General features: G+C 53.4%; 4 protein-coding genes and 1 long non-coding RNA gene across 18 annotated transcripts; all 5 read right to left on the bottom strand.

The window, feature by feature from the left end:
- Positions 1-11,284: 11,284 nt before the first annotated feature.
- On the bottom strand, positions 11,285-41,986 carry LOC142063089 (uncharacterized). The gene is made up of 13 exons (XR_012662627.1): positions 41,934-41,986; positions 33,730-33,789; positions 32,005-32,651; positions 22,000-22,191; positions 21,858-21,921; positions 21,632-21,741; positions 21,008-21,100; positions 20,639-20,757; positions 20,445-20,548; positions 18,392-18,498; positions 15,000-15,124; positions 13,404-13,641; positions 11,285-13,203 (listed from the first exon to the last, which is right to left on the bottom strand). It is a non-coding gene; the product is annotated as an uncharacterized LOC142063089 (long non-coding RNA).
- Positions 41,987-54,663: 12,677 nt separating this feature from the next.
- RPS4X (ribosomal protein S4 X-linked) lies at positions 54,664-58,881 on the bottom strand. The gene is made up of 7 exons (XM_075106477.1): positions 58,757-58,881; positions 58,470-58,547; positions 57,717-57,897; positions 57,186-57,283; positions 56,256-56,427; positions 55,438-55,595; positions 54,664-54,826 (listed from the first exon to the last, which is right to left on the bottom strand). The coding sequence occupies exons 1-7, from the start codon at positions 58,757-58,759 to the stop codon at positions 54,725-54,727; spliced, it is 792 nt and encodes a 263-aa protein (XP_074962578.1). The 5' UTR covers positions 58,760-58,881; the 3' UTR covers positions 54,664-54,724.
- A 3,016-nt stretch (positions 58,882-61,897) lies between these two features.
- Positions 61,898-102,540, bottom strand: HDAC8 (histone deacetylase 8). 7 transcript variants are annotated; one of them, XM_075106469.1, is made up of 11 exons: positions 102,378-102,532; positions 101,734-101,786; positions 100,206-100,336; positions 97,898-98,039; positions 94,902-95,014; positions 93,789-93,866; positions 92,664-92,772; positions 84,810-84,982; positions 83,007-83,101; positions 71,219-71,324; positions 61,898-62,442 (listed from the first exon to the last, which is right to left on the bottom strand). In XM_075106469.1, the coding sequence occupies exons 1-11, from the start codon at positions 102,456-102,458 to the stop codon at positions 62,420-62,422; spliced, it is 1,104 nt and encodes a 367-aa protein (XP_074962570.1). In that variant the 5' UTR covers positions 102,459-102,532; the 3' UTR covers positions 61,898-62,419. The 7 variants fall into 7 exon arrangements, with proteins under 7 accessions (XP_074962570.1, XP_074962572.1, XP_074962576.1 ...); XM_075106471.1 differs by having other exon boundaries at positions 102,421-102,501; XM_075106476.1 differs by lacking the exon at positions 61,898-62,442 and adding an exon at positions 62,450-62,811 and having other exon boundaries at positions 102,378-102,536.
- A 190-nt stretch (positions 102,541-102,730) lies between these two features.
- PHKA1 (phosphorylase kinase regulatory subunit alpha 1) lies at positions 102,731-127,427 on the bottom strand. Of its 8 annotated transcripts, none has more exons than XR_012662625.1 (33): positions 127,281-127,427; positions 126,975-127,133; positions 126,398-126,445; positions 125,678-125,846; positions 125,221-125,303; positions 124,945-125,025; positions 124,408-124,506; positions 124,148-124,294; positions 123,775-123,828; positions 122,121-122,243; positions 121,910-122,005; positions 121,113-121,220; positions 120,831-120,909; positions 120,258-120,392; positions 119,058-119,167; positions 118,249-118,393; positions 117,230-117,308; positions 116,642-116,817; positions 114,508-114,684; positions 114,007-114,101; positions 113,664-113,803; positions 113,368-113,524; positions 113,120-113,199; positions 112,841-112,919; positions 112,625-112,754; positions 112,156-112,257; positions 111,632-111,747; positions 111,252-111,290; positions 110,108-110,152; positions 109,691-109,890; positions 109,095-109,148; positions 108,753-108,953; positions 102,731-108,484 (listed from the first exon to the last, which is right to left on the bottom strand). XR_012662625.1 is itself a non-coding variant. In XM_075106463.1 (33 exons), the coding sequence occupies exons 1-33, from the start codon at positions 127,356-127,358 to the stop codon at positions 108,311-108,313; spliced, it is 3,729 nt and encodes a 1,242-aa protein (XP_074962564.1). In that variant the 5' UTR covers positions 127,359-127,427; the 3' UTR covers positions 102,731-108,310. The 8 variants fall into 8 exon arrangements, 6 of the variants coding, with proteins under 6 accessions (XP_074962564.1, XP_074962565.1, XP_074962568.1 ...); XM_075106463.1 differs by having other exon boundaries at positions 109,691-109,861; XM_075106464.1 differs by having other exon boundaries at positions 109,691-109,861; positions 114,508-114,681.
- A 4,289-nt stretch (positions 127,428-131,716) lies between these two features.
- BMP15 (bone morphogenetic protein 15) lies at positions 131,717-134,190 on the bottom strand. The gene is made up of 2 exons (XM_075106538.1): positions 133,872-134,190; positions 131,717-133,345 (listed from the first exon to the last, which is right to left on the bottom strand). The coding sequence occupies exons 1-2, from the start codon at positions 134,188-134,190 to the stop codon at positions 132,570-132,572; spliced, it is 1,095 nt and encodes a 364-aa protein (XP_074962639.1). The 3' UTR covers positions 131,717-132,569.
- Positions 134,191-136,251: the final 2,061 nt, after the last annotated feature.

The raw sequence follows: 136,251 nt of genomic DNA, 5'->3' as shown, positions 1-136,251 counted from the left end.
GGGCAGCCCAGCACCGGCCCGGCAGCGCTTTCTTCCTGCTCTCGCAGGCCGCGTTTCCCCGGCAGCGCCGGGCCGGCACCCCAACCCCACAGGGGGCCGGGCCCAGCCCGCCTCCAGCAAACCGCGGCGGCAGCAGCCAGGGTCCTTGCCTGCCTCGCGGGCAAGGGGGGACCCGCCCGGCACCACAGGAGCCCCCGCCGGGGTCGCCGCCGCCGCCCGACCCCAACGAGGAGCAGCCGAGAGCCGGGTGGGGCTGCCCCTACTTCCCCACGGCCGGGCACGGGCTCGGCCCCAAAACCCAACCACCGACCCACGAAAGCGCTGGGCCCGGGGCCACTGCTGCCCGCAACCCCCCCCCGGGGACTCCGCGGACCGGGAGACCCCACAGCCGAAACCCGCCGACCCACAGCGCGCCCGGCCACGCGGCTCCTCACCTGCCCCCCGGCGCGGCTCCGGCTGCCCCACGGCCCGGCACGGAGCCGAACCCGGCCACCGGACCATCCGCCGCCCCCCCCACTCCCCCACCCCCCCCGGACGCTCCGGGACGGTTCCCGTCCCTTTTCGCTCTGACGCCTCGAGCCGAGCCGGCCCCGCTCCTCCGAGCTACCGGCGGTGCCCGCTCTGCTGCTCGGGGCCAGGCCCTGTTCTCGCCCAGCCGCGAGAAGCCGCCCCGGGGTCTCCTCGGTGCGTCCAGCCCCGTGCCGTGCCGGAGCGGGGAGAGCCGGGTACGAGCGCGGAGCCCTGAGGCAGGGGTTGCCCCAGTGCCGCCGACGGTGTGTGGAGGGGTGTCGTCGTCCCCCGCCCCACGCGGGGGGCGCACACACGGTACACCCGCGGGCAGGGGCATCCCCGGGGAGCCGTGCAGCCGGGCTGCGCCGTAGGAGGGGAAGGTGATGTTGGTTTCCCATTTTCCCCGCAGCCTGATCCTCCCCCCTCCCCCACCCCTTCCTGCGCGTTACAGCCCGTGAAAAAGCTTTTAACAACCCGATCGACAACACTCCCTTTATCCCTCTTCCAGCAGCAGCAGCGAGAGATTAAGCCAACTGCAGCAGAGAGGAAGAAGGCAAGGAGAGCCTTTTCAAGCAAGGGCAGGACAAAAATGCACAGCGTGGACAGGCACAGGAGAGGCTGCATTATCTGGAAAGCACAACACCTACCCAACGGCAGAAAATAAGGAACGAATCGTTTCCAAGGAGCTGCAGCAGACGAATCACCTTTTTCTTTATTGCTCTCCTGCCCTTTGTTATCCAAACCGACAGGCTTCACCACCGGGCAGAAAATATCTGCCTAGATTTACACGGACAACCAGAAACAATCAAGCCACCCAGGAAAAAGTTCACAGCAGAGGTATAACACATCAGCAGCTAAAACATTTGTTACGCAGGCACAACTAGGCACTAAACAAAGGCTTTCCAACACTGGAGGTCTAGAACAGGTAGACATTAGCACAGAAGCACAAGGGGCTCTGTCACCCTGCACAAATCTCCCCGTGCCTACACACGCACACGTTCAGAAGTTATTTATCAGAAAACGCCCAACTGAGCCATTTCCCACAGTCACCAGACTCACGACGTGATAACACGACATGACATACGAGGTGGGCTCAGAGTTTTAAGGCAAAAATACCTCCCCCGCCCCCCACCCGAGATCTTTCAGGCTCCAGACCTGCCATCTCCCCGCACCAAAACTACCCGGCCAAAGGGTTTCAGGTGGCCCAAAACACAGTACACAGAAAATAGACGGGGAAAGCCCTACATTGTGCAAAAGCGAACGATGCCCGACCAGGGCTTCTCTGCGGGGCCCGGGCCCGGCACGGAGCCGCCCCCCACGGCCCGGCACGGAGCCGCCCCCCACGGCCCGGCACGGAGCCGCCCCCCACGGCCCGGCACGGAGCCGCCCCCCACGGCCCGGCCCGGCCCGGGCCCGGGCCCGGCACGGAGCCGCCCCCCACGGCCCGGCCCGGCCCGGGCCCGGGCCCGGCACGGAGCCCCCACACCCACCCCGGCCCGGGCCCGCACGGAGCCTCCACCGCTGCCCGAACTCACTCAGCAGCGCTCTCCGGCCTCTGGCCACGGCCGCGCTGCTCTCCCAGGCGGCTGCCGCAGGCGAGGGTCGGGCGCTGCCAGGCCTCCAGGAGTCCTGAGGAGCTGGCGGCCACCGCAGGGGATGGCTGCCTGCGGTCGGACTGCCGCGGCGCTCCCCGCCCAGCTCCGAGCAGTCTCCGCCGGCCACGGGCTTCCCACGCCGGGCCGCAGAGGGGCCCCGGCACCGCAAAGAGACACCTCGCGGCGCAGCCGCCCCACGCACCGCTCCCACCTCCGCTCCGCCGCGCTGCGCCACCGGAAGCCGGAGCCCCGCGGGGCGGCCCTTAGAGGGCGGCCGGAAGGACCGGCCCCCACCGGCCCCTCCCCCGCGCCGGACCGCCCCCGCGCCCAGCCGTTGAGCGCCGGCGCCCCCTGCTGGCCGGGCCGCGCTCAGCTCGCGAGGGCGCCGAGGGCCGGGCGGGGGGGGACGCGCCGGCTCGGGGCCAGCTCCTTTCGGGGCGAGCGAGCGAGCGGGAAACCCCTGCGGGCCCCGGTCACGGCCGGGCAGAGCCGCGCGCCCTCCGAGAGCTGCTCGACGGGGCTGCCCCTCGTGACACATACCGAGCCGTCCGCGACGGGAGCGAGCAGAGGAGGAAGGGGCCGGCGGCCGCGGGGCCCTGGCCGCAGGCACGGCGGGGGGTGGGGGGCTGGGGCCCGTGGGGCCGCCCTGCTGGGTCACTGCCCTGCGCCGCACCGCGCTGGGGGCTGGGGCCCGACCGGCGCCGGGGGACCGGGGGCAGCCACGAGCAGAGGGCCTGGGCTTAGCCACGGCCAGCAGAACACCCCGAAGCGTGAGACGCTGCAAGGCCAAGGTGGTCCTTGGCAATGGGGGCGCCTGGGCTCAGCCTCCGCCTTACCCGTCCTGGGTCTGCGCAGCGTTCCAGGGGAATGGTGTTTTCCTTGTGCGGAAGGTGGGCTGGCCGGTCGGCCGTGCCCCGGCCGTTACCGATACTGCCAAAGGCACTCGCACGCTCTGGCCCATTACTGCTGCGGTGCCGCGCCGTAGCAGAAAGGTGTTGTGTTATCTCACAAAAAGCCTCCTATGGTCAGTTGAAGAAATAACCTCTTTCCGTGGCACTGACTCTTTTCGTACAGTCCATAGCCGGCTTTCGGCTTTTGTCTTTACAGCATTCAGTTTGCTTTCTGCCAAGCTTTCTACCTGCTGTGAAACATTTGGATGGTTTTTTTTGTTGTTTTTTTTTTCCCCTACTTGCTCCACAACTCCCACACCAACCACCCAGCGCGGCTCGCCTTTCAGCCCCCAGACCGAGGAGCCTTGCCCTGGGACGGCCCTTACATGTCAGCAGAGTTGTTCCAGCTCTCACCCTGTCCCTACCCAGCTGAGGACGTCTGTGTCCGTGGGAGACACCCAGAAACTCCCCCTGCTGCGTGGCAGTCCCCTGCCCCGTCAGAGAAAACTGCGGCAATATCGGCTAAGTTTAAAAGCGTCGGCAGGAGGTGCAGAATACGTAAATAAAGCGGCGGTTGGCTGCCGGGTATGGGTGCAATATAAATACATTTTGTTTATAGGCCTTCGTGCCTATTCAGCGTTGAACGGCACCGCAGCCCACCCAGCCCGGGGCTCGGAGAAGGGTCTCTCCAAGGGCACAACCTAAGGCAGCGCAGGAAGCCCAGCTGCCACGCTCCCAGTCGCTACGGGACGCTCGCTTACAGTTACACTAACGAGGGTACGGATGAGGCTGGAACTAGCAGAAATGCTGACTCTTCTGGCCTTTTATTTGTGGAAGGTACAGCGCGCGAGCCTCAGCGGCTCACAGGAGAAGCGTGCAGTGCTGCCTGACTCTCATTCTCAGCTCACGTACTACTGCCAAAGCTCCTGCCCTGTGCTGTGCCAGATGCCGGCTGGCGTGAGCACCTGGGCTCCTGAGGGACCCCCTTGTCCTGAGAGCCAGAAGTACTCACTTCCCTTTGCATGAGGCCTGTAGGAGATATACCCTGCAATTTTAAAAATCTGTATCAAATGTGGCAGACTCAAAAGGGGGCATTTTTAAAAAAGCAGGTTTGTTTTCTTTTTTAACTTTACGATCTACAGCCTAGCAAAGAGCTCCCTTTCAGTGTCAGTCGCTTGGCTTTCTCCCCTACTGACGAGGTCCCAGCCTCCCGGTGAGATCTCGCTGGAGATATTCTCAGTTTCCCTCGAGTACGTGGCTGCCCTGGCCCGAGGCCAGCGAAGAAGCTGACTTTGCCCGTGCCTGAATCAGCAACACGTCCAGCAGGCGACTTGCAGAGCCCAGGGAACCCTCGTAAAGAGGTTTGGGGGTGGGGCGCGCCACATCTGCGGCATCGGCCGTGGGAAAGGACCGGCGCAGTAAAACAGGTGGGTGAAACCGCGGTCCGCGCCAATACGTGCTGCTGCCTGGGGCATCGCTTTGCTGTGGGTCAAGTCAGATGCTCTCTGTAAGAGCGAGTCAGGGTAAAGGCAGCAGCAGATTTCTTTTCTGCTCATTTTAACAAAGGCTGGACGGAGCCCATAGAGGAAGGCACTACGCGTCTTGCTGGGTTTGTTTCCCTGCCTTCTCGTAAGCTGTCGCGGAAACTTGCACGAGGAAAGCCTGTGCAAGCTGATGATGACAGCCACACACGGTTGAAGAGGGAGCAGATGGTGAGAGCAGAGGTACGCGCTCAGGCTGTGCGCTGGAAGCTAATGCTAATGCTGCAAAATAAAGAGTGGATTTTCTTTTTTGGGTTTAGGTGAGCGCTAAACATTACATGTGCGTATGTGCGTGTGTCTCTCGCAGGTTTTTGTCATACACCCCACCCTCCCACCCCAAAAAAACAACCCACACATGCCACGCGTTAAACCGTGGTTTTCCATTGTACTTAGACGTGCTTACATAGGTGTGTTGGTTTGTTACTTTTTTTAATGCAGAACCAGCAATACGATAGATTTAATACAGCTAGCAGTTAGACGGGTGTAGCTTTAGAGCGTCGGCTGTTTACAAAGCAACTGCACACCTTCTTTAACTCACAGTTTAAACAAATGAACTTGCAGTGCATCACACGTGCTTTGTACAGTCACGTTCCACACGGCAGGTCAGATGCTTCACCCTGCCTTGTCCTTGTTCCCCCGACTCCGACGGGACCGCCGAGGCCATCCTGGGGACAGCGCCACTTTCTAGCAGCTGGGTTGCTTGCCTGGACGCCCCACAGACAAACAATCATTTCCCCACTGAACCTCTTCTCAAATATTTTCCTACCCCTGCAGGCCCCACGTCCTTTGGTTCATATTTCCTTTTTTCCGGGCTTTATGCACAGGACCGATGATTTCCAGAAATAGAAACAGAGGCTGATTCAGTCCAGGCTAAACATTCTCTGACCTAAACCAAACTGCCTTCGAAGAGATAGCTGTACTGTAGGCACCACCTCGGGAACAGAAGTTGCCCTGTCATAAAAAAAAAAAAAAAAAAGAAGGAAAACAAGGCATTTCAGGCTGAGGAGGCTGAACGGTGTGCTGGGGGCGGTGGGGAGTTGGAAAGAAACAGTTCAGACGATCAGAGCGAGCTTAGCATTGCAAAGCGTGCCATTATTTTTAATTTGGCAGTCAGAAGAAAATAGATTCTGACACTGATTTCCTGTGTGCTGTGGGAGTTCTCGCCTCAGCATTCCTGTGCACCATTTTACTTCTGTGTCCCGTCTGCTTTGCTTTTGCGTTGTAGCTCTCCAGTTCTAGCTATGCTTCCCACCACCCCCGTTACTCTTTGACAAGCCCAGCTCTCACTGTGCTTCCCTTCCCGTATGCGCGTGCAGGGAAAAGCCTGCGCGTCTGCCACTACAGGACACGCTCTGGGAGGCAGGAGAGATGATGACGCTCCCTGACAGAGGACACAGCTGAGGGGCGGTCCGCCGGGGCTGGGGAGATGGCAGCACCTTCCCTCAGCTGCCCCATCCGAGCACAGGTGCAGGTGAGCACTGAGGAGAGACAAGCAGGCAGGAGCCGCAGAGCGAGAGAGAAAATAAAATTCACGAGTGGGTGCTACTTACGTCTCATTTTTAGCGCAAGGGATGAATTCTCAGCACATTCTTGGAGCTGCCCCTTTGGGACTCACGGAGAAGAGGGAGGTTGGCCACACGGTGCAGCCCAGCTCTGCTTCCCCTAAATGGTTTTACTGTTCAGGTGTTGCCTTAATCTGGCCGGTACCCCTGCAAAGAGTTTGGGATTTCTGCTGCCTCTCCGGGCCAGCCACAGACCCTGACTTCATCGCAGCGAATGACCCTGCACTCCTCAGAGTGGTTGCCGAGTCACATCCCGCTGCCTTCCCTGCAGAACTGGAGACCCTTTTTCAGCCCTTGCCCCCTCTTCTCTCAGCTCGTTGCCCATCCCTTTATCAGTGCCGGCACCGATCCTGCCTCCAGCTCGCCCTGTCTCCACCTGCGAGCGCCCAACAGGAGCTAAATGTCTCCTCAAGGATGCACGGAAGAGACGCGCAGGCAACCCAGCACAGACCCCCTGCAAACATCTTCTTTCCATTTTCTTTCCTCTCCTGACACGAAGAGATGACTTAGGAAAAGCGTACTGCTCGCATTTCACCTGCACTGCTTCTACTTTCACTTTCGCTCTCCTTGGCAGTAATTAATAGCGGTGGTTGGGGAGGGCTGGGGCATTCCCCCAAAGCGGCTGCAGTTACATCCGGGCGGTTGTGGCACTCCATTAGCTTTGTAATTTTAAATCTAAATCTTCTGGAATTGTTAGTTCTCGTCAGGAATCACCCGCACCTGCAAATTTTCTTAATGCCTACGCTTGAACCCAGCCACTGTTTAACAGCTCACCTTTATTTCTGTTCATTTAAGAATCTAAAGCTTCGTTTACTGCTTGGGTTGGAAGCAGGAGCTGTCGCTGCCTCTGAACTTTCTAACAGCCCTGTTACAATTTCAGTATTACCCACTCCCAATTTAGCTTTCCAGTTCAATTTTCATTGTAGATTCTAAAACTTTCCTTATTTTGTTTCTGATCAGGAGTCATTAATGCCTGTAGTTGATTTAATAACGGCTGTATTTAGATTGAGCTATTAATGACTCGCAACTCTATTTATGGCATAAAAAAGGACTGCCTTTATTTTTTTTTTAATTACAGATTAGGAATAATGACTGCCTGGTTTGCTCAGTAATAGCTGCGATTAAATTTAGTCATGACTCCTCCCTAAATAAAATGTATTTATTTGCACTCTAACAATTTAACCTTCCCTTTACCGGTCAGGGGCACCGACAAGTGCCCGTGCGTACCTCCGCTCCCCCTGCGCCGGCTCCCCAGGGAACAGCCTCTTACCCTGACCAGAGTCTGCAGCGGCCCGTTGTCGTCCCAGCTCCTCGCCCTCGAGAAAGCGGCCACCTGAAGCAGCAGCAGATCCGCTGCTGCCCAGAGGGGACGGAAATGGCGCGGGGTAAATGATAATATGAAATGATAAATGAATGAAATGATCTCACAAGGGGGAAGAAAACCAGCAAAGCAAAAAACAAACCCCAAACAGAACACCATACCACTAAACCGTCTCACCGCCCCCTCAGCGCCCGAAACAACATCCCGGGAGAAAAAAAGCAAAGCAGGCCACAAGGGACCTTTCTAGTACAGATGCTGCCAAAGAGTGCCAAGCTCTGGAATCCTTACCTCAGGCAACGCCTCCGCTTCTCTAAACGCCAGAGCACGCCTGCCCGGGGGGCTGAGACAGCCCCAAAGCTGCGACCGCCCGAGGGAACACGGGAGCACCGACGGCAGAGAAGCCCAGGGGCAGCAAGAGCTGCCCGAGCCCCGGCTGGGGCTCTTCGACCCCCGGGCCCCGCCCCCGCCCTTCCCACAGCGCCCCGCAAAAGGGGCGGGCCGAGCCCCCCCGAGGGATGAAGGCTCGCAGGGTGGCAGCAGAGAGCAAAGTGCACCGCACAGCACCAAAGTGGGTGGGTGGGGCCAGGTGGGTCGGACATCAGACGGCCCGCCTGCCCATCGCCGGGGGCAGGGCCCGTTGCTAAGAGCGTGGCGAGGGGTATCAGGACCACCCTCAACGGGCTATCGCAAGGGGTCAACACCTGTCGCTAGGGGCTGTGCCTACACGGTTCCGGCCCCCACGGTGACGTCACCACGTAGCGTGCGGGGGGTCACTAAGTGGCGTGGAGAAGTGAGCGCGGCAAAATGTCGCTACAGCCCGTGCACGGCTGCTGGCTGCAGTACCGCAGTTTGGTCGCACGGTGGCAGCAGAGAGCTAAAAGGTCGCCACTGCGCATGCGCGGCTGCCCACATGCAGTACGAGGGTTTGGGCGCTCGGTGGAAGTAGGGGGCAGAAAATAAAGCGCCACCGCGCATACGGAACTGCCTGGCTGCAGTACCGGCATCTGCTTGCACGGTGGGAGCAGCGACCAGAGGAAAACTTCAGCCTGGGGAACGGGCAGCTTCCCGTCTGCAGTACCCGGTTTTGATCGACCGGTGACTGCCGCGATCGGGTAAGGGGCGGGTGGAAATCTCTACCAGGGTAGCGCAGCTCCCGCCTGCAGTCCCGGGGTTCGGTCGCTTGGTGGAAGCAGCGAGCAGAAAACAAGAGGTGGCCACTGCGCATGCGCGGCTGCCCACCTGCAGTGCCGCTGTTTGATCGCACGGTGGCAGCAGAGAGCACAAAAGGCGCCACTGCGCATGCGCGACTGCCAACCTGCAGTGCCGCTGTTTGATCGCACGGTGGCAGCAGAGAGCAGAAAGAGACGCCACTGCGCACGCGCGGCTGCCCATCTGCAGTACCGCGGTTTGTTCGCACGGTGGCAGCAGAGCACAAAAAGCGCCACTGCGCATGCGCGGCTGCCCACCTGCAATACCGCGGTTTGATCGCATGGTGGCAGCAGAGAGCAGAAAGAGGCGCCACTGCGCATGCGCGGCTGCCCACCTGCAGTACCGCGGTATGATCGCACGGTGGCAGCAGAGAGCAGAAAGAGACGCCACTGCGCATGCGCGGCCGCCCACCTGCAGTACCGCGGTCTGATCGCACGGTGGCAGCAGAGAGCACAAGAGACGCCACTGCGCATGCGCGGCCGCCCACCTGCAGTACCGCGGTCTGATCGCACGGTGGCAGCAGAGATCAGAAAGAGACGCCACTGCGCATGCGCGGCCGCCCACCTGCAGTACCGCGGTCTGATCGCACGGTGGCAGCAGAGAGCAGAAAGAGACGCCACTGCGCATGCGCGGCTCCCCGCCTGCAGTACCCCGGCTTGGTCGCACGGTGGCAGCAGAGAGCAAAAGGCGCCACTGCGCATGCGCGGCTCCCCGCCTGCAGTACCGCGGTTTGGTCGCACGGTGGCAGCAGAGAGCAAAAAGGCGCCACTGCGCATGCGGGGCTGCCCACATGCACTGCGAGCGTTTGGGCGGTCGGTGGAAGCAGGGGCAGAAAGTAAAGCGCCACTGTGCATACGGAACTGCCTGGCTGCAGTACCGGAATCTGCTTGCACGGTGGCAGCAGCGACCAGCGGAAAAACTTCACCGTCGGGAACGGGCGGCTGCCCGTCTGTAGTACCCGGTTTTGATCGCTCGGTGACTGCCGCGAGCAGGGTAGCGCAGCTCCCCCCTGCTGTTCCGCGGTTCGGTCGCTCGGTGGCAGCAGCGAGCACAAAAAGGCGCCACTGCGCATGCGCGGCTGCCCATCTGCAGTACCGCGGCTTGGTCGCACGGTGGCAGCAGAGAGCAAAAGGCGCCACTGCGCATGCGCGGCTCCCCGCCTGCAGTACCGCGGTTTGGTCGCACGGTGGCAGCAGAGAGCAAAAAGGCGCCACTGCGCATGCGGGGCTGCCCACATGCACTGCGAGCGTTTGGGCGGTCGGTGGAAGCAGGGGCAGAAAGTAAAGCGCCACCGCGCATACGGAACTGCCTGGCTGCAGTACCGGAATCTGCTTGCACGGTGGCAGCAGCGACCAGCGGAAAAACTTCACCGTCGGGAACGGGCGGCTGCCCGTCTGCAGTACCCGGTTTTGAGCGCTCGGTGACTGCCGCGAGCAGGGTAGCGCAGCTGGCCCCCGCTGTTCCGCGGTTCGGTCGCTCGGTGGCAGCAGCGAGCAGTGACACATCGTCGCCACTGCGCATGCGTCTGTTCCGAGTGCAGTACCGCACTTTGGCCGCACGGTGTCAGCAGGGTCCACCATCGCCACTCCGCATGCGCGATTCCCGGCTGCCGTAGCACAGCACGGCGGCAGCGGCACGACGTCCGTGACTCTTCTCTGGGGCAAGACCCGCGCCGGCTCTGGGTCACGTTCGCCGGGATAACGGAACTGTTACTGCGTGCGCAGAGCTCATGTTTCTCTGCACCTTCCCCACTCCCGCAGCCCCAGCAGTGTCAGTCGTTGCCTCCGCACCGCCCACCACCAAAGTGCCTCGAGCATTTTAGTCCTTCCGTCTCAACTGCTTTAAAAATCAGGTGGCCGTTACCGTCCTCCCTCCTGCCCCACTCACCCCCACCCCACGCCCTAGGGAGGAGAAGCAGCACAAACGACCTGGGGAGAAAGATCCCCTTTCCCACCCCCCACCCCGCCGGAGTGAGCCCCATCAGTTGCTGTAGGCCTGCGGCATCAGGGCTGTGACAGGGAGAGCAGCAAGTCAACAGGTCCTAGAGGGTTAAAGAAGAAAATCAATCAGGGGAACACAGCTGCCCTTCTGAAGGCAGGCTGCCTGGGGTGAGGGGGGCAGCTGTGCTGTCAGGGCACGGGGCAGCCAGGCAGACCAGGTGCCAGTGGCTGACCTGCAAAGGACTTGTGCGCTGCTGAGCCTTGGGCTTCGTTGGCTTGGCAGCGCCTCGCCTCGCCTCTGCACTGCCAGGACCCTGCTCTGCTCATCCTGCGTAAGCACAAGGCTTCAGCGAGCACAGAACAGGAGGCCAGGGAGAGGGAGGACGTCACCGGGGAAAAAAAAGTCATGCGGGGGGGCCATGTCAGGGGAAAGCGTTTGGGAGGGCACAGACACACGCAGAGGAAGGGCGGGGCAGGAGGCGGACACCGCTGGACAGGGGCATGTCTGGGCAGACACGCCACGGGGAACATGCATGGGGATGACTGACACCAGGGGGTCCCCCCAGGATAATCCACAACGGGCAACTCACCTGGGCTAACCTGCAGCAGATGATCCGCTCCAGATAACTGACCCACTCCGGAGAATCCATTCCAGATAAGCCCCAGCAATGCCCCTCAAACTGCCGGTGTTTCACCCCAAATTTTCCCCAGTTTAGGGTTTTCGGTGGGTTTATTTAGTTTTGGTGATTTCCGGTTGGATGGTTTGGCTTTTTTTGTTGTTGTTCGGGTTACTTTGGTTTTGTCCGTTTGGGGTTTTTTTTTTTTTTGCTTTTCCATAAGGTAAAAGTTGGGATTGCTTTTCCAAACGGTTCACTTCCGGGTTTTTTTCACCCTTTCCACAACATTGAAATTGGCGATTTTTTGCTTTTGTGCATGAGAATGGTTAGCAGGGTTCCGCCCCCCCACCCCCGCTTTTTTTACCCCCCTCCTTTCCAACTGCACAAACCCAGCAGGAGTGGGCTTTCCCAAGAGCCCCGAATTGTTTTCTTTCCCCCAAACCTGTTTGGGGTTTTTCACCCCCCATTGCAGACCCAGACTCAGGGGCTTTGGAGTGTGTGTCTGCCCTGGCAGCAGCTCCCAGGCTGCCTACGCAGCCCCAGAGGGGAAAGTCCCCATTTGGGGGAATCGGCCCCAAATCGGGATGGGAGAAGGAGAACGGGGAAGGGGCAGCATTTGAAAGCGCTTTTGTGCCTTCAGTTGATTGGGGGGTGGGCTGTGTGTCTAATTTTTAAATCTTCTCTATAAACATCTCTATCAACGTGGTTTCTTTGCATTTTAAAACCTTACATAGCATAGACATTTGCACTATGTGTCTACTTACACATCCTTACGGAGTACATCTATATTTTATATATACTATCTGTTTTACATTTACATACAACATCTGTTTAGACTTAGCTATTATATTTACACTTACACCTATTTAGGCTATTTACACTTACACAGAATATCTCTTTACACATACCTGTTTAGACTTCCATATTAACACGTACATAAAACAGCTATTTAGGCTAGCTATCTGCTTACTTACCCTTTGACACTTCAATCTTTTTCGACTTCTCTATTTAGACATCTACTTACAGTTATACCTCGGCTTATTTCACTCTATATAACCTCTATTTAGATTACAAATCTACTTAGACTATGTAACACACACTAAGCGTAGATGCTCGCTCTAGTCAGACTTTCTTCTGCTTTGAATTCCTTCATCTATCCTTTTCACTTTAAACTCCTTTATTTTTTGATCTAGATATATGGACGGTCGAGTTACTTTTGTGTTTTAAAACCCTGCATCTCGATGCAGAATTTTTGTATCCCGAAATCCGTTATATAATATAGGAGAGATAAGTTCTTATCTCAAAATCCCTTTATGCATCTATAAATTAATATTACACATGTCAATATATATAAGAGGTTTTTGTAATAGCCCCCCTGAATTTTCAGGCATTTTGGGGCTGTAACCCCCCTTTTTGGGGGGGAACCCCTACATGACGCCCCCACTCACCTGTTCCTCTGACGCATTATCAGCTCCCCCAGTGACACCGGGGCACCCCACATGACATCATCACACCCCCCCCAGGACTCCCCCAATTTTATTCACCCCCAAGAAGGGCACTAAACAAGGGAATCTGCGCCAACCTGCAGCTCATTACTTTAATAGTGCCATTTACAAAGGTACACGCACACCCCTCCCACACCCCCCAGAAAAGGGGGAGCTCTGCTAAAATCTAAAAGGTGGGGCAGCCCCCCAAACAGCTGCAGCCCCCCCAGCCCCTGTCCGCAGGCTGGCGCCTGCCCCACGGCAGAGCAGGAGCATGCCAGAGGACGGTGTCACGTCTCTCTCGGGCTCCGCTCGGACATGTTCCCGCACTGGGACGGGCTCCCCGGGGTGACAAACAGCCCCGGTCCCTGGGGGCCCCGACTCTCCCCACCGGGCAGCCCTCGCGGCCGCACCTGCGGGGCACCCGCTGGAGACAGAGCCAGGAGCCTCCAGGGCGAGGGATGGCCCCTTACCTTCACCACGCTTAACGACCGGCAGGCATCTCTTGAGCATCACGAGACACTTAGACGACATCTGAAAAACAGAAATCCCAAACTATATTTCAGCACGTTAATAAAATAGCACAGAAGAAAATGGAGGAGCTCAGTCAGCATAAGGGGTAGGAAGGAAATTGAGCCGCAGGAAGATTCCAGGCAAACGGGTCACGTCAAAACACAACACATCCTTTAAAAGCTAGAGTGATTGGAACACTTGAAAACGGTATTAAGACTAACCGATACCATTTTGAACAGATCCTTCGCGTAACACTGAACGCTCTGGCTGGTGCTGGAAAACGTCTCATCCCTTCCTTACGGCACCGCTGCGGGGAGATAACCCCGTGAGGCTGCGGGGCAAAGTTGTACCGGAACCGGAACCTCCGCTTACAGACCCACCGCAGCAGCTACAGCCCTCGCCCTGCCGCCGCACGTCTTGCTGCCTGGCTCCACGAAGCCTGAAGTGAAGCGTGTCAAACTTGAAAGAGTAACGTAAAAAATTAAGCATAAATCTCAGTAATTCACTTTGTGCTGAGAAGGCGGGCGCGTGTTTACGCACATCCAATATGAGCGTCTAGGCTCTAAAAGCTTTCCATTTTCCTTCTGCGTTCATTCAACTCGCACAGCCGTTCACGCCCGCCATAAGATTATCTATCTCCAAAATACACAGCAGCAACGTGACTGGGGGGTTTTGGCGTGTTACGGAGTCGGGAGGGACATCCGCCCGGCTGCCCCGCCCAAGAGATGCTGCTGAACTGCCAGGGAAACGCGCGTCGAAAGCGAGACTGAAATAAAGTACTTAAGAGCGCTCCCTCAAAATACCGGCAGGAAACACCCCCCCACAACATTCAGTCGCCCCTCATTAAATATTTACAACAAATACCTACCTGCTTAAGTACACCTAACAAATCGTACCCTACATCTGCTTGGCAGTTACAGCTGAAAGAGCGCAAGTCACGTCGTAAATCAGACGATGTTAGCTTTTTTTTAAACTTTCATTTATGACAGAAGAATCGGTGAGTGAAGAGATCCCCGATACAGTTTTACTTTTTTGGGGGGGAAAAAAATACCACAACAAAAAACCACACAAATCAAATCCCCTGTGTTGCAATACACGGGGCTACCAAGAAGGACCGGCAGACCTGCTAATGCGTTCGGCTGTACCGAAGCATGCAGGGGAACCGTATTTTATGGTATCTCGACTGTTACAACTGAGAACCCAAGCACTACCAATGCCATCAACCTTTGGAGTATGTGCTGTGCTTGGATCTCCGCAAGGACCATGGATTTTTTTTATCTTTAAAAAAAAGCAATACTTTGCAAGTCTTGTGCTGATGAGTTCTACTGACAAAGACATCGTCTCTAAGATGCACTCTGATGGCAAGTTCATAGAATGCAACCTCACTGAATAAGAAATATCTCAATTCTTCAAAATCTCTTTCTAACCAAAGTCACACTGTGGGGCTTTCAGATGGGTCAGATTATGCATCCTTTCACAACAAGAAACACACCAGCTAACCAGGATATTCTTGCAGTGGCCAGGTGCCTCTTCATCATAAGAAAAAAACCCAGAGCCAGCAATAAGTATCACACAGGTCAACACAGATCTCTTCCAGAGCACCCCCCTCATCAAAACGAACATGCCCATCGGCTCACCTGCTCTGCACAGATTCCAGCATCACACCCCGCTTCCGTCATCGCTTGTGGCACCAAACGTATCAACACACAGTAAACTACCGTTACGCTCGTGAGAAATCACCGCCCCGTGACTTCCTCATTACTACCCAGCTCACTTCTAATGCTCATACGCCATTCCAAAGATGGCCCACGTGTTACCTACAAAACTGAAGAGCTCGACGACGGACCACAGCATTCTCTGGTCTTAGATGCTGGCCGCTGCCCCACCTTCTCAGACCTCTCATAGGCGTGCGGCAGCAGCACTCCGAGCCTGCTAGTGGCACCTGCAAAAAGCCAAGCGAAAAGGCACCTCCTGAGATGCTGCCCGATGCCACAGCCTGCCCGCACCAATCCCCGTCTCGCACCCCTTTCCCTCGACAGCCTCCCACCCGGCCTACGTCACTTGCAGCTGAACACGGCACCTCGCCCGCCGTCCGTAACACCCAAACGACACGCGTTGCTTATAACTTCACCAGCAACACAACACCTCAGAAAAGAGCTGCTACTTCAGCCCACCAATCACCACTCGCCTTGCTCGACTTGCCTCCTTTGCTCATTGCTACGCTACTTCAAAACCAAAACAAAAGACAAACGCAAGGAGCAACGGAGTCACAGAGGCATCGGTCACATCTTCCCTCTATATACACCACGCACCAACTCACCCGCTTACATTGGTCCCCTCAGTTCCCCTCCGTCGCCCTGCACGACTCGTCCCTCGGCATCTCCAAAACCAATACGAAACAAGTCGCCTGGTTGCACAGCAGTACCTTAACTGTTCCTGAACACCGACTATAACCTGCCATTAAAAACAAACATATGACATCAAACATGAAGCCCTACGCACGTACAAGCTTGAACACCCTGCAGATGTCATCTGCTCAGCTGAACTCTAGCTGCCTCTCCCAGATAGCCACGGTCACGGCCTCCGAGCCCACAAAACGTCACGGTGATTACGGTCCTTGCCTGCTGAGGAGGGCCACTCAATCCGAGATGACGGTACCACCTTTCCCCCAACAGCCTTAGCATAGCAACAGATGAACCCTAAGCTCTCATCGCTGTGCCACCTACCCGACTCTACACGGCCAGCAAGGCGGCTCCGAGCCAAACTCACAAAACGCACACACCAACGCTATGAGAAACACTACAAACTGCGCGCCTCCAAGACGAGAGAACGCTCTCGGCAAACACAGAGACAACTGGACGGAAGAGCTCGTCCAGCAACAAGACCTGCAGAACCCTGACAGGGATGCAAGGAGGCCCTAACGAGATCCAAAATGATTAGAAGAGCGTCAGGGCCCGTGACAAGAAGTTCCTCTCAAAACTGAGAGGGAGGAGGCACAAGAAGCCCAGCTACAAGACCTAAGAACGTAAGGATGCAGGGAAGAAATCACGCTCCCTGAAAACAGACAGCGACAGAGCAGAGCTGTTCACGCATCTGGGAACGACGCCGCAGACGACAACTGCCCAGAAACTCCTCAAACATCAGAGCGATCCACACTTTAAACTGTAACGCAAAAAGAAGCACCCGATGGGCGCCAGCCCCACAATTAGAACCTTGCCAGCCCCTAGGGATAGCGCTGTGCTCCTGAGAGCAAAGAGAACAAAGTCACCAGCCCCATGCGCCCCCTCACTGCGACCCAGCTCGCCTGAAATGCTCCTCAAATAGCCTTCGGTCGCATCTTCCCTTTAATCCCGCACACGGACCCGCTGCCTTAGTGTGCTCTACTCAGCTCTGCTCCATCACCCTGCACAGCTCCATCTTCATCCTCTGCAAGAACAGCATGATAGAACAAGTCACCTGGACGCACAGCAACAGCTTAACCATTCCACAGGTCTTGCTTCCACGTAGGAATACCATCTAGAGCCCAACTACTGCATGCCATTAAAGGAAATACCTTCAATCAGATGTTAAGCCCCACGCACGTACAAGCTTGAACAGCTGAGAGGTGCCCTCTGCTCAGCTAGCACTCTAGCTGCCTCTCCCAGGCAGCTACGGTCATCCCCTCGGCACCCACAAAACACCCCGGAAATTACCATCCTCGCCCGCTGCCAACGGCCACTCGCTCCGACGAGGGTTGTACGGGCGTTGCCAAAACAGTCTATGCATATTAACATTAACCATATACTCTTACTGCTATTCTTTCCCCCGCTCTACCATTGCTACACCCCCAGGTGGAGCAGCTCTGACACAGGCATCGACATGCACGGACCGACACCGCTCACAAATACTACAAGCGACGCGATCGAGGCACCTAAGAAAACTCTCACCGAGACGACGGACTTCCGGCCCAGAGATGCCACCGGGCGAGAAGATCTATACGGCAGCGAGGAAGAAGCTATAGCATCCGCAGAGAAGTCACGTACCATCATCACCTGCAATAAAACCATATACCCACAACTAGGACGATGTACGAGCGACAAGCCACTCTTAAAGACCTCAGAACGTTCAGGTGCAGGGAACAGGTCCCAGAAAAGGGCTCTGCGTATTCAGACTGCTCCTCAGCAGCAGTATTGAGGCCGCCTTAATCACCGCTGCAAAAAGATGACCTTCTATAAAGGTCTAATATTTCAGACACAAGACAAATCTATGCAGTAGACTTAAAATGCGAGAAAGGAAGCTCTCGGTTACCATTATGCCGATGAGCCAGGGCTTGCAAAACCCTCAATATTGCTACCTAGGTGCCTGCTCAGCACGGAGAACAACAGACACATCGAGACCCGAGTACAGTAAGGAACAAAGACAGACTACAAAATCCACACAACAGCACAAGCACAGGCAGGAACTCCCCTGCCTGGCAGATGCTTCTGTTTTGCAGAAAGGACACCACAACCTCTCTCGGCCCAAACGTGTCCGGTCTCTGAACGGTACCCTCCGCTGATTTTACAACCCCTGCCTGCCCCACCTGCGCCTCCCCCAACCGACCGGCCACCCGCACAAAGACCGCATCGGCCCCTCAGCTTCCCTTCCAAATCTGGGGACTCAAAAGCCATCCTTTAAAAAGGCCACACAGGCTACGTAGGATGGGGCTGCGGTCACACGGATACTCTTCATCTCCAAACGTGCGGTGCCATCACTCAGCATCGCACCACTCAACGCCGGCCACTTCCGCAACAACAGCCTCCTCGGAAGCGCCGTGAACTTCTGCTCCCCCACGCTCTAATGAGGCTGGATGTCGTGGCCGCCGCCACCTACGGTGCCTAGAGAACCAGAGAGACAAGGCGACCCCTGCGCCTGGAAGCGGCCGCCCGCTCACAAACAATTCCACACCTCAAAAATAACAGCTGCTACGGCTCCCTGTTCATCGCTCACCTTGCCCAACGAGCTCGGGGCAGACATCCCGCTTTGCATATAGTTTTGTGAGTCCCTTCATTAACTAGTCACATAGGTGCTCACACTGCACGACCCCTCCGTTGTCACGTGCTGACCTACCTTCTCACGATGCTCTGTTCGCCCCCTCCCTTCCGTGTCCGGCTCCCTACCGTGCATCTGCACCAACAGCCACATTCCAGACTCATCCTTTCCCCTACCGTGCCAACACGGCTCCGCTCACCTCCCAATCCGTGCCTCCCGGGTCAGTGGCCACGTCAGGTGCCTGCTCGCATTCTCGGTCCGTCCCCGATGGCTGGGGAACCGTCACCTTCAATGCCGGGCCCACTTCTGGGGAAATACGGAGAGGCACACAGATGTTGGACACTGCTTTCCAAAAGCAAGAGCTCACCACGCAAAACAAACTAACAAATCCTTTTGACTGACTTGTTCGGCAACACAGAGACCCCAAAGGCAGAAATCCCAGACGAGTGACCTCACAGCCCGCCCCGTCACAGCACACGACGCCATCTGCTCGCCTTTGCCGTCACGCCTCGCTCGACTGTCCTGCTTAACCCTCGACCTGTTACTTAAACTGCAAGAAAAAGTCAAACCACGCAACACACAAAAATCACAGTTCGTGTCAGATGACTCAAGCACAGGCGGACACTGATAGGCCAAACACCAAAAGCAGTATGGGAAGCAAACGGGCGTGGCTGGTGTAGCGACACACTCTCCCTTTGTAGGTAACTCACTCCTGAGCGACTCCATGAACAGCCGCGTGGAGAACCTCTCGGCAGACAGCACGCTCGAGTGGCCGCGCTGACACAACTTGCACAACGCACAGGCAAAACTGGTGGAAAAAATATAAGGTTCTACCTTCAGTCAAGTCAAAATTCCTGGAAAACAAGACAAAACAAACAAAAAACCTACCACACACAAAAAAACCCAACAAACCACAAACAAAAAAAACCCAGACAAAACCATAACACCCCCACAAAACCAAATAATCCAAAACACACTATTAGACCATCTTGCTACCCCTGAACACCCAACACAAACTTACTGACCCAAGGGAAAACAAAAGCTCGTACAAGTGTACTTCCTAATATATATCTGCTGCTCAACTTTGACGGCTCCTTAATCTCTTACCTCAACCAGAAACCTCCCCATCTCTGAATGTCAAAACACACCTACCCAAAGAGCTTAGACAGCTCAAAACCTGCAACCAACTCAAGGAACAGTACCAGAGAAGCCCAGGAGCAGAATGAGCCTCCCGAAAAAAGGCTGGGGCTCATCTACCCCAGCAGAATGGCAAAGCAGAACGAAATCTTTTAAGAACCCCTTCTCAAAAAATATCTCTGGTTATAAAGTAAATCATTTATTGTAAAGCCATCAACCATTCGGAGTCACCTCAACGCTCTCTCTCGCTCAGTCCCTTAACAGAATTAGATCAGTCTCAAAGGACAAAAAACACGAAAAGAAACGTGGAAATACACAAGCGTATCGGGAACCGTATGAAGCAGCTAAATTAACACCTCAGTAGCTGGGGCAAAACTAAATTGTAAAGGACAACAAAAAAACACCCCAGGAGACACATGGATAAAAACAGATGAAGGCTCTCTCTTCTCGCAGAAGCTCAAGAAGAGACCTGAGCCAACGGTACACAGCTCTGGGGTATCGGATACCGAAAAGAAACATACTCGAGACAGAAAACAGACTGCTGTGGAGCACAAAGGTGGCTTTGGCAAAGGTTCTGCCGGGACAAGAGTCACAGTTACAGGGAACGGACAGCGGCCGGCAGGGGAAACGCCGTCGGCGTGGAGGGGCCAGCGGGGTAAATGCCGCCCTCAGCTAACGCTGCGCTATCAAGCCTTAAGCGAAAACTGCAGAGTAGTTACAGGAGACGGGCATAAGATGGATGCTGAATATCACTTGATGGTCACAAAATCTCATGGGGATGGGCACCACGTAGCCTCATGGACACCCCTTAGACCCAAACGCTTAACGAAAGACGCTTCTTGCCAAAACACAAGCTCGACGAGGAAAAGCCAAAGCTGATGCGGGGGCAACTACTAAAATCTCAGTACGTGAGCAGGCATTACTTAAGATGGCGCGGTGGTTCTGCCGGGTCCGTCCAACCTGAGCAACGGGTTCTAACGCCTGTCCAGCAGCGTCCATGATCTCTCTCACGGCCTCCCACGTCAGAAACCGTCCCTGCCCAGGACCGCGTTTTGCATGTTCCACCCCTCCCCATCCCCACAATGAAAATCAAACACAACAAATAAGCAGTCTACTTCATCTTCTTGGCCTCCAAAAGAAGCTTCCTTCCTCTGCTGAGCGTCGACACCAACATCCTCGTGCCGTTCCTCAAAAGCAAGCTGGTCCTCGGGTGCCTGTACTGCCAAAAGAAGAGAAAACGATTATGCTCTTATAACGAGCTCCATCATCCTCTCCTCCTTCAGGAAATCGAGTCCCGATTGCTACATACCAGAAGTTTGTGCAGTAGATGGCCGAGGCCAGCCCCGTAAATGAAGCACTCTGTGACCCTGCTTTCTCTTTTGGCCACAGCACCCGCCACTGGGGAGCCCCAAACCCCTTCGTGACTCCCTACGAAAACCAGATACAACTAGTTCAAAACATCTGGCAGGTGAGAGATGACCGACAAACACGTACAGCCCACCTTACCCTCAAACCAGCCAGAGAGCTGACTTCCTCCCCCACTGAACTCTCATCTTCGACAAATTCACCAAACAGAACAATGTTTACACTGAACAGAACAAAACCCTTACCCTCTGACACTCTGAAACGGGTTTGTGCACCCACAAAATATATATATTCATGCTACCGACCCACGTACCACACTTCCTCAGGGTCAGCCCCACAAAGACAGGAGAACGCCCAATGCTCTCTCCATGGATACCCCGATGCTCCGCTCCCTTCTTTGCTGCTCCTGTCACGGGAAAACGCTGGGAATAAAAAAAGGTTCAGAGAAGCAAAACAATAAACAATAGGGAGAGGGACCAGCGCAAAGGAATAGAGAGAGGAAGAGATGCCCAGGAAGGACAGACAACCCCATCCTGAGCACAGCCTCTGGGAGAGGGAAAGAGGAAACAGCAACCGTTATTACCGCAGATCAACCCTGACCAAAGCCTCCTTCCACAGGGGCTTCTGGACACACCGCTCCTTCCCCGCGCTACTGCTACGGGCCCCTGCGCCGAGGGGGAATCCAGTGCAGGCAGAGAGAGGCAGAGAAAAGTAGACACAGGCTACAGGACAGAGAGAGGGAGGACTGAAAAGACGGGGAGGCAGGGAGCCACTCAGAGCGAGATGGAGAAAGAAGGTGCGGGGGGGCGCAAAAAAACCAAAACAAAACAAAAAAAAATTTTGCAGCAGGTAAGGAAAGAGAGGGGGCCAGGGGAGAGACAGGGAGGGCCCAGGATGCACAAGAGAGGCAACGGGGCCCCAGTGGCCCAGGACACACCGCGACTCTCGCTCTCAGCGCTGCTGGCACAATTTAGCCGTTCAGATGCTTCTTTCCCCTCCTCTCCTCCCTGCCTCTTCTGCAGCTCCAGACTCTAGGCCGACCTCCACCTAAAGAGGATACGTGGGTGTCTTACCGCTCTTACGAGATGAGGCTTCCTAGGCACGCAGCCTAGCTCGCTCGTGCCCTACACGCCCGTACCCAACTCCGGGTTACGCGTACAGACCCTGCGGTGCACGTTGGTGGCCTGGCCCGCTGCGGGCTATGAAGGGGGATCCTTCCTCCCTCACCTGCAGGGACAGGCTCTCTCTTGCCTGCAGCAGGAAGGCAGCTGGCAGCCAGAGCGCCTTCAGTTTCTTCTGCTTTACCTTTCGTTGGCGTCTCCAGCTTCAGCCGAGGCAGCTCCTGTCCACAGCCGGGAAGGGCTCTGTGTGTCCCTTTTCGCCCCGGCGCTGCGAGGATGGCAAAGCCGGGCAGAAAGAAGCCACGCAAGCCTGAGACGGCCGCAGTCGACGGCGTCCCCGGGGGAAGGACAGACAACCACGTCCTCAGCACGGTCTCTGGGAGAGGGAAAGAAGGAACAGCGACCGTCATTACCGTCGATCGACCCTGACCAAAGCCCCTCCTTGCGCAGGGGCTTCCGGACACACCGCCCCTTCCCCGCGCTACTGCTACGGGCCCCTGCGCCGAGGGGGAATCCAGTGCGCTTGAGGGCTGGCTCGCTGCCTTCACGACAGGGCCTGGGGGCGGCCAAGGGCTACGCAGCACGCTTCAGGGGAGGTGCCGGGGCTGGGGGCAGGCGCACGGGGCAAGGGGGGGCCAGGGGAGGCTGAGCGGGAGCTCCGGCGAGCCGGGGAGGCGGCCATCATCTGCGCCCTGGGCAGGGGGAAAAGGTCCTCCTCCTTTCCCTCTTCCCTTCTGTCAGCTCCCGGGGAACTCACCGCTTCTCGGGGAGCGGCCGCACCTGGAAGCCCCCAGAAATCAACACGAATCCAACCCCAAAAATACACCGCGCCTACCGTACGCGGCACGGCCGCCCGGCACCCGAGCGCCGGAAGACCGCGCCTCCCGCCACGCCCCGGCGAACCACGTGACAGGGCCGGCAGCCACTGCGCCAGGACTACACCTCCCGGCATGCTCTGCGCCACAACACGGCCGCCCCGCAGCCGCGCGCCGCAAGGACTACACCTCCCGGCATGCTCTGCGCCACAACACGGCCGCACGGCAGCTGCGCGCCGCAAGGACTACACCTCCCGGCATGCTCTGCGCCACAACACGGCCGCACGGCAGCTGCGCGCCGCAAGGACTACACCTCCCGGCATGCTCTGCGCCACAACACGGCCGCACGGCAGCTGCGCGCCGCAAGGACTACACCTCCCGGCATGCTCTGCGCCACAACACGGCCGCCCGGCAGCCGCGCGCCGCAAGGACTACACCTCCCGGCATGCTCTGTGCGCCACAACACGGCCGCACGGCCAGTCGCCAGGCGCAACACCACAGCTCCCGGCACGCCGCCAGCCCGCCCTCCCCGCTCTCGGACCCTGCGGGCCACCGTCCCTCCCGCCGATGCACCCGCAAGCCCCACCGAGCCCTCAGCACAGCCTCGCTCTCCCCACCGCCCGCTCCGACCCGGCGCTGCCCCGCCGCAGCCCTCCTCGGGGCTTGACCCGGGACGCAGCGCTCCACCACCCAGCCCCCGCTCACCTCCTCCCTCGCTACAGTCGCAGCCCGCTGACGCTCGGCCACAGCTCCGCTCCGCTCCGCCCTCGGCTCACACTGGCCCCCCGGAGCCGGGCACCACCCCTTTTCCAGGGAGGAGCCGGCACCGTCAGCCCCACCGCCCGCACCTGGGGCTCCTCCATCCAGACCCCGCCCACAGCTGAGGCGCAGCAGCAACGGGGGGCCCCCTCCCCTCACCCCCACAGTGCACCACCTCCTCCCCTGGGCTCCATCACAGCCCCTTGCCCCACGCAAAGGCAGCGCAAACGCAGCCCTGAGGGCAAAGGAGAGGGCAGGTGTTTGTGCAGGCGCGCACGTAACAAGTCCCAGGAGCCATTCGTGGATCAGGGTCCCCAACGCTCCCCCTGCCCCAAGGCCACCTCGGCCGCCGTTGCCGCAGCCGCACGGAGCTGGTGTTGGCTGCGATAGTGCTCATTTTCTCCACAGTAGCTAGGAAGGGATACGTTTTGGATTTATGCTCAAAACACCGTTAATAATGTAGAGATGTTTTGGTTCTTGCTGAGCACTGCTTCCACAGTCAGGGCCTCTTCTGGTTCTCTCAGTGCCCCACCAGCAAGTAGGCTGGGAGAGGACACAGCTGGGAAAGCTTTCCCAGCTAACTGACCAAAGGGATATTCCATACCATTTGACATCATGCTCAGCACACGCAGCTGGGGGAAGAAGGGGGAGTCCTTGGGGGGCGGGGCGGGGGGGGGGGGCTACGGCATTTCTCTCCCTAAGTAACCGTTACACATGACAGAGCCCTGCTTTCCCACGAGTGGCTCAACACCTGCCCGCCGAAAAGGAGGAGTGAATTAATTCCTTGCTTTGCTTCCACGCACAGCTTTTGCTTTACCTGTTAAACAGTCTTGATCTCAACCCATGATTTTTCTCACTCTTACCCTTCCAGCTCTCTCCCCCAGCCCACTGAGGGTGGAGCGAGCAAGCAGCTCCCTGGTGCAGAGTTGCCAGCTGGGGCTAAGCCACGGCACGCGCTTGTCCTGGTTTGGCAGGGAACGGACCGTCCGTCACCTGGCTCCTGGAGCGACGGGCTGCTGGGCAGGGGGGGAGGCCACCAAAGGTGAGGAGCAGGGCACGGGACAGTAGGAAGAGAGAAGAGAAGAGCGGCATCCGGCTGGACGGGGGCGGGGGGGCGTGTGTGCGTGTAGTGAGAAGGCACGAGGCAGGGAACAGGACGGCCAGAGAAGGACAGGGAGCCTGACGGAGGTGGAGATAAAAGCAGCAGAGAGAGGGGAAGAGAGGCAGCAGAAAGAGGGAAGAGCAGGACACAGACCAACAAAGAAGGAAGAGGAGCAGGCTGGAGACGCACAAAGAACCTGGGGCAGGCAGCACGACAGCGAGGGAGGAAAGAAGAATAGGGGCAGGAAGCTGGACCGAGCGCGATGGAGAAAGACAAGATAAGCGACAAGAACAGGGCAGAAAGGGAAGAATGAAGCCACGGGGACAGGGAGCCGAGACAGCCAACGACGGAGGGAAGGGGCCGGGGAGGGAACACCACAAAACAAACCACGGGGCTACGTGGTACAGAGCACGAGAAGGCAGAGAATTAAGAATTAGGGACAGGGAGCCAGAAAAACAACAACAAAACAACACCCAAAACAAAGGGAGATGGGGAGCAAAAGGAATCGCAATGCGTACAGAAAGAAGAGAGAAACAATTCTAAAAGAGGGTCACGGGGAAGCCAGAGACAGCAAGATGGAGAAAGGACAAAAGCTACAGGCTACAGGGCAGAGAGGGAAGAATTAATGGATAGACACAGAGAGCTGGGCAGAAAGAGGTGGAGAAAGGCTGAAGATCACAAGGCCGACAGGGAAGAGAGAAGAGAGGGAGGAATTTTAAAAACAGGGGCAAGAAGCCAGAGAGAGGGAGAGGGAGGCAACACTAAAATGGGGACAAGCCACAGGGCGGCGAGGAGGGAACCGATGAATAAGAACAGGAGACCAAAGAGAACACAACGTAGAATGGAAAAAAGGAACAGCGGCCCAACAGGGAAGGAGGAATTAAAGATCAGGCACCGGGAGGCAGACAGAGGCAAATGAAGAAACAAGTGGGGGAAAAAAAAAAAACAAAAACCACAACAACAGCAATGGGCTACAAAGACAGAGAGAGAGGGAAGAAATAAAACATAGCAGCAAGGAGCTGGACAGAGAGAGATGAGGACAAACAAATAGCACGGGTCTACGTGACAGAGAACGTGGAATTAGAACACGGAGAGAGGGAGCTGGACAGAGAGAGAGGCCGAGAGAAAAATCTAGACGGGCTACAGCGGGCAGAGGCAGGAATTAAAACCTAGGGACAGGGAGCTGGACAGAGAGAGACGGAGATCACAGGGAACAGCGGCGGGTGCAGGAAGAACAGGAATTCATGAACAGGGAAAGGGAGCTGGACAGAGAAGAACTCAGAAAGGCAAAAACAGTAGCAGGGTACAGAGCAGACGAATTAAAAAGCGCGGCGGGAGCGTTGAGGCAGACAGAGAGAGATTAAGAAAAAAGTCACGGGCTACGTGGCAAAGCAGGAGGAATTCAGAAACGGGGATGGCAACCAAGGGAGAGTGAGCTGGTGAAGGATCACGGGCATTCAAAGTGAGGGACGGGGAGCTGGGAAAAGCGAGGCAGAGAAAAACAGAATCACAGAGAGAATCAAACAAAGCCAAAAAAGAAGAAACTGAACAACAGGAACAGGTGTAACCAAAGCGATGAAATCAACCAACCAGAGACGGTGTTCCATTACGGGAACATGGAGCGTACGAATCAGTGTATCCGTCGATCTGCATTTTAGTCACTAGGTGATCGTTAACGTCAACAGAACAACAGACAACGTGCTTCTGTCAGAAAAGGATGACAAAACGCGGTTTCGTGGAGCGGACTGAGAAAACTAGCCAAGGCCGCCAAGATTAAGAGCCAAGAAGGCAAAAGGCAATTCTGGCAGGGGGAGATCGCGACCACCGACTCACGGACCACCACCGACCCAAGTAACACCACCTACTCAGAAGAGAAGAATGGAAGAGGACAACGGAGCCTGCGCAGTGATTTACATACGGAACGAGCAAGTTTGTACCGATCAGTAGACAGGGCAATAATGAATATGTATGAATACGTAAAATTTTGATCTACAAATTGTACGGGAAAGGTGCGTGAGGTACGCACGCCAGGAGGAGCGATCCCCCGTGCGTCTGGCGCTGTGAATAAAGAATGCCTGCTCTTTAATACTAGATTTGTGTTGAATAGATATTTCTGATTTTACCGCGTTTTTCGGTAACAGTTTTGGCACCCCAGATGGGACCCTGCTTTTGAATCTCGACGGATCCGCGGGACCGTGGGACCTGCGGCCAGCCCCAAGGAATTCTCGGGGAGAGCTTCCGATCCCCAGGCCAGAGAATTCTGAGCAAGATCCCTTGGACTGAAGTAAACAAGGCATTCTTTTAAGAAGAAACTTAGGTAGAATAATACGTGGCGTTAGCTTCCCACATAGGATAGGATAGTGGGTTTGAGTCCCACGGGCCTGCCCGTAAGGCGCGGCAAAAGCCACGCAGGGTTGGGGCCAAGAGGTACCTCGGTTGGTAAGTCTCTGCTAGGCGAAAGCCTGTGGAGCGGGACCCGAGGGTAGGGGGGTCTTCAACAGGGGGTTGAAGTCTCCAGGGATATCTAGGGGCGCTACAGATCCCAGTGGCGGATTTCCAGTGAGACCTCTAACGGGGGTTGGAGTCCCTCTGACTACTATTTGCGATAGCGCACAATCACAACTACTAGTTGACTGGGAGATGGGAGCATTTCTGAGTAAGAAACCTATCCCACAGAGAACACCTTTGGGATGTATTTTGAAGCACTGGAAAGACATCGGGGGTGATGACCTACTAACTCGGAAACCATTAATTGAATATTGCAATCATTGGTGGCCAACGTATCAATTGGAAGGTGGGCACAAATGGCCAGAACATGAGACATTGCAATATCGTACCATCTTGCAATTAATGTTGTTTTGTAAAAAGGGAAGGCAAATGGGAAGAAGTGGCATATGTTGATTTGTTCTTTACACTGTGGAATCATCCAGCGTGGCAGAAACAGCGTGAGATATGTCCACAGGATTCTACGGCAATGTTTTTGGAGAGAGGAAAATGTGGTGAGAACTTGAAGTGTTGCTCTACTTGTGATACTGGATACTTCACTTGATGGAACTGACAAGAAAATAGTATTGAATACAGCCAGAAGGCAGGTGCAGGGAGCACATGCTAACAGGAATTTACAGAGAACAATTAATAAGAATTTTCCATCTACAAATCCCGAGTGGGACCCTAATCAGCCAGGACCCAGGGGAATGTTGACTAGATGTCAGAGAGAGATTTTATTTGGAGTAAGACATGCAATGCCAAAAGCAATAAATGGGTCAAAATTTATGAAGCGAGACAAGAATTAAAGGAGTCCCCTTCAGCCTTTATGGAAAGACTGAAGGTGACTGCCAGAAAATATACTCATTTGAACGCAGAAAAACCAGAAAAAGCAATTCAGTTGGTCTCTATATTCATAAGACAATCAGCCCCAGATAGTGGGGGGCGGGGGAGAAGAAACCTTCAGAAGCTAGAAGAACCTGAATCCAGAGATCTGGGTAAAATGCCTGAAGTAGCTTGGCATGAAGGAGACCAGGGGAATCAACCCTAGCTGAACACCTGGTTACACTGAAGCTAGGGAATGAAGAAATAGAATTTTTGGTAGATACGGGAGCCACTTCTTTGGTATTGAATACACGTAAAGAGAAATTTAATCATAAATCCGTAGGTGTTGTTAGTGCGACAGGGCAAAGAAAAATTAGCCCCTCTCAGAGCCATTAAAGTTTAAATTGGAGAAGCAATGGGCAACTCACCAATTTCTGTATATGCCTGAATGTCCACTGCCTCTGTTATGATGAGATCTATTAAGTAAATTAGATGCTCAAGTAACTTTTAAAGATGGAGAGATTAAATTACTAATACCAGAATCAAAAGCCACAGAGGCGAGAGCGTTTATGTTACAGGATTCCTCCAGGGAGGAACAGGTTCCCGAAGAAGTGGAAAACGTAGTAATTCCTTTGGTTTGAGCGAGCGGAGCTCCGGAGCGATCTAAGGGGGCAGAGCCGGTAAAAGTAACCTTAAAGCCTGGAGCCAAGCCGGTAAGACAAAAACAATACCCTATTAAGCGAGAGGCTCAAGAAGGATTAGAGAAGTTAATTACAAAATTTTTCAGAATATGAGCTTTTAGTGGAATGTGAATCAGAATATAGTACTCCTGTGTCGCCAGTAAAGAAATCTAGAGGCAAAGAGTATTAGCTAGTTCACCATTTAAGGGCTATATATCAGGTGGCCCAAGACATACATCCGGTAGTAGCTAATCCATACACTTTACTGACCTCTTTTAAAGGAGGAGCATAAATGGTTTACTGTACTAGATTTGAAGGATGCCTTCTTTTGCATACCTCCAGGCATAAAAAGTCAAAGCCTATTTGCTTTGGAATGGGAAAGCCCCACCACAGAATGAAAGACACAGCTAACATGGACCGTACTTACACAAGGATTTAAAATTAGTCCTACGATATTTGGGACTCAGCTGGCAAGAAAAAAATTAGAAATATAGAAATGTATAGAAAAAACAGAACCCAGGGAGAGGCATATTGTTACAGAATGCAGGTGACATTCTGATAGTGGCAGAAAGTAAAGAATAATGTTTTGAAATTTTTTAATTTTCTGGGCCAAGGAAGATGCAGAGTTTCCAGAAACAAAACCCAAATAGGAGAAGCAGCAGCCATTTATTTAGGATTTGAAATATCTCAAAGACAAAGACAATTAGAAAGTGAAAAGAAAGAAACTATTTGTCAAATTCCCAAACCTAGCGGCCCGAAGGAATTGAGAGCTTTTCTGAAAATAGTGAAATGGCGTCAGCTCTGGATTCTGAACTACAGACTGTATGTAAAACCATTATATGAGGCATTGAAAGAATCAAAGGATAAATATTTAACCCGGACGCCCGAATGCCAAACGGCATTCAAAGAACTGAAAAGAGCCTCGATGATGGCCCCTGCATTAGGCCTACCTGATTTCGCTAAACCTTTTGAGTTGTTTGTCCACGAAAGACAACATTTAGCCCTTGGAGTGCTGACACAGCGACTGGGAACCTGGAAGAGACCTGTGGGCTACTTCTCCAAACAACTCGACCACGTGAGTAAAAGATGGCCTAGGTGTTTACGGGCAGTAGCAACAACAGCGCTGCCGATCCAGGAAGCCCCAAAGTTAACAATGGGACAGAAGATGACAGTATGTGTCCCGCACATAGCGGTGACTGTTTTAGAACAAAAGGGGGGTCGTTGGCTATCCCTTAGCAGAATGTTGAAATATCAAGTTGTTCTGTTAGAACAAGACGATGTGGAATCGAAGACTACTGCTATACTGAATCCTGCTATGTTTTTAACAACAGAAAACCTTACGGACAATTTCGAACACGATCGCTTGCTAACTATTGAACAAGTCTATTCCAGCAGACCAGACCTGAGACACAAACCTCTGGGAAAATCCTGATCTGGAGTTGTTTACAGATGGAAGAAGCTCTGGGCGAGAAGAGAAGCGAATGGCCGGATATGCTGTCGTTATCACCGCCGAGGGAACGGAGTCAGGGGTGCTGCCTGCAAACACCTCAGCACAGAAAGCAGTATTGGTAGCATTGAAGCGAGCTCTGCGAATGGCAGAAGGACAAAGGATAAATATCTAGACTGATTCCAAACATGCATTTGGTGTGATCCACGATCATGGAGCTATTGGGAAGGAGAAAGGACTGCCATCAGCCCAAAAATCATCGATACAGCATAAAGAAGACATTCTCCAACTTCCGGAAGACGTGCAGAAACCAAAAGAAGTGGCGGTAAAGCGTTGCAAAGCTCATCAATTCGGCCAGACGGCTGTAAACATAAGCAAACGATTGACAGATAAAGCTGCAAAGAGGACTGCAGAGCAAGGTATCCTTGCGCTAGTACCAGTAAAACAGATCAGAATTCCAAAGTTGAAACCGAGATATAATAAATTGGATGAGCAATTAGCAGAACAATTGGAAACATCACAAAACACAGAGAGGTGGTAGATAACACCAGAAAAACAAGTAATAATAATAACAACCCCACAAGTTATGACAGAACTTGAAAAGAAAAGCATGAGCAAACACATTGGGGTGTAGACGCTACGGTTTTGAGTTTAAAAACATCTGTAGCGTGTGTAGGCATGACAAGAATAGTTAAACCCATAGTAGCTAAGTGTCCAATCTGTCCTAGAAATAATCCCCTGAACCAAAGGAAACAACCTTTAGGAGTAACAAAACAAAAAATTCTCCCGGAAATTATTAGCAAATTAAGTTCTCTGAGTTACCCAGACAAAATAGATATAGCAGTATTTGTTAGTGCTGATTGACAAATTTTCTAGATGGCCAGAAGCTTTCTCGTGCTGCACCAACAAAGCTAGAGTAGTAGTTAAAACGTTGCTGAAAGAAATAATACCAAGATTTAGAGTGCCAACGGGAATGTCCTCTGATAGAGCACCACATTTTTTTGCAGAGGTAGTTCAACAAATTAATAAAATTTTGGGTAGAAAATGGGACCTGCATACACCCTGGAGACCACAATCAAGTGAAAACTTTGAGAAGATGAACCAAACACCAAACTGACATAGTGGAATATTATTGATCTAGGATGGAAGTATTGAGAAAATTATTATTTCAGAACTTCCATACGGGGGAAATGTAACCAAAGCGATGAAATCAACCAACCAGAGACAGTGTTCCATTACGGGAACATGGAGCGTACGAATCAGCGCACCTGTTGATCTGCATTTTAGTCCCTAGGCGATCGTTAATGCGAATAGAACAGACAATGTGCTTCTGTCAGAAAAGGATGACAAAACGCGGTTTCGTGGAGCGGACTGAGAAAACTAGCCAAGAAGGTAAAAGGTAATTCCGGCAGGGGGAGATCGCGACCACCGACTCACAGACCACCACTGACCCAAGTAATACCACCTACTCAGAAGAGAACAACGGAAGAGGACAACCGAGCCTGCGCAGCGATTTACATACGGAACGAGCAAGTTTGTACCAATCAGTAGCCAGGACAATAATGAATATGTATGAATACGTAAAATTTTGATCTACAAATCGTACGGGAAAGGTGTGTGAGGTATGCACGCCAGGAGGAGCGATCCCCCGTGCATCCGGCGCCGTGAATAAACAACGCCTGCTCTTTAATACTAAATTGGCGTTGAGGAGTCGTTTCCGATTTTACCGCGTTTTTCGGTAACACAGGGAGTCAGACCAAGAGGGCCAGAGAAAGACAAAATACCGACAGGCTACAGGACAGAGCAGGAGGAATAAAAAAACGGAGCCAGAGCCAGGCAGAGAGAGGCGGAGATAGAAAAAGGAGCCACAGGCTACAGGACAGAGAGAGGGAGGACTGAAAAAGACGGGGAGGCAGGGAGCCACTCAGAGCGAGATGGAGAAAGAAGGTGCGGGGGGGGCCCAAAAGAAAAAATAAAATTTTGCAGCAGGTAAGGAAAGAGAGGGGGCCGGGGGAGAGACAGGGAGGGCCCAGGACGCACAAGAGAGGCAACGGGGCCCCAGTGGCCCAGGACTCACCGCGACTCTCGCTCTCAGCGCTGCTGACACAATTTAGCCATTCAGATGCTTCTTTCCCCTTCTCTCCTCCCTGCCTCTTCTGCAGCTCCAGACTCTAGGCCGTCCTCCACCTGAAGAGAACACATGGGTGTCTTACAGCTCTTACGAGATGAGGCTTCCTAGGCACGTAGCCTAGCTCGCTCGTGCTGGAGCTGGGAGCAGGCGCACTGGGCAAGGGGGGCCAGGGGAGGCTGAGGGGGAGCTCTGGTGAGCTGGAGAGTCGGCCATCTTCTGCACCCTGGGCAGGGGGAAAAGGTCATCATCCTCCTCCTCCTCCTTTCCCTCTTCCCTTCTATCAGCTCCCGGGTAACTCCTAGGGCTGCCCTCACCCACTCGCCTTTAGCATACCAGAAGCCTGCCTCGGCGGGTCGTTTGAAGCTTCCCATCCCACCAGCCCCAGTAGTGCAGGCACACAAGGAGACACCCCTGCACCCACCAAAGGCGCTCGCTCACCTCGCCGGCAGCCCTAGGCCTCACCCGACACAGGGAATCGTGTCCGACACACCACCACGCTGCAGCAGGAGCGGAGGAGGCCTTTCCTTACCAGGAAGCAGCAACGAGCACGGCGGCATCACCTCGCAGGCACCGCAGCATCGCAGGGCTGTTACCTGCGGAGAGAGCAATGGGGATCACAGGGACGCCACCGCGCGTGCGCGGCTCCCGGGCTCAGTACCCAATTCTGGTCGCTGGGCAGCAGCATTATCTGAATTACTCTTCTCGATTAATACCATCCAGAAACCGTAACTTGGCTGCATCCACAGAGCTTCTATTCCTCTGCACCTTTCCCCCTCGCAGCCCCAGCAGCACCATTCATTGCCTCTGCACCAAACAGCAAAGCGTCTCGAGCATTTGTCCTTTCCTCTCGACCGCTTAAAAACATCTGGTGCTTGCTACTGTCCATGCCACTGCCCCCCCCATGCCCGAGGGAGGAGAAGCAGCACAGCAAACCTGGGGAACAAGGTTGGGTTCCCCACCCCCGCAGAATAAGCCCCAGGAACTGCTGGTAGGCATGTGGCATCAGGGTTGTGATAGGGTTTTGTTTTGGTTTTCTTTTTTTCCCCGCCTTCTTTACATAATGTAATAATTGGGGTTGCTTTTCCAAACTACTGAGTTCTGTGGGGACTTTTTGTGCTTTTACCCTACAAAAAATGGTCATTTTCACTTTCGGTTTTGTGCATGAGAATGGTTGGTGGGTGCTTTTAGGTGGTTGTTCCTTCCCCACCACCACCCTTTTTTTCCTTTCCAGCTGCACAAATCCAGCTGGAGTTGGCTTTCCCAGAAGCCCCAAGTTGTTTTCTTTCCACCAGAATTCTTTCTGTTTTTTCACCCCCCATTGCAGACCCAGAGTCGGGGGTTTGAGGTATTTTTGTGCCCAGGCAGCAGCTCCCAGGCTGCATAAGCAGCCCCACAGGGGGAAGTCCCCGTTTGAGGGAATCGGCCCCAAATTGGGATGGGAAAGTGAAGAGAAGGAGAAAAAACCCTGAATAACCTGAAAAAGAACACCTACTCCAGCCCACCAAGCACCGGTCACCTTGCCTGACTCACCTCCAGGGCCCAGATCACGCTCGGCTCATCGCTTAGCACCCTCGGATCACAAAAAAAAAAAAAAAAAAAAAGAGTAAAACCCATAATGGAGCCCTATAGCCATCAGTCACATCTTCCCTCCAGTACTACACACAGACTCACCTTCTTACAGCGCTCCCCTGGGCCCTCCTCCGTTGCCCTGCACGACTCATCCATCTGCACCTGGAAAAACAGTGTTACTGAACAAGTCACCTGGAGGCACAGCAACAGCTTAACCATTCCACAGCTCTTGTGCCCACGTAGGAATACCATCTAGAGCCCAACTACAGCCTGCCGTTAAAGGAAATGCATTAAATCAAACGTTAAGCCCTCACACATACAAGCCGGAACAGCAAAAACACGGCACGCTCGCGCACCCAGGGCGCAGCCCGACGGAGGTCCACGCGCACCTCGCCGGTTTGATGCGGAGCCACCCAGCATCCCTGCGAGCACAGCTGCAGGCGCAACAGCAGTTTCACCTACACCCATCTCGGCGCGCAGCGCTTCTGAAGCTTTAAACTGAAAGCCCTACCTTGACGCTTGGCCACACTAGAAGCGAGCCGTAGCTAGAACTCCACAGAAACACAGCAACACAAATTGCGCACCCACAGCGGCGACAGCTTCGCAGCTATTTAGACCTGGAACAACAGAGAAAAGTAAAACAGCTTCATCACCCGCACAGGAAAAGCGGCAGACGGAGGCAAAGGGTCAGCATTCATAGCCCTTACAGAACACAGGCGTTCTCTCTCCTTCCATTCCTAAACCCATCCCTTAGGTCTAAATATCGCAGCCCTGCTGTGGCAATAGCGAGAGCGGGGAACAAGAGCCCTGCCGCTGGCCGTTTGTGCAGCAGGACACAAAAACAGAGGGACACGTTTTGCCACACACAACCCTGAATCTCCTGAAAGTTTATGTTTACTAAAAATAGCCATTGGGAACATATTCCCAAAAACGTTCGGCAATAAAACTTTTATGTGTTTGACACCCGCACATTTTTTGGGAACTTGCTATTTGCTTCCTGGTTTTGCTGGTCTTCCCTCAGAAGTTCTACCTGCAGCCAAGTTATCCCCACCCGCCCGACCGGTTCAAGCATTCACTTTCCTGGTATTACCAGCACATTGACACAGGCGAGCAACTTAACTGCTCTTCTAAAACTATCCAAATGACAATTACAGCCCTGAAAGAGGAGTGGAAGAGAAGAAAAGGAGAGATCAGGCAGCAAAAATGCTCTGCAGGCTGCTGCCAGCCAACACTGCACTCTTTTGTTAAAACCACCCCACCCCCGCTCCCCCCCAAATGCAAATAAAAAAACCATGACTTTGTGGAGTGTTTTTTCTTTTCAGTAGTTCTTTTGGAGCTCATCCCTATCTCAGCATCTTCTCTTGTCACAGCATGAAGTGCAGACGATCTGTAGCCCGATGACATTTGCATCGGATTAATACATTTTCAGAAATAGTCCAGATCTGTGAGACTTGTGTCATCTTTGTGGTTTTAATAATCGTAACTCAATTTTATTGACTGACACGCCTCTGAGAAAACTAATTAGCTTTGAAACGTAGCCTCTCCTTGGGGAAAAAATGTGTTAGACACCAAATGAAACTGATTCAGAGCTCTGAACCACAATGGAGCCGATAGAGCTGTTGTGACTAAAACTTGTTGCTTTGGGGGAGTCAGAAAGTCTTCAAGAAGCACCTCAACAACATTTACAACGCAGATGTACAGAACCATAAAGAGAAGGACACTGCAGAACTAGCAAACTCCTGCCAGAAGACCTCCTCTGCAGTACTGCAATGTCACCAAACTCCTGCCTGGAAACCATCTCATGATCCCTGAGGTTCCACTCAGAAGCACCCAGGATAAACAGGCAACAGCCTCACCACTGCCACTGTTGTAAGGGGCCTCGGGCAAGGAGGCACTCAAGGACATCATCTTTGCAAGCCTGATGGGGAACCTCCTGGAGGGATGCAGACAACCTAGCAGCAGGCGCCAGCCCTAACCAAGACAAAAGGAACTAAGGACACCTCCATCTAGATAAGAGTCAGAACACTACCTGAAACCAACACACCTCACCCTGACAAGATTACTCGATAGGCTAGCTCACAACCATGTATGGAAGAAGGACTCAGCATTCATGGAAAGGGCACAAAAAAACCCCACCCCTCCAACAAACCACTAGGGACCACCAGAGACCACCTGGTACCTCTGCAGGTGCCCCTAAGGGACTTAAAAACGCATGGGTAATTAAGATGCAAGTATTATAATTAGCTCCAGGAAATCTAATGCATATGTACAGAACTGAGCAATATATGCTTTGTCCATCACGACAGCATCAGTTGCCATCATGTTTCATTCATTACATCTCTACTGGCACCTATGTGCTCAAAAGTTAACTATACTGATGCCACAGATCACTAAAACTTTAGTTATGCCTATAAAAATAAAAGGCTACTTCCAACTCGCCCATAAGATTAGTAGGAACAAACAAAAGAGAAACACTAGACCCTAAAGAAGGTTAACAGGCAGCTCTTAATTTATCACAGGTGAGATTTCTTCCTTTTACCTGAAAGGAAGACATTCGTAACGACTGAGGAACCAGTCCAGGAACATGCTCTGCTGGAGTTCCAGCTCCTGCTTACTACAAGTCCCAGCTAATTCAAGCTCCAGCACTGCACTGAAGCTCCAGTTGATTTCAGCTCCTTCTCCTTACAACCTCCAGTCTGGGCTTTTGACAAGGTCCTAAATTCATCGCTGTCATAACTTGGATATTCCCATTAAACATTATAGCTGTACGCCTGTCATGGTTCAACCCCAGCCAGCAACTAAGCACCACACAGCCGCTCACTCACTCCTCCCCCGGCTAGGATGGGGGAGAGAATCAGAGACGTAAAAGTCTGAAAACTCGTGGGTTGAGATAAAGGCAGCTTAACGGGTAAAGCAGAAGCCGTGCACACAAGCAAAGCAAACAAGGAATTCACACACTCCTTACCATCGGCAAGCAGGTGTTTGGCCCTCTCCAGGAAAGCGGGGCTCCATCACACACACACGATGGTTACTTGGGAAGACAAAGGCCATAACTCAAAACATGCCCCACTTCCTTCCTTCTTCCCCAAGAGCTTTATATACTGATCATGACATCATATGGTGTGGAATATCCCTTCGGTCAGTTGGGGTCAAGTGTTCAGCTGTCCTGGCTGTGCCCCCTCCCCTCCCGGCTTCTTGTGCACCCAGCAGGTCAGGGGAAGCTGGAGAAGTTCTCGACTAGCGTAAGCACTGCTTAGCAACAACCAAAAGAGCTCCACATTATCAACACTTTTTTTTCAGCACAAATCTAAAACACAGCCCCCTACAAGCTACTATGAAGAAAATTAACTCTATGCCAGCTGAAACCGGGGTGACAACATCAGATAAAGATGAATTAGTTTGTATGATTAATTAGTTAACAACTATTCTAAGCAGCACACAAAGAAGAGCTGGACCCAAAGAGGGTGCGCTGCACTGGATCCGAAAAGCACCCTTCCCCCAGAGACCAGCCTCAGGTGGCGAGTTTGGTCTGGTGCAAGCCGGCCTCCCAAACTTCAGGGTCCGATGTGACCAGACCCCCACCTTCAAGGAGGGTCCTCGTACCCTGCCCAACCCCTGCTTTCCCCTGCAGCCCCCAATGTCCCCCCACCAGCCTGCACAAACAGCCAAACCGGCCCGCTTTTTGGCCCCCAAACCAGCTCACTTTGGGACCATTTCTGAGCCAAAAAGCCCAGCTGCTGAGCCTGTTCTCAAGTCCCAAAAGTGCAGCACTTGACTTCTGTTCCTCAGCCCCAAACCACACGACTTAGTCCCCTCAGTCAGGCCCTCAAAACGCACGACTTGATCTGTTTCAGGGCCCCGGCGTCAGCCACAGGAGCCTGTTCTCAAGGCCCAGGAACAGAAGAGCTGTGCTCTCCACGTTCAGGGACCAAACCAGCTGAGCCTGGCTGCGTCCCGCCCCCCTCTGCAGTCCCCACGGACAGCGCTCAGGGGCGTGGAGAGTGCAGCCACCCCACAGCCCTGCATCCCCATGGCCCACGCGGGCACTGTCAGGGAGGCCTTGGGAACTGAACTGCGCGGGCCCGGCCCCGCACCCCGGCGGGGCAGCCCAGCACCGGCCCGGCAGCGCTTTCTTCCTGCTCTCGCAGGCCTCGTTTCCCCAGCATCGCCAGCACTGCCGGGCCCGCACCCCAACCCCACAGGGGGCGGGGCCCAGCCGACCCGGGACTGTGGGCCAGCCCGCCTCCAGAAAACTCCAGCGGCAGCAGCTGGGGTCCTTGCCCCGCCTCGCGGGCACCGCGACCCGCCCAACACCGCAGGAGCCCCCGCGGGGCCGCCGCCGCCGCCCGACCCGCGCCGGGTGCAGCAGAGGCTGCCCGGCCCCGACGAGGAGCAGCCGAGAGCCGGGTGGGGCTGCCCCTACTCCCCACGGCTGGGCACGGGCTCGGCCCCAAAACCCAACCACCGACCCACGACAGCGCTCAGCCTGGGGCCGCTGCTGCCTGCACCCCCCACCCCCCACCCCCACCCTGGGGGCTCCGCGGACCGGGAGACCCCACAGCCAAAACCCGCCGCCCCACAGCACACCCGGCTACGTGGCTCCTCACCTGCCCCGACGCGGCTCCAGCTGCCCCACGGCCCGGTGTGGAGCCGAAGCTGGCCACCGGACCGTCCGTGTACCCTCCCCGGGCTTGTCCTTCCTCCCACCAGACGCTCCGGGCTGGTTCTCGTCCCTTTTCGCTCTGACGCCTCGATCCTCCCTACCCCCGGTGCTGAGTTGCCCCCCACCCAGCACTTTCCTGCGTGTTACAGCCCATGAAAAAGCTTTTAACAACCCGATCGACAACACTCCCTTTATCCCTCTTCCAGCAGCAGCGGCAAGTTACTAAGCCAACAGCAGCAGAGAGGAGGAAGGCAAGGAGAGCCTTTTCAAGCAAGGGCAGGACAAAATGCACGGCCTAGACAGACACAGGAGAGGCTGCATTATCTGGAAAGTACAACGCCTGCCCAAAGGCAGAGGGGCCGCCTCACATTGCCAAGTCTCAGGCAAAGCCAGTTCCATTTATAAACGCCTCTCTTCATTACACACATACTTGCTAGGTACAGTTTCTGCTATCCTGCCCTTGCTCCTACAAGGCCACCGCCTCTCTGCTGTCTCCCTGACAGCTGACTGCCTAGGCACACATTCAAGCCCAGGGGTGCGCAGCTCCTGCCTTGCCAACTGCTAGCGCGGATGCCACCAACTCCGCACTGCCTTTCCTGCTCATTCCTTACGAGCTCTCAGCAGGTGCACGCAGCACAGCTACAGTTCGATCTTTGATGTTACAATACCCTTGTGCATTTACAGCTCCCTGAGCCTGTAATACCTCTCGTGGCTGGTACCAGACAGGGCTCTGAACAGCCAACAAACCTCTCATGTGGGGCAGTTTGCCCGCAGCTGGGTTGGCAGTTGACACGCTGCAAACTGTGTGGTGGAGCCACACAGGTCTTTCAGCCTGCTCCATGGGCACTGCTGCCTTCTTCACCTCCGGAAGCCTCCTGCCATCTCCTCCTCTCACAGGAGCTCCCTTTTGCCTCTTCCTTCTCACTCTCCCCTCGCCTCTCTAGCCAGAGACAGCCTTTCTCTGGGGTTGCACAAGCTGTCAGGTTCCCTCCTCTAGTTCAAGCTCCGCGTGTAAGTCCTGCCCATCCTGCCCGTCCGCACTGTGCCTAAAACAGGGTGCACAGGCTGGCACCATGCTTTTTTTCTCCTCTTGGCCACAAGCCTTTCTGAGGAGTCATTCACTCAAGAGCAAACTGCAAACAGCTAACAAGCACTGGGGCAGTTAACGGCTCTCTGCCAAGAAGGAACAGTCTTTGCCAACAGCCACACCAACATTTACACCAACCGGGCACACTTCTGCGCAGGCCAGGCAACCGGTTCACAAAACAAACAGCTTTGACGTTCATCAGCATGGCTAACTACAGGGTCTTCACATGGGCCAGGATCTGTAAAAACTGAAGGTGGCTTGTTCTGAAGGAGGCTTTGGTGTCTACTAGCACAAACACTCAATGCAGCCAGCTGTTTTTGAGCCTGGGTGCTTTCAGCAGGAGCCAGGTGTTCACTTCATGGTACGCTAAGTCTTGAAAGGGGGAAGGGGCTTTTAAGATGCAAAAACAAAAGTTAATTGTTCTATTGCTGAACGCTTATCCAGCTGAAAGTTAATTGTTGTGGAACTCTTATCTAGCTGCTGTGTAAAATAATTAGCAAGGAGGCCTGGAATCCACCTGCGAAGGACAAATTCCTGATAAGGATAGAAAATTGTCTCAAGAACCAGCTAAAACTGACTTAGCAGTTTGGACAAGTGTCAAGAGATAAATGAGTCTGCCCAAAACCAAAAGGTAACTAGCGGTGACGAAGAGAAGCCAGCAGCCTTCATCTTTATGACCCCTGATGACCACTACGAGGAGGCACTGCGCAAGCTCATTTGGGAAAATTTATGGAAATAACGGGTTTTAGCTAATTTTAATACGAAGCGGGGAAAGGTCATACATATGTATAGGCATACTGGGAAATCTTATGTATATGTGATGCTTTACTGTGTAAATCCAAGACAAACTATACACAGGCACACATGATTCTGGTGGGACTACCCCCCGTGCTGCCCAGCGCTGAATAAACATACCTACTTTCCAATCTTATAGATTGTGGAGTCCGCCCTCCGCATGTCAGTCTTGCCCTGCCTGTAGGCCTCCCGCCCTACCTGCTCTCTGAGAGCAGCTGCTCTGGGACCCTGCAGGCTGGTCCTTACAGGCACAAACTTGCCACCAAGACACAGGCCTGGGGAGACGTGCTCTACTCTGCCGCTGTCCCGGCAGCAGAGGGACTCTCCAGCAGCTCCTGAGCCTCTGCCTGCACCCCTGGAGCTGACAGGCCACCTCAGCTGCTTCACTGCAGAGAGAGGCTACCTCCCATGCCAGGGAGCACATGCACCTTCTTCCTCATCCCTGTAATTCCCAGAGGCAAAGCAGCCCCTTCTGGGCTATGGGCTTCAGCCCCAGGGCTCTTCTGGCAGACCCCTCCTCTGCCTCCCCTCCCGGCAGCCTTTCTGACAATATCCTGCCCCCAGTCCCCTCTGAAAGGCAACACCTGGGCACGGAGGAACAACAGCACATCCCGAGGGCAAACATTGGCAGCAGCTTTTTAGTAGGAAAGGAGAGCACGACATCATCTAACACGCCCTGATCAAGAGAAACTGGGCTAAACTGTTTCCACAGGCAGCCAACGAAACTCAGCACACAATGCTGAGTACTGATGTACTGTCCAAAGAGAAAACTCAATCCTATAAGCCTTCAAGAACTACACCACACCATTGACCCCAGCCTCACACGCTGTAACAATGAAAATAAGGAACGAATTGTTTCCAAGGAGCTGCAGCAGATGGATCGCCTTTTTCTTTATTGCTTTCCTGCCCTTTGTTATCCAAACCGACAGGCTTCACCACCGGGCAGAAAATATCTGCCTAGTTTATATGGACAACCAGAAACAATCAAGCCACCCAGGAAGAAGTTTACAGCAGAGGTATAACACATCAGCAGCTAAAACTTTTGTTACGCAGGCACAACTAGGCGCTAAACAAAGGCTTTCCAACACAGGATGCCTAGAACAGATATACATTAGCACAAAAGCACAAGGGGCTCTGTCACCCTGCACAAGTCTCCCCGTGCCTGCACACGCACACATTCAGAAGTTATTTACTAGAAAACGCCTGACTGAGCCATTCGCCACAGTCATGAGACTCACGACATGGTAACACGATGAGACACACGAGGTGGGCTTAGAGTTTTAAGGCAAGAAATACCTCCCCCGCCCCCCACCCAAGCTCTTTCAGGCTCCAGACCTGTCGTCTCCCCACACCAAACCTACCTGGCCAAAGGGTTTCAGGTGGCCCGAAGCACCGTACATGGAAAATAACCAGGGAGAGACCTGCATTGTGGGAAAGTGAACAATGCCCGACCTGGGCTTCTCTGTGGGGCCCAGAGCCCACCGGCCCCACCCCATGGCGCCCGTTATGTGCCCCCCCACCCCGCATGGAGCCCCCTGCAACAGCCGCTGGGCCAAACGCCAGTGCTTCAGCAGGGCCCCCGGACGCGCCTCCCACTGCCAGTTCCGGCTGCCCCGGGCCGACGCCAGCCTGCTCTCCCAGCCCCTGCCCAGAGCAGAGCGGCACCTCCCACTCGCAGCTGCTCTCTAAGTGAGATCGGGGCGGCCCCACACCGCGCCGCAGGGACTGCGCCCCGCAAAAACCCCCGCTGCCCGAACTCACCCACCAGCGCTCTCCGGCCCCTGGCCACGGACGCACTGCTCTCCCAGGCGGCTGGCCACAGGCGAGGCTCAGGCACCGCCAGGCCTCCAGGCGTCCCGAGGGGCTGGCGGCCACCGCTGCCACCGGAGGGGATGGGTGCCGGCAGCCGGACCGCCACGGCGCTCCCCGCCCAGCCCCAAGCAGGCTCCACAGAGGGGCCCTGGCAGTGCAAAGGGACGCCTCGCAACCAGGCCGCCTCATGCAGCAGCACTTCGGCCTCCACACAAACCACCACCAGCTCTGCCCCGCCCACCAAGGTGGTATCTAGAGTACAGTAACGGTTTCAGCAAAAAACACAAATCCTAGATAAAACTGAAAACCAGTGTTTGCATAACAAATCTCGTAGGCAAAACATTATTAATCACAGCAGACTAAACAAACCAACACCAATATTTAACACAAACTGCAAAAACAAGAACATGGTTCTGTGACCAGCAGCTGCTATTATCTCGAATCCTCGGGCCCAATGTTGGGCACCAAAAGAGACTGTTGTGGTTTAGCTGGCAACTGAGCCCACACAACTGCTTGCTCACTCCCCCACCGGTGGGACGGGCGAATCAGAAGGGTAAAGCTCATGGGGTGAGATAAGAACAGTTTAATAATTAAAATAAAACTACAACAACAGAAATGCAATGGAAAGGAAAACAATGAGAGGCGTGAAACTCGGGGCGGGAAGCGGAATGAACCACCAAAAAAACTGCACATGACACGGCCGCTCACCACCCACCAACCCGATGCCGGCAGTCCCAGAGCTGCAGCTGCCCCCCTTAATATACTGGTCATGGCGTCACATGGTATGGAATGAACATCCCATTGGCCAGTTGGGGTCAGCTGCCCTGGCCCTGGCCCCGCCCCTCCCAGCCTCCTGCCCACATGACAGAGCATGGGAAGCTGGAAAGGTCCCTGACCACCACAGGCACTACAGTGAAGAGAACAAACCCCTTCTCAGCCAAAACCAGCACACACCTTAGGACCAACAGAAATCAGTGCTAAACACAAAACAGATAAATGAGAAGAGAACATAACTGCTATCGCCGATACTGGAGCAAACCTCACTGAACACATAAGGAAAAAGGCAAAAAGGGAATCATAGAAAAAGCTTGCGCACCTGGGACAGCAATAGGAGACGGAGCCCCCCGGCTGGAGATTGTCAGGAGCACAAAGAACACACATCCTCTTCCCCAGCAAGTTCCAGGGAAGCGACACAAGCCTGCATTGGAAACAAGGGACTAGTCAATGCCTCTAATTAACAGTGACCATGACATCCAGATGGACTGTGAATGGACAGATGTAAAAATTAAGTCAGTGAATGAAGTACATAAAAAGCACGGAACAGCAGAGACCTCAGAGTTCTGGAGCATACATCTTAATGTACCTTAAAATACCTCATGCATCCTGAGATGAGACTTGTCTGACATTCAGCCCCACGCATTGTGATGCAGAGGCCCAGACAGTTTATACCACATCCCTCGTGATTTTGTCACAACCTCACGCCGGCTGCCAAGAGACCAAAACAGAACAGGCCTCACCAACACCCAAATCCAAGAGCAAAACCCATCTGAGGAAGGCTGATGACCCCACCTTCCTTTCCCAACCACCCTCTGGTCTGAAAACTTTAGAAGCCCCTTCTCTTCTGAGCAGTCTGGGAAGGAACCCCAGCCCTTCCTGACAGCTCCTCCCCTGTACTGGCAGGCCTGAAGCTCCCGAGTCTGCCGCTAACAGCAAAACTAGTGGAAAACCCAAGGTTCCATCTTCAGTAAAGACAGGAACTCCAGCACAATAAAATGCACTTGGAAAAAAAACAAAACTCAAAACACAATACCATTAAACCATCTTACCACCGCTAAGCACACAAAACAACATCACATGAGAAAAAAAGAAAATCAGGACACAAGGGAACTTTCTACTACAGATGCTGCCAAACAGTGCCAAGCTCTGAAATCCTTACCCCTGCATGGCCATTGACAGCTGGCATAGCCTGTTGCCAAGGGTGTTGTGGCCAAAAGGATGCCAACACTGCCCCCCCACCCCGGGACATCACCAGCTGACCAGCAGCAGGGCCTGTCACAACCAGGTGGTGCAGACACCGCTCCCTGGACTGTCCCAAGGGGCAGGGCCTGTCACTAAGGGGGTGGGACCAGAGGGCACTGCACTGCCATCACTCTGCCATCGCCAGGGTGCAGGGCCTGCCACTAAGAGGGGAAATCTCTTGATGACATTACCTCCTGTGCCTCAGTAATGCATCAGTTTATCATCACTGTCATTTAATAAGTAAGAGGCATTAACAATGACTGGTTAGTGTCCTAAATCTTTTTAAAATTCAATACAACTGTGTACTACCCACATTTAACCTGCACTGGTTCTACTTTTATTTTAGGTCTACTTGGAAGTAATTAATACCAGTGGCTGGAGGGGGGACGACACACACGACATGTTCCCCTAAAGTGGCTGTGGTTACATTCAGGCGGTTGTGGCACTCCATTAGTTTTGTAATTTTATTTTAAATCTACATCTTTTGACATTGTTCTGGTCTGGAATCGCCACCACCTGTGAATTTTCTGAATACCTACGCTTGAACACAGCCATTGTTTAACAGCTCACCTTTATTTCTCTTCATTTAAGAATCTAAAGCTTCAATTACTGTTTGGGTTGGAATCAGCAGTTGTCACTGCCTCTGAACTTACTGCCCTGTTATAATTTCAGTATTAACCACTTACGATTTAGATTTCCAGTTTTTCATTTTAGATTCTGAAACTTCCTTATTTTGTTTCTGATCAGGAGTCATTAATGCATGAAATTGATTTAATAATGGCTGTATTTAGATTTAGCTATTGATGACTTGCAACTAGTTTTCTGTATTTATCGCTTAGAAGAGGATTGCAAATGTTTGGGTTTTTTTTTTAATTACAATACAGATTAGGAATAATGACTGCCTGGTTTGTTTAGTAATAGCTGCAATTAAATTTAGTCATGATTCATCCCTAAATACTATTTCCTTTATTTCTTTGCACTCTAACGATTTAACCGTCACTTTACTACTCAATGGGATTGATAATTGCCTGTGCATACCTCCGCTCTCCCTGTGCTGGCTCCTGAGGGAACAGCCTCTTACCCTGACCAGAGTCTGCAGCAGCCCGTTTTTGTCCCAGCTCCTTTCCCTTGACAAAGCAGCTGCCTGAAGCAGTGGCGGAACTGCTGCTGCCCAAAGGGGAAAGAAATTACTTGGTGTAGAGCTCTCCGGGCCGCCTGCGGCCCGTGCAGAGGCGGTGACCTCAGCAGCCTGTACGCTGTTGGGGCCGAGCCAACAACCTGAGAAGCGGTCACAGGGCATAGCTGTTTCTGCAACAACCACGCTTTCCAGCCTGGCTGGACAGAGTAAGAGGCAAGAAAGAGAGGCCTGCCGGGGCCTGGAGAGGCAGCATCGCTGTAGGTTGTGCAATGGCTGTTTTGCTCTTTATCTTTGGCAGTTAATTCCCAGAGGGTTGGAGACAGGTATGTTTGTTCCATATGCAGCAGTACTCGCGCCGTGCAAAAGATGCTGTAAAGCAGCCATGAAGAATGAGGATGGCCTATCAAGATGGTAGGAATCACGTTATTCCTACATAATGCACCTAATGCATTAGCCAGGCAGGGCTTGCAACTCACCTTCTGTTGTCGTTTAACCCCAGCTGGCAACTAAGCACCACACAACCACTCACTTCCCCCCACCCCAGCAGGATGGGGGAGAGAATCAGGAGGGTAAGAGTGAGAAAAGTCATGGGTTGAGATAAACACAGTTCAACCACCACCAACCACCAGTTAAGAAAGAAGAAAAACAAAACAAAACACACCAAGAAAGACAAGGGACACAAATGAAAACAATCGCTCACCACCAACCGAGCCACGCCCAGGCAACCTGTAAGCAGTGGCCCCCTACAAACCCCACCCTGGTTTTATTATTGCCTGTGACATCATATGTTCCAAATATCCCTGGGGTCAGCTGGGGTCCACTGTGCCGGTTGCATCCCCTCCCAGCTCTCCATGCACCCCCGCCTGCTTGCTGGTAGGATGGCGCAAGGAGCAGAAGAGCCCCTGGCACTGTGCAAGTGCCACTCAGCAGTGACTGACACAGCCCTGCCTCAGCCACACCATTTCCAGCACAGATCCAGGACAGAGGAGGAGGGAGTGCAGGGTGGGAATGGGGTGCAGGGAAGTGGGTGGGGAGTGTCAGAGTTTAGATGGGGGGCAATGGGCATGTGGGGGGTGCAGGCAGCGCCCTGGGGGTGCAGAAGCAGAGGGGTTATGGGTGGCAGTGGAGCAGGGGTGGAGGGGGAAGAGGGGGCACAAGGTAGGAGGGCAGGGGATATATCACTGGGGAGGGGGGGAAAACCTCACACAGAGGAGCCTTTCAGTAGAAAGTATTTGGGAGGGCAGAGACATACAGAGGGGACAGGGAGACATGGACAGACAGGAGAATGTGTGGGTAGAAAGGCACAGAGGGAAGCATGCATGGGGATGACCTACACCAGGTGTTCCACCTGGAATAATCCACAGCAGGTAACTCACCTGGGATAACCTGCAACAGATAATCCACTCTGGATAACTGACCCACACCAGATAATGTGCACTGATAACCCCCAGTTATGCCCATCAAACTACCAGTGTTTCACCCCAAAATTACATCAAATGGGGGTTTGGGGGTTTCTGGGGATTTTTTTTGTTTATGTTTGGTTTTGGTTTTTTTGCTTTTCCATAATATAAAAATTGAAGGGGTTTTTTTGTTTGTTTGGTTTGGGTTTTTTTTTCCCAAAATATTCAGTTCTGGGGTTCCTTAGCACTTTTCCACAAAATTGGTGATTTTTCCTTTTGCAAATGGGGATGGTAGGGGGGCTCTGTTGGGGTTTTTTGTTTGTTTATTTTCCCCCGGCCTACCTTGACTTTGCAGCTGGAAGTGCAGGCCCTGCAAAAAAGCGAGGACAGGAAACAAGGGAAAGCAGGGCAGGCAAAAGGAGAACATGCTGAAGTGGACACTCACAACAGAGAGGGCAGAGCTCTCCCCATGCTGCTACGGCCCCCCGAGAAGCTGTAACTGACCCTCCCAGCGTCCTGCCACACATCTGGGCTCCGCAGAAGGTTTTGGCACTGCTCACGCCTTCCGGGGCTGATGGCGCCTTCTCGGGAATCCCTTGCCTCCCAGGAGCACCACAAAGGCTTAGGGCCCTTGCCGTGGTCTTACAGACTGTGAGCCCGGGTGCCTGGATTTGGCAAAAAGGGCTGTTCAGAGATGACAGTCTTAAAAAAAAAAAAAAAAAAAAAAAAAGAGGGCTATGAATTAAATACCTCCCTGAACTTCTACACAGCTGAAGCCCAACTCACAGCACTCGAGCAGGTATGAAGTCAGACTCAGGTTTTGATTTCCGTGTGGTTTAATAAGTTAACAGGTTCAGCCATTACACAGCAATGGAATTCTTCTTCAACATTTACAAAGGTGCAAGAACTTCATTTGTTTAGTCCAAATTAAGTAGTTTTACTCTCATCTCTTACATAGCCACAGAGTTCCTATTCCCTCCCTCCCACCCCCCAAACAACCTGGGGTCCAAACAATCCACCCAGAGAGAAGGCATCAAAGTACAAAAGAGCAAACACAAGGAGGGGCACTAATTCAAATTCACTGTGGGAATTTGTTCTGGTACCTGTATGAGCAAGGAAAGGTGGCATGGAGCAGTCGTGCCTGTAGAAAGAGCTGCAATATCACAAGTACAAAGACCTTTTCCAGAAGTCTGACCACCACTGGGATTGTTACTCTACCATGATGCTCACTGTGACCTAGGGGGAGAGAGGGAGGGAGGGGAGAACAATGCAAGAGACCCCAGAACACACAAACACCAGGCCCCCCAACACTCTCAACCCACACATTGGCCCCACTGTCCTCAGTCACTCAACAGCATGACCGGTACAGGCGTCGCAGAGCATGCTCTCATCACAATGGTGTGCAAACACATGCCTGCGATGCTTCTGCCCTCGAATGCATGGCCTTTGAGTGCCCTCTCCAAGTACCAGCCCTCAGTCAGACATCCATCACGCTAAAGCCTATGGCACCCCTAAAACACTGAGGTTTTGTGGTTCCCTCCATTTCTTCCCGCACCCATTTTCTCTCGCCTCAAGAGGATACTCCTCACCGGCTGATGCTGAGGGCTTTTTGGATGGAGAGGCTCTTAAAAAGCCTTACCAAAGCACAGCGGGGTGAGGTATCCAGACAGAAATATACTTACAAGCACACTTACAGCTAGAGAAATCTGTTTTCTTCAGAGAGGTAAAATTACACAGCATAGGTAAGTTCTAGAAACTCTGTTCAGCCAAAATAGAAAAAAAAAAAAAACCAAAACAAACCACCCACAAAAAAACCAACCCAAAACATGTACTTTGGCTTCATTTACCAGTCACCATTTCCACTGTAGCCAGCAGTGAAATGCAGCATTTGGAATGCAGGCCCTCATAAGCAGGTTGAACTCTTTCAGACGCCTCCGTGTGTTCAAGCCTGCTGCTCTGCCGCTCCCCTTCCCCCACATATTCGGTTGAGGACCGATTTGACAAGGTGCAAATAGTGAGCCTACCCTGAGACACCAACCTGACAACTGCAGATAATTTGACTCTAAAACATTATATGGTGGCCCATGCCGTGCACCAGGGTCTCTTCATGGTCCCAGCCGTTATGAAATGCCACAGAACCCGCAGCAGCCCTGAGGGGAGGGCATGGGGATCTGGCAGAAGTTAAACGGGGAAAGGCAGATTTCAAATAGCATATCCTCTGTCCTAAAGCCAGAAGCACAAGCAGGGATTAAAGACAAAAGAGATTTCTTTCAGCAGCAGCTCTGTGGGGGCAAACCCCCTGGGACTCTGTCTTTAGAGTTTCCGGAGGCCAAAGACCGTTGTGACCTTCCCTTTCCTTCTGAGACAATTAGGATAGAGGAATCACTTCTCACACCAATAATCACACCTCCTCCATGAAGCAGATTCATTATTGCTCTTGGCTTTGGGAAGCCAGGAAAGTCACCCATGCTCGCATAGCTGGGACTAACAAAACCATCTGCCTGCTACTCAGGGGATGAAAACAACCATGTGTGTGAGAACGGAAGCCACGAAGAGAAAGGATCGACACATTAATCAGGAGTGTATCCAAAGTTAAAAAAAAAAAAAAACAAAAACCAACAGAAAAACAAAAAACTCCTGGTGCTCAGAGCTGAGCCATTCTGCCTCTGTCCCTCAAATAGCAGTTTACCCAAACACTCTGAAAAACATTCTGCTCTTACTTCAAGAAGCAACGAAAGGGCAGAAAGTACATCTCTGCCAGGAAGCAGGAGCAGGTGTGGGATTTCACATTTGGGAATGCACTCTGTCAGCGCTTGACAATATCCCTTTCCTTTGCAAGCTATCTAAGCAGATACAAGCTTTCAAACTTTTCTATTTATGTCTGCATTTGATTTTGCTGTTACTGCTTGGGGTAGGGGAAGTTTAGCTCAACATTCCTTGTTATTTTTACTTACTTCCTAAATCCTATTGGCTTCTAAGATTTTCTGTCTTCTTTTACCCCATTCACTGTCTTTAATTCACTGTCATTTAATTCTTTGTCTTCCCTTAGCACTGTCACTTTTTAAATTTTCCCTCTACATCTCTCTAAATTTTATTTTTCCTCTTTATTTCCCTAATCCTCCTCGCTTTTTCAATTTTTTCCTACACCACTGATGTAGTTCACCATTGCTATTTTAAAATATTTTCCTTGTTTCCCTATTCACACTTGCTTTCAAAGTTTTCTGTCTACTTTCATCCTACTTGCTGTCTTTTTTTATATTATTTCTTGATGTGCCTTGGTGCTGCCGCTTTTTAGATTTTCTTTCTACATCTCCCTTTTAGCTGGCTATCCTGAGGTTTTAATTTTTTCCATCTTGTCCTTAATCACTGTTGCTTTTTAAAATGTTCTGCCTACTTGTATCCCCTTCAATGTGTTTCTTTGTTAATTTCCAGGTCATCCATTAGTGCCATTGCTTTTGAAAATGTCTTTGCATTTCCCATAAATTATTACATAATTTTACTATTATGTTATTTATTATTATTTAATAAATATGTATAATAAATTTTATATATTTACTGTAGTTATAATAATATTTATTACATTTGTATTTATATATAATAATATATAAAATATAAGCATATATTATGGGTTTATTTATTATATTTGTTATTTTATGTATAAATATATGTATTATAATAATATATCAAATAAAATCACCATTTTAATTCAGTCTGCATTTTTAAATAATTTTCCTTTAGTTCTCTAATTCCTGCTGCTTTTAAAGTCTTCTATGTACCTTTTTCCCATTCACTGTCTCTATTTTTTAATTAGATCTTCTCTTTCCTTAGTGCCATCACTTATTAAAGTTTCCCTTTATGTCTGTGTTTTACTTAACCATTACTATTTTTTAGTTCTCTCTTAACCTCTTGGCTTTTAAAGATTTTTATTTTCCCCTCATTCGCTGTCATTAGTTTTTATTTTTTTCTTGCTTTTCCTTAGGGTGCTCACTTTTTATGCATTCTTTCAACATGTCTGGTTTAGTTTGCTGTTCTTATTTCATACGAGTTTCCTTTATTTCTCTAACACTCATGGCTTCTTAAGTGTTCTTTCTAGGGCTAATTTAATTCTCTTTGCTGGCTTTTAAAAACTACTTCTTGTCATTCTCAGTGCCCTTGCTTCTTCATTTTCTTTTCTACCTCTTTCAGGTTGCTGTCCCTACATTTCAATCTTTTCCTTTATTCCTCAGACCTTTTTAAATGTTCTTTCTCAGCTTACTTTTACTCCCTTTGCTCTTTTTGTTTTTTAATTATTTCTCCTCTTTCCTTAGTGCCCTTGCTTCTAAAATTTTCTTTCTACATTTCCAGTTTATTTGACTCTTGCTAGTCCTTAATTTTTCTCCTTATTTCCTTAATCCTACTTGCTTCTAAAATTTTCTGTCTACTTTTAGTCATAAAGTCTCAGTACAGAATAAGTGTTCCTTAAGATGGTAGGACCTTTCTGCCAGGTCAGTCTGTGCTGAGCACCAGGTTCTAACGCTTGTCCAGTGGTGTCCATGATCTCTTTCACAGCCTCACACGTCACAGACAGCTCCCCTGTCAGGGACCATGTTTTACATGTCCCAGCCCCTTCCCTCCCCACCCCCACAACATAACTCAAACAGAACACATAAGGACTCTGCTTCTTCTAACCTCCAAAAGAACCTTAATTCCTCTGCTGACGGTCAACACCGATATCCTCATGCCATTCATGCAATCACCCAAATGAAGAAGAGAGCAACAACAACACAGAAGCCCGAGAGCAAAAAGTGTTCTCAAACCTCATCCACCTCATTGGAGTTGAGCTCTCAAAGCTCATCTACCACAGGACCCACCCACCACCCTTCCCACAATCCCCTGGAAAAGGGGCGTGGTGAACCATTGGAGAGTGTCAAGGTGGAAAAGGTGGCTAGAAGAGCAATAGGGAGTTTTATCACCTGCCTGAAGTTCACAGCAAGGAAGAAAGGAGGTGGGGGAAAAAGAAAAAAAAAAAAGGGAAAAAAAAGGGTAGGGCCTGTGGCTAAGAGGGGTGGGGCCAAGGGGTGCCTGCAGCACCACCCATGCCATTGCCAGGGGGCGGGGCACGTTGCTAAGGTTGGTAGCTAGCCATGCACACAGCCAGGTCATTGCCGGAGTGTGGGGGCTGCTTCTAAGTGGGGGGTGACTGTTGGGCCAGGCACCGCCCCACTGGAGCTGTCACCAGGGGGCAGGGCCTGTCACTAAGGGAGGGTCCAGTGACCCAGCATCGCCTCCCCGGGCCATCACCAGGGTGGGGTGGGGATCAGTGGGGCCCGGCACTGCCCCCCTGCTGTCGCCAGGGCGTGGGGCCAGTCGCTTCAGGGGGTGGAAGATGGCACCAACCCTGGGCCAATCACCATGGGGCGGGGCCTGTCGATAAGGGGGGCTTGCGGCCACAGGGGCCAGCACCGGGGCCACCCCCTGGGGCCATTGCCAGGGGGCAGGGCCTGTCACTAAGGGGGAGGAGTTGGCACCACCCCTGGGGGCGGTTGCCAGTGGTCAGGGGTTCTTGCTAAGGGGGAGGTGCCAGCACAACCCCCCGGGTGTTGCCAGGGGGCGGGGCTTGTTGATACGGGTTGCTGCCAAGGGAAGCCAGCACTGCCCCACGGGCCAGTCATGAGGGGGTGGGGCCTTTTGCTGGGGGGAGGAGTGGTAGTGCCACTCCCCCCGGGACCGTTGCCAGGGGGTGGGGCCTGTGGGTTAGGGGGGTTGTGGCCAGAGGGGTGCTGCCACCACCCCTCCAGGGCCACCGTTAGGGAAGGACCTGTTACTAAGGTGTGGGAGACCGCACTGCCCTCCCCCAGGGCTATTGCCAGGGGCAGGGCCTGTCGCAAAGAGGGAGCCAGTGGGGCAAGACAATGCCCTCCCTGGGTCGCAGCCAAGGGGCGGGGCCTGTAGCTAAAGGGGGGGACAAACCACCGCCTCTCCGAGGCCGTCGCCAGGGGGCGGGTCCTGTCGCTACGGTGCGTGGAAGGATCGAGAGGGCAAAAAGACCGCGCATGCGTGGCTCCCCGGCTGCAGTACTGGATTTTGGTCGCTGGGTGGCAGGAGAGAGCGCAGCAAAAAATAGCCAACGCGCATGCGCGGCTCGTCGGCGCAGTACTGGATTTTGGTCGCTCGGTGGCAGCGGAAAATGCGGGAAAATCGTGCCGCCGCGTATGCGCACTCCCGAGCTACAGTGCCTGATTTTGGTCGCTCGGTGACAACAGTGACAGTAGGAAAAGCACCACTGCGCATGCGCGGCTCCCGGCTGCAGTATCTATTTTAAAAGTCTGGTGCTTGTTTCCGTCCGTGACCTACCCCATTTCATCTGGAGGAAAAGCAGCACAGGGAACCTGCCAGCAACACCCCGACAGACCCCACCTACTGAGGCAGGAGCAAATTATGGAGGTTGGATTGTATGATCTTGACACTTTCCAGGTATTACTTCATGTAAAAGGAGTACCTCGTTAGCAGCATGTGTCCAGTCTACACACAGATGCAGCTGGAAGCAAAGCAAAAGGGTAGGTCTGACTTCTGTGACCATGCTGGTCTTACTAACCCCTTCTGCAAAGTCTAACAACAGGAGTCTCTTCTGACAGGGGTTTGTGCTCTTACCTTAACATACCAGGGATTCCTAACTGTTGGGTTTTTTTAAACTCCCAGTACCTGAAAGCTAGTGTGCATTTTGGCACTGCAAATGCAGTCACCCTAGGCTGGGGGGAGGATCAAAAGGCTAGTAAAAAGATGTGAGTGCAGAAGCAGGCGTTTTGCCCTTTGGAGGCCTTTGAGGACCTTTTCATCCATGTAACATCTTAATGTGGAGGAGATTGTAATTAAAATCCTGCTCTAAAGTACCCTGAAGACAGAGCAAATCGGCACACAAATAAGCTAGTACCTTAATGATCCGTTAAGGGATTGAACAAAGAGTCACTAACATGTCCTGGCCATAGTGGTAGCTGGCATGCTGGTCCATCTGAAGGCTGTGGGAGGACAGGGGGAAACACGTGCTCCAGCTTTGTCCACACTAGCAACACGCACCTCTGCTGGCACCTACACCTCTGGCATGAACTGCAGAACAGCCTTCCTTGCTGTGCCACCAAAATTTCTTCATACTGTTTCGAAGGTGTCAGCAGAGCGAGAGGGGCTTTGTTCTGGTCATGACTGACAGTTTATTTGGCCCCAAATCAACCACATCTGGTGTCAGCAATGGGTATGTGCCAACATAGACAGGGCCTTGTTAACAGCAACATCCTATAAAGCCTGCCTGTAACATCAGGACATCTGGGGACAGGAAGTTAAGGGATGATGCAGTTATTCAGAAGCTTGCAAATCATTACTCAAAACATAGTTGGAAGGGTGACAACTCATGTCTTTACCAACCTATTGTCTCCCCCTGCCTGGTTAAGTGACATGTTTTAGTTTGAATATACATAGAGTGCATTAACTGGAATTATCGCAAGCACAATACACTGTATTTTATGAGGGTGGTTTCCATTATTCTATTTCTATTCTATATACAACAGTCAGGAGCTGCCCAGCCTCCAGCACTGCCACTGCCCTGCCCAGCATGGTACCTGCCCTGTCCTAGCTGTCGGCCACCTCTGCAGGAAAGGCACTGAAGTAGGGCAGCCTGTGAGGGACCTCCCCACTAAGCTGCCACCAGCCAGGCACAGGATGCCAAGCAACACCTCCCTCGGAGCCCAACTGACCGGCCAATGCACCCCCCACCCCTGGTGCTGGTCACAGAGCCTCCCCTCCCTGCTCAGTCCCACGGCCAGGGGCAATCCCGGAGGGCCTCAATCCTGCCTGGCACCATTGGCCCCAGGAAGAGCCCACCTGGCTCTTCCCACACCCCTGCTCCTCTGGCATGGCCCTGGGAATGATGTCTAGCAGCGTTTGTGCCGACACCTTCCCGGGGACAGGTCAAAGCAGCCTGGAGGTTCTCCCACTGCTCTTCCTTGTCCTCTGGAAGATGGCTCTGCCACAGTTGCTCCCATTGCCATGAGTCTCCCCACATCAGTATGCCCTTCTGTAGAGCAGAGCATGGCTTCGCACTAGCACGGCACAGCTCCCCCCTGCCCCAGGATGCTCCCCAGCCAGTCACACAGCCATTTGGTAAACGGTTTAATTAATATACTGAAAGGACCGCTGCCAGCCCCAGCTGGAGTTCACCCACTGCTCTGCTTGGCCGCCAGTCTCTTGTCTCTCTCTTCAGCAATAGTCAGGCGGATGCCCTTTCCACGGGGCAGGGAGATCCATGGCTTGTTGCCCTGCAGCAAGAGAGAAGCAACCACCTTACAGCGTGAGACCCGGACAGGGCAGAGCTCTCCCTCTCAGCCAGGAAAAGCAGAAGCCAGCCCCTGCCCATGCTGAGCCACGCACACATTGCCACTGCAATGGCCCAGCAGAAGCACCTCGGGAAGGTGCCCAAGGTGTACAGGCCTACATCTGCCTCTTCTGGTCACCTCCATGAAGAATGCACTTCAGCCAAAACAGAAACACCACCCCTTTCTGACGGAGACAAGAGAGCCCATCGGGGGTGGCAAGAGAGTGAGGCGCTGGCAGGGAGGGCGCTCTCCCTCAGAGCGGCTACCGAGGTCACATCAAGGTCTGAGCACTGAGCACCGCGCTGCTCCTAACTCTCAGAAGGTTTAGAAAACCACAGTGCTGCTTCTTGAAAACATTCCCATTCCTAACTTTACTGCTTTGCCTTCCCCATGCAGGCAGAACCACAGGAGTGGAGCCAGAACTGATGCCAGTATTGGAGCTTCACTGCGTGAGAGGGCAGCTGCCTACAGAAGACACCAATACTTCTCTGCTGCAGCCAGCAGCCCCCAACAACAGGAGAGAACCCACCCACCTTGTGCCCACGCACGCTTACTTTGCCAATAACGAATATGTTGGAGAGCCGGGTGGCAAAGCTATTGCCGTTGGCATCCTTCACGTGAACCACGTCAAATGACCCAGGGTGTCTCTCCCGGTTGGTGATCACCCCAATACGACCCAAGTTGGCACCGCCAGTCACCATGCACAGGTTACCTGGGGTGAAGGAAAACAGGTGTGAGAAGAGTTGGCACCAGGTGCCATGGTGAAGCCCCTCCACTAGGCTATTTGAGGAGAAGGGCAGGGACAGAGTTGCAGTGGCCCAGAGAGTGGCCACCAGAGCACCTGGTGATGCCTACGTACCACAGGAACCCTGGCACACCTTGAAGAGCCAAACTGCTCTCTGGCCCCAGATCCTGTACCAAACAATCCCCACCACCTTCTCGGCTGTGTCAGCACCAAGGAGGTGTTCCCATACCACTTGTTCTGGCACTGCTCATGGCTCTGTAACTGAAATCTTCTCCCACAACAAAGAGCCAGGAATCTCCCTTCGGCTGCCCAGAGCTTTCTGCTCACAGCCCCGTGAGAGCTGCGCTCAAGCAACCTCTGCAACAGCTCACTGCTTCTACCTGGTGCCTGGTTGCTCTCAGAATCGCTCCAAGTCCCTATGCCAAATGCCTCCCACTGCTGGCACACGGGAGAAATCCCTGCTCCAGCTCCAGGTGGAGATGCCCCAGGGAAACAATCCCTTTCCAAAGGCTGCCACCACTGCCTCTCTACTTTAGAGAAAAAAATATCTGGCATTTGTGTTTAACTTCCACACTGCTCTCCACGGTGGGGAAGAGGACAGTGTTTTACATGGGATACAAGACCTACCTGTGTCAAACTTGATGAAATCTGTGATCTTGCCTGTCTCCAGGTCAATCTGGACCGTATCATTCACCTTAATGAGGGGGTCCGGATAGCGGATGGTGCGGGCATCATGGGTGACCAGATGAGGGATTCCTTTGGTGCCCACAAAGATCTTCCTCACCTTGCACAGCTTGTACTGCAAACAAAACCACAGTGCTCAGCTGAGGCAGCAAGCGGCACCACAGACCAGGGGACTCCTGTCCCCCAGAACGCTGCCAGCCGCAGCAGGCCTCAGACCCCAAGCGAAATGCTCATACACTCCAGGACCTGCAACAGTAGCCCAGGCAGCAACTTGCCCAGCTCACTGCCCCACCAATCCCGCTCGTCAGGCTGCCACACGGCTATGCTACAGCCCCACTGGAAACCACCTGTGCTACAGAAACAGCTGCCCACCCCAGGCTTTGCACCCCACCCCCCAAACACTGGCTGCATTCTCTCAGGGAAGCCTACACCATGGCATTTCCTCATTTTGCCGCCTTGAAGCCTGTGGTCACACAGCAGAGGCTGCCTTTCTTCAGGACCCTCCTCCAGGGAACTCTGGCTCCCTTCTGCCTTTCACCCTCAACTCCTTCACAGCCACTCTGGGACTCAGGTCAGCACAGAGCAGTAGCCAGAGGTAAAAGTGTATCACGGGGTGGGGGGGCAGAGAGGCCCCAACCACACACCACAGTCACCTGCAGTCACCTGGGAGGTGCTCTCATGTCACCAAAAGATTTCCCCCTGCCAAAAGCTTTGGACCCCAATCCTGAAGGCCCTGATCTTCACTAGGGTGGCACAGACTCAGCTCTCATGGAACACAGCCAACAGCTCCCAGTCAGGAGATGCCAAAGAGGAAACAATGCCCCGACCAAACCCAACTGGGCTCACACTTTTTACCAAGCTGAAGCCACTCACCTTGGCCTCTTCAGCTGTAATGCGGTGAACAGCAAACCGGCCCTTGGTATCGTACACCAAGCGGAAGTGCTCGCCTGTCTTCTCGATGCTGATGACATCTGATTTTAGAGAGGGAAATAAAATAGCAGATGTTATCAGCTATGTTACACAACTCAGCATGAAGCTCATATCTAAAAAGAACTAGGGACTGCTGAACAACGCTTCAGGCATGAATGACAAGTTTGGTATCCTTCTTGACCACAGGCTCACATCTCTCACTGTGATACAGTGCAAATTAGCAAAAGCAGCCAAAGGCTGGAGTCTGAACAGAAATTTACATATATGCAAGCAGGCAGCTATAAGCTACAGATATCTGGCTTCGGTATCCATTGCAGTGCACAAGTCCAAACTAAACAACTGCTTATACTTACCTTTTGTTCAATTCCACCAGGAAAGCATCTTAACCCCAAAATTGTGCCAGCCTCACAAAACATCCCCCTGCCCAGTGCAGCAGAGCTGCCTGAGGTACCTGCCCCAGCCTTCCCCACTCACCCATGAAGCCCGCTGGGTAGGTGATGTCTGTGCGGACTTTGCCATCTATCTTGATGAACCTCTGCATGCAGATCTTCTTGACCTCGTCTCCTGTCAGGGCATACTTCAGCCTATTCCGCAGGAAAATGATGAGTGGAAGGCACTCCCTCAGTTTGTGAGGGCCTGTTGATGGACGGGGTGCCTGCAAACAGAAGCTTTCTGCTGGGTACTCATGCACAACAGCAGCATTGACTGTCCCCAGGGGAAGAATGCTGCTGCCCTGACACCTCTCACAGCAGCCAGCACTCAAGGACAGCTGCACAGAGTCTAACTGCTATGCAGGCAGTGATAGGCTGCAGGTATCTTTTCTTGGTATTCACAGCACCTTTCCCCCAAGTCTTGCCAGCCTCACAAAACACTGCCCCAACACAGTACAACAATCTACTGACCAACGCCATGAAAGAAAAACACAGCAAGTAGGTTAAAAGTGAGCAGCCGACCACACCAGTGCCATATCCCTTGCAAATGGAGAAAACACGAAAGCTGTTTGTAAAGCCCCTAACAGCCAGCGCCCCCTTCTCCCCTGCACTGCCCAACTGCCCCAGCTCACCGCCGCCCGCCGAGGAGCCTACCTGAGCAAGCCCGCACACCCCGCCGGACCCGATCACCCCCTTGGTGAGACTGGAAAACCGCCTGGGCCCGCAGAGAGCGGGAAAGGCCGCTGCCGCGGCAAGCCCGCGCCCGGCCCCGGCCCCAATCCCGGCCCCTACTTACGAAGACGCCCGTCAGCTTGTCCAGCATCCAGTGTTTGGGGGCAGCCACGCGCTTCAAGTGCTTCTTGGGGCCGCGGGCCTACGGGACGGGATGCGTTACGGGCTGCCGCCAGGCCCGGCCCCCCCCGCCCAGGCCGTCCCTCCCCGGCCCCCCCAGGATCCCGCCCGCCTCGGCCCTGGCGGCGGGCTCCCTCCCACGCCCCTCGTCGCAGCGGGGGCGGCGGCAGCCCGCGGCGGGCGGTGGATGGCAGCGGATGGCGGCAGAGAGCGGCCGCGCCTCGTCCTCACCATGGCTGCGCTCCTACGGGAAAGGGCTACCGCTTCCGGTCCGCCGCTGTTATCCGCGGGCGCGGCGGCCGCCCCGCGAGACGCCCCCTGTCGGCTCGGAGGTCCGGCGCCGCCCGGTGCCAAGGCAGGCGGGGTGCGCGTCCCCCTCACGCTGGACAGGCTCGACGCGCCCCGCGGTGCTTCGCCGACGTGCTGCCCACAGGAGGTAAAAGCTGGGCGTGGGGTGGGTGTCTGGGAAGCCCCTACCAGCGAGGTGGGGTCCCCCTTCTCTCCCCGCTGCAAGCGGCCTCGTTAGGGCACCCCGCTCCCGGCAGCGAGCTGCTGTGTCCGTGTGGGGTGGGCACGAGGCGAGTGTCGTGGGGAGAGTGACCGGATTCCTCCCGGCCCTCGCCGGTGCCATGGGACAGCCCCCCACGTTGTGCCCCAGCGGTTTGGGAGAGGGTGTGAGGGTGGCACATCCCCACCTACGCAGCGGGGCCGGGGGGCTCGGAGACTCCGGCTCCGCTCGGGAGCCGAGCCGGGGAGGACACGCATGATGCGCCACCGCCCTCCCCTCGCCCACGGCCCCTCTCGGGTTAGAGGTGGGACCCCACGCAGCCCCCCGAGCCCGACTCTGGGCCTTAGCGCCCGCTCCCGAAGGCAGTTCGGGGGCCAGCGGTCCCCAGCTGGGGTCCCCGGGGAGGCTGGCGTGTCACCCCCAGGGTACCGGGGTCCCCAGGTTACCCGCAGTCCTCCACGCCCCGCCAGGCAGCCGAGTGGAGCGCCTCCGCACCGGGCGGCACCCGGCGGGTCTCCGCAGCATCGCTCCCGCAGCGGGGCGCGGGCGGAAGGGAGGTCCCATCCTCACGGGTGACACGATGGGGACACCGCGCGGGTGGCAACCCTGGCGCCATCGTAAAGCCGGGAGGAGGCAGGGGAGCTGCGGGGAGCAAATCTTCCTCCTTCCCCGGGCCGCTTCCTACAGGGTCCCCCGCGGAGATGGACCCCTTTGTCCCAGCGCTGAGCTGGACAGGGAAAGGGGCACAGCCGGGGAGACGACGGTCCTTCCAGGTTTTATTCGACAGGAGCTGGAAGCCTTGGCCCGCGAGACGGCCCCGCGTTGCGGGGGGGCAGCGCCGCCCCAGCGCTCTTCCAGCCCCGCCCACCCTCGGCCGGGCGCCGCGTGCTCCCAGCGCCGCCGGCCCGCCCGCAGCGCCGGCCCTCGCCCGCCGTGGGGCAGCCGGGGCGCTCCCTGCGGACCGCGGGTCCCCAGTGGGAGGGAGCGACGCGGCAGCCCCTCCCTCCCGCGCCAGCCGCCCTCCAGCGTCAGCAGCCGGCCAGCAGGTCCGCGAGGAAGTCGAACTCGTGGTGGCCGAGCCAGAGCTCCGGCAGCTCGTCCGCCCTGTCGAGGCCAAGCTCCGGCACCAACGCCCTGAGCACCTCCTCCTCCACCGGCTCCGAGTCGATGATGCCGGGGCCGGCAGCCTGGAGGGGGTGGCTCTCCGCGCCCCGCGGCTGTGTCCCCAGGCCCCAGCCAGGCGGTGAGCCGGGCTCCTGGGGGCGCCGCACTTTCCCCGCCACGCCGTGCTGGCTGTTTGAGCTTCTGGAGGTGCATCTGGCCAGGAGGTGGGGACCGGCCTGCAGGGTCAAGGGGGCGGCGGGGGCCCGCGGAGCCAGCCCGGCGGCAGCTCCCCGGCCCCGGTGCTGAAGGGGTAGCGCCGGCTCGCCGCCACCTCGCGGTCCTCCGTGCCGCGCGGGGGGACCGTAGCGAGCTCATATCCGGGGCCTGCGGGGACACGGCGGCGCTCAGCGGGCCGGGGGATGCCCGCCCCGGGCGGATGGGGTCCGACGGGGTCCCCAGCCGGGGGCAGGGGAGGCTGGAACGGGGCGGGGAGTGGCGCTCCGGCTCCCCCGCGCTTACGTGGGCGGCCCCGCTTCCCGCTCGGCTCTGCTACCCGCAAATTCCGGGCAGCTGCCGCCGCCGCCGGATTTATAGCGGCCCCGGTGCAGCTGGGCCGCGTGGAAAAGCGAAGCGGTGCGGGGCCGGTGGGCGGGCGGGCTGGGAGGGATGGGATGGGGCGGGTCGGCCCCCGGGGGCAGTGTCGGTGTCTCCCCACACCTCACCTAAACCCCATTTAGTGCCACAGTGTTTGACATTTGCGGGGGGGGTTTGTATTGTTTTCCCAGATATTTTCCTGAAGCAGCTCCCACAGCTCACAGGGCCCTCTGTGCCTGGTGCAGGGAGAGAGCACATGGGGCCCTAAGGTGGGTCAGAGGGGGCAGCTGGCCAGCATCTCTGCTCTCTCATACCCCAGTTTTCTCCTGGCTGAACGATCCCCAGGGCTGACATCTCCCCTGGGCACTGAGAGCTTTCACTGTGCCGGTGGCCAAACCAACCTCCTGCCAACAGTCACCACACAAGGCCAGTCTCCCCCTACCCCACTGCAGCAGGCACTTTGGGGACACAGAGGGGGTCAGGAGTCACTCCACAGGGGACATGGGAGCCATGTCCAACTGAACTCACTCTACACTGGATTCCCTCTTGTTTGTATTAGCAGTGAAAAACAAGAGATCAAAACAAAGCCGGGCCAGGCTGGGAGGCCCTTTGTCTTGCTATTTATTCCAGTGTAATCTAATTAAAGCAACAGGAAATATGCTTTCCCACAAGGACTGGACATCTTTAAAAAGAAACAGCACAAATAAAGCTCTGCGGGCCAGGTGAAGGAGGGGACAAGGGCAGCAGAGGCCAGGCTCCACAGCCCAAGGCACCAGAAGGGATCTGTCCCACATATCTGTGAACCTATGCCCTTGCTGAGATGGCTCGCTGAGATGCTGAGTGGCAGCTCTCATCGGCACTGGGGCATCTGGAAGTTCATCTGAGATCTCCCAGACAGGAGCTGCCACCCTGCCCTGCGTGTCCCTCGATACTCTGGAGAGTATCCCCAGGGTCTGGCCCCTCCACAAAGGGTTTCAGGAGCCCACCCATCACCTGCAGAGGGGTCTGTGCTGCCTTATGTGATGGGGCTGGAAGGGACGGTCACAAACACAACTGCAGATCTTTGCTTTCCAGCACTGGCTGGACCTCCGCCGAATGCATAAAGTGCTGTGGAAAAGAGCACTGGCAAGGCAGGGTGGGTGCAGGAAGAAAGGAAAGGGCTGGAGGAGTATTTCAAATACTTTATTTTAAAAAAAAATCCCAGTTAAAAACACAATGGCTGTGCCTTTCTGAGTGTAAGAGGCACAGCCTGTGCCCTGGGCCCTGGCTGACCCTCAGCACTGCTCCCTGGGTGGGCAGCTCAGAGGCCGTGTTCCTGCCAGGAAGGCAATGCGGCACTGGGCTCCAGCTGGGGAGGGGTCACAGCTCTGAGCAGCCCCTCTCTTAAAAAACATTTAAAACCAGTTGAGAGAATAAACTCTGTGGTGTTAAAAAAGGAAAGAGAAAGGAGCAAGGGAGGCTCTGCCAGCACTGGAAGGCTGTGGCTGGAGGGCCCACACCCCTGCTTGGGGAGAGCCACGGTGCTCATGGTATGCAGCAGCTTTTCTTTAAAGAGAAAAAAATGAACCAACCAACAGTAAATTCTTCCAAATTTTCCCCACAGCCACAAATTTCACCAGCTGCTCACGTAAACACGCCGTCTTCCCCACGGGAAACACTCTTGTGGAAACCTGAGCCTTCCTTCTCCGCTAAACAACATGCTTCAGATTCCCTGCAAATAAAAGGAGGCAGAAAAGGATATTTCCACTGGTATTTCAGCCTGACAGAGTGGCTGCTTTTCAAATGTGTATCCGAGTCCTGAGTGGCCGAGGCACCCTTATGCCTGATGGACCAGACCGCAATACAGGAATCCCAGCCTCAGCGCGTACCCAGGTCCGGGCTGACTCCTCACTCCCTTCACGGAGAAGGGCTGCTGCCCTTCTCCGAGCCAGACTTGGGGAACTACCAAAGAGAGACCCTGCCACCACTTCCACTACGAGTTTCTCCTGCAGGCTGATTGCTGGTTCGGGATTCATGGGCCAGCACCGGAGGGGTACATGCTTACTCCCTGCTGCCTTGTCCTTTCTTTGGGCTGGATGTGCTGCCAGGAGTGCACAGCATAGATTCCCCCCCTTCCAGCTCTAGAGTGATACTGTTCCTCCTCCCCTTCTGGACAGGTCAGGGGTTTTGTCCCATCCCTAGGATTGGCCTGCGCTTGGGGATGCCCCAGGGCATCCGCAACCAGGCCATCGCATCTGCTACCCACCTCCTCCTACTCTGCTTCTAACACCAACACATCACAACATGCACAGACAGTAAAAGGGCTGTGAAGCCCTATCTTGCTGCCCCCAGCTACTCCTGGGGACAGGGACAAGACAGATGGGCAAGGGCATCAAAGAGGCTGGCAGGGCTCACCCAGCTGCCTGCCCTGGAGTCCAACAGTCCCTGCCTGCCTAGAGAACTGTCCCAGCTCCTGAGGAAGTGCATGGAGATCAAGCAGGGAACTATCTTCCTTTGCCCTCAAGCCAAGCCCCGGCCTTGCATGCAGCTCTGAGAAGAGCAAGGTGGCTTTGGCTCTGCCCCAAGGGCAGACGGAGGGATGCCAGTGCCACGGGAGCTGGCCCCAGGGACACTACACATGCTTCTGCTAAAGGCAGACCAGGCTTTCTCGTTAGGCCTGAAATAAAAAGGAGTAGTTGGGGCTTTGTGGGGCCCTGGGCAAAGCACGTGGCAGCCAATTCTCAATTCTGGAGCAGCTAAGTGTGCTACAGAGAGCCTGCAGGTTGGGCTAGCAGGCCCTGTACTCTCCCTGCTGCCTCCCCACCCACAAGACATGGTGGCTCACATCCCAGGCAGATGATAAAGACTCTTCCTGCAGGATGGGGGAACAGGATGCTCCATGCTCACACTAACTGCTCTGCACAGCAGCTGGGGCTGCAGTTGCTGGAGCAGGAGGGGAAGGAAAGCCCAAGAGCTGCCAGCACAGCCATGCAGGCAGCAAAGCAATGCCAGGAGTCAACAGTTAAGAGCAGGAGCCACAGCTCTGCTGCTGTCAGTCCATCCAGCACCCTGCCCCACTCCCACTCTCCCAGCGCTTGGCAGTGCTACATCTCCCCATGCAGCCCTGGGTAGGGGCTGCAGTTCTGCCTTGCTCCATCTGCCACCATCTCACTACCAAGGGGGATGGACGCACCTTGCCCCACTTGCTCCTGCTGCCTCTGGCACCACCACTACAAGCACAGTGGAAAACTCACTGCAGGGAAAACCAGTCCTTGGAAAGCACTAGGCTCTTGGACCAGCCTCTCCATGATAGCTGTGGAAGGAGGTATGAGGTTTCTCTGCTCTCCCCTCTACCACAGGCGTAAGTTTTCCTCTCAGCAGGTGCTGCAACAGAGAAAATCCTGCTCCATTTCAGCCACATGTGATGCTGGCTGGGAAACCTTTGGGTGCTCACCCACAGGTCTGAATCTGCATGAGAGGCATCCCGGCCACCACAGGTGAAAACACAGCATGGCCTGAGACTAGTAGAGCCCTGAGTGCGGGGCTGACCAAGCTTGTAGTCTCATATCCCTTCCCAAGCAGACAAGCAGCCCATCTGGGGCACAGACCATGCTCAAGCCAGCTGGTTCCCAAGCACACATCTGGCTCCTTTGAGAGGTACTATAAGAGAAGACAAAGATGTCTGGGATCCACCTGTCTCCCTCCCTCCCCTACAAATCCATGGCTACTAAATCTATTTCCTTCCAGAAGCACAGAAGCCTTCCTAGGCAGAAAACACAGGTTTCCATCAGATCCAGCACTTGCAGTGGCCGTGACATTGCAGCTCCTTCAGGAATGCACTCAGTTCCCAGGGGAAGTGGCTGTGAGCTGAGCTGCAGGTGTCACTTGAGGGTGTGGAGATGCCATCCAGGCAGAGCACAGCCTGCAGTGCCCTGCTCCTTGTCCTCTCCCTGCTCCCAGTGCTCGGGGCCCCTGGTCCTTCTAGGTCTGATGTTGAAGGGATACTGAGGAGGGCATGAATTTCCAAGCCTTCCTGCTCCTGAGACAGTCTGATCAGGTCTGACAGCAGAAAAGAGGGTTTCTAATCAAGCTGCAATTGCCTTGGCAGCCTGTAAGTAAAGCATCTATAGGAAACAGGTTTTATAACTGCCTCATGTCCCAAGTGGCACTTTGACAGATGACAGCAAAGAGGACTGCTCTTTTGCGATATGAAGAAGGAGGAAACAAAAATCATCATACATAGGACAGAAGAGGAGTAGGGGAGCTGTATGAAACAAAGCGCAGCAGTTGTGATCAGGTGTTGGACGAAACCTTCCCAAATAAGTGCTTCAACAGACCCACACTGAAGTCACCCATCTCCAAAGGTCAGGCACAGACCAGTCCTGCAGGTTTGCAACTCTTCCCAGGCAGAGCGGTTCCTCACACAGGCTTGGGGACAACTGCCTGAACGTGATCCACGTGAGGCTGGTAGTGTGCCATGTTACAAGCCCACTTCAGCAAGCATGGAGTCTAACCCCTTGCCTTTTATTCATCTTTCTGTAAGACACTAGAATACATGGCTGTGTGCTCTCTTGGGAGCAAAGGATGGGAACTTTGATCCAGGGCACTTGTTCCAGGGCTGACTGCATGCCAGGGATATTTCTGAGTTGCAGGGTTCACTCTCTAACTGACAAACTCCAACCAAACTTGCATGCAGGAGGAGGACATGACCTTACAGCATAAACATGCAGAACTTGGACCTTTGATGAAACAGATGGTGATTTAAACCAGAGGCAGAGGAAGGTAAATGCTCTATGTCAGGCTTGTAATAGGTGATGAGTGTAAGTGTGGGAAGTAGTATCACACCAAGCTGTGTTAACTGGACCGTCAGCAAAAGGGAAACGTGTCTAGGAGTCAAAACCGAGCTGGGGACTGGAGAGGCTGAGGGAAAACTAGGCTGGATAACTGAAAAGCTAGCCATGGTGCAGGGGAAGGGCTAAGTATGTGAGCTCTCCTCTCCTGGGGTCAGACACTGTGGTATGAAAGGGAATGAAAACCATGCATCAGAAGCAGCTGGAGCATATTCCCCTGAGATCATCTGCTTCTCATTCAGCCCTACACAGCCTCCAGGTCCTCCTGCATCCAAACATTAACCCCCAGCTCTAGGCAGTCCACTAGGAGATTTCTCCCTTATTGACAGGGTAATCCCAGCCATAGTACCTTCCCTGCATCCAAGCTGAGACCTGGGCTCACCCCCCCAGCTTTTTCTGTCTGCTGTAAATAGCTGCTCTCTGCTGTAGGAAGTCTCTGTGTGGGCACTTGTGGCTAAGGCTGATGACACCCACAACCACATCCAGCAAGCGTTTCATCTCACTGAATGAATCACAGAACGGTTTGGGTTGGGAGGGACCTTTGAAGACCATCAAATGCAACCCCCCTGGGGTGGGCAAGGACATCTTTCACTAGATAAAGTTGCTCAAAGCCCCGTACACCCTGACCCTGAACGCTTCCAGGAATGAGGCATCTACCACCGCTCTGTCCAATGGGTGCCAATGTCTCACCACTCTCATTGAAAACCATTTCTTCCTTATATCTAGTCTAAATCTACCTTCTTTCACTTTAAAATTGTTTCCCTGTGTCCTGTTGCTGCAGGCGCTGGTAAAAAGTCTCTCTCTGTCCTTCTTAGGAATGCCCCTTATACTGTGAAAAGCTGCAATAAGGTCTCCCCATGGAGCCTTCTCTTCTCCAGGCTGAACAACCCCAACTCTCTCAGCCTTTCTTTATAGCAGAGGGGTTCCAGCCCTTGGACCATTTCTGTGGCCTCCTCTGGACCCGCTCCAAAAGGTCCATGTCCTCCTTGTGCTGGGGACCCCAGAGCTGGATGCAGGGCTCCAGGGGGGTCTCACCAGAGCAGAGTGGAAGGGCAGAATCCCCTCCTTCCACCTGCTGGCCATGCTGCAGGTGATGCACCCAGGACATGGCTGTCCTGGGCTGCGAGTGCACATTGTCGGCACTTGTCCAGCTTTTCATCCACCAGTTACCCCCAGGTCCTTCTAGGCTGGGCTGCTCCCAAACCTTTCATCCCCCAGCCTGTACTGGTACTGGGGATTGCCTTGACCCAGGTACAGGACCTTGCACTGGGCCTTGTTGAACCTCATGAGGTTCTAATGGGCCCAACTCCTCCAGCCTGTCCAGGTCTCTCTGGATGGCATCCTGTCCCTCAGGTGTGTCAACTGCACCACTCAGCCTGCTGTCATCTACAAATTTGCTGAGGGTGCATTTGACCTCACTGTCATGTCATTAATAAAGATATTGGACAGTATTGGTCCCAGTGTAGACGCCTGAGGGACACCACTCATTAGTGATTTCCACTTGGACATTACTGATTTCCACTTGACCACTAGGTTGGTCAGGCAGGACTTGCCCTTGGTGAAGCCATGCTGCCTGTCTCGATTCACGTCCTTGTCATCCATATGCCTTGATATAGTTTCCAGGAGGATCAGCTCTGTGGTCTTACTGGGCACAGAGGTGAGGCTGACTGGTTGGTAGATCCCTGGGTCCTCCTTTTTACCATTTTAAAAAATAGGCATGACATTTCTGTTTTTCCAGGGAACTTCAACTGACTGTCATGACTGTCATGATGATGATCGTATTTTTCAAGTATGACCTTTCATCATGACTGGCTGTTTATCTGCGGTGTCACCAATTCTTTACAAACCTGACCTTACATTTAAAAAACCTCCTCTTAACAAGGTAACAGAAGCATAATCCAAGCCACTACCAGGTATGGTGTCACCATCTGTCCATCTTTCAGGAAGATTTCAATAAAAACTCACTTTAATTTAGGCTGTCTGTGAGATAAGGTTTAAAGCATTTGGGTATATGGCTCCATTAAACTAGTCCATTCACAAGGACTCATCTTGTGCAGTGTCACGCATGTCCTACAGGCCAGACCAGGCTGTCCAAAACAGCTCATCTCACCCAAGACCCACTCACTGCCTGCTGCTTTCCCACAAGGCTTCCAGATGTGGCCAGAGAGAGCGTGGGGGCCTCCCAGCTCGTCTGACATCCTTTCTATAAGCCCCTGCCTTCCTCAGCAGACTTCATAGCTGATGCTGGCAGAAGGGATGGACGGAAGTGCCATGGCAGGCTGAAGTCCCCCCTTCCTTTCCCTGCACCGTCTCCAAGGAGCTGCAGTTCCAAAGCACCGACCACAAGCCATGAACTGAGATCCCAGAGCACCAAGCCATTCCTCATTTTGAGTGCTGCATGGTAGGACAGGACAGAGGAGATGATCATCTCTTCCTCATGATTCTGTAATGAACCAGACCCTCAGCAACTCCTTGTCCCACGCACAATGAATTTCCAGAACAGTGGCTGTCCCCAGGACAGCCTGCTAAGCTAAGCTTGTCAGCAATAGTTAGTTAGTGCTCTGCTAAGTTGTCAGCAATATTTTCTTGACTTTGCAGAAGCTCCTTTCTCACAAAATCCTTTCAGTGCTACCTAGATAGTGGACCCTGCAATCTTTTCTCAATGCCCAGTGCAGATGTGAGCCCACTGCTTCATACCAAAAGGTGTTTGCTAGGCCCTGCTGTCATGCCAACATCCTCCACCACCTCTTGCGATCTCTGTGTGAGATGTAAAAATTGGTCCCCTGTTAAGATCCAGCTGACTTTAACTTTTTTTTTTTAATCCTTTGCTCTTTGCTTCCTTTTTCCAAATCAGTGGATATGGAAGTCTCCATGGCACACGGACTTGATACACTTCCAGCTAGGCCTAAGGAGTCTCTGTTCTTGGTGTAATGCTGTTATAAGCTAGGTACTCTGGCACTTAGGAATTGAAACTCCTATCTTTCTCCTAAAAGGAGCTGGGACATCTTTCTCATTTCAAATTTGTGAACTGCAGCAAGTTCTGAGGGCTTATAAAACTGCTGCTGGGTCCAGTTAATCCCAGTTGAAGATATGCTGCTTATAGATACGGACCAGATTAAGGCCCTTCACCTTGAAAAAGAGATGGTTGTGGAAGTGCAAAGTGGGTCTGCAAAATCGCAGGCTGGCATCAGGAAGGTGAATAGGAAGTAGCTACTTGCTATTTCTCATTTACAAGAACAAGATGGCACTCAGTGAAATTACCCAACACCAAGTTTTACACAAAATAAAGTAGTTTTCTACACACCAACCATGACACTATTGTAGACACCCAAAGTCTAAATAAGTCTGGAAAAGGAATAGAAGAATTAATGGAAGACAGGTTCCTTGGTGGATCTCTAATGTGCATCCAACAACAATGCCTACCTTGGGAAGCCCCGAAACCACCAAATCCAAGAAGCTGGGTAAAGATACCAGGAAAAGGATATATAAAACCAATTACCATGCTTCTCTTAGAAATGAAGATTTACAAACACATTTACTATACATTTAGAGGTATACCTACCAAGCCTACCTTCTCACAGTGAGCTACATGCCCTCCTGCCTTTAGTAACCACCTTTGCATTCAGACACATTTTTATTAAACGTCAAGTTAACACAAGAAGAATGGGTTCTTCAGATATGTAAGCAGTAAGCAGAAGCCCAGGGAAGACATAGGCCCGTTACTAACAAGGGCAGGGAAACCAATTACTAATAATGCTGGCAAGACAGAGGTCCTCAATACTTTCTCTACCCTCTGTCATTACTGGCATAGCCGGACCTCAGATCACAAGAATGTGTACCTACGTAGGACAACGCACGTGTCCACCCACCAGCAAGGATGGGAGGTCTGTGACCTCTTGCAAAGGTTCAACCCACATAGATCTATGTTAAGAGAAGTGGCTGACATTGTTGCAAGGACACTGTCTGTAATATTTGAAAAGTTGTGGAGATCAGCAGATATCCCCCATTACTGGAAGAGGGCAACTGTCACACCCATCTACCAGGAGGGTCCAAAAGAGGACCCAGGAAACTACAGGCACATTAGTCTTACTTCAGTCCCTGGGAAAGTCATGGAACACATCCTCCTAGAAACTATTACAAACCAAATGAAGCAGGTGACTGGGAAAAGCCAGCATGGATTTACCAAGGGCAATCGTACCAAGCCAGTCTGGTCATCTTGTACAAGAAAATAACATCTTCTGTTGACATGGGGAGTGCAGTGGATGTTGTTTACCTGGATTTCAGCAAAGCATTTGACACTGTTTCCCATGCCTCCTCTTGGACAAACTGCCAAGATACAAATTAGATGGATAGTCTGCTAAGTGTCTAGGGAGGAAATTGGCTCACAGGAAGCACACAGAGGGTGGCAATCAATGGTTTTTACTCAGGCTGGCAGCCTGTCACAAGTGGGCTCCCCCAGGGGTTGATACTGGGCCCCACACTGTTCAACATCTTCATAAACGATCTGGATGATGGCATTGAAAGCAACCTCACCAAGTTTGCTGATGATACCAAACTGGGTGTAGAGGTGGACACATCAGAAGGGTGAGCCATCTTACAGAGACCCGGATAAGCTGGAAGAGTGGGCTAACAAGAACAGTATGAAATTTAACAGAGAGAAGGACAGAATAACCAAAAAGCCCAGTTCAGGCTAGGATCTGTGTGGCTAGGGAGCAGCCTTGCTGAAAGGGATCTGGGGGTCCTGGTGGACAACAGGCTGAACATGATCCAGCAGCACATTGCTGCAGCAATGAAGGCAAACTGGATCCTGGGCAGTATCTGCAGGGGCATTATTAGCAAAAATAGAGATGGGATCATCCCACTCAGCACTTGTCATCTGCACCTGGAGTACCGTGTCCAGTTCTGGTCCCCAGAAATCAAAAAAGACATGGGACAGACTGGAGATGGTCCAAAGGACGGCCATGAAGATGCTCAAAGGGCTGGAGAACTTGCCCTGTCATGAAAGGCTGATGGAGTTGGGTCTCTTCTGCCTGGAGAAGAGAAGGCTTGGGGGTACCTCATCACAGTATTCCAGTACTTGAATGGCAGCTACAGAGAGGACAGAGGCTCTTTCTTCACAAGGAGCCACATGGAGAGGACATGGGGCAATGGGTGTGAGTTGCCCCAGAAGAGGTTTCATCTCACTCTAAGAAAGAAAATATTTACAGTGAGAACAATCAATCACTGGAACAACCTCCCCAGGGATGTGGTAGTGTCCCTGTTGCTACAGATTTTCAAGATGTGACTGGACAGGGTGCTAGATAATCTCATCTAGGCTCCCTTTCCCATGAAAGGTTCAACCAGATGGTCTTTGAACTCCCTTACAACCTAGGGTGTTCCATGATTCTAATAAGGACAAGGCCCTATGCTCCTCTGCCCAGCCAGAGGAAAGGCAATGGCAACTTTTGCTAACAGGGACCCAACAGCTCTGAGCTGATGTGCTACTAACACTGAGAATCCCAAGTGAAGCAGAGTCAGATGACACTGTACATGATGAGCAGTGAAGTGAACATGGTTCATCTTTCTAGTCAGCGAGAAAGACTCCAAACAAACTTTCCAGGAGTCCTCTCTAAAAGGACCTGTAAGCCTGAAGCAGGAGTGTTGGCTTGGACAACTCACCTTTGACAGAGTTAAGGATTTCTTGAATTCTCTGTGGCTCATTGCGGTCTGGTCTGCAGCTCGGTGTGATCTCCAGCACATAATCAGGTCCGTACTCTGTGAAAAACTGCAGGGAAAAGGAGAGGAGAGTCAGCAGAGAGGTCTCTGGCTGGCTGAGGCTGGAGGGAAGGCCCCCCATGGGTACCTAGTTGTAAAAAGGCAAAACCATTTTCTCTGTCTGAGGGGCACGTGTAGCTTAACTACATCAAAGAGGTGCTTCTGCAGTGTCTGTGCCCACCTGAAGTTTGCAGCCACTACCAATTCAAGGGCTTGGGAAGCAGAGGTCAGGGGTGCAGCCAAAAGCAATCCCATATCTATCCCAATGCTTTATTTGGGAAAGCTGTTGACACTCATGCTACACTTGATTACCTGCAAACCTGATTTTTTTTTTAACGAACAAAATTCAAGTGCTGCCTAGGAGATATCCTTCCTTTTGGCTCCCTGCCCCACCTTGCGGAGTGCTGCATTGACGTGGATGTGAAACATCTAGGAAAAAAATCCGTGTGTTTCAAGGTTAATAATGCTTCTTTCCTGGCTGAGTGCTCCAATAGTGTACAGCTGAGCCTGAATGAGAAAATCTGCAGCACATGGGCTCTACACGATAATGCAAAATCACAAATTACTGCCAGAAGTTCTGTTTCACAAGCACGCAGTGCTGAGCAAAGAAGTAGACACACCAGGGTTAAAAATTCAGCAGTGAAACTGTAATTGGTCCTGTTGCTACCCCTGGAGAGCTTCATCTCATGGAGAGTTAGTCCCAACCTAAAGTCGCTGTACCAAAGAAGGGGAAATTCACAGCATTACAGTCTTCTGAGTGATTAATGATGCGCCAGGCTGGGGTTTTCTTTAAGGCTGAGATTGGAGGTGACAGCTCTGGCAACCCAAGACTGACATCTCTGCACTAACAGGGCAATGAAGGCTTCTCCTTGCAGACCTCAACATGCCAGTACTGACAAGGAAAATGAAGTGGCTCCTGAATGCTGCCGGATGCCAGTCCAGCATCTGAAAGCAAACCTAAAATCATGCTGGATTTACCAGTCTGTGAATCACAGCGTTAAGGAGCTGCCTGCTCTGGAATTACACCAGCTATTCATACAGAATGGGCAAGGCAGCTGGGTCAGGGCAGCCTGCCCTGCTGCATGCCAGGCTTTTTTGTGGGCCAACACAATATTCCACTGAAAAGGGAGTAAAAGGCAGATTTTGACAGCTGTACCAGCTCACTTGTGCAGTGCTCAGTCACTGTAGACCCAGCCAGTTGATTTAAAAATGGAAGAATCTTTACTTTTTAGTGAGTCAGGGTTTTGATCTATGCTTTCAACGCTGTGAGAATGAGATGCCATCTGTCCCCCAAACGAACATGGGGCAGCAGGAAGCTGCAGTACATTGTGGCTGCTCTTAACTCATTAAAAACTACCATAACTGTTCAGATCTAAGATGGATGCAGGGCCAGCCTGAATAGGAGCCCTACCCAGCTGTATCATGCAGCATGGGAGCACATGCTTAGCTAATTAGCAGGCTAGCCCTCTTTCTTCCAAGCTTGCCCACGGTCAGCCCAAGGACCGATGTACATTTTTCAAGCAGACTATTTTCACAGTTTTCTTAAGTAATCTCCTTTATAGCTAAACATTTTCCTTTCTTCACCTCTACCCAGAGATGACTTTGGAAAGCCCCTGTTGAAATACTGACACAAGGGGAGAACACTGACATTTTTCCTGCTTAGAAAGACTGAAAATGGCTACAGTAGAAGCCGCCAACATGTTCTGGGAAGTCCTCACGGAGACCTGGTGCTTCTAGTCTAATTTGAGTTTGCTCTTGTAGTGTGAACAGGAGACAGCTACCCACAGAGCATACAGGCTCCACTCGCAAAGCCCGCTGACTCCACAAACCAAGCAAGCTGGTTTATTTGTAGGAAAAAAGGAAATACACGTAAAATCTTGACTGCAGGATCCATGAAAGGGCATATGGAAAATGCACACCTCTTAGTAACTGGTCTTGGTTGCACAACCTGCTGGTTACACAGGCAGTGGCACAGAGGACTTTGTAACATGGGTGTAGCACATCCAACCTGGGAAACAACAAGGCACAGTTAATCCTGATGAAGACATAATTTTGTACTTCCTCATCCTCTGATTTCTGTGGCATCAAGTGAAACTGAGCACCAATACAGTTTCATGCAACGTTTTTTCCAAGTTTATATTAAAGGGCAGAAATACCTGGACTTTTGCACTGATCTGGTTTAATACCTTTTGGTATTAAATAACTAATATCCTGTAGAGCAGCCCCATGTACTGAGCCACCCAGTATGGGTTGCAGAGCACAGTCACTCAGAAGAGCTTGGGGCCAGCTGAGTTTTACACCATCTACCAGAAAGCAGGTCAGCAGGGCAAGCCTGGTAAATCTTGAACTGTCTAATCCAAGAGCTCTGACGCAGGTGCTTTGAAGCAAACAGCCCCAGCTGTTCAACACATTCCTACCCCTTTACAACAGGTTCCTGTGCAGGTGTCAGGAGAAAATACATGTCCGGTCACCCAGGTCACAGACTGAGACACAAGGGCTGAAACACAAACCAGCAAGACACAGGGGAAGCAGCAGGAGCCCCTGCCCATTTCTGCTGCCTTGCACCAGCGACAGGACAGCCAGGCAGGCAGGCAGTGAGGACAGGACCACCTCTCATTGCTGCAGCTAGAGGCACTTCTTGTCTTTGAGGACACACTAAAAAAAGAAATTCTTTCAGCCACTCATCAGTTGACAAAAGCAACAAGCAGCACCTGGGAATTGGCTGAGTTTTGATCCACCACAGGGACCCAGAGAGGAAAATCCACCAAAACAAACCAATAACATAAATTTTCTCTTTGAAGTGGGAGGCTTAAGCCTTAATATTTCCGAAGATAGCACAAAAGAGGCATTTGTACAAGCACCTTGTATCCACTCTCTTGCAGCCTGGAAGCGATTCAAGAGGTGGTTTTCAATGCTTCAGAAAAGAGTCATTCTGTCTCTTCATCACTCAGAACAAGGAGGATGTGACAAGCAGGCAAGCTCGTGCTTCAGCAAGAACAAAATGCCTGCACTACTCACTCATGCATTTATTTGTAGCAGGGAAAAACAGATCTTTTTCATCCCTGAAAAAATCCTGTCATTTTCAGGGATAAAAAAACCCAGTATTGAGAACCTAGACTGACAAGGAAAGCTAAAAATCCTCTCCTTAATCAGCAGCTAACCTGAAAACTCACAACTGCTCTCTTTTAAAACTCAGGCATGCCAGAACTGAGACAATCACAAATGTCCAATGTGCAATCCCAAAGCCCTGAACAGGCCAAAAGGAGCTGAAGTTTAAAAGTTTAAACCAGAGGGAGGCATACCTGGGACTGCAAATGTCTTCCCTCACATCAGCGGGGTGCCCCAGAGAAAGGAGCAGTGCCCAGTGTAGTAGCATGACTGCCAGGTGCTTTAGTGGTCTGAAATAGGGTGGGAGTAATGGTTCAGGAGATGGGAATGTGGAATAACTGCAGGGAAGGAAGTGTTGGTAGAAAAGAGTAGGCACAGAGGCCCAGAAATAGGATGAGAAACTGAGAAAGGAAAAGGCAAAAAGGAGAAATGGGGGGAAAAACCAAACTAAACCAATAACATTATTAAAGGGGGAGGATATTTTCTACTGAATAACGCTAGATCTGACAACAAGTACTATGCCAATACCATAAAATAAGGCATCTTATAAAAGTCTAAATTCTGTCCCTGATTTTAGTACAAACAGTTCATTGGTGGACACTGCTGCAGGTGGACCATGACCCACTGCACCATCACCACCGCATGTTCGAAGAAATTCTGTGTTGGTCCTTCCAGACATCCTAAGACTATTTAAATACCATTACATTCCTGCTTAGTCAAATGCTTTCTGGATCTCAAGACCACAGCTGTCTTCCTTTCAAGCCCTTCTCTACAAACTCGTGAACAAAAAAGAACCACAAAAAGACTTCCATGTTTCTGAATATTGACTTACTTTCATAGCAAATTGATTCCAAGACCTGGAGCTGTAAAGAATGTCCCCCAACCCCCCAGTGCTGGGAGAGAAGCAACATGCTGAATATAACTGGACAGAATTTGGCCCGTCATCACCAAGAAAGCATGCCAAACCTGGCTGATGGAGAGAAATGCATCAAGAGCAGCACAACCTAGCCACTTCACAGCAAGGCGCTTCAGCAATGATCTGTCCCAGGCCATGCACTCTCATGAGTTTCCTTCAGGAGGTGAGCCCGGCCCTGGGGTTGTACTGCAGGAAAGCAGTGCCTGGACTGCCTTTAAGCTCCTCACGGTCAGGAATTTTTCACTGCTCTCAAAAAGCTGACTGCTCTGACAGCTCAGTTTCCAGGTTTCATGTTAATCAGAATGGGAATTCCTATTTAAAGCAAAGAAAACACAAAATCAGGAAGTACCAACCTTTGCCTCTATGCACAGGTGCTGATAAGCTATTAAACCATTAGTGATTCTTTGCCAGAACCAGCAGAAAACCACCTAGGAATCTGACAAAAAGACATCATCCCTGTGTGCACACAAATACATATGTACACATACACAGAAAGCACATGCTCTTTCCCCTTCAGATTATCTCAGAGCTGTGTAAATATTTCATTCCCACTAGCCTCCAAACCAATTCTCCTCATTCAAGACTTCTCCCCCACCAAATCTGCTTCCAGCAGTTTACCTTCAATATGCCAACCCATCCCAAGAGCACAACATAGGCAGCCTGGAGCATCTCATGGAAAGATTATAGAGGATAAAATATACTTATGAGAAGGACTCTAAAAATATGCAAAACCAGTCAGCTGTAGCTTCTCTGGGAGTTTCTGTTAGGAAGCTCTGTAGGATTAATGCAAGATAAGGATGTCTCAGTCTTAATCACAGAGAAACAGGCTGCCCCACAAAGTGCTAGCCTGGAACTTGCACTAGCAGCAAGCTGAGGAACTATGTTACCTTCGACTAGTTCCATCTAAAGGGGAAAAAAAGCCTTCTCTAAATGCAATGACTCATGGAGTGAGAGAAGGGAACAGAAGAATTCCTGTCAAAGTGAAGGGCCACATATTGAATACATAGTAAGACAGTCCTTCTCCTGAAAATCTGAGGTCCATGAGGCTTAAACTAACTTGCCAAGTCAAAAATCCAGGTGTGAACATCACATGGAAATGTGCTTCCTCTAGACTGTGGAATAAGGCAATGGCAAAGCACTGCCTGGCATCTGACTGTTATCTGTCGTGCTCTGATGCAAGATGAACCTGCTAGAAAAGATGGAAAGTGTATTTTAAATTCAGTAAATGGCAGAGCAAGATGGGCTATGGCTCCCAAAAATGGTGTACAAGTATTATTCCAAACCATGTCCTCCAAAAACCATATTTGCTATCAAACATCTTACTGTCTTCTGCTCTGACAACTGTGAGCAGCAAAGACTGGTCTTCCAGATAGCTTTGCTGGAAAGCAGAACCATGAAGAGAAGCCAGAGAGCAAAAGGTCCTCAATGACTTTGATGTCAACCCCCAAGCTGGCCATCCCTTCTACAGGCAGCTTGCAAACAGCTGTTTGGCTTTAACAGACCCAGGTCCCCTCATAGAAAGCACAAGAGTGTAAGAACAGCAAGTTGCTTCCCGGTGTGCTCAGTGGGTCAGCATGTGTATTCACATCTGTAACCGAGGCAGTTGGTAGACACGCCGCACTGGACTGCACACCCTTCCTGCATCCACCAGCAAACCTGCCCAATGGTGAGAGCCTTTTCCCCTGGCAAAGTCGGAGAATGGAAGCTTCATCCTAACTTTGTCCAAGCCCTCCGCAAGGCAACAGCCCATCTTACAGATGTGGAGTGGGATAAAGCTTGGTTTCATTTACACAAGGCTTTCCCGGTTCAGTCTATGGATTTTTAAACAAAGCCAAGTCTTGACGTGCCCCTCTCCATGCTTCAGAGGAAGCCAGAGGACACAGCCATCGCCACATCCAAGCTGAAATGGAGCCAGGCAGGAGGAGGGCCCCAGACACACTCCACAACACATGGACACCCTCAAGGGAAGGCGGAGGACAACTGCATCCTGGGCACTGAATTGCTAGGTGGAGTTTGCCTTCTCCACATAGCCACCCACCAAACACCCAGACAAGGACTCCCATGGCATCTCAGGTTTAAAAGCCCCAAACCAAACCCCACCATTCTTGCCTGGACATTAAGTGTGTGGGGCCATGTGCATGTGTGGGGCTTGTATGCAGCTCTTTGTTGTAAAGAGGCTGACAAGCACTGGCACAAGAAGGCAGGTTTTTGTAACTTTAAACAGCATAGAGGTCTCACAAAGCTAGGCCTGAGGTTTTTCTCCCCATCAGCATCTGCACAGGGAGCTGCATCAGCACACTCTTACTGTGCTCTCCAGAGTGACCTCTCCCCAGACCTCAAGCATCAGCATTTCTTGTAGTTGTCTATGTAAAGGCATATTCCTCTGCTAAGGACCTATGTGCTTGTGCCCTTGGACATGGATATTTCTGACTGTGCTGTGTCCCAAAGGCAGGGTTCAGCAGCAGGCTTCCAGGAGAGACTGGGACCTGTACGTATCTTGCAGCTTTCACCAGAAATCAGACTTGTTTCAGCGTCCTGAGAAGCAGGAGGTTCGTTCCCAGCCCTGGAGGAACAATCTTTCCTGACGGAGAAGCACAACACAATCCAGTACAAGCTGTCCCACACTGGCCTTAAGACAGGGCTTGCACATCCACTCAAGGGTGAGAGGCTAATAGATCTCAAACTCCTGCTCTTGTGCATGCCAAAGCCTGCGCCACCCCTCACCAGAAGACAGAAAAACATGCTGAAGAGCGGAACCACAAAAAGTCCCAATGTGAGGGGTACGCAGGTACCTGGCAGGGACTCTCCCATGAGTTTCTTCAACCAGCTGGGATTAGCATGTCAAGGGGAATAGATTCTCCAGGCACAGATTAATACACACAAAGGCTGGGACATAACAGAGGTGGAAGTTGGCATTGCTAAGGCAAGAGTTGGGAAGAAGATACACACTGGCCCTCACATATTCAGGCTGCACATGCCCTCTGCAAATGAGCAAGTAACAGCATTTTCTCAGCTGGCCCCTTCTGGTCCCAGGCTCTAAACGTCGCATCCAACACAAAGACGAGCCTTTTCAGAGCTTCACTGGTTTATTAATAGCCTCAGCTATTAATTTCCCACTAACAAGTAAGCAGATCCAGCTGGCAATGCTTCCAGTTGACTGTGAGTGTGAGTGACTGTGAGTGACAAGGAGGACCATGGATGCAAGGAAGAGTTACTGGTTTGCGTAAAGCAGCCACCAGGGTGCAGCCTCAGTTGAAAGCCTACAAGAGCAGGATCAGGCAGTTTTGTCTGTGTGGAGAGGTGCCAGCTTAGGGACAGCATCCAAATTAAAAGGCAATATTAGCTGCAGTGAATACAGGCCTATAACTGCTTGGGATCTGCCATGGCTTCTGATCTCATGGAAAACAGGACAAACAATAAGAAGGATGTCAGCTTCACTACACATCGCCTGCAGCTGTTCGACTGCAGCAAGGTTCCTGCCTCCTGCCCGTGGCAGTGTTGCCATGTTAAAAGGAACTTGCATTTACTTAAGTAACCAAATCTAGACTGGATCAAGACAGGATTTTGTAGCTGAGCTTCAACAGAGCTTTCCAGTCTTGGAAAACAATTTTTCTCCTCTCCAAACTGGGGTGGTCTTCAAAAACCATGACAAAGAAGGTGTTTACTGTAATCTTATTACAGAGACATTCTGTTAGACACCCTCACCAGAAATTGTTGCATTTTTCTCTACCTCAGAGACAGCATAACAACCCCAAAACGAACTTTCTTCTCCTCTAAGAGACGTTCAGGCACTGACCCAAACCACGGCCAAGCAGCCGAGTGCAAATCAGCTGGAGAAATCACTCCCAGGTTTGTTGCACATCTGCACTGCTTCCCAATTTATTTCAAAGTATGAAAAAGAATTAAGCCTTACACCAAAGACGCAGTTTCCAATGAGAACAAAAGTCAGCCAAGGAAGAAAGGATGGGAAGATCCAAATTTTTGCACTGCAAGAGGAGCTGCTGGATTCTCCAGCTGGGAGGTCTAAGCCCTGAGAGCTGGATAAGAACAGCCTGGTGGCACTGGGGAAACTGGTACAAAACCAAACTAAGGGAACTAACCAGAAAATCTAAGCATTTCCTGCAATGTAAATCTTTCTGAAAGTGGAAATTTACCTAAAGGAAGTGGTGGAAGCCCAACTGCTTCCATTATCTTAAACCAGATAAAGCCCTTGAGCATAAACAAAAGGTGATACTCCTGTACTGGGTGCCAGTTTACTTTGAGAGGGGCGTTTTGATATCTAAAAGCATTTTTTTCCATGTCCAGTTTTCATGAGCCAGGAAATCTTCTAATTAATTTATTTTTTAAAATGCAAGTCCCAGTAACTGTTACTAGCCCAATATAACCCCTCACAGGTATCTTTTGGCAATCCTCTCACACAATAAAACCCCACCACATTTTCTCCACACAGTAAGACTTACATGCTGTAATACACACGCTAGGGGTACATGGGCAGGGATAACCTTCCCACAACTCCCCAACCGTTGAAGAATATCCAGAACACAGAAAACTTGGACAACGCAGACAGAGCCTGCTGCATGCACATGAATTCTATCCATTACAGGGATACAGACCTTTGCATCACCTGAAACCTTGATGCTACGGACGCTGGACCTGTCATCCTCTTTCAATAAGGTGGATGAACTTCCTCCAGGTAACTCAAGCAGAGCCGGGTCTCAGGTGTAACTCCCCTGCCTCATTTATCATTGGCAGCATTTTAATGAAGGACAGTGAGATTAAAGCCCCTACCTTCAGTGTTACGCCATGCAAGGTGCATATTGGATCACATCTTGCAATACAACCAGGCGTCCCCAGCTTACTGCAGACCAGAGACTCAGCAAATTCAGCCCTGTCAAGTGCCAGATGGACAGCAAGGAATTACAGAAACTGAAAGGACGGCCCCAACCATCCTCCTGGAGAAGAAGCTACCCCCTTTTCTGTCTGCACTCGGCAAGTCCTATAAAGCACACAGCACAGAGCCAGTCGCTAGCCTTGCAATCTTCTTTTTGCCCAGGGTCTTGCTTGACTAGGACAGGTTTGGAGCAGTGCTGAACACCCACAGCTGTCCCCAGAACCAGCTTAAACATATAAGTACCATAATAATGCAGAATCCTCTCACAAACAAAGCCTTACATATTACCAATGGGACAAATACAGAGACAGGGTAATTCTTGGCTGTACATCACAGAAAACTGGAAGAGCACCCAGAGAAACTCTCATGGTTGCACTGTTCTTTATACTTGTCCCCCTGCATCTCCTATCAGCTACTGTGGCAGAGAGGAGACAGACAGACTGACAGCTTCCTGGACGTAACATGAGAGCAATCATGGGCTGATGTACACCATGGCTGCTGGGCACAGCTTCCCAGGCCCAGGGTGAGCTGCTAACCTAACCCTTCGGCAGGCAAAGTTTGGATATCTCTGTTTCAATGCAAATGCCCTCGCCACATCCAATACTAAAAAGCAAGAGGGACCCTTACTCCTGGGCTTTAACAAGAGGTTCCTATGCCAACCTAAGGGCTGTGCCTCGTGGTACTTTACCTTGTGCTGTTCAGACACAACTTCACCACTTGCACCTCGTAACTGAGGGGCCTTGTCCCTAGGGATCTGAATCCCGCCACAATTCACTTACCCACTTCTTCCAGGCTGCAAAAGAGATGCAAGATTCCCTGAAGGCAGGCTGCTGCTCCCTGCTTACTGACATGAATATCACCATCTTTTAGCTGCTATCTGATCCAGAACCATTCAACTCATGTACCAAGGCTATTTCCTATTACCGAGGTCACTTTATTGCCACATCTACTTTCTTACTTTTGATGACGCACCTGGCCACAGGCTTTAAAATAATCAGACAACTTATCATATGCCAGTGTCTCCGTGCATTCTTTGTGGACCTGATGTGTATTCTAGCAAAGCACTGTGGATTTCTGACTTGTCCCTGATGCACCTCCAGCAAACTCCATTCACACAAGAGCTTTTTGGCTGTGGTGAACTCCAGCCACTTCACCTGGCATGCAATAAGCACTGCAGCTATATTCCTGATCCTCACCAGCTGCTTTGCCGGCTGACGTCACCACCACAGAGATGATTCTTACTCAACCCTCTCCATGGTGCAGGAGCGAAGACGCGCTTGCTCATGCCGGGCACTTGGGTTTTACAAGCCTGCCATAAAAATTATCCTATAGGTGCCCAAGTGGGAACAGCAGCACTTGGTGACTGCTTCATCCAAGGCAGCCCACATTTCCCCTCCCTCCAGCTCATTCCTCTTCAAGTGCTGGACCACAGCCCCAAGAGGCAGGCTGGACTGATCTCTGGGAACTTGTTCTTCCAGGGTGAACCCTGAGTAGCTCATCTCATCTCCAGAAACAAAACCACAAGCACTGTTTCACTGCAAGGGGAACCCAAACAGACCAGCCACCACCACCAGCAGAACTCGCAGCCAGCTCAGTTCTGCAGCCCAAGCTTCTGCAGCCCAGGAGGGGATACAAATTCATAGAATCATAGAATACTAGGCCGGAAGGGACCTCAAGGTTCATCTGGTCCAACCTTTCTTGGCAGATAATTTCTTTGAGAAGGAGCAGGTAGAGCACTCAGGGCCCCACTGTGCACCTTCTAACATCCTGCAATCAACTCATTCCCACAGTGCTCTTATCCTTCAGGGCACTTGGTGCACAAATCATTAACACAACAAATAAACTGTTCAGAGCAAGAACAGGCAAAACCTAACAACCTTCAGCAGTTAATTCCTGCAGAGGGACCCACCCTTTTCACTTCCCGCAGATGGGAAAGATCTAGTCTTGTTTAAAATCTGTTTCTGCAGAAACCTGGTTAAAGGATCAAATTTAAGCACAACACCTCTCAAAAAGCATCTTGTATCTGTAATCACCAGTTTCTATAATGATGCATTTCCAGTTTCAATCCACACAAACACTTTATTTCCTCATGCATACTGGTCCATGAGATCCTTAGACAAAGGCAAAACCGTAATTCTCTGTAGTCACTGTAGGCTTGAACTACTTTGCACGTGGCAGGTTTGTTTCTGTAGGGTCAATAACACTGATCTGCAGTTGGAGATCTATTTATGAACCTATAGTTATTCCACCCAAATTCAGTCTACATTGTGTCCCTCCAACCAGCTGTCCAGCCCCACTTAAGACGTTAAAAGTTCCAGCACAGGAACTGAGACAGTTCATATGCAATCATGGATAGCACCTGGGCCCATGGCCCGCTGCAAGACTGCTGGTCAGAAAAGCTTCAAAGTTGTACCTGGTAGTTTCTTTAAGTCAATGAAAGCAGGGCTAAAATTTAAACTCTTGAGAAAGGCTTAGCTCTTTCCTGGCACAACTATGTGCATATCCTAAACAGCTATTTGAGCAAACAGGTGACTCCCCCTCCCCATCCTCTCTGTAATTAGCTGAGACTGGAGTTTATTGGCACCTGAGATCCCTTGCAAAAAGATGAGAACAGCCTCGGGTTTTGGGAACAAACACCCACTATGCTGCTAGGACAGTGCATTATTGTTACTGGGGTGTCTCAACAAGACAGTATTGAGCAGCAAGGATGCTGTTTGGATTAGGTACAACGACTCAGCTCTGGCACAAGGAGAAGGGAGGGTTTGTCAAAGCTTTACCTCGTGATCGGGGATCTCGGAGGACAGTGTTCTCCCAAGGATGACCCCAGTCAAGTATGCCCAGCAGCGAGCTGTGTTGGCAAGGTTGTAGCCTCCTGTCTCCAGCAAGAATTGTGATTTTGGAGGGGAAAGAGTGGGGAAAGGGAAGAGAGAGGGAGAGACTTTAGTGGAAGGAACAAATTGCAGAGGCAACGCACAGTTTATATTAATTCAGCTTATTTCATCCACTCAAGCTGTGCTCAAAAACTGCATTTTGCACCTGCTGGCTACATGAGGCCAGGTCTGAATGACACTGTACCCCAGGGCAGACCTCCCAGACTGAATCCCAGTTACAGCCAGCGTGGCACAGGCCAGGCTCCTTCAGCTACTGTCTCAGACCTAGCATAAGCCCCCAGCAACAAGGCAACAAGGAGGGGTGTTCAAAGGTAACAGGGAGAGGAGCGCAAGGGCAGCAGTGGAGACAGGGGATTCCTGCTTTTTAATGCCAGCCTTCAACCCATAAAGCATAATACATATGCACAGCCATTTGCTGTTGAGCTCTTCAGCACTGTCATGTTTGAGAGGACAAATACAAAGCTCATTAGTACAACTTGAGACTGCTTTACAAGTAAAAGAGGTATCACAGTAAGTATGGTTATGGTCACCTCAGTGGTAAGGGTACGTGAGCTCACAAGGAGAAACCTCAGCTGAAAGCAATCCTGCAAGAGACTCAGAAGTTTTCTTCCAGCAAGGATGACTAAAATGGTAAGAGAAAACCACTTTGAAAAGCGAGGGAGACCATATTTTTCAACATTCCCTTCTCTTTGGTGTTTGGTGGTTTTTTTTGTTTGGGGTTTTTTGTTTTTGTTTTCCTGTTGTTTTTTGATTTTGGTTTTTTTTGGTTGGTTGGTTTTGGGTTTTTTCGCAAGTACTAACTCCTCCCCCAGCTTTTACTTCAAATGCTTCCACAGGCTGCAGTGGTGGGTCACTCCATTGGCATTTTCACCAGTTACAAATAATTGTGCCTCATTCTTTGACAAAAGTTTAGGGGTTTCTTTCTGCCTGAAAGGTGCCATCCCCAGCATACCACAGACATGCCACAGCGGGATTGAACACTCATAACCTTTCCAAAACAAAGTGCATTAGGCAAATCAAATTTTAGGCTTAAGATGCTATACCTGATGTGCCCCGTGTCAAAAAGGACAACAGCTAGAGCTGATGCGGCTCCAGGCACAGAGCTGGGGATATCTCTGTGGGACACAGTGGCTTTTGTTGTTCTGAAACAGTCTGTTGCATAAAGCCTGTCCTGTGCTCTCCCCACTGGACAAGCAGCTGGTTATGTAGCATGGCAGACCTAAGTCAACCTTAGCTTTCACTGGGTATCAGAGCCCTGCTGTACCATGCAGGCAGCCAGTCTTTTTCCCAAGCCCCTGCTTGAATCCGAACAAAATCATTCATTGCCAGATGCCCAAGGTAGGTTTGGGAACACAGTGCTCACTTTTAATGAGAAGCACTGAAGGACTCATTAGCAGAGATGGGAATCAGAGGTGCCATTGAGAAGCCAGGGTCAGTTCATTGCGGTCAACAGCCTCTGCCCTTCTCTGGTGGAGCCAAGCAGCCTTTCACTTAACATCTTAGGGTCAGGATTGAGACTTCCACCTGTCAGTATCAAGGATTTCAGGTATGTGTGAAAACAGTCCTGTGCCACAGAGTGCCCTCCTGACGCCGCCCAGCAGGCACCCTGCTAAACTCCAGTCAGTGCTGGAAGGCTTACAGGATGACAAACCCGTTTCCTTGTGAAAAGCAGGACACGCGTGTGCTCACCTCCTCCCAGGATGAGAGTTGCTAGCTGCCACTGCAGGACGTACTTCAGGCACTTGCCCACTCCCTCGGGCGTCATGTTGAAGGAGCACATGGGATCTCCGGCAATGGTGTCCGCCCCCAGCTGCAGCACAACCGCATCTGGGTTGAACGCAGCATACACCTCCTTCAGCACGCTGTGGAGAGGAGAAGTGGTGGGGGTTACTGCAAATGCAGCTCAGAAGGATGCTGGTGGCGTGCCCCTGGTCCCTCAGATCCACCGATGTCTCTCAAGGTTTCTGCATTCTCTGCTCCCACCACCATCATACCAGATATGATCCCTTTGCTTCCAGTTAGGCTTCAGCCTCCACTACTCTCCTACAGTAAGTCTAGCTCTCAAAGTGCTCATCACGAGGCTGATGAAGGCAAAAGCATCACTGAGAACATGGGGAAGTGGGATCTAGTCCTGATCAGCTCAGTGGTAGCATCAAACCACATGTTTACGTTGGCCACCCTGAGCAGAAGGGCTGCAAGACAAGTCCAGGGGCTTTTCTCCCCTGTGAAAGTCACAATGAAGAGCAGGGTCTGGCAAAACAACAATCCTAAACAATCAGACACTTCTCACAGGGACAGGACAGAATGAACAGAGGAAGGCTCTGTCTAGGTTCTCACTCTCCTCTCTCCCGTATTGTTCTTGAGGCAGAAATACATTTCTCCTGGCAGATGCTGGGGTGCAGCAGGGCCAGTGTCCTGGAGATAGTTTATTAGAAGTATTCTCTCTTGCAGAAGGCAATTGGGCTTGTCAGACATTTGGCTTTGCTCCAGGAGATTTTTAGTATTATGAACACCACAAAGGGAATAATCCTGTTCCCAGCACTGTGCTCCAAAGCCCAAAATACAAGACAAATAATGGAGAAAAGCATGTTCCTTCCACAACAGTGTTTTTATTTTGCTAAAGTAGAAACAGATATGATCCCTGGAATAAATGCTTTTGCCTTGGTTAAGAAAACCTAAGCATCGCCAGTTCTTATTTGATATGCAATTAGAAACCACTGCAGTGACAAACAAGAGAACTGCTTCCCTGTGACAAAGAGCTAGCATTTACCAGCACTTACCCCAAGAAACTTATCCAGTCATTGCACTCAGATAAGGAACCCCACTGAGCTCAGTGCCATCTGCCAAGGCAGATACCTGCAGGGCTGAGGCCATCAGCTCTACAAGCACCACAAATTTGCTGCTGAAGTACAGGCACCATTGGGAAAAAACTTGACTGGTGATAAAAAAAAACTCTGGGAAAAAACTCAGTCCCCCAAGACCAAGTATGCAAGCCTGGGGGGAAAACAGGATTTCCATTCAGTATGCATATTCACCCTGGTATGGCAGCATAGTCTTAACAGCCGAGAGCCTGGCCCCAGCACCCCAGGTGCCCGGCAGGGACAGGTAGCCAACAGCTACTCACACCACTCATGGTGTGACAGCTACCAGGCCATGTTATCCACACAGTCCCATCAAGCTAAGTAAACTGAGGCAGCCGGTGAAAATTACAGTGCCAAGGAAAGAGCGGTCAATTTGGCATAAGCTTCCTTCCTGAAGTGGACCCAAAGTCAACCTCTCTTCTGCAGATGTCAAGGACAGGATGAATGAGAGCGGCTTCCGCCTCTGCCCAAGGCCCACACTGTACTACCCTTCCCTGGACTGAGGATTGAACCGGCTTTTTTCAAACACTGTAGGACTTCCTGACTGTCTGCTGCTGGTGAGGGCTTTTGTTGCCTGCACTCAGACCTCTGCAAGCGCATCTAGCTCCTGTGAGCTGTCTCTGAGTCCCTCTTCCTCTGTTTCCCTTAGACATGCTTCTCCACTTCTGCTAGACAGGCAGCTGACACTGGCCAGTCCAAACAGCTCACTTTTTCCCTAGGAAGCTTTACATTCCTCTTGGATCCACCAGAACAGGCAGATGCATGCGAAATATGCAAAATGCGAAATAACATAGCCAGAGGAAGGTTCACCTCTTACTAGCAAAGACTGGGATCCCCTGCACTGTCTGATCTCACTGTGCAAGGACAGCCACTTCCACCAAAGTGCAATCACTATCACGAGTCCTTCTATCATTTCCCCAGTGAAACTAACATCAGGCCAAGGCTTCCTACTATTTCTCAGCAAGGTCTCCCAGTGAGGATGGAGAAGAGACTTTTAGCCCATCCCTGCAAGTTTTTGCTGACTGCATGAGGAGTTTTAAACAAAGTTCACTCTCTCCCAGGACTTTTAATTTTCAAAACACATTGCAGACATTACCTAAATGATAAAACAGCTCCTTGACATGACAGCATTTGTCTGCAGCTGCTGGAATCTCTGTTAATGCATAAGGGTAGCTAAGCCCCCTTCTTGACCCATGCTGTGCTCAGGAACAGCATAATTCTTTCTGGTGTTTTAGGAAATCAGCAGGACTGCTCTGCAGTCTCATCCCCATCCAGATGTTGACAGACCCTCACACGCATGCAGGCTACAAGTTTGATCTGACAATAAAGCCAAACTTCCCACACAGCAGCAGGTAGTCCCTTCCACCCATCCTTCCCAGTCCCTTCCTTTTGCTTATGATGGAGCTGCTCTGATCCCAGTGTGCAGTTTCAGAGAGCTGAACTAGTAGAAAGTTGCTTAGCAGGGTCAGTTTTCTGCTAAGTTAACTCCCTGAACTGGTTCACGCCAAGGAAAAGAGGGGGAAGGAGTGGGCAGCCTAGGATAAGGCAGTGGGAATGGGACTCTTCTCCCCTTCTGGCAGCATCCATCTGGGAGACAGCTCAGTCACACTGTCAGAGCTCCAAGCCTGTCTGGGAATTCCCGATACACCTCCCTGTATCAGCAGACTAATCCTGGGTAGGAAACTGACTTTGCACTGAGACATCATGAGCATGGCAAAGATCTCTTACCGCCTTGCAGCTGGGGGCACAGGAACCTCTGACCTGTGACAGCTGGCTCCAGCGAGAGTACTCCCATCACTGCAGCCAGGCCATGGCGCAGCCAGTGAGGACCATGCAGCCTAGGCTGTGCACTCATTTGGCACAGGTGCAAAGGGGATGTTCTACCCCCTTTCTGTTCCTGAACTAACAAACAAGTTCAGAGAAGCTTCGCGAGCAACATAGGGCCATGAAGACAAGGTGACCCCAGTAGTTCCTTTCTGGCCCTGGCGGAGCAGTGCACCAAGGCAGGGCTGCACTGCCTACTCTTGCAGTAGAGATGAACAGATGTTGCCAGTTCTCAGATTTCTCCAAGCTCTTTCTTTCAGCGGTTTCTAATTCACTGCCCCCGCTGCCAGCTCCGGAAGGAAGCGGCTGGCAGAGGAGTTGCCTTTTGTTACCCCCAGGGAGGCCAGAGGAACAGCTAAAACAGTGAGCAGCTGACAGGGAGGATGGAAGACAATGGGCTTCTGCAACTGTTCAAGCAAACCCAGAACGGCAGTCAAAATTTCACAGCCCCAGTGAGATTGCCACTGCAAGATGACCAGTGCCACATGATGTTTCCTCCCATTGGTGTCAGGAGCACAGGAAGGAGCTCCCCAAATCAGAGGGCTTTCCTTTACCTGTATATACAGGCAAGATTGTGACTTACAACTCCATCCTCCAAAAAGCTGCATCCAAAACTCACCAAGCAATCAAGTTACATCTGCTGTCACCAATAGCAGCCACCCACGGGCCTGCCTGCTCCTCCTTCTACCCACACTGCAGGCAGACAAGACTCAGAGCTGCCCAGGGCCCTGCTGCTCTCAGAGCCAGCAAATGATCCCCACACCAGCTTGCCTCCTGGCTCCCATAGATCTGCCACTGTGCTGCTGACTGCCCCGCTCTGTACACATCCCAGCGAGACCCATGATATGCCAAGGTGACAGCTGCACCAGCAAACACCACAGGCCCTGCCTGTAAGCTAAAGAAAGCAGCCAGACTAATTTTGTCAACTGCAAAGTATGTTTGAGCTGGCAGTTGTGGCCAAATACAGTGCACATGTAATGCCTACCAGCACAGGCACTCAGAAAGCTCCGTGATCCATTGGGTTAAATTGGGCCTTTTCCCCAGGTTAAAACTTGGGACCTTTCAAAAGAAAGCAGGGGTCTGGAATTTCAGCCAAAGTTTCAAAATTTCATCCCAAACCATAAAAAACTCAGAACATGAACTTCTGCAAATTTTGTGGGACTATGGACGTATTTTAAACGAGTCTGGAAGAACATTTAGGATTTATGCTGTGCTGCACGATGAAAAGCAACCAATGAAGTCCAGATGGTGGGCTAGGTCCCCCACATTCACAGCCTGGCCTGCGCTCTATTCAACCCTTACAGCAATAAGAAGTGTTAAGACCAATCCCTTCCAAGGAGATCCCAAATCTAGCTGTCAATCGCATCCCTAATTTCCAGAGCCCCCCAACAACACAGTCACTCTGGGGTCTGTACCATTCAGTGCCTATGCCCAAGGACAAGATTCAGAACTGGGCTCATATTATTGCAGGATTTCCAGGCCATGTGGTGCTTTTCACGCCACACATACCCAACACCTAGAGGGAGCAGGCACCCTCTCCATAGGAGTCTCCATTTATAGCTGCACAACATGAAAAAGCCCCAGTAGATGCTGACAGTCAAGCGGGAATTGCTTTTTATCACGTCCTCCATTTTTTTTTTACCTCATCTTCCCCCACTGCTGTCTGCTTTAGAGTGGCACTCCACTGGTGAGAGGCCACTCTCCTCTCTGCTGGCCTCCTCCCCAACACTGACACAGGGGGGAAGGATGCATCAGTAGATACCCTCCACCCATTGTAGCTAGGAACGGGTATAGCTGGATGCACTGTGAAAGCAAGACTGCAGCCTCCCAAGAAACATCAGTATCTGCTTTTGCTTTTAGTCTTATTCTTGCAAGTGGGAAACCTTTGTTTAAAAAAAAAAAAAAAAAAAAAAAAAGAGTCTAGTCTGAGTTTTCTGATCTGGGGCTTGTCTAAGGGCTTCAGAAAAGGCACCAAAAGAAAGACAGCCAATCATGAGGGGGCTGAAATTGGATCTACAGAGAGCTGTGCTGCCATCTGGGACACTGCAGGTACCCACATACTGACAGAGGTTGAAAGCCCTTGCTTAGAAGGATTAAAAAAAAGTATTATTTTGCATATTGCCAAAAGCCTGCAGAATAAGAAAAAACAGGTCAGATGAGAGAAGGGGGAACTGGCCTTGCTGCTCCTATATCATGCCCCATGAATAATCAGCCTCACTCTGCTGTGCCAGCATGACCGAGACCCCAGCCTGTGGTCCTACCACCAGGCAGAGCCACACCAGGTACATCATCTACAGTGGCTGAGTGCAAAGGAACAGAGACAGCTGACTGCTGGGGTGCAACATGTCCACCACAGTCATCCTGTTTTCTTTTACTAAGACACTGTAAATAGAGAATTAGTACCTCCTTTCTAGATAGCAGGCAAGCCTTTGGTGCCACAAAGGGGTCCTGTATGCTTTCCTTGTAAGTGACCCATGTTACTAACCTGTTTCTCCACCAATGTAATGAACACATCACAACTTCCACCTGAGCAGATCTTTGTCACACAGTCCAGCCTGCACTGGCTAAGGCAGAATTTTGCTAGATCCTTGCCTACACACTAACACAGCTCCCCTGCATCATGTATAACAACGGGCCAAACAGCATTCAGATTTTGGGGTCAGTTTGTTTGTGGTTTTTTTGGGGTTGTTTTTTGTTTGTTTGTTTGGGTTTGTTTTGTTTCTTTTTTTTTACATTCTGAACAATACGAGAGAACAAATAGCTGGTTAGTTATCTCCTTCAGCTATAAATAATAGTGAGTTTATCAAGCAAAACTCTACAGCCATTTAAAATAACTCACATTTCTCTCTGTCTTTGGAGCAAAGATAATGCTTTTGAATGTCTCCGGATTATTTCTAAGTTTACTTGCAGTGTTTCTCACATACTGCATTTTATTTAGTCTTCAAAAGTTTAATGTTTAAACTCCAGGTCGAGTTACTGACTTCTTTTCAGGACCGATTTCATTAATTAATTTGGGCAGTTTTGAAAGGTGATCAAGCACATCAGCTATTCTGGATGCTTACAATTAGCCAGACTCGTAACTTTCTCTTTTTATGGAGAGGGTACATGAGCAGGTAGGCTCCCAGAGGGCTCTTAGTGGGAACATGCCTTGGACACATCTCTGCATGAGCAGAGCATACCACAGAAACTCAGCATCCAGCTCTGGTGCTGTTGCTCTCATGGCAGCTCTGAAACTTTTCATCCCTGGCTGCCTTTGTCTTCAAAATTTTGAAGACAGCAGACTTTCCAGAAAATAAATAACATCACACTTTGGCCCCCTTTCCATGCAGCGGCTGTTAGTAACAATGTACGCCAGTTGGAGCCCTTGTCATTCAACTTCCAGAAACAACAGGCAATTATCCCTGTGCCACAGCACCTCCAAAGCAGGACAGTTTATCTACAATAAAAGCGATCAAACATAGGCACTGTAATTTATAGAGAGGCAAGTTCAAAGTGCACATGCTCCAAGATACCAAGAGCAAACTTCCTCCCTGTTTATTTATATCACTGTGCTGCAGCAGATCAGCCTCCACTAAGACTGGGGAGGCAGCTGTCCCTGACGCTGAGGAAGGTGAGATGTCTCCTTGGCTTTTTGCTCCAGGAATGCCTGATCTGGCAGCACCTCAGCAAGGAGCAAAGTGCTGCCAAGGAGCAGGTCTCCTCTCACCGGCAGGGGACACAGGAGAAGAATACAAGGAAAGGCTCTGTGGAAGGTGCAGTCAGCCTGCAGAAATCTGTGTCGGAGGGAGTCATCCACTCCAATGCCACTATGGGTTTGGGAGGCACAGGCAATCATCCTCAGACATCAGCTGGATGAGACACCCAGAGTCATGCATGTAACTGTCTCCCAGCCAGGACAGAACTCCTTCTCTTTGCCCATGAGATCTCGAAATTTCTTTGTAGATGCTTAGGTTATATGCAAATGCATATGCATTTGTTTATATGCAATCCATATGCATTGTGGAACCTATGGTAGGTTTTGATGTCCTTCAGCTGGAAATGCATGCAATGGCTTACTCCTGACCTGCCTCCTAACTCCTACTCAGTCCCTAAAGCTGCCCTGCCTTTTGGAATCATGTCCCCCTGCAGGAAGAGGGCTGCTCTACCACCAGCAGTGACAAGCACCAACAAGCAAGCAGGAGGCATGGTCACAGTATGACTGCCCTAACAAGCTACAGGTCTGGAGAGGTTTCAGCCCTCAGCTCTTAGAGCCCAGAGGTAGATGTGCTACCGCGTCCTGCAGCCCTGCACTGAAGCTCCCAGCTCCTTGAAAAGAACAAGCCCTGCAGCCCAGTTCTGACACAGGAAACAGCTTGTGAGGTCCATCACCAACTGAGTGACAGAGGGGCCTGCCAGGAGGCAGCTCAGTCACTAGCAGATGTTCAGCCTTCAACCTTTCATTCTTCCAGCATAGACAAAAGGTGCTTAGAAGAGACTTTTAGCTCAGCTGCAAGCATACCTCCCACAGACGGTCAGGGTTCAGAGCATTTACTTGAAGAAAAAGCACCTAGCCCTAATTCCACAGCTAAAAAGTACTTGTCCCTTCTCAGTCTCTCCTTAAACACATAAGGCTGACCCATGGCAAACACATCCTCCAGCCACCCACAAATGCCTCTGTACATTCAGCTTGCCTAAGGATTCGGACAAGACCTCTGAGACCTCTTAAGATCCATGTTCGTTGTAATCAAAAACTGTAATAGGGGAAGGGGCAAGCCTTACGGAAGGACTGTAATTAAAAATAGGAAATAAACAAAATCTGCGCAGTCCCTGCTCTCTAAAATCCCATCCAAGTAAAATGTACCCGAACAAGAGAGCTTACGTTTCACAGATCTGGTAATATTTCTCATCCTGAATGCCATCTTGAATAGGTACATTCACGCTGTAATAGCGACCCTTCCCCAGGCCAACATCTGTCACATCACCAGTGCCTGAAAAACGGAAACACCTGTCATGGTTTTGGCTGGGATAGAGTTAATTTTCTTCACTGTAGATGGTATAGTGCTGTGTTTTGCATCTAGTATGAGAATAATGTTGATAACACACTGATGCTTTAGTTGTTGCTAAGTGCTTACACTAGGCAAGGACTGTTCCAGCTTCCCATGCTCTGCCATGTGCACAAGAAGCTGGGAGGAGAGGGGAGACAGCCGGGACAGCTGGTCCAAACTAGCCAAAGGGATATTCCATACCATATGACATCATGCTCAATATATTAACTGGGGGGACTTGGCCAGGGGAAGAAGCGATTCCAGCTCACAGACTGGCGGCATCGGTTGGCAGGTGGTGAGCGGTTGCATCACTTGTTTGTTTGGTGTGTGTCCCCCACCCCAGGTTTCACCTCTCTCGCTATTTTCCTTTTCATTATGTTATTATTGCTATTATTATTACTACTATTTTATTTTAATTATTAAACTGTTCTAATCTCAACCCATGAGTTTTCTTACTTTTGCTCTTCCAATTCTCTCCCCCATCGCACCGGGGTGGGGGGAGTGAGCAAGCGGCTGTGTGGTGCTTAGTTGCTGAGTGGGACTAAACCATAACAACACCCCATGGTTAATTACAAGGGAAAGGGGATCAGCAGCAGAGGAAATGTGTCGGATGTGTCAGATGAGAGCAGACAGCCAGGACCTTTGGCATGGTTATGCAGACGTCCACTTGCCATGATCAAAAAGGAGGGACTGGATCGACCTGCTTCTCACCCTCCACCCAATTCTGTCATGCAGCTTTCAAGGGCTGCAGGTGGCCCAGCAGTGGCTCTACCCAGAACTTAGCCACAATCAGAAAGGGGGAAATGCCAAACACGTAGTTTCCCCCTTTCCTTCTCCTGGGTCAGGAGGAGAAGCAGCGAGACACCTCTGCTGGATGGAAGAGATGGGACTTGCCTTTGCTGGGGCCTCATCAGTGATGTCTGATCCAAATTAGCACAAACCTCACAAGTTCAACTTGCCTGGGAAAAACCCTGGTGAAAACTTGTGCAGAGAAACAGTCATGACTTTCGAGGTGAAACTGAAGGCATCTTCAACTCCTGTTGGAAAAGGGAAGAGGGAAAAAAAGCTTCCATGCATAATTCACATAAATGACAGGGTCTAAACACTCAATAAACATGGGGCAGCAAGCAGAGCGGGAATGGAATGAACAAAGCAGAAAACCAGGTATCGTTCAATAAATCCATCCTTAACCAGAGACCCAAATTCAACTGCAGCAAAGGTCACAACTGAAATGAATTATGTGGGTCTCACGCTAATCAGTACTGAATGGATCTCAGTACTTCAGGTGAGTGCCCATATTAGCAGCACTCACCTGCACTGCTTGGCCTGCAAGACCGGGGGAGGGAGCTGAGCAGGGATGCCTTGGCCAGAGCTTGGCTTTGATTAGAACCAGACCTACCAGGCTCTCCCACTTTTTCTCAGTGCTACTGCAGTTCAATACGTCTTTTCCTTAAAGACATATTAAAATAGTGGGGTGGGAAGGGGAAAAAGAAGTAATGGGAAAGTTAACAGAAACCAAATTTGGGGTGAAAACAGCAAAATGAAACACCGTAAAATTTAGGAGAGCAGGAAACATTAAATGGTGTTGAAATAAGGTCCCTGAAGGAGAGAGCAGTTCCAGCAAGGCCAGCTCTGGCTTCAGTTTTATAGCACCAAGCCTTCTTTTAAAAGCACCGTTTACTACTGATTGCTTCCCTCTTGCACCACTGGCATTAAACAATTAAACGCTGCCAGCAGTTGTTCTGCCAGGACGGGAGACTAGGGACTGGAGGAAGTCCTTGCTGGAGAGCCACTGGCAGAGGGGATTACTGGAATGGGAACATGCTGTTTGTTGCTTTAGGTGCAAGACTGCTGCCCAGACCCTCAAGAGAGGTCTAATGAGCAGTACAGGGCAAATCCATAAAGCAGGAAAAGGCAGAAATGGATTGAGGGAACTTGACTGTGCTGAAAGGAGGCAAAGCCATGGCTGTTGTAGCAGGTAAAGCCCTACTGCCCCAACAGGCCTTCACTTCTCCCATTCCTCCCCCTAGGCCTGTGTGGCTGTACTCTTTACAGACTGCGCTGGGCCTTACCATCCCCGTGATGCAAATCCAAATCGATATAAAGGACACGGTCAAATTTCTGGCGCAACCGCAGGATCCCCAAGACAGCGTCATTCAGGTAACAAAAGCCAGAAGCTTCATCTCTGTGAAAACAATGTCCATGAGGTTGAACATCGCCAACACAATTGCCACTGATCTCGGCGTTGTCACTTTTGCTTTGCAAGTCTCCACCGTGCAGGGGCACAGAGGAGCCAAGGGGCATACCCCAACAAGGCCTAGCAGCAACCAAGGAATGGGTCAGGAGCAGCTCAAAGCATGGCTGGGAAGCACAGAGAATGTGACTGCTTGTGCTAATCACTTCCCACCCCTGGGCTTGCTGGCAGCTGGTAAAGCATTAGCTGGTTCTGCTGCAGAGAGACCGTGACCCATATGGGGCTTGGCAGGGTACCTCTGACCATTTCACTGTTGCACAAATAAAGCATAACCTTTCTGCACCTGAGATATTCTAAAGAAGTTCAGAGCCACTCAACTCAAACACTCCACTGAACATCCTCTCCCTCTGCAGCAAGAGGACAGGCCCCTAGATAGACAGTCCTGCTTGGCCACTTTCCTGCGAGTGCTGGACAGGCACAGGCAGGCAGCCACTCCATCCCTGCTGTCTGGGTCACAGCTCCTGGGAGGGTCCTGACAGCGAAAGGCAGGTCCGAGGCAGTTGCAACACTGATGCTCTGTTTCAGTCTTGGGGTAAGGAGGTTAAGCCCCTCCCCAAAGCAACACTCTCCCTTCCTCCCCAAGAAAATGCAAACAGAATGCCCCACATGCAGTCCCTCACAATACAGCTCCTAGGGTCAGCCAGAAGAGATCCCCAGCAGCTAAACAGAGGACAGATGTTGCATGGTAAGATTTATCCCTGACATACATCAGGTATGCCAGCTTCCATATTGCTGGCATTAAAGGAACAAGAAAGTTTCTTAATCCCTACTCCAGACTCACCTTGAAGTCAAGTCCTTGTCACCCCTTGGCACTAGCTCATACGCGCTCTTAGGTCAGCGCTGGATAGCTGACTTAAACCAAAGCTTTATACTTTGCAACAAAAGCGTCCAAACCCCTCTCCCCCAGGCTCAAACGACACCAGGATCTAAAATGTGCCTCTTAGAAATGCTTCTTTACTTTCAGCCACAGCACTCAGCTCATTTCCCCCAACACTGCCCTGCTCAGCAAACGGCTGGAAACAGCGAGGAGCAAGCATGGGGTGGCTGAACTGCACTTGCTCTCACTCCCTGCAAATGTCATGGAGCACAGATGCTTCCCAGTGACTCTCTTCCAGTTACAGTGATGCTGACAACTGGGATGTTTGCAGGTATCCTGGGAATCTTCCTTAACTGTGATTACACACTGTACTCCTCCCCTCCTTCCCAGCCCGCAAGGAAGCAAAGTGAACTATGACACGTGTCAGGCACTCTCTCCATGCTGTAACACACAATCTGTTTCAAACTTGAGGCCAAGCAGAGCAGGGCATGAGCTCAGACAGAGGCTGACCAGTGTTAGAGCTGCAGCTCAGGGCCAGAACTTCGGATTTCCCCAGGTGACAGTGGTTACCGTTCCTACCTTTACGACCCTGGAAAGTAACTATGCCACCAGATAGCAGGTCTCTTTTGACAAAAGGGTATGTATTTTGCTAGGACACAGGTCCTAGCACCAGGCACCTGCAGTTGGGTGTCAGTCTGTCTGGACCTTCACACTGGACTGGCACCTACCACAGCTGCTGCCTACCCTGCAGCATCCCACGCCATCTCACTGAGGTGACTGAGAAGGCACCTTTGGGATCAGTAAGTATTAAACGCCTTTTTTACACAGACTGGTTACTTCCCAGAACAGTGCTAATAGCACAGTTCAGTGGCAGCAACACTGCTGAGATTTCTTCTGTTATAGGCATTTCATAAACCATGCAATCAAGATAAAAGAGAACAGAGGTTTTAAAAGCACCATTCCTCCTGCGAAGAGCAAGAGGGCTCAGTTCAACCAAGCTGAACTCTCTCCTTTCTCAGCATGCTGTAGCTGAACCCATATTCAGCAAAGTGCTGACCAGGAAAAGGGTCCTGATGAGACGTTGCCATTCTGGAGTTTGCACACCACTGTTACACCTCCAGAGTTTCTCTGCCAGGTCAGAAGACTCGCTGGAGCAAGAAGAGAAACCTGTGCACTCATGTAGAAGTTATTAGGGTTAGACACGTGGTTCATGCTAATTCCTGGGGCTCCCCAGGGAAAGAGAAAGGCACTGCAAAGGCCAGTTAGCTGGGGACGAGGAAGGGCGCTGCCTTGTCTGCATCTGCAGACAGGCCTAAGGCATCATGTTTTGGGAAATGGGGGACGCAAGTTAAAATAAAACATATATCCATGGAAAACAGAGAAGCCATGGAAACAAATTATTTTACCACTACAGAATCCCAGGATTAAGGGATGAAATTTTTACTTCCTTTCTGTTGTTCTGGAAGAACGTTACTGACATTACATCTCAGTGCAAACAGCCACCCACAGAGCATGGGCGAAACCAGAGGACAGTCCTGCACTGTTTCAAACCTCCCATTAAGAAATCAAGACAGCCAGACAAACAATTTGGATAACATGTTGCCACATTCCCATTCTCTTCAAAGCTGGGAGCGACACCAGTCATTTGCCTTTCCACAGCCCTTTTCTACAGACTTTGCAAAATCAATTCTCACTTGAACTCCCAGAGATAACCAAGTAAGAGTGGATGGAAGGACACCTCTGAATATATCTGCCCCAGACCCACACTGCAGACCATGACAGCACCAGGACTGGGCAGTTACCAGCCTATTCACAGACCTCTGCCCTACACTCTGCTTCTTTCCCATCTACCTCCTGCCTTCCCTCACCCCTTTCACACCATTGTCTCTCTTCCAGCTGGATCACCGAACCCTGAGGGTTCGCATGGAAGCTGGGAGGTAGGAGGCAGGGTTCAGACACCAGGTGAGAAAACACAAGGGAAGAGATTGTTTTCTTACTTCTTTGCATGATGCCACCCTCCAGGCCAGTTAATCGCTACCTTGCACTTGCCGTCCAGCAGGCACTGTGCTGCGGTGATGGTGGCTCCTCCCACAGCTGCCGCATACTCAAAGATCCCTTCAGTAGCCGGACAGTCATAACCTGCAGGGAAGAGTCCGTGTGTCAGTCACAACAGGCCTTTTGCTCTGGGGGAACACATTCTCTTCGTTTTGAGCTATCTTTATTTAATCGCTACTCCAACCTCCTGTTCCAGGTGCCATGAAAAAGCCATGGCAAACTCAAACAGGTATCAGCTTTGGACTCACAAAGCAGACTCAGGGAGTAAGTAGTAAAAAAATTGTGTTGGGTTTGTGTAGCAAGGTTTTTGTAGCAGGGGGTCTGCAGGGGTTGCTTCTGTGAGAAGACAGCAGAAGCTGCACCCATGTCAGACAGAGACAGCTCCAAGACAGACCTGCCGCTGGCCAAGGCTGAGCCCATCAGCAGTGCTGGTGGCATCTCTGTGATAACATATTGAAGAAAGGGTAAAAAATGCCGTGCAGCAGCTAGGAAAGATAAATGAGAATATGTAAGAGAAACAGCCCCACAGACACCAAGGTCAGCGAAGAAGGAAGGGGAGGAGGTGCTCCAGGCACCAGAGCAGAGATTCCCCTGCAGCCCATGGAGGCCCACGGAGGAACAGATATCCACCTGCAGCCAGTGGAGGACCCCATACTGCAGAAGGTGGATGCACCCAAAGGAGGCTGGGGCCCTGTGGGAAGCCATGCTGGAGCAGGCTCCTGGCAGGACCTGTGGCCTCGTGGAGAGAGGAGCCCATGCTGGAGCAGTCCGTTCCTGAAGGACTGCACCCTGTGGAAGGGACCCACACTGGAGCAGTTCATGAAGAACAGTAGTCTGTGGGAAGGACTCGTGTTGGAGAAGTTTGTGTATGACTGCGTCCTGTGGGAGGGACCCCATGCCAGAGCAGGGGAAGAGTATGAGGAGGAGGGAGTGGCAGAGACAAAGAGTAACCAACTGACCACAACATCCATTCCCCATCCCCTTGCACCGCTCGTGGAAAGGGAGGTAGAAGAGCTGGGAGTGAAGTTGAGTCTGGGAAGAAGGGTGGATGAGGGGAAAAGTAATTTTAGTTTTGTTTTCAATTCTCACTAGCCTACTCTGTTATTAATCGGCAATAAATTGAACTAATTTCCCTAAGCTGAGTCTGTTTTGCCTGTGACGGTAACTGGTGAGTGATCTCCCTGTCCTCATCTTGACCCATGATCTTTTGCATCGTATTTTCTCCCCTGCTCTTTTTAGAAGGGGGAGGGAGAGAGTGTCTTGGTGGGTACCTGGCCACCAGCCAAGGTTAACCCACCACAAAAATCAACAATCAAAATGCTTCCTTGCACTCAGATCATTCACAGATGGGTCTTGAACCAACTTCCGATCTATGTGCCTGGCTAGCCCAACCTACTGGTCCCTCACGCCAATCTTGCAAAAACACTCTCAGTTCTCTGGCTACTCTACCAGGAAAGCCCTGACATGGTCACCGATGTATCTCCTCCCTAAAAATAGGCATCCACAAAGGAGCCAGGCCTAAGTATGCTGCAGGTCTATAGCTAGAATATGATCTTCACCTATTCCTACAGCAGCCTCCCTGGAGCTGTTCTCCAGCAAGGCGTGACCCCAGGGCTGCTCCTCTGTCTGCAGACAGATCAGCTTCAGAAATGTAAAGGGCAGATCTAGGGGAGATGCATGATATCAGTTCAGAATCTGCACCACTGCCTCAGTGCTGGGTCGCTCCTGTTCCTGAGACTAAGAGAGTATCCACAGCCTGAGTTAAAGCAGGCAAGGGGGCTATCTTAAGTCCAGGCAGGCAAGAGCCCTCTGCTCAAGATGTCAGCAAAGTCACCAGGCAAACAGCAGCTGCTCTGGTCCACAGCTGTAGCTTCAGGCCGTTGTTCATGCAGGCCCTCCAACACAGCAGGCTTGCAGCAGCCAGTCTCAGCTCTATTCCAAGGGCAGCATGTCAGGGCCTTCTGTCCTGCCCGAGATCCTCAAAGCAGCAGCAAAATGCACTGGCTCCCAGTACACAAGGGGCAGTCTGAGCTGCACGGAGCAGCAGCATGAGTCTGACAGTACCCTCTGCTGGCAACAGTGAAAACGCCAGCCTGACGGGGTTCAGCAACACCCCATCAAAGAGTGTTTCCCTCTACAAACAGCCCAGCAGCCCACCTAAGCTCACCCCTCTGTCCAACCTCAGCTCCAGCAAAAAGCATCCTGGACCTGATACTCAGTTAATCTCTCGTTGAAGATACATGTCCTTACCCAGTCCATACTCCACGGACTCCGGATGGTCATCATCCCCCTCCTCACTGACCTTCTGCAGGTGCTGCAGGTAGGCATCTGTGTGGAAGCTCGCCATCTCCTCCATGGAAGCCACTTTTGGCTTAACTATCCTAGGCAGAGAGGAGGAAGGGAGCATGTCAGGACAAGAGGCTCAGGATTCAACTGGAACATGCAGCTTTAACCTCCTCAGACTAGGAACCCTTTTTGGCAGTTACTGTTGAAAAAAACAAACAAAACCACCTCCGCCTCCTCTCACACCAAACTGTCACTTTGAGTGAGAAAGCCTTTTCCCCAGTTTGGCACTGTTTGCTGTGCCCATCCCAACAAGGAACATCTGCAGGTGCTGCCTGTTTTAACCTTTCTACTTTGCTTCAAGTTTTTTTCCCTTTTCTGCATGTTCTCCCAGTTTGAGCAATCTCCAGCAATCCAACATTCTGGTTACACACAGAGGAAATAACAGACTGAAGATGCCCAGGCCCAGCCCAGTGCTGTGGCAGAACACCAGCCTGCTGTGTCAAGAGCTAAGCAGCACCTCTTATGTGCTCTTAATTCCACCTGCATTCAAAGCAGAGGCTGCCTCTGTCCTCAGCAACTCATATATCACCTTTCCTGGGTTTAGGTGCTTTGCAGTCTGCCTAAATAAATCTTGCAACACATTGAAGACATCTCCAAAACCTCAGATTCTGGGGGCACAAACAAGCAAACAGTACAGCTCCATTGCTACTGGATGCAAGAAGCTCCCAGCTCCAGGCTAGCCCAAGTGCTGTGCGCTTCTCACCCCACACCAGGGCAAACAGCCCTGTGGGTCTGCCTCTGCAACTGCACCTACAGCCATTTCCCAAGCGCACTCTACCAAAATTACCAGAAAGAAAAAAATCCTTAAAAAAAAGTCCCAACAGGACTTTATGGCCCTGCTGAACTGGAACATGGGATTTTTTTGTTTTAAGATTTTATGAGATGCTACAGAAGAGAGCTGAGCTAAGCCTTTTCTCTCCCTTGATAGCCCCCAGTGTCAAAAGCCTGATGGGGCAGGAACATTCTCACTCTTCTGCCTCAGACCTCATCTTGTCTTTTCTCCTGAACAGCACCAAGACCTCACATAAAGTCTCCCAAATCAGCCACAACACAGCAAATCAACATGGTCCCTCTCAGCATCAACATTGGCCAGTGGATTCAGAGCGGTGCCAACAAGGATGGTTTCTACACCATTACTTCTGCTCAGAGCCACAAAAACAGTGGGCAACAGTGTGGTCTACGGAGAAAGCACAGGGCAATTTGTACTCCATTGGACCAGGAAGGGCAACAATAAATTACACCTGCCATAACTGCTGTAATCTTGTCCATTTAGCAAAACAAGCAGCCTCTCCTTAGATTCTAGAAATACACACTGCATAGCTCCTATAATAGTGCTGCCAGCAGAGACAGTATAAGACCTCCAGTTATTCAGTATCTTCCAAACCTTAGCAGAGCAGAAAATATTCTCTTTGCAGAAACTGGGAGCACTTACTTCATCTGGTCAAGTAAGGAATATGCTTCAATCAACGAGTGTACCATACTGGCCTAAAGAAAGAATAAGACGACCATGAGAGTAGTGTAGGTGACAGGACCACAGCAACTGGCGACTAAGTGACTTGCAGCAAAGGTGTAACTGTAACTTCTCGCAGCAGCACAGCTAAACTGGCACCTGCCTGAGCAGCATCCCTGGATGAGTCTCCCCCACGGAGGGTGTGCAGCGCAGCAGGGTGTGTTTGGGGGCTTCTTCCCGGAGCGTCAGGGACAGACACAGCAGCGCACAGCTTCACGGTGGGGATGGGCGCCTGGGAAGTGCTATTTCTGTGTCCCTGCCACCCGCTCCCGCCCTGACAGAAGAGGTCTGAGCGGACAGACAGGGTCCCCCTCTGACCCCACCCTCCTCCTGCCCAGGGCCGGCGGCGCCCCCCACTGCTGCCCCTTCCCCAAGCTCCCCGCACCCTCCCGCTGTCCCAGGTGCCAGCAGCCTCCACAAAGCCCCCGGACCTCCCGCAGCCTTCCTGAGGCCCCTTTCGACCGCAGGCCTCACCACTGCGCTCCCAACGCCCCCGCGCCGGGGTCCCACAGGGGCCGCTAGCCCACCCCCCGCCCACCCCGCCAGCCCCCCGGCGCGGCGCTGACCCGCTTGGGCACTTTGCAGAGGGAGTCGCAGAGCGCCACGTACTCCGGACTGTACACATAGACCGGCAGCGCCGCCGCCATCAGAGCCGCCACCCCGGGACGCCCGGCCCCGCCGCCCGCCCGGGGCACGCCGGGACGGGCGCTGCCCCCCCACCCCCTCCCGGCGCGGGCAGTTCCGGCCCCGGGCACGCCGGGAGACGCTCCGCCCCAAAGCGTGCCGGGAGCTGTAGTTCCCCCCCTCCCCTACCGGGCGTGCAGCCCGCGATGCCTGCGGGCCCGCCCCAGCCCCCCGCGCCGTGCTGGGGACCCACCTCCCGCCCTGCCCGGCCGGGTGAGGAGAACAGGCCGCACACTCGCGTTAGAGATATTTTATTGGGCGCCCCCACCCCACGCAGCTCGGGGGTGTGATTTTTCTTTTAAAAACGTAATAATTGTCACTAAAAAAGACCCGAGGCCTGCATGCTTCCACCTGCCCAGTCCCCGCCCTGTACGGGGAGGACTCCCACCAGAGATGACACAGCCCTGGGCCCTGCTCCCCAAAGGAGCCCCAGGAGGTGCCCAAAGCTTGCTGCTGGGAGTCCCTGCCCTTGGCCCAGAGCCTGCTGACTGCCAACTGCAGCTTTCTGAGTCTCTCTAGAGAAAGGCGGGCTGGGGCTTACGCTTTCTTCAAGCCCCCTCCACCTGGGACAGGGTTTACCATATGTTGAAGGAACAGTGTGCAACGACTACAGAATAGCTGCTACCCTTAGAAAGCAGCCTGGAGAGACAAACCAGGAACCACTCTCAAGCCCAGCTCTAAGGCCAGACAAACCTGGAGATCAGAAAACACGCAGGAAAACATCAGTCACTGAGGGGAGCGGCTCCAGAACCATCCCAGTGCAGAGCAGGAGATCCTGGTGCACCTACAAAAAGCAGCCTGGGAAGTGCTAGTGACCAGGAATGCTAGGACCGCAGCAGGCAAGAAGTGTGGCATGGTGGTTTGAGGTGGGGGGAATATTGTCATGCTACCAGCTCAAGAGGTGAGTTCAGTTCACGGTCATTATCCTCTCAGAAGGAGCTTAGCTATGATATGCACACGGCAGAAAGCTATGTCCTCTGTACTCGCCAGAATTAATGTGGCACCCCAGGCAGAGCTCCCGCAATAGCAAGCAGCCACCCAGGCCTCAGGGTGCAGAGAGTGCTAGAGCCTTTCACTGCTAACAGATGACAGTAAGAACAGCTGTGCAAGGCCTGACCAGGTGGATGATCTCCTCAGCCTGGTGGCAGAGCTACAGGAGGAAGTAGGAGGGCTAAGGAGCATCAGGGAGTCAGAGGAAGAGACTGGTGAAACCAAGCTCTGCCCTCCCTGAGGCAGGAGCGCCACCAGGGGGGAAAAACAAAAACCAAACCACCACCACCACCACAAAAAAAATCCACCCAACTAAGATCAAGGGGATCCTGTATCCTCCCCCTGCCAAGCTGAAGGCAGTAGCTTAAAGGAAAGGACTGAATGGAAGCAAGTCCATTCTTGGGGTGGCAGATGAACCCCCTCCTTACCCACCTCGCCTTCCTCGTACCGCAGGTACAAGGCTCTGGCTGTGGAAAGCCAGTCAATGGATGTTGTGGATGACAGTCCATCTACACCAGAGGTGCTGCCTGTTGTGGGCAGGGACATTGGAATAAACAGACAAGCCCAGTCTATTAATACAACCTCTGTGGCTGGTACCACTGCCACAGTTTTGGGTTTTCCAATAATAGGATGACCTGCACAGAACCAGGCCTGCTCACATCAGATGGGATTCACCTTTGTCAGAGAGGGAAGGTGGTCTTTGCTCATGAGCTAGCAGGGCTCATTGACAGAACTTTAAACTAGACTTGAAGGGGGAGGGGGATAATATCAGGCCTGTCTGTGCCAAGCTGGTGGATGACATGCCAAGGTTAGAGGGACAGGTTGCTAGTGAGGGCCCTGAGCCTGCTCCCCTGAGACATGCTGGGTACACTGAAGCACGCTTGAAGTCTTACGTAGATGAGCCAGAGGCTCCTGAGGTTCTACCAGCCAGTAGGGAAACACCAATGAAATACTCCAAAGGAATTAAGGGGTGTTCCTCTAAGAAGGTGACATGGCTGACAGCCTAGCTGAAGTGCCTCTACACCAATGTATGCAGCATGGGCAACAGACAGGAGGAGCTGGAAGCCACCATGCTGCTAGAAAGCTACAACCTAGCTGCTATTACTGAAACTTGATGGGACAAGTCCCATGACTGTTGCCTTCTACATCAAGAAATGGATAGAGTGTGAAGAGCTGACTCTGAAGAATAGCCATGACCAGGTTGAAAGCTTCAGGGTAAGAATTAGAGACCAAGGCAACAAAGAAAACTTTGTGGTTGGTGTCTACTACAGACTGCCCAATTGAGGTAGCCTACTGACAAAGTCTTATTTCTCCAGTTACAGAAGTCATCGTGCTCACAGGCTCTTGGCCTACTGGGGGACTCCAATCACCCCAACATCTGCTGGAAAAGCAGCATGGTGAGCTGTAGGCAATCCAGGAGATTCCTGGAGTGCATGGAGAGTAACTTCTTAAACCTGGTAATAGACAGCCCTACCAGAGGGGATGTGATACTGGACCTGTCAAGTCACCAACACAAGTGAGCTAATCACTGGCATCAAGATTGGAGGCAGCCTGTGTGGCAGTGATCATGCACTGGCGGAGTTCACAGTCCTGAGGGATGTGGGTCAGGCGAAGAGTAAAGTCAGGACCCTGAATTTTAGGAAAGTAAACTTCCAGCTCTTCAAGAAGTTAGTCAATAGGATCCCCTGGGAAACTGCCCTCAGGGACAAGGGAGCAGAACAGAGCTGGCAGATCTTTAAGGACACTATCCATAGAGCACAAGGGCTCCTGATGCCCAGGTGTAAGAAATCAGGAAGGCAAGAGACCAGCACAGATGAGTCAAGACCTGCTGGTCAAACTAAAGGGCAAGAAGGAAATACACAGGCAGCGGAAGCAGGGGCAGGTATCCTGAGAAGAGTATAGGGATGCTGCCCGGTTTTGTAGGAAGAGGGTCAGGAAGGCCAAGGCATGGCTGGAGCTGAACTTGGTAAGCAATGCAAAGAATGAGAAGGGCTTCTACAGGTATGTCAGCCAGAAAAACGAAGGCCAAAGAAAGCATATCCACCCTGATAAACACAACTGCCAAACTGGTAACAGCAGACGAGGACAAGGCTGAGGCACTCAAATTTTTTTGCCTCAGTCTTCACTGGCAACCTCTCTTTCCGCACCTCTCAAGTGGATAGACTGCAAGGCAGGGATGGGGGGAGAAAAATCCCTCCCACTAGAAGAGATCAGGTTTGTGACCACCTGAGGAACTTGAGCATACATAAGTCTATGTAACCTGACAAGATGCAACCCAGAGTCCTGGGGAAATTGGCTGATGTAGTTGCCAAGCCACTCTCCATGATATTAGAAAAGTCATGGCAGTCAGGTGAAGTCCTCAGTGACTGGAAAAAGGGAAACACTGCACCTGTTTTTAAAAATGGTAGAAAGGAGGACCCTGGGAACTACTGTCCCATCAGCCTTGCCTCTGTGCCTGGGAAGATCATGGAACAGATCTTCCTAGAAGCTATGCTAAGGCACATGAAGGACAGGGAGGTGATTCAAGACAGCCAGCATGGCTTCACCAGGGTAAGTGCTGCCTGACCAACATAACGGCCTTCTGTGATGGAGTGACTACATCAGTGGACAAGGGAAGAGCTATGGCTGTCATCTATCTGGACTTCTGTAAGGCCTTTGACACTGTCCCCCAGAACATCCTTCTCTCTGAGTTGGTGAGATGTGGATTTGATGGGTGGACTCTTTGGTAGATGAGGAATTGGCTGGATGGCCACATCAAGAGGGTAGCGGTCAATGGCTCAATGTCCAGATGGAGATCAGTGACAAGAGGCGTACCTCAGCGGTCTGTATTCATCCAGTACTGTTTAATATCTTAATGACATAGACAGTGGGATCAAGTGCACCCTCAGCAAATTTTCAGGTGACACCAAGCTGAGTTGTGTGGTTGGCACACCTGAGGGACAGGATGCCGTCCAGAGAGATCTTGACAGGCTGGAGGAGTTGGGCCCATGTGAACCTCATGAGGTTCAACAAGGCCCAGTGCAAGGTCCTGTACCTGGGTCAAGGCAATTCCCAGTACCAGTACAGGCTGGGGGATGAAAGGTTTGGGAGCAGCCCAGCCTAGAAGGACCTGGGGGTAACTGGTGGATGAAAAGCTGGACATGAGCCAACAATGTGCACTCGCAGCCCAGGCCAGCTGTGTCCTGGGTGCATCACCTGCAGCATGGCCAGCAGGTGGAAGGAGGGGATTCTGCCCTTCCACTCTGCTCTGGTGAGACCCCCCTGGAGTCCTGCATCCAGCTTTGGCATCCCCAGCACAAGGAGGACACGGACCTTTTGGAGCGGGTCCAGAGGAGGCCACAGAAATGGTCCAAGGGCTGGAACCCCTCTGCTTATAAAGAAAGGCTGAGAGAGTTGGGGTTGTTCAGCCTGGAGAAGAGAAGGCTCCATGGGGAGACCTTATTGTGGCCTTTCAGTACTTAAAGAGGGCTTTTAAGACAGATGGTGACAAACTTTTTACCAGCGCCTGCAGCAACAGGACACAGGGAAACAATTTTAAAGTGAAAGAAGGTAGATTTAGACTAGATCTAAGAAATAAATGTTTTTCAACGAGGGTGGCAAAACACTGGCACATGCTGACCAGAGAGGCAGTAGTTGCCCCATTCCTGGAAACATTCAAGGTCAGATTGGACGGGGATCTGAGCAACCTGATCTAGCTGAAGATGTGTCTGCTCATTGCAAGGGGGTTGGATTAGATGACCTTTAAAAGGTCCCTTCCACCCCAAACCATTCTGTGATTTTGTGTGCCTGATCCCCATCAGTCCAACCACATTATCCTATGTGGGATTTGACCTGCAGGATAGACCAGAGCTGGGACCCACTCTAAAGTCACCACCCCTTTTCTGTGCAAGTCTGTGGGACCTGGGGCAGAGGCCAGAGCTGAGCATTAAAGGCACATCTGTGATGCACAGCTAACACCAAGCCAAGCAGCCAGCAAAAAGCTGCTTCACAGGGCATGTACGAACTCAGGAACCTGCAACTTAGCCATTAGCAACACTGTCAGGGACAGAGCAGATGGCACAGAGGGGCTGCCACCAGCATCCCCCAGCCAGCCAGCAGCCCTGTCGTCACAGCTTGGTGGTAACAGGGATCTCTTACCACCTTAGGATGCTCCTGGCTCCCACACCCTCCCCAGCTCTGCACACAGGACCCCTGAGCAAGGCATGATGGGCTGCCCACTTCCAAGCAGCACAGCTGTGGCTGGGTTGGACTCCTGATTTTTCATGTGCTGGAGAAGAGGCTCTGGCAGCATCCCCTACTCCTCTAACAAAGTTTTTCCAACAGCAGCAGGAAGAGCAAGAGCTCCAGCCTACACTAGTATAAACCCTGCAGATTTGGAATAAAAAGTAGCACAGAACAGGTTAAAAATCTCAAATCTGCCGGAGGCAGGGAGAGCGTGAGCTGGTGAGGGAGCGCTGCAGTGCTGAGCATACACAACTGGTGACGGGGGCCCTTTCTATCTCCCTCAAACCAGGGATCCTGGACCTCCAGGGATGATGGCCCAGGAGGAGCCATGCAGGCAGACTCTTCTAACACAAGCAGGCTTCAAAGCTCAGCCTTTCCCTGCCAGCCCTTGCTCCATAGGCTGCATGCAGGCACAGGTCAGCTTAGCATGCATGCCTCCTGCGGAGCTCCTTGGGATTGCTGCTTACCCACCAAGAGGCCAGGACTGGGAGGAGAGATGGCTACATGGGCTGCCTGCAAACTAGCCTAATGCCCACCTTTAAAACCTGTATGAAACAACCCTCCTGCAGCACCTGCAACCTGGGGAGAGGAGCTGCAAGAGCTACTGCATGGAGCAGCCATCGGTGGGCAGGAAGTCGTACACATACATGGCCACTGACTTCGACAGGTAAGTCATGGTGCCAAACCGACCACTCGGCGCACTGTCATACAGCAGGCTGCAGATGCCTGTCGCAGGATCCCTCTCCAGCATGTGGTCATCAGCGCCCAGGGCTTTCTGGATTTTGGACAGGGAAGAAGAAAGGCAGCATCAGAAATAAGGGCAGCCCCACACCAGCTTCTATCCCAAGCACCCTCTGCTGCATTCACAGCGTGACACGTTGATGGTGAGCGGCGGGAAGACGACACATTTTTGCTATGCCCCGTGAACACAGTGGGGACAACAAGCAGGACCCTCCAGGTGGGTGAAGCCTGTGTAGCTGTGAGGAACGCAGCCAGCAGCCCTGGGTGCAGGCTGTGGCCCCTGCATGAGGCCTGGCCCCTACCTGCTCCTCATAGAAGAGGTCATTGGCTGTCTGCAAGATCTTTTCCACAGCTATGATACCACCGATGGTGTGCACTTCCATGTCCACTAGCATGGTAAGCACTAAGATAGCCTCCACCAGCAGCTGCCTGTACTCTGGCTGGGGCACACGGTTGAGGACCGACTCCACGTGCACAGCAAACTTCATTTCCCCTGGGGTCATCTGTGGAGAGAGAGAAAGAAATGTACGTAGGGCGCCGTATTGCCAGCACAAGTCCTGAGTTGTGCTGTGCTCTCGCCCAGGGCAACCCAGCATCCAACACCAACCCACCTGCCCCATCTCCCCTTCACATAAACCTCCTACCTCTTTGGTTGTTGAAGAGGGGAGAACAAAGCCCTCCACAGAGAGGCCATGGCACTGTAGAACAAGGAGAGATCATGGTTATGGCCTAGAGGAGTGCTGTGCTAAGACACATAGGTCCAGCCCACCAACTCACTCCCACTTGAGCATTGGTGCGTGCTGCCCGCACACCCCAGCTCCACCTCCTGACTCTTTGCACAGCTTCACTCCTTTCCCATCAGTTCAGCATCAGCCAGAACCCTCCCGCACACAGCACAGGACTCTGCTCCCTGGCTTACCATGCTGAGGATGGGCTGTGCCCAGAGCTGCTTCAGCTGTGGCTTCAGCCCTGCTCCAGCCTGGCTAACGTATAAAGCACCCAAGCAGACCTAGCCCCCCTCTGCAATGGTCAGCACAGTATGACGTAGGCCCTGTGTGCCTACCAGGCAGCTCCAGCTCTTCCCCAGCTTTCCAGGGCCAGCTGCAGGCCTTGTCCATAAAGCATTTACCTACACAACGTTGGGGACCAGCTCCAGGTGCCTAAGTCTCCCTGGCAAGGCTGGTGCCTGGGACCATAGGCTCACATACATGGAGAGGAGCCAGCCAGACATCCAGCTTACCTTCTGCAGGACCTTCCAGACCTTCTGGTAGAAGCCCACAGGGACACGGTTGAGGGCCCCATCCAACCGCCGTCTCCGCTGCCACTGGCCCTGGCGGCTGTCCTTACTGCCCTGGTCTTCCACCATGCTTGAAAAGGAGCCCTTGCCCAGCAACTCTGAGTGTCCGGCAGACTAGGCAGAGAAAACAAGGACCACAGAGACTGCTGCAAAGTTAAATACCCCACAAGAACACAGCCCGCAGCTCCCCAACAGTTTGTGCTCACCTAGCCTGGTTCCCAGGGCAGAGCTGCCACCCCCTGCCCCCAGCAAAGCCCACCCTGCAGCCCTGGCTTCCTGCAGCACACCCCAGAGCACAGCTCCTTTCTGCAGCCACAAACAGGACAGACCCCGTGCATGCAGCCAACAAATGCAGATTACCAGAGAGGACTTCAGGTCAGCATCCCCAGACTGCAAACTGAGGGGCTGAAGGAAAAAGGGAGAGACAAAAATCAGACTGTGCTGGAGCAGGGAAGCTATCACAGCAAGCAGAACAGCAGCAGCACAGACGAAGCTCAGGTCATGGGGCAGTTATCCCAGCAGCTGCAGTTAGCTGGAGATTGAGAGGTAGTTTCAAAAGGCAAGCTGCAAAGTCTCACGTTAGCATCAGAGGGGAAGGACTGTGCACAGAGTGGCTGAAGGGTCCCCACATGCTGCCGCTGCGGCAGCAGTGGGCTCGTGCTGGCTGCCACACAGAAGCTGGGCTCCTACTGCTCTGTTGGCTGCTGGCACGGGCAGGGATTTAGTCTCAGGCAGACTGGAGGGCCAGCAGCAAGGTCACTGCCTGTGGATGACCCTCCTCACCACATACATGGTCCCTCTGCAACACCAGTTTTCACACTGCAGCAGGTTGGCCATAAGCCTGCTGTATCAGCTTGCTCTCTGCAGGCCCTGTCTCTTTGAGGATGGAACCCCTCCTAGAGCTAAGGACTCCTCCTGGACACACACCAGGCACCAGAGGAGGTCCTTGCCACTTACAGCTGCACAGGAACCTCTTCTCCCAGAGAAGAGATAGCTGGGGAGGCTACAGGCAGGGTCCAGCCATCACCAGTGAACTGCCCAGCTGGGCCACTGCTGGTCATGGCACTGGAAACATGCCACCCTGCTCAGCAAGTTTTTGTGGGTATAATGGGATCTATCCGGCCATAGCAGCTATGGAGGACAGTTCCCAGCTAGTTATAATGCCAATACACCATGGCTTAGAGAAGCCTTCCTCCCTACCAGATCAAACACAGCTGGTCCCACTCAAAGGGGAGCTCCCTGAAGGTTGTGGGGCAGTGCCAGCCTAAGGGTCCCACAGCATGTTAAGCCATGCCAACCTCTTCTCAGGGAGCCAGCCCCCTTCCTGCATACTGAACAGAGCAACCCTGAGCCTGCCAAAAGGAGAAGCTAGCTCATAGCTGCAGCAGCTCACTCAGCAGGTTTGTTTAGGAAAGCTCATTAACTCATGCATGCTCAGAAGGTGCCCTGGTGTGTGGCATGAGGGATAAAAGCTGAGGCTGCAGGAAGACCAGAGTAGCTTCACCTTACTCCCAGTCAGAGACTGCCTACGTTTATCCAATTGCTGCAAGAGAAAAAGGAAATGAAGTTTCTCCTGCTGGAAGAGACCCACCAGGACACCAGCCACCTCTAGGACACCGCGTGGTCCTCTCCACCCCTGCACCTTCTCAAACACCGCTGTGCTCCCCCCATACTGCACTGCCAGACCCACCTCCACTAACAGACTTACCCCAATTCTCCTCACGAGGGCAGGACTGGAGCCAAAAGGAGCTCCTGGAAGCAGCTGTAAGCTCTCTGAAGGCCAGGAGCCAGCTCCCTCCTGCTCTCCCCATTAATCCTGCCTGTCCTGTACTTGCTTGTCACCCACAAAACCTGGCAAGAGCAGCCTGCACCACCTGCCCTCACCTGTTTGATCTCACTTTTCAGCCTGACGATGCCAGCACGCTCAGGCTTAGTGGCCCCAACAGCCCCCACATCGCAGATGGAGACGGCGGTGGTGAGCGATGAGTCGACCGATCGCACTGGAGGGGAAGAGAGGTCTCGAGTGAGTACCATGGCTCTCAGGACCGATGTCCCTTGTTGCTGCTTGGGCACTGCTACCTCTGCACACCCTTGCCCTCTATCCCAACCAGCACCAGCGACCCACGAGCACAGCACAAAACTGCTTCAATTCAGGCCTGACAAGGTCAAGTGCTGAACTAAGCAAAGCCCAAAGAGCCACAGGGCTTGGGCTCAATCCCCAGAAATTGGCTCGGCACCACCCTGCTGAAGAGCACAGCTTCTTACTGGACCACTGCAGTGCAGAAGCAGCTGTGCTGTACAGGAAGACAGGGACATCCCCCACAGGCAGGAACACATGGAGCTGGCCATGCTCCACACCAGGACCCAGCTCAGCCCAGACACTCTCGCAACTGTGCTGAGGGACTCACCACTCCTTTCAACCCCAAACTCCTTGCCAGAGAGGATGTGGTAGAGAAGGCTCTTCATGTCTGACGGGCTGAGATTCATCAGGTTCTCGGTGGCTTCTCCAGCTGGAGAGAACAGAGTTGGAATGTTGTACCCTGATGTACCCTCCTGGGACATTGCTATCCTGCACCCCATTCTGTTAGCAGGGGAAGCGCTGGTACAGGAGCTCATCCTCCAAGGCCATACACTAACTCCATGTATTGCTTATAACGGGACTCTTCCCTGTGCTCGCCCAATACATGCAGTCTGCAGTGAAGTCAGCTGCCTGTACTGCTGGAGGGCAGCCCCCGCTGCAGACCCCAGCCCCTTCACGCAGGGTCTTGTACTGCTGCTGAGCTGCCTATTTTTAACAGCACTTCTCCTTCCTGGCTGACAAGGACCCAAGCACCCCAGCACCCACCCCAGACAGGGCAATGTCCCCGCTGCACATACCCGAGCAGCGCAGGGAGTGTGCCAGCTCCGTTGCCATCACCTGGATGATGAGCCCAATGCGGATGCGGAACATCTCAGCAAAGAGCGCAGGCTGCGTGCGTATGTACATGGCCAAGTACACCATGATCTCCTGCAGGGGGAGAGGCAGATCACCCCACTGATGCTTGCCAGGGCAGACACCTAGCTGTGGGGTCCCCTGCCACCCTGGCCCCTCACCTGGGTGAGGATGGACACACTGAGGTTCTTCTCGCTAGCTTCATCAATGAGGTGAACGAGCTCCTCATAGGGGATCGGACTGGGGAGGGAACAAACAGCAGAGCAGGTGAAAGGCAGCAGAGCAAGCCCTGCATCCCTCCTGGTTTGTACAGGCCAGAGAGGAAAGATACAGGCTGGGGACAGCCACCCAGAGCCACTCCTGCACACAGACTCCAGAGCAGCAGGCTAGCATCCAGCCCCAGCCCAGCAAGCATGGGGAAGGAGAGGTGCCACACTCACGCGGAGATCGTCTTCTCACGTGGCTCTGGGGGCAGCCCCACCGTCAAGTGCTTCTGGTGAGACAGGAGGTCAGTGCAGGCCTGGGGACAGAAAGAGTCACTCCAGGCATCACCAACAGCATGGGTTTTGGGGCCTCAGCGCAAGGCAGAGAGAGGCAGAGCTGATGAAGCTACAAGTTCACCTGCCCACTCTGCTACCTCCTCCCTGATAGACCTCAGCCCACTAGAGCCCAGCTGCATGGTTGTTACCTCATCCAGAGCTTCCACCTTCTTCTTGAGGATGCCAGAGATGTAGCGGATCAGGGCCCACTGGCGTGTGTCCCCCACCCGCACGTACAGCTCAGTGAGGAGCTCCTTGACGGTGGGGCCAGGCTCGCTATCAAGCCCCGTGTGCCACTCAGGCCCCCTGCAGTAAAGGAGATGCCAGATTATAGCCAAAAATTTGCCCTGCAGCAGCCCCCTGGTATCCCCCAGGCTTTGCAGGTTGGGAAGCATGCACAGCTCTCTCTGCTCAGTGAGGCAGCAGGACTTGGAGCTCATCGTACTTGAGGATGTGGAGCATGTAGAGGATGTCTGCTTGCTCCTGCAGTGTGGGGCAAATGCGCAGCTGGTCCACCAGTGCCTTACAGTCCACATTGCCATCCTTATCACGGGGCAGATTCATCTCTGCATGGAGTGCATGGCTCTGGAGGGAGACCCATGCTCCTGGTTAGCATCACCAGCACCCCACACCAAGTGTGGTCTGGTTATGGAGCCAAGGCCATTCACCCACGGATATTCCCCCTTACCAAACACCTGCATGCCTTCCCCATGCAGCCCTGCAAGGGCCCTCTGGCTCCATATGAAAGGATGGCACTGCTTGGCCAGTCTGGGAGGGACAGGGCTCACCTTGCCATCCACATCATGCTGGTGGGGTGAACTCAGCAACTTGACCGACTGCTGGGACGCCTGGAAGATCTTGCTGGGGACATACATCCCAACATCTACAAGAAAGCCAAGCTTGGCGCAGACACTTCTTGATCCCAACCACCACTGCTGTGCCCCAAACCACCTCACACCTGACACTCTGCTCCAGCAGCAGTCCCTGCAGAAAAGACAGCTGTGGGAGAAGCACCCACTGCCCACCCAGTTAGGGGAACACCATGGGGAGCCGCCATCCCTAATTGTTCAGCAGTTCAGCTGCACAGGCACCAACTCCAAAATACTCCATGGCCAGGATCAACGTGATGGACATAACATGCCTTTGTCCAGGCAAAGGCTGGGCTGCTCTGCAGTCAGTGGCATGCTCCCCTGGGGGCCCCAGCATCGCTGAGCTGCAAAAGCTCCCAAAGCACCCAAGCCTCTCCCCTGGGCTTGACCAAAGGTGCTGAGGGTGCTGGAGTTACTCACTCTGGACATGAAGGTCCTTGGCTTTGGACGCAAGGGATATGAGGTCACGGGTGGTGTGGACAGCAGCCCGAAAGCGGCTCAGCCCTCCCCGCTGGGCAGTGGGAGGGAGGTTAGACTGGGGAACCGTGCGCTGCAGCAGGTGGTCCAGGTACTGAGCAACCTCGTCGTATGTGTCTGCTGGAAGGCGAGGCAGAAGAGGGGGGATTTAGCCACTTTGTGCCAGAGCACCCCCAGACCCTGGAGGGATCCCCAGCTGTGCGCCAGCGACAGCAAAACTTTGCTGGCTGCACAAAGCAACAATATGGGGCTAGTGCCGGCTGCCGGTGGGACAGATGGACAGTGCCAGCAGCCAGGCTCACAAAGCATGGCAGCCGTAGCACCCCTGTTCCCTCACTGCTCCACTGCCTGGGACATTGGCTGCCAGCTGGAGCCAAACTGGTGCTCCCTCTGAGTGCCACCTGGATGAAGGAAGCAACGGGGCTGCAGCATGTGTCTGGTCCAAGCCTGCGCAAGGATAGCAGAGTTTGCTCAAACCCCAGGGTGAAACCCTCGCACTCTGTCCCTCTGGGGAAGACGGGGAGGCACAGCCAGGGGCAGCCTGTCCAAGCAGAGACCATTTAGGAGCACCCCAGCACAGTAAGGGCCTCATCCAAGCAGGATGCCAGCATAGTAGCAAGGCAGAGTGGGTTCTGCAACAGTTATTTTTGATTACAAATTACCAGTTATTTCTAACTAGAAGTTAGAGCAGGAGCTACAGATCCTGGCTTGCTCTTTGCCCAGCCTCCAGCAGCTCCCATTACCACATCAGGAACACCAGAGCCACCACTTGCTAACTGCAGCATGGAGGAGGGTGCTCAGAGGCTATGCTGGCAAATAACAGTGCTGCCCAGCAGTGAGGGGGATGCCCTGGTTAGGCAGATGCCTCATGCCAAGACAATGCAATACAACGCAGGGCTGTCAATGCACTTCCAGAGAGTGGGCCAGGGCAAAGCCTTACTGCTCTCCAGGTGCCAGACAAGCTCTGTGGTGTGTCTGCCCCAGGAGGTGAGCTGCAGACTGCACCTGAGGTCAACAGCACACCATCCCCTTTCCACACCTGGTAGGGATGCCTCATGCCAGTGCCTGAAGGCTCAGCTGTAGGAGTCCCCCAGACACCAGGCTTGAGAACATCATCCTGCCTGGCTGCAGCACCCAAACACAGGAAAAAAGTTAAAATTGAGCATCTTCCAGCAGCCATAGAGAGGCCTGGTAGGCCCTGACTTCCACTGGGGCTGGGGGCAAGGAGACACATTGGAGAAGCCCAAGTGCAGCCTGCAAAGAGATCACAGGTGAAGCAAGAGGAGGGCAAGATGAATAAGTATTCAGAGTCACAGCAGTGCTGACATTGGCTACAGAAGCAGCAGAGGCAGAGCAGACTGATGGGAAGGCTGGGAAGATGACCAGCACTAAGTCACGCAGGAGGAGGATGTAACCAGCCCTGCTTGCAAGGGGAGCGGCAAAACTTGCACCCACCATAGCCTCAGGACAAGGTGGGCCCTTCACACTGATGGGCCAAGGCCTTCTCTCAGGCACCCTATCCACAGCAGCAAGGCCTCAGTTTGGCAGCCACTGGAGCACTCTGCCCAGGGAGGTTCAAAGGCTCTGGGGAAACAACTCAGAGATTGCTTGGGGATGTGGTGGCTCTTTCCCACCATCTCAGGCACTGTACCATCACTTTCTGCATCATCACTTGTGCATCAAAGATCCTCAGCCAAAGATCCTGAGTGGAGGCAGGCTGCCGAGCCTTTGTCTCTTCCCCTTGCTACAGCCTACAAAGGTCGGAACATCTCATTCCAGAATGTCCTCCACGCTCTCCACAACCACCAGCCTCAGCCCCATCTGGCTGAGAAAACCCTCCAGTGAGGGGGCCACAACAGCTGCACCAATTCACCCGGTCCCATCCCCCTAGTCTCACCATGAGCATCACACAGACAAGGTTAATTGATGAAGGGTCAGATGGGAACAAAACGCAATGAAAACCCAAGTGTATGAAGAACACAGTGATGGACACTGGCAGGGAGGTTGGGTGTTACCGGTTTACATGAGAGTTTGGCATTTTCCACACCACAGCAGCAACTGGCCTGTTCCCCCTTACCATCCTCTGCTATCTGCAAGCCATGCAGCCACTCCTCAGCGTCTAGATCCTCAAAGCTGTCAATGCTGAGCTCATAACTCTTGGCAAAGACCTTACCCTCTGGCCCAGGGTCCATAAAGCTGAGGTGTGTTCGGCACGACGTTGTCAGGAACTCCGACAACTTACCCGTCTGGATCCTGGGTGAGAGGAAGGGAGGTCACATAGAGACAAAGGGGAGGCAATATCCTTGGCTTTGCCCCCTGGATCCAGGGCAGGCCGAGATACTGGCCCAGAAGCGCACGTGCCCCAGCGCCTGCTTTAGCTGCCTGCAACTCCTCCAGCCACACGTGGGCATGGAAGGGCCGCCCAAAAGCTATTAGAGGGATCCTGCAGCCATGGGTTTAATGGCATGAAGAGGTATGTCCTCTCTTGCATCTCCTCTGTTGGGATTGTAGCCCCAGGGTGCACTTACAGCCTAGCACACCCCAATGCATCCTCCACAGCTTGTTCCCCAACAGCTGATACTCAGTCCCAGCAGCTACCCTCACAGTCAGGCTCTCAGAGGCCACCAGCCCTCTCCCCTCCTGCACCCCAGGAAGCCGCGCTCACCTTGCACCACCAAAATACCCATCCTGCAGCTTCCGCAGCGTTGCCAGCACCGTGGGGTGCACACTGCTGCCAGTTTCATCTGTTGGGGATGGAGACAAAGGCAGTCAGGCTCTCCCACTCAGACTCCCAGAAGGTAACACAGGGCTAGGTGGTCTGGCATCAGCCAGGCGCTTGCTGTGGGGTGTACAGCCAGGCTGTGGCACCAAGCAGCACCACCCAAAAAGGGAAATTCAGGACTGCGCAGGCTGGATTGCAGCAAAACCAGGCCAAGATGCACTCCAGGCTCCTGGGATTTCACCGTGGGCTGAAGCCAACAGTACCAGACAGCAGCACCCAAACAGCCCCCTGCTCTGTCCCTGGCTTTCACACGAGGCAGTGGAAGGGGTGCTGCTGTCGGCGGCAGAAGACACTACAGCAAAGGGCATGCTCAAGACACTAAAGGGATTTCCAGTACCCTTGAATACAAGGAGAGCCAAAAAGGCCTGAAAGCAGAACAGTGTCCCTTCCCTGCACCAGACTCATGGGGAAGCTGTGAGCTGCTCCAGAGAAGCCAGTTTTGCTCTGTGCCATTATGCAGCACTCTGCTCCTTCTGGTTTGCTGTCTTCCCCTCCCCGTTGCCTAAGCAAGCCTTTAGCAGGTGGTTAGCCTTACTGAAGAGCCAAGATGTAGGAAGAGCCCCAAAAACACTTTTATAGGGGGATTATTTTTTTAGTGTTGTTCCTAAAAGGACTCCCACAAGCCTAGCTGCCCAGAGACTGAATACCTCCATGCTAGCCAACATCCCCTGAGCTGCAGGCATTAGTGCTTGGCAGGCAGCCTTGCTAGCTGCCAGGACAGCTGCCAACTCAGTGTGGCTCCCTTGAGCAGTAAGCTCTTTACAGGATGCCACTGGCTGTTGCAGCCCCACTATGTGCCTGTCACTGAAATGATCCTGCATCTGCCCACCCCCTTCCTCCTGCAGAGGCTGGTTCCCAGGGCTGTTCTAGCCAAACGCCTTGTAAGGCCAGAGGATCTATACCGAGCATGGTGTGGGAGATGGGGAAGGTGATGGTCGGTTGCCCAGTCATCCTCCAGCGGCTGCAGAGGTATGAGAGGTCTGTCCTCAGCATCTCCACAATCATCTTGTTGTCAAGAGCCAGGTAGAACTGCTGCTGGTCTATGAACTGCAAGGACAGCAGGAGACATGAGTGGCCCTTCCCACAGCTACCAGGTGCCTTTGGTGCGACCCATTTCTTCCCACAGGCACTCAGCCAGGCCAGCCACAGAGCACACCCAGGGGAGACGATCCTTTGCACCGAACAGCTCATGCCACCTTACCTGGTATGCACCAGTACAGTCTAGCAAGGGACCCTCAACCCCCAGGGCAGCTACTGGCCACCAACAACTACGAGGAGATAATGCCAGAGCTCAGTAACAGCATCAACCAGGCCCCACAGATCTAGTCCAGGCTGTGTCTATCCCAAGCAAAAAAGCATTTCCCATAGCACCAGGCTTGCAACCCTGCTCATCCCCACACCATGCTGGACAGAGGGATCCCTGTCCTGCCATCAGCCTCTTCCCAGTGTCTTTGTCAGGGTGAGCAAAGAGATTTTCACCCAACACTGATCACCAGAAGGCTGAAACCATCTCCTCCCGGCACGCACACAGCCAGGAACACCAACTCTGCTGCTTCATGCCACAGAGCTGGGGCTGCTCCGCCCTACCAGGCGGTTCAGAGGGTGTTAGGCCACCCCTGAGAATAACCCCTGTGCTCAGCCAGTGGAGAAACCTCCTGCCCAGTTCCAGATTGTGTGACAGTTGGGAATGAGCCTGTGCAATGCCACCCACCTGCGGGGTAAAGGTAAAGATGTTCTTCCTGATTTTGTAGAGCTTGGAGGTTCCAAGGACGCCCATGTGCCGGTAGGGCCGTCCCGTCAGGCACATCTGCTTGTTGCGGCCTAGAGGGGCAGGAAGAGGAGGTTTTAGTGCAAGCCTCCTCAACAAAGGGGGTGCAGCAGCAGAGACAGGTTCCTGTGCTGCAGGTCCTGCTTCTTCGCCAGCAGGAAAAGACTGCTTTGTGGTGGGGGTACTCCAGAACCCTGTGTCAAGCTCGCACAGCTCTAAGGGACAGTGACACTCTGTCCCCCAGCCCTGCCCACAGGCCTAGAGGCACCCCAGGCTCTCCCCAGGGACTCTTGCTCAAACAGGAACATATAGCCCATCCTGAACTCTGCAACATGCCACACCTCTAGGTCTTTCAGGATGTCAGAATCTGGGGCAGGGCCAGGGGTTCCACCCTGCACAGGGCTGGCCCCCCAAAGCTGACAGCTCTCTCAGCGTTCCCATTGCTCCTGGATTACTCCCAGAGCCCAGGATGGCGCAGCAGCAGTGTTGCCCCTTGGCCATGCCAGCCCTGGCAGCTGCCAGGCTGCTCCCCAGCCCCCTTTGTCCAAGCCACACTTGGCCTTCTGGCGGCTTAAATTAGCCAGCACGCACAGCCTATGCTGGATCAGATTTCTCCTCTGGCCCAGGCTGGGTCTCCAGCTCCTGCACAACCAACCCCATGCCCAAGGGGTTGCAGCCTCGGGGAATGAGTGTGCAGAGCTCTGAAGCACACCTTCCCCTCACACTCAGCCCTGCCAACCCTCCAACAGCAGCCATCCTGCCCGAGCTACAGGCTCTATCAGCCAGGGGACCCTTCTCTGGGGTCTGGCTTGCCTCCCACATTGAGATCTGGGTACAGGAGCAAGAGGTGGCTCCTGCCCACACTAGGTCCATCCTATATGGATCAGAGCCTCTGCCTGTCCCTAAGGCAACTGTGAAACTGCAATACCAAAGCTTTACCCCTTTCAGAATCACCCTGAACAGCACTGTTTGCCACCCCAGTTCCTCTTGGCCAGGAGTAGCTTTACCAGGCCCAGGAACGGGTGGCAGAGCCCTGAGCAGTCAGACAGAGAGCAGCAGAACAGGACATCAGCATCTATGAGCAGGGGATGGGACAGACCCTTCTGCAGCCCCTTTGTTGCAGGAGCAGGGAGCCCAGCTCACCCAGCCGGGCATAGATGTGGCTGAGGATGCGAGCAGGCTGCACTCTTATGGGGTAGACATCCGCCACAGTCTCCACGTCAATGTCCTCCTTCCTCAGGACAGCCTTGATCCCCTCCGTCTCTGCCAGGATGCACACTGTGGAGGGAGGAGGACAGGCTCAGTTCAGCAGGGCAACAAGGGTGTGACAGTACTGCCCCTGGCCTTTACAGACACATACAAGGTGGCACATCACAGAGGCAGATGTCTGGGATTCCTTTGGGAACCAGTTCCCACTGCAGAGGTCTGTCTTGCTCCTCCCAACACTCTCTACACCCAAGCCTGCCCTGCTGAGCTGCAGGACAGGACAGTTTTCAGCCTCTCTGCAGAGGAGGCTGTAGCAGGCGATATTTCCCTGGGGCAATGCAAGGTGGAGTGGAAGGACTTGCACCCCCTCTTATACCCACCTTGCCAGGGATGAGATCTGGTTGCACTGGCAGCCACCAAGCAAGCAGAGCCACCCCTGTGAATGCTGCACAGGCAGAGTCCCCAGGCCTGACAAGGCACAGGGGTTTGGGACCAGTCCCTTTCCCTCACCTTGAACCACCACATCAGGCTTGGGGACAGTTGCAAACCGACGGTTGAGGGGATCTATTTCACCGGGAGCTAGAAACCCCTGAGAAAAAAGAAGTATGAGGAAATGAACATTTCATGGGCGGGGTAGAATGAGTGATGCCTACGAACAACCCACCTTTAACAGATCCTGGGGGATGGAGGTGGCAACTTCCCCATGGTAGGTGGCCCAGGTTGGTAGCATTTGCCCTTTCAGAGCTCAGAACCTGGCCCCACAGCCCTCCCCATCACCAGGGGTGACCGTACCTCGGCCATCAGGCAGCCTAGGATGTAGAGGGACTGCCCCCACATGAGCGGCAGCTTGCCCATGGGTATCCTGTCCACAGTGTGGGGGTTCCTGTACTCCTCATCCACCTGGAAGACAAGACAGGAGGTCAGGGAGGGATCCACATATACAGGATGCTGAAGGAAGCATCATCATTGTATTTCGAAGTCCAGCAGTTTAAGGCTTAAAACAAGAGCCTATGAAAGCATTTGCCACAAAGGGTCCAAAACATCTCAGCTACATTCCTCTCCTCTTGTCGTGATTGCACCAGGCACCCGTGTCAGACAACGGATCAGCTGCTCAGACCACATTTGGCTTTCCAACATGGGCCATCACACAGGAACAACTGATGCCCCAAGAGAGCACTGGTATTATGTTCTCAGATGCTGAGAGCATCTCTCCTGTACCACCTGGGTGCCAGGAGGCTGTTGCTTTCAGCCCAGGACCACACAGAAATTGTCACTACTGAATGAGAGCTCAGAATAGCCTCCTCAGCCCAGGTCTGTGTGTCCTGAGCTCTCAGAGGACTTGGAATCCAGGCCAGCAGACTGTCAGCAGAGCATCCTTGTGTAAGGGGGCAAGAAACGCTTTGAGGAAAAAAAAGCAGTTTATTTGTCCAACATGGTTTTGTAACAGCTCCAAGCCACACTTTTTTTCACATGGGGTTTCCATGCACTACATGTACTGCTTTACTAATGACTTCAGTTAATAAGCAGTTAAAACCTAATTTTCTGGTAATAAGACATTCCCGCTCTCACCATAGCTCAGGACCACTCACCTTATCTGATGGAACGCTGTACAGCTCTGGCACCAGGCGCACGCCATTCTTCCCCTTGATGAGAACCCCCTCAAGGGCTTCCCGGTACTCTTGCACCTGAGGAGAGAGGAGAGGGGATCTGCTCCAGGTCATGGCTCCCTGCACCCTTCCCGCACATGCCTCCCTTGCCAGACACCTCTTTCCACCAGCCCAACAGGTCTGCTCCCCTTACCTGCTCCATGTTTCCGCTGAAAATCCCATCAATGATCAAGTATGCCCAGAAGAGAGGCCACTCACACTCAATGTTCTCAAACAGCTTCAGCTCAGCAGGTTCGTAATAGAGGCGGTTGGGGTCCTGCAGGGAGGGCGTGACAGCAAGGCAGGTGGTGGGTGGCAGGATCCCCTCAAACTGACAGGGCTCCTACTCTCCCCAAGATCCCAGCCTCAAATGCTCTCCCCCAGTCCTCCTCTGCACTGATGCCGAAGGGACTCACCCTTCCTGGGCAGAGGGAGCCTACCCAGTCCCCAGTAAAGCAGGCCAGAGCCTTGTACAACAGCACAACATACCCCTTGCTTCACTGGGGACACCTGCATCCCCTTCACTTTGCCTGCCCTGCCCCAGCCCCTCAGTGCCTGCCTCCTTCAGCATCACCAGGCTGGCCCAGCTAGATGCAAGGGCTTGGGCTGGTCACGCAGGGCCAGAGAGCAGGGTCCCTCTAGCCATTTGGTGTGACTGTGAGCCTGAAACAAGGGAAGTGGTCAGGACAGAGAGCTGCATTCACCAAATCCTCTCACCCCAGATGTGTGTGGTATAGTGCCCCAAGAAACCTATGCTTGACCCTCCCTGTCAACTGTTTTAACCCTGTTTGCTACAGAGAAAGGAGAGATTTGGCCTTAGCAGACAGTCAGACAGAGAGGACAGCAGGGACAGAGAGGACAGGTTTTCTACTGTGCTTGCACGCTGGCCACAAGCTCCCAAGCCTCCATTGGACTTCAGCCAGCTGCAGTGCTTCTGCAGGTAATGCTGCCCTTCCCATGGTTCACAGCTCCCCAGAAGTAATCCACAGCTATGCACACAGCCAAAGCTCGTGCATGCTGGGAAAGTTGGATTGGAGATGATGCTGCTTTTACCTGGCTCTAGAGGGATGCACACACTGCTTATTATGGTCAGGTGTGAAGAGGTGCAGCAGAGGATAAGCATTTAGAGGCACTCATGCCCAAGGGAGCCCTACCAGGTTATGGGCCTAACAGCCAGTGACAATTTAAGAGCCTCCAAATAGCATTTCCTGGTTCTGTGGTTATCAAATGCGACTGCTGCTTATAAAATTTTCCTGTTTTCACTCCCCAAAACAGCAGCAGAAAGTCTCCACTCACTCCACTGAGAGGCAAGTCTGGTAGTACACAAGCTGCCTGCTGTCCCAGGAGAGGCAGAGGCAGCTTTGTGACCTCCAGTGCTGCTGCAGAGCCAAGGCTGTCAAGGAAGAGCACTGCACAGGCCTCCAGCCCCTCGCTCAGGGCTTGTGAGGCCCTGGGAGAGCTGGGAAAAGAGCCTACCTCAGCAGGGCTCTCACAGAGGGCAGTGGTCCTGTCTTCCCCCAGCCTGAGAGATAGACAACACCACCAGATTCCAACATGCAGAGGCAGAGCCAGCCTCTGCTCATCTGCTATGGGCATGGGTGGAATGTACCACCTCTGCAATGGGCTCTAGTGTTTTGGGAAGCCTTGCCCAGACCCATGACACTGCCTAGGGCTGCTCAGGGCTCTCATCTTCCCAGTACTCCCCACCACAGCCTTTGTGTTGCACCTGGCAGGGCTGCAAACACAACCCAGGGTGGCTGCTGCTTGGCACTCAAGTTCCGGCAGGTGGCAGGGCTGGGGACGCTTACCTCTTTGGGAGTCCTGTAACCATCCCGGAGGAAGCGGCAGCAGCCATAGCGTCCCTGGAAGGCAGGAAAAGAGATGCTGAGCAGAAGGCACAGCATGAGATACCTTGTACCTTCAATGCAGAAGCATGTGGAGGTCTCCTCCAACCAAATACCTCCTCACTCGCTCACCTAGTGCTCAGGCACCACCATCACAGCCTAGGGCCACAGCACACAGGACTGTCTCTTTGTACACCCCTGGCACAAGTCACAGAGACTGGAAGAGGACATCCCCAGCACCCCCGCCCCCGAGCATGTTTTGGGGGAGAAAAGGGCTACAACAGTTTGGACTACAGCTGTCTCCTGGGAAAGGTGAGACAAGGGCAGAGCTGCTCACCTGCAGCTTTGTGATAATCTCTTGCTTGGTGATCTCCACCAGTTCACTGTCCTCCACAGCGAATGCCGGGTAGGAGATGACAGAGAGCACACTGGCATCCACCTCCTTTGATGAAGAGGCCCTGGGTAGCATCGAGTGGAGGATGGACTGGGCGAAGGGGAAGAAGGGGTGGTTAGGTTGCCAGGCCAGGCATCGTTCACACCACAACCCCAGCAGATCACAGTCATCTTGCAATGATGTAAAGCCCTCACATGTCTCACCTGGCAGTGCTGCACCTCGTCCGACAGCACCCGTATCACCGACTGTGGGCCTCCCTTTGCTCCAAAGAGATCCAGCTCATCCAGTGCCTCCAGGGCAGCCTGCAAGCAGGATGAGACCCAAAGCAGCAAGTCCTCCACCACACTGCTCATCTGGAAGAGCTCTCACCCAGTGCCAATCCCTCTGTGTAACGCACTGCCCAAATTTAAACAAATTTAAGCCCTGCTGTGGCTGCAGAGCACTCCGGTCAGAATGCGGCCACATCTCCAAAGTCACAGGTAGCCAGACATCAACAGGGCCCTGGACATTTCTATCACATACCCCAATTAATTTCTCACTCCCAGTTGAGGCAAAACTCAGGCAAGAGAGGCACAGTTTTATCCCAACACACAAGGAGAAAGATTTTCCTCCCCAGGAACCTATCACTGCAAGGAGTGTTGAGCTTCAATAGTTCAACATGCCCAGCCTTCCTTGTAAAAAAACCAGCACGGGGCCACCAGTGCTACCCAGCACCTGCCCAGCACCTCTCCCTGGCTCACCTTGGCCATGCCAACGGAGCTAGCATTCAACTCGGTGATGCCCTGGTTCGTCTTGTCCCCTCGCTCCCATATCCCGAAGTCCTGTGCAGAGGCAGCGGCATGTTGGAGCAGGCAGCGGTTTGCAGCACACCCAGAAAGCCTTCAAATCCCACCTCCCAGCAGGCACCATGGGAGTCTGTCCAATGGGAAGAGGAGGGACCCACAGCTGCCCTTGGACGCCAGCCCACCACCTGCACCCCTGGGGCATGCTCCCCTTCCCCAGCACAGGCTACCCACCGCAGTTTTGTAGGCTGCTTCGATATAGAACACGAGGTTCTGGATAAAGTTGACTTCATCCAGGCTGTGAATTATATGGAGGCCTGTAGCAGGGAAACGAATTCACATCAGTCGGTCCAAGCCACAGGCATCCCTAGGAAGGGGCTGCATTAACCCAGGCCAGACCCCTCCTCACTGCACACCTGCCCCACGGGACCCACATTGTGGCTGGCTCCCTTCCACACTCCCACCCCCTACCTGAAGCACCTCTGGGGCTTCAGGCAAACAGGGGCACTTAAAGAGATTAGCATTGAGGGGCCCAAATCCACCTCAGGTGCTGTGAGCATAAAAAAACAGGGAGGTCACAGAGGCCATTACAGGAGCTTGGCACCCAGGAAGCTGCACCTAAACTCAGAACGTGGAGGGCCCTGGAAATCAGTATGCTCAAAGCTGAAATGGCATCCCTCAACAGCATCACCTGAGGCCGTCATTTGTGCCAGCATGAGCAGGTAGAGGGAGGTAGCATCCATCTGTAGGTGACCCCACTCGTGGTCCCCCACAACGGTGGCACAGGTGTGGGTGTTGTACTTGGCATGCAGGCAGTCCCTGGTGCTCCGGCTGTACTTGAACGCCTCCACCTTGTCCACCTTGAGAAGGGCAAGGAGATGCAGGGCTTCATCAAACCCTGTCTCCAGAGAGGTCTGGCAGCCCCAGAGCCAAGGGTGCCCTGTGCAGTCAGCCTAGCACATGGAGCTATGCCTGGCAGGGCAGAAATCCTACAGCCCCTGGGCTGAGACCCTCCACAAACAAGGCAGTGAGTGCAGGCTTATGTACCACCCTAGCGCAGGGCTGCAGCCATGGAGGGCTCACAGCCACAGCTACATCGTGTGGATGGAAAAGGGTCACCCCAAATGCCCTCAGGAAGAAGAGCTGTGGAGTCCCAGTGCCAGCCAGGCCACAAGACAGGGAGCAGCTGGCAAAGGCTCCACTGGCCACCAGCCTGCAGCACTGGGACTTCTATCGCAGCAGGGACATATGCCAAGTCAGAGCTTATTTCAAGACTTGCTGGAAGGGGGCCTTCCCTCTGCTCATCAGGGAAGGCTGGGGAGAGCCAGCACAGCTGGGACCAACAGTCTCTGTAGGAAAGCTAGGCTTTGAGGAGACCACTTATCTCTTAGAGGCGCTCCCCAGCCCCTACCTGTCTCATCATGCACTGGAGCAGCCCCCGCATCAGCTTCACCACGCTCTGCAGGAACAAGGAAAACAGCCTCATTAATCCCCATGCAGCCAGAAGAAGCCCTGACTCAGGATCAGCTGGCCGCTGACCTTTGCAGGGCTCCGGCATCTGTAACTGGAGCCCCTGCTCACATTTCCATGGTCCCTGCTCCCTAGCCAATAGCAAGATTTCTTGGCCTCCCAGCAAGGCTGAGCCACTGTACAGGGGGGAGGAAGGGCATGGCTGCAGGAAGCAGCTCCCCAGCCCTTGGGAGAAGGGTGCATCCCTAGATCACCCCAGCGCCAGAGGGCTGGACCCTCTGCCCAGGCTCCAGCGTGCTCTGGGAAGAGCAGGCTCTGACATCCCTCCCTATTGCCCCCCACACCTGGGCACAGCCCTGTCCCTGTCTTCACTGCACAGACTCACATGGCCTTTCAGCCCCAGGGCTAGGCTGTGCCAAAAGAAAACCAACTGGGAGGTGAACAGCCGGCTCCCCAGTATCACCGGCCAGGCTAGGACAGCTGGTGCGGGGGCTCCCTCCCCGCCAGCTCCCTCCTACCTGCTCCAGCTCATAGGCCTTGGCCTTGTCCTCGTCACGGTCGGCGTTCTTGCGATAGGCCAGGCCCAGCCCCCAGACGGCCAGGATGCTGTAGACGTTGTCCCGGACCCAGGCATCCTGGTGGTCGGCGCTGGCGGGGAGCAAGCCCGTCACTGCGTCCTGCGGAGAGGGGGCACACCGAGGGGCCGCGGCCCCCCTTCCCACTTAACTCCGCCTGACCGGCTTCCTGCAGGGTCAGGCGGGGCGCCCCGAGGCCCACGGCGAGGCGCATTCCTGCCCACCCCCCCGCGCCGGCAGGCCCCGCACCTGGTGCCGGAGGATGGTCTGCTGCACCAGGCGCCCGTAGCCGTCCAGACGCACGCCCGAGTTGCTCCGGCTGCGCATAACGGCGGTAGCGGGACCGGGCTGACGCCGCGGGCACAGGAACTGAGCGGGCCAGCCCGCCCCGCCTCGGGTCCTGGCAGCGCCCCCGCCCCCCCCGCCCCGCCCCGCCCCGCCGCCCGCTTGCTGCTGCCCGCAGCGCTGCCCGAGCACCGCGGCACCTCTGGAGCGGCCTCCTCGCCGGCGCTGCCCCGCGCTCCCCGGCGGCGGCGGTCCCGAACCGCGGGGCGCTCACTACCGAGCGGGCAGGACCCGCCAGCAGCGCGGGGCGGCGGGGTGGGGGCAGGGAGGCGCTCCCTGCCGGGCGGAGGCCGCACAGCGCTGCGGGCGGACACGGCCATGCGAGCGGGTGCACGGGAGGACGCACGTATCGGTGTGCACCAACGGACGGACAGACGGACACACGTACCGCTGTAGGATTGTACAGATGGACACTTGTGCCAGTATGTGCATACGGACGCGCGTGTCGGTGTGAGTGCACGGACAGACACGCACATACATATGGGCAGAGTCATGGACGTGTGCATGGGTGAATGGACAGGTTTGCACGCACACACGCATGCACGCACCTAGTTGCATGGCACGCGTGCACGGGCAGACCCATGTGTGCACACGCACATCCATGCACACACGTGTGTACACACCTGTGCATACATATTCTTGCACTTCCATGTGTACACAGCACGCACACACGTGGCACATACAGGCACACACGCGTATACACGTAGAGACAGGAGTACATGCACCTGCACACATATGTACATCCACATGTGTACACGCATATACATATCCACATATACACCCACATGTACATCTATACATGCATAGACATACATACACACAAGAACGCACATGTACTTCCCTTGCACATACATAATCATATTAATGCCTACACACAGGTATGCATCACATAAGCACAGGCATATGTATGTATACATATACATGTATAGGCGCAGGCAGACACATGTACATACGCACAAACACTCCCACAAACACACAGGTGCACCAGAAGCGTGAGGGCATGGTGGGCTCCTGGGGACCCCAGCACCCCTTGCCCTGGGGACCCATCTGGGCAGGTGGGGGCTAAGCAGGGGCTGTGGTGGACTCAGCACCCATCAGGTGAGAAGCAGAAGCCCATGGGTGCTACATGCCACCCTGTGCCACCATAGGGCACACACGGCCTTGGCATGGGTGTAACCTGTCTTCACACGGGGGCAGGGGCAGGAAGCTGCCAGACACAGCCAGGGGGGCAGCAGGTTTATTGCCTGCAGAGAGCATCCAGAGCAGCTGAGCTGTGGTGTTCCCCGGGGGGTTGGGGACACAGTCCTTCCCCAGCCCAACCCCACAGCACACACAGCTGCCGATGAGTCCTGTCCCCGCGGCGAGCACACAGCGCACCCTGGTTTCTGGTCGGCCCAGTGCAGGGTGGGCTTTCCTTGGGTTGCAGGTGGCTGTCAGCACTCATACTGTGGTGGGGCACAGCGTCCGGCCCTGTGGGGCAGAGCAGCCATGAGCGCTGTGCCAGGGTCCCTGGAGGGGGGCACCCCCAGGCTAGGGGCACCCAGGGTAAGGGGCAAAGCTGGGATCTGCCAGGTCTTGACCACAGGGCGGGGTGCCTAGGCTGGGGGCACTGGGTCTGGGGAACACTGGGACTGGGGTGCACGGGAAATCCCTGGGATGAGGGCAGTGGGGAGTGGCGTAGGGGTAGGGGGTCCCAGGGTAGAGAACTCCCAAAGCTGAGGAGGCTGGTGGGGTTGGGGTATATGGGGGCAGTCGCAAGGCTGGAGACACTGTGAGGATATGTGTGGGGTCCTAGGGATACAGGCTAGGCTAGGGGGTGATGCGGGGGATGGCAGGGGTCCCTGCTCACCTGCAGGCCCTGGTGACGCACTCAAGGCTGTGCCGGCAGTGGGCACCCAAGGGTCTGCTGCCCACCATCCTCCAGAAAGGTGTCATGCGGGGCAGCCGGGGGGCTGTGTGCCACCCCACCCCCCAGGGCTCCTGCAGCACCCAGAGAGGCGTATGGGGCAGGGAGTGGGGTGCCGAGCCCCCTGGTCCCAAGTTCCTGCCCGCCATGCCTGGACCCACCTGGAGGGAGCTGGGGAGAAGCAAGAGGAGGGAGAGGAGCAGCACCAGGCTGGTGGCGGTACCCAGGGGGGCAGGGGGGGCCCCACTGGCCCTGCCACCTCGGCTGGTGCCCGCAGCAACGAGAGCTGAGACTGCCATGGTGCCGCCGACTCCGGCTGTCTGGTGCCTCCACTGGGCACTGTTCCTCCCCGGTCATGGCCCTGCACAAATATTTGAATGGCCCCGGGGTGGCAGGACAGCCCCTTGTCACCCCCCACCCCCACCCCAGCTGGGGGCTGCCAGCACATCTGCAGGGCTTCCACAGGGCACCCACAAGGCACCCAGTGCCTAGGCATCATGGTCTGCCTCCAGCCACAGCCCCGTCAGAGTTCCCTGGGAGGCAGCTGCGCTCCATAGCTGGGTAAACTCCACACCCAGTGCCCCCATGCCATGCCCGGCCCAGATTTGCCCCAACACTGCTAAGGCATGTGGGGCAGGTCATCCCCTCCCTGCCCGGTGTCACCCCAGAGGATGGGGCACGCGAGATGGCAGTGCCGGGTCTGGGATAGGCAGCAATAGGGGTAGTGAATGGGGACCCAGTGGAGACAAAGCAAAGCCCCAACAGGTGATTTGGGGTAGGAGAAGGGCTGGGAGTGGGGCAGGAAGTGGCAGAGATGCACTGGCTGGTCTGGGGGAGAGAGGGGAGCCCGTCCAGCCCCAAGCGCAGGGCAGCAGCCCCACAGGCAAGACCCCTGTCAGAGTGCAGGATGGGGGCATGTCCCTAAAGTTAGGGCTTCTGATGGTCCCCGCAGGGCTGGTGCGAATGGGGTGCGAGGCTGTGCCCAAAGGATTTGCACAGCTGTGGGACCCACAGGAAAAGCCACCTCCTGAGGTGCCCAAGGGCACTGAGATGGGGGCCCTGCATCCTCCACCCAGCTCTGCTCTGGCAACCCTGGTGCTGACGCCGGCATGCTGCCAAGGGTCAGACAGGGACAGCAGCTCTTTCCCTGAACTGTTGCTCCTCCATCCCTTTGGCAGCACCATCCCTGCCACCAGAGCAGATGAGATCACACTGTTGAGGCAGCCCCTTGGCACCTGGGGGTACCCTTGGAAGTGGGGGGTCCAGCCCAACAGGGACGAGACCCCACTGGCACCATGCATATGAGGACACAGGACTGGCACAGACAAAGCCCAGTGCCCATCCATCTCTGGGCCCCCAGCGGGTCTGAGGAGTGCCCGTGGCAGGCTGGGGTGCAGGTCCCTGCCAGGAGAGCACTAGGCACTGGCATCCAGTGGTGCCCAGGGCTGGGAGTGTGCCCAGCTCCCATGCCTTTCATCATCGCTTGCCTGGATGAGTCAACACTGCACGCTTAATGATTGACAAGAGAAAAATCTTCCCCCTGAGGTCAGGCCTGTGAGCTTCCAAAAAAGCAGAAGACATTCCCCTCCCCACAGCCTCCTGGCTGGAGGTGGCCAGGATGCAGCCAACTGGGGACAAGGGACAGGGGAGGAACCTGGGGCTCTGCAGCTTCTCACTTTGTCAGACTAGGGGAGAAACTTTGGAGCTGGTGGCTAGGGGAGGGACGAGGGCTGGCACTACCCTACCCCACAGCAAACGCCCACAAGAGGGAAGAAGTGCTGAAACATCCCCTTGGAGCTCGGGGCTGGAGGCAAAGCGAGAGACGAAATCCTGGCAAAAGCCGTGAGCTGAGGATGCAGAGGCTCTACTCAGCTGGCAGGTGGCAGTGCCACCAAGCACTGGGAACAAGGATTATAGCTGCCACCCATGCCTGGCTGCTCAAAAAGGAACTTTGCCCCAGCTTTGCAAACTCAGGGCATCATGCTCAGGAACAGGCAGGTTTGCCTGCAGACACCTTCCCAAAATAACCCTGGCAGCCAAATGCCTTGGCCATGGAGACAGACAGCCCAGGGAGACCCAGCTCATTGGTCCCCCAGGGGCTGCCCCATATAGAAGGATCTGGGGGATCTCTTGCCCCCAGCTCCACCCAGGCAGCTGCCTGCAGCCACATCTAGTCCCCCCTGTCCCAGGGCAGGTCTGCACTCCAGGGGAGCCTCTTCTCCCAGCTCCTGCTTGAACCAGCTGGGATTTACCCCCTGCACACAGCAGGGAACAGCAACCCCCCCACTCCAGTGCAAGAACAAGGGTGTCTGCACAGTGACACAGTCTATACCAGCCTGTCCTGGGGGCACCTGGTACACCCCAGGGACAAAGCAAGAACAAGCCAAGATGGTCTTTAGCAAAATCCATCCATTTATTTATTTACACAGTCAGCAATAAATAGAGGAAAGCCAGGCGGCAGGGGTGCTGGGAATGAGACTGACCCCTCCGGGAACAGGGACAGACCAGGACCCCAGCAGAGCCCAAGCCCCATGGGACAGCAAGGGCGTGAAAAGGCAGAGGGACACCACAACAGGGGTCCAACCCTGGGATAGGGTGAGACCTGAACCCTGCTAGAGGGCAAGCCAAAGAGGTGAAGGACAGGGGTGGCAGAGGAAGCAGTGGGCAGAGCCCAGCACTGACTGGCCCCTGGTACTGGGAGCAGAGCTGGCAGCTCAGGTCCCTCCAGTTTTCGTAGCCTCTCAGAGCAGAACTGCAGGGGACGAGAGGGGCTTCCCCCCCAGCCCAATTCCCAGCCCAGTGAGATGCTGCCACAGCTGGGACTAGACAGGATGGGGGGCACATGAGCCAGGAAGGAATCCCATGGGCAGGGTTGCACCAGATACTGACAGCACCAGCTTGGTGCCAAGCACAGGGACACACAGACTGCTTGCCCTCCCTGCCCTGGCTCCACCAGGAGGCCCCAGCCACCTCCTAAGAGCTTCATGCTGCAGTCCAGGGATGCAGCTCTTCTCTGGGAGCATTGGGCCAAGCCCTCCTGCTCCCCAAAAACAGGTGGCAGCCTAGGGTCTGCAGAAAGGACAGATGCCACAGGGCAACCACCCCAGCCCAGGCTTCTGCCTTTAAAAACCCACAATTTACATAAAACTGCCATTGTAAAACCTTCCCAGAGTAGTGCTGTGTGGGGAGGGGGGACAAACCTGCCCCAGGCAGAGCAAGACAAACACTAAAGTCCAGATCCAGCAGGGACAGGCAGAGCCTGGGGTGATGTGCCAGGGCAGCAGGTGTTACCGGCAGGTGCAGGACTCTGCGATCATGTTCTCATACTCCTTGTAGAGGATGCCGCCATCACGCTCAATCATGAGGACACTGATGGGGCTGTAGCGGTACGGGACACAGGAGGGCCGGGGCACATTGGCATCCACCAGCTGATGGACAAGACTCTGCACAACGGCATGGTTAGGTGCATGATAGTCGTAGCGGAGCAGGCGGGGACAGGCACCCTTACAGTAGCGTGGGTTGTAGCGGTGGGGAGCAATGATCCAGTGGTCCCAGCCCAGCTGGGCAAAGCTGACAGGGAAGGGGCGCAGGGAACAGTCACTCTTCTCCCTTCCCTGCTCCCGCAGGTAGCCAGGCAGGTCATGGGCCAGCATCCCTGTGTCACGCCGGTGCCGGTGGGGCTCTGCTGCTGGAGGTGCGAGCCCAGTCTGGGTGTCATTGAGGTAGAGGAGGAGGAAGGGGTGGCTGGGGGTCACTGGGGCATCGCGGCCCCCCACCCGGCTGGCACGCACACAGACATGCCGCAGCGACAGGCTTCCCACACTTCCATTCCCCAGCGCCAGGTAAGGGGTTACATCTGCTTCGGCCCAGCCATGGCGGGGGCGGGTAGCAGGGCTGAGCAATGCCCCAGGTGCCTCGCCAGTGGCCGCCAGCTCCAGGGCACAGAGGAGGCGACCGCGGGCCAGTGGCAGACTGGGCAGGTAGACCACAGTGGCTTGGAGGAGGTGCTCGACCTCAGGCTGGCCCTCCAGGTGGTAGGTAAGGGGCTGCATGTACCAGCGACCTGTGGGGAAGCAGCAGTCAGTGTCCCCCTGGCACAGCACAGCAGGCACTACGCCAGCACAGCCTACTCCCAGGGCACTGCTGCAGCCTCACATGGTGCAGTGGTGCCTGTGGCACCATCACATTCAAAGCCCATAACAGCCAGGTACCCCAGCACAGCCAGGAGCCTCAGCAAACAGCAGCCATGTGCCATGGCTCACTGGTGGGGTGAAGGGCAAAGAGTGGCCGGGACAATTCACACCCTCTGCACTGACACCACTGGCCTGGCACAGCATCGGGCAGGATAGCAAAGGAAGAGGCACGCAGGGTCAGTGATGCCTTCGCCCACCTCACCCCTGGGGCAGGGAGAGACTGGGCCCCCTGCCAAGGGGGACCCCGCAGCCAAGAGCAGCCCCACAGGGCACAGGACATGCCAGCCCTGTCTGGAACTCTGTAAGGAAGGGGAAGGAGGCAGGGAGAGACCCCCCAGGGTTCAAGCCCACCCTGCCAGCTCCACTAAGCTCCCTCACTGCCTGCCTGCTCCTTACCTGCCCAGGGCTGACCTCCATGGGAACTGGCCCGGACCAAGCGAACAGTGTTGGTGACAAGGCTGCGGCCATGGCGGGGTCGGCCTTCGCTGTCAGCAGCGCGCCGGTACAGGTTCAGCATGTAGCGCAGAGGCTGCCCACTTGCTGGCCCTGCTTGCCAGCCCCGGCTGCCTGGTGCCCGCACTTGCAGGGCCTGCAGGAGTGGCAGGGGGGGGAAAGCAGGCAGGGAGCCAGGGGATGGCAGGGACTGGTTTGCAGCCCAGGACAGGGGCACAGCAAGAAGGAGGAGGAGGCTGGTGAAGGGATGGAGCAAAGCCATGATAGGTGGGGGGGGGTGAGCAGGGTGAGCAGGGCAAGGTGGGGCTGGCCTGCAGCAGGATTAGGGGGAGCCTGCAGTCATGCTTCTCTCTTCTGGAGAAGCAGAGCTGGTCACAGGCACCAGCAAAAGGAGACCCTAGGGTGCTGATAGCTGCTATCAAACCAGGACAACCATGCCAGCTGCTTTAGCTTGGCACAGGAACAGAAAGGGGGTCAAGGGAGGGGGGGGGGAGGGGGCTCTGTATGCAAAAAAGGGTGCAAATTCCAGACTAAAACCCAGACCAGGGTCAAAGCCAGCCAGACAGGTGCCTGGCTATAGGGGCTGTAAAGGTGCCGGGGTGGAGAGGGGAGTGAAGTGGGGTGGGTGGGGAAGATCAGCTCTATCAGCCCACCTGCTCCTAGCCAGCCTCCTCCTGCAGAGTGGGCAGTCCTGGCCCCCAGGGTCCATTTTAAAGGCATGGCCCCAATCAGGATTTAAAGGGCTAGGAGCTCCCTGCATCCCAGGGGAGGGGGGCTGGAGCCTGGTGGGGTGCTTTGCTGCGGTGAGAGCCCCTCCACCACCCACCCACCCCATGCTGACTTTCCGGCAACAGGCTCGGCACCATTGTGCCCATTGCTGCAAGCTGGTAAGCACTGCTCAGAGCAGGTACAGAGCCTGGGGTCTGCTCCCAGGCCAGGCACAGCCAAGCTGCCCAATGCCTCACTTGCCCCAGCTGAGAGCTGGGCATCAAGCCCAGGGACCATGACGCTGAGGCACATGGGTGGGCAGAGTGACCTGGAGCCCAGCGGCACTGAACATGGCCAGCTCAGCTGGTGGTACCCACACTGTGGGCATCACCATGCCCACAGCTTTGCCAGGCTTGGTCACCCCAGCTCTGAGGTCTTTCTGGCAGTGCCTGCCCATGGCTGAGGAGTTGAGAGGGTGATGCCACCTCCTCACTGGCACGGGTCATTTGACACATTGCTCTTACAGGGGCGTTGTCTCCCAGCCCTGGTGCCGCTCTGTGGCTCTGCGATGCTCGCCTGAGGCAGGCTCTGTGAGTGCACCACAGAGCAGGGCGAAGGCAGCCACGGCCTGTGCCCCCAACAGAGCACCTGGGGGTTGTGTTGGCGCCTGCCTTGCCCCGGCTGCTGCCCACCCTTCCCGGTTCCGGCCGGGCACAGTGGTAATGGCTGGGAGGGCCATGTGGGGGGAATGTGGTGCTTAATGTGGTGCGGGGCCACGTGACGAGCCAGGGCGCTGAGCCCTCATGCCTGTCCAGGCAGGGCAGCCCTGGTTATTCATTTGGGAAAGGGCACAGGGGCAGCCAAGCCCAGTGGAGGCTGGGAAAAGTCCGAGCATGGCAAGAGCCATCCATGAGTGGGCGCATGGCAAGTGGGGCAGCAAGGCCACTGGGGAGAGCAGGAGAGTTGGGCCGGGCGTGGACATGTTGAGTCTGTGCAAGGTGGGCCTTGCACTGCTGCTGGGTGGGGTCCAGTGCCACAAACAGTCCGGGGACTGCCCCATGCCCATGCCCTGGGACCCCTACAGCGCAAGGACAGGGCACATGTACTGAGCTGCCTGCAGCTGGCCTGGGCAGGGCACAGGTAGGGTTCAAGGCATGTACTGGTGGACCGGGGCTGCCAAGAAGAACTTGAGGGACCATTGCTGCGCTGGGGCTGAGTAACCCTGGGGATAGCTCATTAGCCTGCCACAGCAAGCCCACCCTCCCAGGCCATGGTACTATGCCCACCCAGCCCACAGGCAGGCAGAGGCCTCAGGCACTGCTGGCAGGGCAGAGCTTTCCAGGCCGGCTGTGCAGTCTGGGAAGGAGATGAGTAAGAGACAGGGCCCCGGGTGGGAAGGGGAGGAGCAGGACTCCCGGCTCCCCTGGGAACCGGTGCCGATCCACTCCCACCACCCCCAGCTGCCACCCGCCGCCTCCTTCCCCTGCCTCAGTTTCCCCAAAGAGGCACAGCTGCTGCTCCTGGACCTGGTGCAGGAAAGGTGGAGGTGAAGCACGGCCATACTGCCATGCATGCCCTGGGGTGCCTGGCTGGACAGGGTGGGGGCTGGAACAGG

This window comes from Phalacrocorax aristotelis, chromosome 11, assembly GCF_949628215.1.
Source record: "Phalacrocorax aristotelis chromosome 11, bGulAri2.1, whole genome shotgun sequence".
NCBI classification, from domain to species: domain Eukaryota; kingdom Metazoa; phylum Chordata; class Aves; order Suliformes; family Phalacrocoracidae; genus Phalacrocorax; species Phalacrocorax aristotelis.
The sequence above is the reverse complement of the archived record's forward strand: the minus strand, read 5'-3'. Positions and strand labels throughout refer to the sequence as shown.

What these genes read in the sequence shown, in the direction of transcription:
- RPS4X (XM_075106477.1), bottom strand. An exon ending in ACAAGCTGACGGGCGTCTTC is followed by an intron (nt 57,898 to 58,469) that starts GTAAGTAGGGGC and finishes TTCTGTTTGCAG; the next exon opens with GCACCCCGTCCATCAACAGG. An exon ending in TTTCATCAAGTTTGACACAG is followed by an intron (nt 55,596 to 56,255) that starts GTAGGTCTTGTA and finishes CCTTCACCCCAG; the next exon opens with GTAACCTGTGCATGGTGACT.
- HDAC8 (XM_075106476.1), bottom strand. Translation starts at nt 102,458, where the DNA reads ATGGCGGCGGCGCTGCCGGTCTATGTGTACAGTCCGGAGTACGTGGCG. An exon ending in TCCTTACTTGACCAGATGAA is followed by an intron (nt 100,337 to 101,733) that starts GTAAGTGCTCCC and finishes CTCTCTGCCTAG; the next exon opens with GATAGTTAAGCCAAAAGTGG. An exon ending in GTCCGTGGAGTATGGACTGG is followed by an intron (nt 98,040 to 100,205) that starts GTAAGGACATGT and finishes TCTTCCCTGCAG; the next exon opens with GTTATGACTGTCCGGCTACT.
- PHKA1 (XM_075106463.1), bottom strand. Translation starts at nt 127,358, where the DNA reads ATGCGCAGCCGGAGCAACTCGGGCGTGCGTCTGGACGGCTACGGGCGC. An exon ending in TCAGCGGAAACATGGAGCAG is followed by an intron (nt 122,006 to 122,120) that starts GTAAGGGGAGCA and finishes CTCTCTCCTCAG; the next exon opens with GTGCAAGAGTACCGGGAAGC. An exon ending in CATCTCCCACACCATGCTCG is followed by an intron (nt 117,309 to 118,248) that starts GTATAGATCCTC and finishes CATCCCCAACAG; the next exon opens with ATGAAACTGGCAGCAGTGTG.
- BMP15 (XM_075106538.1), bottom strand. Translation starts at nt 134,190, where the DNA reads ATGGCTTTGCTCCATCCCTTCACCAGCCTCCTCCTCCTTCTTGCTGTG. An exon ending in TGGAGGTCAGCCCTGGGCAG is followed by an intron (nt 133,346 to 133,871) that starts GTAAGGAGCAGG and finishes GCTTCCCCACAG; the next exon opens with GTCGCTGGTACATGCAGCCC.